At 40.7% G+C, this 139,401-nt stretch overlaps 2 protein-coding genes and 1 pseudogene across 6 annotated transcripts; 2 read left to right on the top strand and 1 right to left on the bottom strand.

Annotated features, from left to right (window-relative positions):
* Positions 1–21,573: 21,573 nt before the first annotated feature.
* LOC127640336 (zinc finger HIT domain-containing protein 1-like) lies at positions 21,574–27,577 on the top strand. The gene is made up of 5 exons (XM_052122831.1): positions 21,574–21,604; positions 21,834–22,004; positions 22,124–22,203; positions 26,506–26,675; positions 26,943–27,577. The coding sequence occupies exons 1-5, from the start codon at positions 21,583–21,585 to the stop codon at positions 26,962–26,964; spliced, it is 465 nt and encodes a 154-aa protein (XP_051978791.1). The 5' UTR covers positions 21,574–21,582; the 3' UTR covers positions 26,965–27,577.
* A 189-nt stretch (positions 27,578–27,766) lies between these two features.
* Positions 27,767–33,300, bottom strand: LOC127641148 (diacylglycerol O-acyltransferase 2-like; annotated as a pseudogene).
* Positions 33,301–80,448: 47,148 nt separating this feature from the next.
* Positions 80,449–138,663, top strand: LOC127635815 (neuronal tyrosine-phosphorylated phosphoinositide-3-kinase adapter 1-like). Of its 5 annotated transcripts, XM_052116060.1 has the most exons (8): positions 80,449–80,875; positions 82,933–82,969; positions 110,279–110,530; positions 123,326–123,723; positions 124,802–126,523; positions 127,112–127,339; positions 129,908–130,011; positions 134,718–138,663. In XM_052116060.1, exons 3-8 carry the CDS (start codon positions 110,340–110,342, stop codon positions 135,084–135,086), a joined length of 3,012 nt encoding a protein of 1,003 aa, XP_051972020.1. In that variant the 5' UTR covers positions 80,449–80,875; positions 82,933–82,969; positions 110,279–110,339; the 3' UTR covers positions 135,087–138,663. The 5 variants fall into 5 exon arrangements, with proteins under 5 accessions (XP_051972020.1, XP_051972012.1, XP_051972029.1 ...); XM_052116052.1 differs by lacking the exon at positions 82,933–82,969; XM_052116069.1 differs by lacking the exons at positions 80,449–80,875; positions 82,933–82,969 and adding an exon at positions 109,137–109,214.
* The last annotated feature ends 738 nt before the right edge of the window (positions 138,664–139,401 follow it).

Genomic DNA, 139,401 nt, shown 5'->3' with positions numbered 1-139,401 from the left:
TCTGGTACTGATTACAAAATTACATGGCTAAAAATCTTAGTAATGCAATCTCTTTAATTACATTTTTAAATGAATCTAATCTGATTGCTTTTAGATTACTTTTGACCTAATTCTTGTTTATTTGATGTCACATGCATTTGAGTAATATGAGTTTGTACCAATTTTTGTAATTTTGTTTGTTAAGGAAATTATATAAAGTATTAAGGAAAACTTACTTAATGGATCAAAATGTGAGAAGAATTAGAGGATCATTAAATTGTGAACAATTTACTGCCTGATTAAAATGTTTTATATAAAAAGAAACTTTAATCTGAATACAAGTATTTATAAATGTAATTTAATATAATTACAAGGACATGATTTTTGTAATCTGATTACGTAATCCAGAATACATGTAACTACCCAGCAAATGCTGCTTTACTATATAGATAGATCTACAAGAAATAAATATGATCTCTCTCTCTCTCTCTCTCTCTCTCTCTCTCTCTCTCTCTCTCTATATATATATATATATATATATATATATATATATATATATATATATATATATATATATGGGACCTTGCATTAACATGGGCTTTCGGTTATAGGATCGCTGTGGGATTGCACTTCACCACATTAAATGAGAGGTGTAAATGCAATCCAGCTAAAGAATATCCAGATACTATCTGGATATGAAGCATACTGTATATTAATGCAAGGTGTAAATGGGGCGTTACAGTATTAGTTATTGTTAACACACTGAGTTATCACTTATATCACATTAAAGGACATGCTCTCACAATTAGTCTTCTTCACACACATCTCAATGAACTTAAAATAAAGTTAAGGAGTTAAGAAGTTACCTGATGTTTGAAATGCTTTGCAATAATGGTGAATGCCTCATTATTGATGTCACAATTCAATAACCCCATGTCTTCATGGAACAGACAGTCCACTGTTAATGTATTTCTCCTGTTTATAACCCTGCTGCTGCCTGGTATGATTTTATTGGAGTCATAGGTGTGATGGAGCACTATGAAAATAGCTGGTTTGGATGCTATTTTAATTAAAGGCAAAATAAAATGATCAGAAATGTGTTATATTGTAATTAATGAAAATCCAACAACTTACAATTCTGTCTGTTACAATTCCAAAGTTACCTGAACAGTTATTAAGTTCATTCAGTGCAGATTGAATGTCAGTTCCTGCCCTTGAGACTATGGGGCAGAAGACCAGAATCACATCACACTGCTCCACTGTCTGCACCTCCTTCAACCCAGGTCTAAGATGAAGGAGATCATTTAAAATCTTCTTGCGTGCATTGCATGAGTTCCCAGTTTCAATTATGAAGTAGTTGTTTCCTTCAAAATGAAGAAGTGAAGAATACTGTGTATTAGTTTCAAATAATAGCATTAAAACAGTATTTTGTTGACTTTTTTGGACTTCTGTAAACAAATTTTGAAACAGAACTTCACTAATTAAATCTAAGATTTACTTGTAATGGATAATTGTTTCCCTAAAATGGTTTCTTTGAAGTCAAAAAATAAAGAAAAAAAAAGAAAAAACTTTAGTTCAACAAATAATTGAATAATCAAAAATCACCTTGAATGATTTCCTTTTCTGAAAGTAATTGTTCTTGGTTCATTTTTCTCTCTTTCCGTTCTTCTTCTTGATCAAACTGTCTTTTTTGCTTCTTATCTTACTGTTGATTAGTCTTGTCCTGAAACAAATTCAATTTCACTCTTTATTATAGCTTGTTGGTTTGATTTTATACTTTTTATAAGGTACCCAATCAATTACAATCAAAAATCTAATTTGGTGTGAAAATACAGTATGTTTGGTATTTGAAACTTACTCAATTCAGTTTAATGGTCATTTGTATGTGTTGTCTTGGTCTTAGATGGATGCAGCATCATTCAAACTCAATCATTTTCAGTTACTGGTCCCATATTAGATATTCACTAAGCACAGTCATCCATGATTCATTTAATCCAGGAAAGTGTCTAGTATCAGGGCAGTTACTTCGGGATAGTAAGCGAGTAGTATTCAGCTGGTCATCTGATTCTAACATGGCAGCCCCCATGAGGGGACCCTCCCATAGGCTATAATAAAATAGCTTTTATAAGGTTACTGAGTTTTCATCTTGTGTAAGTGGTCCTCATTGTATATATTTATATACGGAATGCTGCACCTGATTCCAAAACTACAATTAATTTCTTTAGGAATAAAAGAAAGAAATGCGTGTTGGCTTTTGTAGTTTAAGGAGCTGCTCTTTTATTCCCTCCTCCTCCTCCTGACATTGAAAAAACCTCCTTTATCACTTTCACTTTCACTGTCAAACAAACATTTAAAACACCTTTGCTACACATTTAGAGGTGTCAGATATTTTTTTTTTTTTGTAATAAGAAATAACAGTCAAAGTCGTAAGATATTGTACCAAGTTCATTTTGCCAAAGCTTTTAGCCATAGTTTAAATATTACGTCTGTTGTTAACATGGCATTCAACCATGAAACCTAGCAATGTTTTATCCTATTTTTATGTCAAGACAACATTTGACTCATACCGAGTACAAAAAACTCTCTCTCTCTCACACACACACACACACACACACACACACACACACACACACACACACACACACACACACACACACACACACACACACACACACACACATTAAAGACGAACAGTCACGTTTAGCTCTAGTTTAAGGACTGCATCTTCTACTCACTGTTGGTCGCTGTCTTTCGAGTACAAAAATACTTTCACTTTCAGTCTGTTTAAAGGCATCACGCCGCTTATATAAGATTTTCACGGCGCATTCACTGCTGCACGCACGGTATCGTTTGATGGAATGCAAAAATAATACTTCAACTGTTGCATTATACAAAATATAGATTTCAAGTAAGAATTTCAATAAATCATATAAAACATATTTTCACATCAACATACACGCTTATATAGGAAGTGTGTAAAATTACAGTAACGATTAAGAAAAATGCATGCATCATTTGAAGAGCTGAAAGTCATATATTCTTGTTCCTCAGACAAAGGTAACAAAATTAGCAGGTGTCACCAGCTGTACTGATGACGTTGCATGTTCTGTTTAGAGTAAATTAACTGGTTTGAATCATGTAAAATAAATACAAATAATAATAATAAAACCAAAAACAATTACATGTCTGAATCAACTTGATAATATTATGCTATATCAACAACACTCCTTTTTAAAAATCAATGTCTGGTAGAAGTAGCACCTTAAAGGGATCATTCACCCAAAAATGTAAATTTTCAAAAGCACCATAAAAAGATCATAAATGTAATCTCAGAAAACATACGAGTTTTGTGTAAGGAACAGACCTAGTCTTTATTCACCCCATTCACCGTAGTGGCCAAAAGTCTTAGAGTCTTAAAAAAAAAGTCTGATGCCAAATGTCAATGGCGCTTGTATGTCTTGTGACTGATAGCAACATGACACATTTTTTTATTTATCTTTTTGAATTTAGATAGAAATGACAACCTTCAGAGAGGTGATAAGAAGATTTACAGTGATTAACAACTTTAAACAGGCAAGGTTCCTGAATTAAAGCACAAACGTTATACATTTGTGGGTGCTTGTCCGTTACCTCAAGCACCCCCATCGAACCGGTGTAACAATATATTCAGTTCCTGAGATATTTGGTTCCAGTGGGCGGGGCAAACATGAATATTCATGAATTATCCTGACATGCGTGTTGAAGTGGAGCTGATAATGTTAGCGCGCCGTCATGACTCAATTTCAACGTGTCTAAAGGATCATTTCGAAAAGGTTATTAAACGTTGACAAAGTTAGACTGAACTACAACAGTTTATATTTCTATAACATTTCATAATTTGGCAAAAGTGCTTTTGATTAGTCTGAGCGCTTTGCATACTTGCACGAATGATTACAGCCTCTTTAGGAGAGGGCCGGTTGCACCAGCTATATATAAGTTACAACTTATCCTAGTTGTGGCGTAAATGGGCACTAAGTCACAATTTACGCACTGTTAAAGATTTGAGCGTTGCACCATTAAACTTAGGTATAGGACGTAACGTATAAATTAAATATTTACGTCAGCCAGAAGTATCGGATGAAATAAAAAAGCAGACTCATTTAATAACATCAATGAGCTCATATTTTGGAAAGGAATTTTCCTTTCGACATATGATGATGTTGGAATTTACACTCGTTTACATTTACGGGAGAAAACATTGTTATAATCATCATCATGAAACCGATCTAACGGTGCACTTTCCTGTATACTCCACACAAGTGTCAAGTTTCAACATATACGAAATATATAAAATATTAAAATGAATAAATGTCTATTTTCCAGCCTGTTGTATAAGTTATTCGTTTCAGATACAGCTATTAAATATTATTATTTGCATAGGCTAAATATACCATTAATGATATCTTATTTTATTACGTATTGTATTTTATTGAGGATATAATTTATTACAGCTGACAGTTACGAGAACAAACAAGGTTTGAACATCAACCGTAACAAGATAAAATTGAAGCTGATTGCTTTTTAATACTTCTGTGTCCAAATTTGAAGACCGCTTATTGGATAAGTCAACGTCATATTATGCGACTACGCATCATTTTATGGAGAGTTCCCTTTCGAGAGGTCTCTCCTATTGCATAAGTAGCTTACGCTATGGGAAAACTCAGTTTCTTGAGAAATATTGAAGTCTTTATGTAAAACGCATTGCAGCTGCACAGCAGACAGCAATGAGCGAGGCAGCTCGGTCATTGGCTGTGCTGCGGCAACTTGCTCGAACCAATGACGGGGCGACTTCACGCCCGCGCGCTCAGAGCCTGCCAAGATTGGCGTGGCTAAGGCTATATATTAAGCGACCCGTCATGAGAGTTCTTTAGATTTAATCTCCTTCAGCAAAGACCTTCTCTTCGCTGGATCCTCTGGATTATTGGAGTCTTTTCGCCTGCCGTCGACAAGCCTACAGCAGGACTGCTACGAGGACGCCGGCGCCTTCAGCCGCCTTCAAAGCCTTCTGCTACGCCATCCGGCGCGCACCACCTTATATCCTTTACTAAGCAATAACTTTTCAAGTGTTCACCTCTGCAACGCTTTTTGTCCTTAGTAAAGAGCAAATTCGAAGCGTTGTTTAAAATGCCTTCGACCTGCGCCTCGTGCAGAGGCCCTCTTCCTGACGGGGACCGTCACATTATCTGCGCTCGCTGCCTGGGACCTGACCATGCAGACGCTGCTCTCACTCGAGGCGGATGCCCCGAATGTGAAAAAGCGGCGCTCACGGAGGCTTCACCACCACCCGAGGACTCCCTGCCGCCAGGTTCAATTCACGCAGGCAGACCAGCACCCCTCCGGATCGCTGGGTCTCGTCTCGTTCGGCGCGTCAGGGGACGACGGTGAAAAGGATTACAGCCTTTCCATTGACGCTGCATCCGACGACTGACCGGGCTCGGCCTTCGACCCCGTGCCGTCGACACTAGCGGACACGAGCAGGGGCACCAGCATGGACTCAGAAATCGTCCGCATACTGTCCAAAGCCGTGGAAGACCTCGGGCTCGACTGGTCTTCTCCGGAAGAACCTGCCCGCAGCCGGCTGGACGAGTGGTTCCTGCAAGGGCGCCGGCAGGCCCCTCGACAGAGACCCTCCCCTTTCTTCCCCGAAGTTCACGACGAACTCACAAAGTCGTGGAAAGCCCCGCACTCTGCTCGCCTGAAGCCTTCTTTCTCTTCCTCGCTCTCCTCGGTGGACGGCGCGAGAGAAAGAGGCTACGAGGGAACCCCGCCCCTCGAGGAGGCTATGGCCAACCATCTGTGCCCACCCTCCACCGCTGGATGGAAAGCCAAAGCTTCTTATCCCTCGAAGCCCTGCAGATCTACCTCAGCTCTCGCCAGTCGCGCATATGCCGCCGCCGGCCAAGCTGCGTCAGCGCTTCATTCCCTGGCTGTTCTGCAGGTCTATCAGGCAAAACTTCTCCGCACCATGGACGAGTCTGGACCTGAACCTGAGGCTTTCAAGGACCTGCGCAGCGCCACTGATGTAGCCCTGCGAGCCACAAAGGCCACCGCCCAATCCATCGGCCGGGCCATGGCTAACCTGACTGTCCTTGAGCGCCATCTGTGGCTGACGCTAACAGAAATGAAGGACGCGGATAAGGCGCCATTCCTTGACGCGCCTATCACCCCAAGCGGCCTGTTCGGACCGGCGGTAAAAGAGTTCGCTGAACGCTTCACTGAAGCCCAGAAGAATTCGCAGGCTATGCGTCACTTCCTGCCTAAGCGCTCCAGCTCGTCACAGAGCCGCCAGAGACCGCCTCAGCTGCAGCAGCGAGCCAGGGCGGCGCCTCCCGTCTCCCAGCCCAGACCTGAAACGGACGCTCGACGCCGCTCCCGTTCCGCTAACCGAAAGCAGCCGCCTGAGCGACGGGGACCTCGACCCAAGATCGTGCTGAACACGGAGCCTCGTAAGCCTTCCTAGCCATAGGAAGAAAGAGAGAGAGTGCGTGCGTGCGTGTCTCGCAAAAGCCGGACCACTCTCTCAAAAATGTGTAAAACATTACCCAGTCCCCTTACAAGCGGCTGGAAATGTCTGTACAGCAGTCAGTGGGCCAGTCACAGAACTCACTCACCTGCAATCAAACGCCGTTTTAACGGCAACACACAGAAATCACAAAAAGAGTCATTTTCTGCCTGTGTCACTAAGGGGTCACGTGTCCACACTAAAGTGCGCATTCCCACATATCAATACTGTCCAAACAGTGCCGAATACTTCCCCAGCTCAAGCTGGACGCCCCATAAATGTAGATCGTGTGCCTATTGTCATGTATGCACCACTACACACAAGCACTGATCCCACAGTTATAAACACTTCCCCAGTAAAAGCGGGAAATACTATAAAGGTAACGCGCATACCTGCTGTCATGCATGCACCCCTACACACAAAAACTGTATGCATGCCCAAAACCCCCGCCATGGCCGGAGGCTTTATGAAAATGGCTGCGTACCTACTACGGTATATGCACCCCCACCCATAAGCTGCCCATACAGTTTCAAACAGTTCTCTTGCTCATGCCGCAAGCATCACAGATGCGTGCGCATGAGCAAGAAACTCCCCGCTAAGAACGGGAAGCTTTATGAAAATGGCGCGCGTGCCTATCACAATGTATGCACCCCCACCCGTAAACACTGTCTGTACAGTTTCAAACATTTCTCCAGCTCATGCTGCGAGCATTACGGAGATAGCGTGCATGCCTGTAATCTCACACGCACCCCTGGACTCGGCACTCAACAAAGCTGCTCAGCGCGCTCCCGCGCCTCTGAGAGCTGTAGGCTCAGTGTTAGCACAAGGCAATTCGCCGGCGGGATCCATACGTCACTGCGACACGCCCCCAGCCAGCATTCAGCCCATATCTGTGCGAGCAAAAGCCTGGGAAAAAATCCCCGTCATGCCGAAATGGGTTTTGAACATAATAAAACACGGTTACTCGCTTCAATTCGCTCGCAGACCACCCCGCTTTTCAGCGGTGGTCGAGACGAAAGTGAGGAAAGATGTTTCACATGTTCTACGCACCGAGGTGCTCAAATTGATAGAGAAGAGCGCTATAGAAACTGTTCCTCCCTCTATGAGCTGAGGCTGGTTTTACAGCCGCTACTTTCTCGTCCGGAAAAGGACGGTGGCCTCCGCCCCATCCTAGATCTCAGACATCTGAACAAAGCTTTAATGATTCGCTCGTTCAGAATGTTAACGACCAAACATATCCTCGTGCAAGTTCAGCCCGGGATTGGTTTCTATCAGTGGATTTGAAAGACGCTTACTTTCACATTCCGATAGCACCTCATCACAGGCCATTTCTGAGATTCAGCTTTGAGGGACAGTCATACCAGTACACAGTACTACCATTCGGCCTATCATTGGCCCCCCGTACATTCATGAAATGTATGGACGCAGCACTTTCCCCCCTGAGACAGCGGGGAGTGCGAATACTGAATTACCTCGATGATTGGTTAATCCTAGCACAATCAGAGTGTCAGTTAACGACGCACAGATCTTGGATTATCAGTCATCTGGAATGTCTGGGTCTGAGAATAAATTTTGCAAAGAGCATGCTATCCCCCAGCCAGAATATCTCTTTTCTGGGAATAGTGCTAGACTCAGTGCAGATGACGGCGCGCCTCTCATCAGAGCGCGCTTCGCTATTCGGCGCCTTGCAACATCATTCAGAGCGGCGCGCGCGCCCGTCAAACGATTTCAAAGGATGCTCGGTCTCATGGCCTCGGCATCAGTTGTACTCCAGCTAGGATTGTTGCACATGCGTCCTCTCCAACGCTGGCTCAAGAGCCGTGTCCCCACTCAAGCGTGGCGCTCGGGCCACTTTTTAATCAGAGCGAATCACGGCTGTATAAAAGCCCTGACGCCCTGGAAGGCCGTCGACTGGTATCAAACCGGCGTGAGTCTGGGCGTGAACACACGGAGAAAAATGATCACGACAGGTGCCTCCAAAATAGGATGGGGGGCCCTTTACGAGGGCAGGCCTGTCTCCGGTTTTTGGTCAAACCCGGAAAAGCGCCTACATATAAACTGTCTGGAAATGAAAGCGGTCGCCTTGGCTCTCAGAGCCCTGCTTCCGTACCTGAAAAAAGAACACGTCCTGGTCCGAACGGACAACATGACGGTAGTGTCGTATATAAATCGCCAGGGTGGACTCAGGTCGAGCTCCCTGCACTCTATGGCCAGGGAGCTCATCTTATGGTCACAGCTCAACCTGCGCTCGCTGAGAGCAGCGCATGTGCCAGGCATCCTGAACCAGGGAGCGGACATGCTGTCCAGAGACAAGGTTCTCCCAGGAGAATGGTCTCTCCACCCCCTGACGGTCCAGTGGTTATGGCAAAACTTTGGCGAAGCAGAGGTCAACCTCTTCGCCTCCAGGGAAAATGCGCACTGCCCTCTTTTCTTCTCAAAGAGCACGAACGCGCACGCCCAAGTCTGGCCGAGCCGCCCCTTGTATGCTTTTCCCCCGATCGCGATGCTACCTCAGGTCATCAGTCGGATCAGGGAGGTGAAATGTGCAGTGCTCCTGGTAGCCCCAGAACCAGACGTGTTTTCCAGAATTTATGCAGATGATGCAATCTGCCCCATGGCCGATTCCGTTGAGGCTAGATCTCCTCAGGCAGGCCAACGGGATGATTCTTCATCCCCGCCCCGATCTGTGGGCCCTTCATGCATGGCCCCTCAACGGGTTCCAGACAACCTCCCCAGCGGAGTGTTGAGAACCATCACTGAGGCGCGAGCGCCCTCTACGAGGCGCTTATATGCCCAAAAGTGGAAAGTGTTCAGTGACTGGTGTGATACCAAGAGCTTGAACCCCAAATCGTGCGAGATACCAAGTGTATTCGCCTTTTTGCAAGAGCTGCTGGAGGCGGGCCTCACACCCTCCACGTTCAAAGCCTATGTGGCTGCCATAGCGGCGTCACACAATCCTGATAAAGGACGCTCATTAGGGAAAAACGACCTAATCATTCGTTTCCTAAGAGGCGCTAGGAGGATGAACCATCCTCGCCCCCCCTCGGTACCGATCTGGGACCTGGCCACGGTCCTGGACGCACTCAAGAGTACCCCGTTCGAACCTCTCCAAACCTTAAACAGCTCTCGCTCAAAACTGCGCTCTTGCTGGCACTCGCCTCAGTCAAGAGTGTGGGCGACCTGCACGCGCTGTCATCAAGCGCTGCTTGCCTGGAATTTGGACCTAACGACTGCAGAGTTGTCCTTAGGCCAAAGCATGGGTATATTCCTAAAGTGCTCTCCACACCCTTCAGAGTACAGGTGATATCTCTGGCAGCGCTATCGTCTTCAGCAGACGAAAGCGACGCTAATTTACTCTGCCCGGTCAGGGCGCTCAGAGTATACTTGGAACGTTCTGCCCCGTTCAGACAGACGGAACAATTATTCGTATGCTTTGGCGGCCGCACTAAAGGTCTCGCAGTTTCAAAGCAAAGAATATCGCGCTGGATAGTAGATGCTATAAGCCAAGGGCCTTCAATGCCTTAGTATAAGCCAAGGGCCTTCAATGCCCCTTAGGCGTCAGAGCTCACTCTACGAGGAGCATGGCCTCCTCGTGGGCGTGGTCGAGTGGGATACCCATTGAGGATATTTGTGCGGCGGCAGGCTGGGCCTCGCCTTCGACATTTATCAGGTTTTATAACCTACAGGTCCCCTCATTGCATTCCAACATTCTATCAGCCTGACTGTAGTATGGACTGGAGTACATATATGCTGAGCATTATCTCCTCCCTTATAAGGTCCGTCTCTGACTGACTTAGGGAGTTTTTTATGCATATCAGTAATAGAAAAATCAGTACATAAGATATGTGCTTGTGTTTTTACAATGAGCGCCCCACCATGGGCCACCTTGGGCAAGGGCGCTCTGTATTATCCCATTATATAACTCGCCGTTGGCCGGCTCGTTGAATAATCACTTTGCTTTAAGGCTCAGGCATCTGCCTCTGGCTTTATAGAGTGAAGTCAGCACGCACTGCGTTTTGCATGGTGTTCCCATAGCGTAAGCTACTTACGCAATAGGAGAGACCTCTCGAAAGGGAACGACTCGGTTACTAACGTAACCTCGGTTCCCTGAGAGGAGGGAACGAGTATTGCATAAGCTGCCGTGCTTGTGCTTGGTCAGTCGCTTCAGTCGATTGAACCTAAAGAACTCTCATGACGGGGCGCCTAATATATAGCCTTAGCCACGCCAATCTTGGCAGGCTCTGAGCGCGCGGGCATGAAGCGCGCTCATTGGTCGTGCGTTCAGAGTCGCCCGTCATTGGTTCGAAGCAAGTTGCCGCAGCACAGCCAATGACCGAGCTGCCTCAGCTCATTGCTGTCTGCTGTGCAGCTGCAATGCCTTTACATAAAGACTTCAATATTTCTCGAGAAACAGAGTTTTCCCATAGCGTAAGCTACTTACGCAATACTCGTTCCCTCCTCTCAGGGAACCGAGGTTACGTTAGTAACCGAGTCGTTTACATCCTACTGGTAAGTCTTGCCTTAATTCATTGCTGATAATATTTAAAAAACTTTTCTCTTCTCCTATAAGTATGGGATATTAGGTTATTATATTAAGGACCATTACTCAAAGGATGCTGGTTTCTTTATACATTGTGTTTTTATGTAAATTTCAAATCCATAAATGTAAATTCAGAAATGGCAAACCCAAAATTAAAGTGCTTAAGAAGGAGATCAAAATGTGCATAGATGTAATGTCAAAATCTAAAAATAGCAAAGCAATTAAAAAAACTGCTAAATGTTCTTTATTTTTATATAGAAAGTATTTATTTATTCTTATTCAACAATATATAGGTATGTACCATCAGTTTGTTTTTTCTTTCTTTTACTTTATGATTTCTATTGTATTGTGAAAGCATGTGATATGTTCCTTTCTTTTAATATGGTTATTATTCTTGTACATGCTATTTGTTGATAATAAAGCATAAAAAGTATTGCCTTAAGAACAGGTGGTGCAACCAAATTAAGCACTGACTAATTTACAAATGAACTATTTGTTACTAAGTCCTTAGTGTGACCTTTCCGTCCTTTATGTTGTTTCCTGAGCCACTGCTCCAGCATGTGAAGATGGTAGCCCTACTAAAGATTTCTGGGGTAGGCAAGAAAAGCAGTGTCTCCTCAAAAATCTGGATGAGAAAAATAAACGACCGTACATAAATAACACAAATAAAATATTTTCAAATGTGAGCTCAGACAGTAGCAATCATATTTCTGAAGTCACTGTCATACAGTGACACCCAGTGGATAAAGTTTCAGTGGGAGGCAGACCCTTCTGCTCATTTCAATAACATTGGGCGCCTAATGGCTCCTACACACTACACGACTTTTAAAGACGTCGGATCGTTGTACCGTTCATATTACACAACTGTCTGTCTTGTCATTGAAGTCATAGAGTTTTCAAATTACACAACGAATCGGCGACAGGTGTGAACACATTACAAGACATTTCACTAGTGATGAATCCCAGATGACACTGCCTGGACTCCAAATTACGTTTCACAACTGAGTACATGCGAGAATTGATACAAAACAATTTTTTGTTTAACAATCTATTTTTTTTTTTTTTTTTTTTTTATTGCTTGAACAACAGTTACAAAACTTGAACAAATAAAATTAAATAAATAATAATAATAATAATAATAAAAGGGCCAGGGTCAAGTATACAAAAATATATAAGGTACAAAAAACGGTATAATAAACCAAACAGACGTTAAAAGGCTTTGACAATTCACAAAATCATAAATGTGTTCAATAAATGAATGGTTTTAACAGCTTTTTTGTTTGTACTATCCTTAATAGAAACCATATAATGTTCTAGTTCTTTCAATACCACAGAAAAAAGAGGTTTCTGATTGCTAAATTTACACCGATGAATATGGAACTTAACAAATATAATCACCAAATTAATAATATACGCTTCATTTTCCATACTTTTTTCATATTTGACAAAACCAAATAATACATGTTCATATAACAAAAGGAAGTTGCAATCCAATTTCTCATTAATAAATTTAGAAACTTCCCACCATAACCTCTTTGTATACTGACAATGCCAAAAAATATGAGGTACAGTTTCTGGTTGCAAAAAATAAAATGAACAATTTACATCTATATCTTTGTTAAATTTGGATAGAAAATGTTTAGCGGGGTAAAATTTGTGCAATATCTTAAATGAAATTTCCTTGACCTTATTTGTAATGATATATTTATTTGGAAACAGCCATATCTTACTCCAATTCCTAGTTCCAATAAACCTTGACCAATAGGAAATGGCATGTGGTTTACTAACTAGTTCTTTCTGAAAAAGTGAACGTATAACCTTATTGTTTTTGCTTGTTGAAAAACAAGCTTTACCACAAAACGTATCAGCTAGATGCAGTACAGGCACACTTTTAGAGTATGTAATACCTCTACATAAAGAGACAACACCTGGAGAAATAGCACCAATTACAGAGGCAAATTCTTTAGGTGAAACAGGGAAATTGAAGTATGAAAGGAATTCATCATAAGTCATCAAATACCCTTGACAATTCAACAACTGTCCCGCCAAAAGGATACCCCTGTCAAACCAAGTTTTCAAAAATATGCTCTGTAATAGAACATTCACAGGGTACATGCAATATTTTACAATCTTAACACTATTTTGCATCACAAATTCAGTAATCATTGAGAGCAATAAAGCTAATTGTGTTAGGTTTGTTGTCTGCAACAGAAGGTATTAATATACATAATAACAATATATTTTTAGACAATACTTACATTAAACATTAGCAAAACTGAAAATTGCAATTGAGTGTATGTGCCCCAATAAAACTAAATCACAAAAGACGTATCAATAAGGTGATGTTCACATATACCTTTTGCCTAAAAATTGTTAAATCCATATCATACAGAATATGTAAACATCACAGAACCAGTTACATTCACATTTGCTTTCATATTGTAATTCTGTTTGAATTTCATTCTTTGTTGTAACTAATAACAGGATGTCAGCCTTAGTACTGGATCACTTGAAACAACAACAAAAACAACAACACAGCCTGTAAAGACATCCCTTCTGAGAATCTTCTTCTCTTTGGTTCTGCTCAGCACCTCCTCCATGAGAGATTAAAGGCCTTTCTTCTGCACCCTGATCAGAGCATGCAAGTGAACTTGCATGTTCTTCTGCAAAACAAATGAAAGATATACAATTTTGAAAAAAGTATTTTTATTCCTACACACTACATAATTTTTTTTATAATTATTAATTATGGTTATTACATTGTAAGAGTAAAAATGATGTTGGATATCAATGAATGTAAAGGTTCACTTACTTTTAAAAAATGCATATGAAGTTGGCTTCTAGAAGGGAAGTGAATATGTGAATATACTGTATACATACTACTACACAATATGAATTGTGACAATTTCACAGTAGAGATTAATAGGCCAACCTTTGATTTCAAGTATGTTGCAATGTTATTAATTGCATCTATATTCTTGTGACATTCTAGTAATCCTTTATCCTCATGGAACAGACAGTCCACTGCAAGCGTATCTTCCCTGTTTACAGTTTTGCAGCTGTCTGGCACAATTTTCTCAGGATCAAATGTGTGATGGAGCACCACCAAAATGGTTGGCTTGAGAACTGTAAAAGAGTGACAAAAGTGCAGACTGGATCATAGAAGAAAAATAATGGTAAACAAGACATTGCTTAATCATTAATTCAGCTATTCACAGTAAAGTGACCTTTGGTGTTATTAATTTGTTCCAGAACAGCGTCAATATCAGTTCCAGCACGGGAAACAATGGGGCAGAAAACCAGTATGACACCACATTCCTCAATGGAGGCAGCCTGCTTCAGGCCTTTCTTATGAAGAATTCTATTCAAATTCTCTTCAATGTTATCCATTGTCTCTCCTAAATAACAAAGGATAGGAAACAGTTAAAATGTTTGGAAAACATAGACATAATTAATTGTAATAATAAAAACATTTCAGTTTTTTTTTTTACCTTGCACTTCAAGGCTTCCATAAAATATAAATCTTTGGGGAATACACTTACAGTACATAAACACCAGAGAAGTTCTGTTAGGTTAAATCATGTTTAGCTGACCCCAAATACATAGGTACATGTCCATAATATCTATGCTAACTCAACCATTCTTTATTCATCTCTGAAATAGTCAACATTTCAGTCTTAATTACTTATTTCCTTCCTTAATTGAGACTTAGAATATCAGTTCTGTTGCTGGAGCAATATTCCTGCAGAGTTCAGATCAAACCCTGCTTTACTTTAATTGCAGTAATTGTCATGTGAACACAAAAACCTTGATTATTTGATTCAAGATTGTTTGAGATTTGCAGGGATTATCTGCAGTAGCAGTACTAAGCACCTCTGGTATAGACTTATAGATGGTTTTATCCCCATGCCTTTTCTGCTGTGTTTTTGTAACTTAGTCAATGGAAAGGAGGAGGCGAGAACCGGCTTGACGATATAAATAATATTTTAATATTAAACTTAAACAGAAGACACAAACACACACACACACACATATGACGGACATGTCCGTAAACTATCTCTCTCTCCCGCACAATCCTCCGCAGTCGGCCTTTATCCCTCTCGGAGGCTTGATTAGCCTGATAAGGGACCGGGTGTGTAGAATCACGACCCGACCCTGCCCTGCCAATGTATCTTTGTATTGTATTCTTCAAATGTATTTTTGGGCCTCAAATGTGTATTTACTTTTAAAATGTAACATATTTGGATATAAGTTTAGCATGCATTATCCAAAATATTATCATGGGAAATAAATTAAAATCATTAGAGATTCCAGCCACCCAAGCCATGGTCTCACTACATCAGGAAGGCGGTATCGCAGCATCAAGAACCTGCACCAGCCGACTTCATGACAGCTTCTTCCCCCAAGCAATCAGACTTCTGAACTCTTGATCTCTCACAATCAAAATACTTCAGCACTGCATTTTATTAATCTCACACTGGACTGTCATAATTATATTCTCTCTTAACAGCACACTGGCAACCTACAATCAACCGACAGCCTGAATGTCAATACAGCACAATACAACCTACTGTATATTTTATATATACTCTTTGTATTGTATACTGTACATTGTATATTATTATTTGTATATTGTGTTGTGTGTAATTATGCATATATTAGATATGTAAATTGTGTTACGTAAATCTGATGTTTATTGAAAATGTCTCGTCAATGTCATGACTGTTATGTTGCTCGAAACGGCACCCAAGATTTTCACCCACTGTTGCACTATATAGTTGAGTGGTTTGATTTGAAACCTTTGCAGAATTTGGTTGTACACATTTTTAAAGGGGCCATCTTGCTCCATACTGTAGATTAATCTGAGAGGTAGGCTAATACTTATACGAATAGAGGCCAGTGAATACAGAACATATGCCCTCATTTTTAATTGATGGGATGTCATATTAGCAATACAGTAAATTCAGATTAGCTTTTCTTCAAAATCTATCATCAATAGAAAAAAATACAAATAGCTAAGGATGAGTCAATAGCTTTACATTAGTTTACAGTGTGATGTAGCCTATAACAAATAAATATTATTGAGATAAATAACTGAAATCGAAATAATTTAGCAAAATCTCTTCTTTCTATCATCTATGTAGAAACGCTCCAACGTTGCTTGGTCATTCGTTTGCTCGAAACTCGTTTACGGTACAAATGTCGGACAAATCGTAGAAACTGTTGGTTTCTATCATTATTTCTTGCTAAAATACCACGTTGTGCTCCTTTCTATGTTCTCCGGTAGGATATTATAAAACGTGAAAATGAATAAAATACTTAAAGTTACTACTGTGATGTTACTTAGGCTACTTACCAAGGCTTTGGGTTTTGCAAGTGGTTTGTTCAGGGATAAGGAATCTGTACACTGCAACACTTTCACTTTACATTTAAAGGCTCAAAATACTTTCACTTTCAATATTGCTTTAAAGCTAATTCGTACTCTAAAAATACAGCGAGGACACATACTTTTATCTGTTTCATGACATTTTATACTTGAATAACAAACAGTGTAGGAAGGATAACAGATAAACATGCTATTGACATTTCAGTGTAATCATTGATCTTCATTAACTCTTATGCATGGGCGGTCTGGGAAGAGAAATCGGCCCTGGAAAAGCAGTTCTCCCTATGGCCTGTCTGCCCCTCCTTAAATGCACACTCAAACATAAGCTGTATAGTTATTATACTATAAGTTAATTGTGTGAAATTGTCTACATAATATTGTTTTAGATTCATTCAGATTGGAGATGAATTCTATGTAACACTTTACAATTTGGTTCCATTGGTTAACATTAGTTAATGCATTAGGTAATCTATTACAGATTATATATAAGGAAATAACAAAGGGAAATACAAAGTAAGAAAAACACGTGAGCTACACTCTGCGTGATCCTCTTTTATACCTCTTTTTTTCACTGGCATAGTGCCATGAAGGATTTGATGATAAAACTAGTAAACTACTAAACGTGTTGTCAAATACATCACTGCATGTAGTGTCACATTTAAAGTAAATACAGATGTTTTGAGGTTTACTATAAATAATGAATGAAATAATGTTTTGTACTGTAGGATATGTCAGAACGGCTTGGCTCTACAACCGCGGCCGCTAGAGGCAAATGAAAAACAATCACGTGAGGATTTGCTGTCTCTTAAAGGAATAGTTCACCCAAAATGAAAATTCTCTCATCATTTACTCAGCCTCATGGCATCCCAGATGTGTATGAAATTTTTTCTTCTGCAAAACATAAAGAATATTTTGGCACTGGTCCTCACAATGCTGTGGCCAGAACTCTTAAGATCCAAATATCACATAAAAGCATCAAAAAAGTAACCCATAAACGACTTCAGTGGTAAAGGTTATGTCAGAATTACCATAATTATGAGACTCCGACTTGTAAAAACCTTTCACGTCTTTGTAGAGCTCGTAATTACAAGTTGTAAACTCAGAATTCTATGAAAGTTCTGACTTGACAGTCGTGATGTCATATAAAAAGAACCAATATGACAGCGCCCTTATTCACTACCTTCAACAGTTGAAGGTAGTGAACATATTTCTGTTTAATATGCTATTTTACTATGCCATTGATGCCTGGATAATTTCTTTTTGTTTTTAAACATTTTGCAAAAGCAAATAAAGGTGAATAAATGAAGTGCTAAACTTAAAACATTTCACTGTTATCAACAACAAAGCCTTTTGCCGTTATTAATGTTGTCGTAAAAACAAATAATTTAAGAGGTCTGAAGACGTGAATGGCTCCGAGTAGAACCTCCACATTCCCATCTCGTAAATACAGTAGTTCCGTCATGATGTGAATGCACCTTTAATTAATGTCTTCTGAAGCGATCCAACCGGTTTTGGGTGAGAACAGACCAAAATGTAATTCCTTTTACACTATAAATGTGAAATAATCTACAAATCAAAATATAACTCCTTTTAGACGATTTCAAGCTCGATTACACTTCCAAGTGCTTGACATAATGCACAGAGCTCTAGTGTTGAAGCTTGAAATCTCCATCACCAAGGAGGCTGCTGTCAAGGTTTATAGTGTTAAAGGAATTACATTTTGGTCTGTTCTCACCCAAAACTAATTGTGTCACTTCAGAAGTCATTGATTAAACCACTGGAGTTGTATGGATTACTTTCATGATGCCTTTATGTGATATTTAGAACTTCAGAGTTCTGGCCACCTTTCACTTGCATTGTATGGACCTACAGAGCTGAGGTGTTCTTTTAAAAATCTCTGTTTGAGTTCAGCAGAAGAAAGTCATACACATCTTGGATGGCATGAGGTTGAGTAAATGATGAGAGAAATTTTTGCATCCATATATTCACCCATTTCATCTAATGATAATTCATCCTCAAAACCACTTGTTGTACTAACCAGAACCTTGTGAACACGACTCTAGACAGTCAAGTCATTTTTATTTTTAGGCCTATAGCACTTTTCATAACACACATTGTTTCAAAGCAGCTTTACCATGCTGTTATAGAAAATTATGCTGTGATGTTTATAGTCCTCATTGTGAGGTTTAAATGAATAACACAACTGAAAATCATGCCTTAAAAATTACTGTCTTGAGGCCCCATTGAAATGTCTTGTTTTATGTAAGTAAACTGTGTAGATGTTGGTGGGCAGTGTTTAAAATTAAAACATTGTGTATGAACTGTAAGACAAGCAAATCAAAGCAAAGTAAAGCAAATCAGAACAGGACTTGCTAACTTGAGAAAGTGTTTTCCAGTTTTGTATGCAATATGCATCAGACGACTAATGCTTGGACTGTGGGTTGGGCCAGCCGTCTGAGACTAGCTTGTGAGTTACCTGCCTTTTAGAGTAAGTATATTTTGGTGATCCTCTAACAAACAAATGTTTAACCATTAAATATTTTAATTAAGCAATTATGGTATGTTAATTTGACTAATTTTCAATTTGTAAAAAATCTAGTTTACAGTAATGCCTATACAATGAAAGTCTTTGGGGCGAGGCATTCCAGACAGTCCAAGCTGCTCTTTGTCTGACAATGAAAGTTAATTGAAACTGGGGCTATCAACATCCAAAAAAAAAATATATATATATATATATAAATAAAAAAATAAAAAAGCAACCCAATAGTGGCCTATATGACTCATACACAATATTTCAAGCCTTCTTAATCAAAATTGAAGTAATGTATCAGTTTGCTGGCTGATAAATGTGCCCTCTGCCATACAGAAGCTCCTACAGCTCAAATGCATTGCGCCATGTTTATGCCACTGTCATGCCGTACTTCACGTGCCACAACAACATAAATCTCCTTAGTGGAATATTAGCACTGTTTCATCTCATAAGACCTATTCAAATAGTAGACCACTAACCCATCCACATACTAATAGGCCATAAATGTTTGTCAGCATCAAGTTTCACCTGGCTTCATTTACATTGACTCCAGCCTCTATGTTGCCCTTTTAATGCAGGAGTCCCCCTAATTACAAAAAAGCCAGCATCTGCAAAACTGACCAAACAGCTATTTTGGTTATCTGAAAGATGCAATCATCAATAGACTAAATTAGGTGATTTATATATACACTGGTGGCCAAAAGTTTGGAATAATGTACATATTTCGATCTTATGGAAATAAATTGGTACTTTTATTCACCAAAGTGGCATTCAACTGATCACAATGTATAATCAGGACATTAATAATGTGAAAAATTACTATTACAATTTTAAAATAAATTTCAGAACTTCTTAAACTACTTAAAAGATTTCTCATAAAAAAATCCTCCACGTGCAGCAATGACCGCTTTGCAGATCCTTGGATCCTTAGCTGTCAGTTTGTCCAGATACTCAGGTGACATTTAAACTCCACACTTCCTGTCTTGTCGGGCATTTCTCACGCACCTCACAGTCTTGCTTTTATTTTTTTATATTTATTTTTTTTTTTTTGACAATTTCAAGCATTGTATAGTCTTCATTAACTGAAACCAATGATTGACTGACGAGTTTCTAGAGAAAGCTGTTTTTTTTTTTTGTTGCTATTTTTGACCCAATATTGACGTTAAGACATGCCAGTCTATTGCATACTGTGGTAACTCAAAAGCAAACACAAATACAATGTTAAGCTTCATTTAATGAACCAAATAGCTTTCAACTGTTTGATATAATGGCAAGTGATTTTCAAGTAAAACATTTGCAATTTAACATGATTACCCAAGGATATGGTGTTGGAGTGATGTCTGCTGGAAATGGCACCTGTCTAGATTTGATTAATGGTGATGGTGCTGTTTTTTACATCAGTAATGTCCTGAGTATACTTCGTGATCAGATGAATGCTACTTTGGTGAATTAAAGCACCAATTTCATCCCGAAACAGGAAAAACTGTACTGTACATTATTCCAAACTTTTGGCCGCCAGTGTGTGTGTGTGTGTGTGTGTATATATATATATATATATATATATATATATATATATATATATATATATATATATATACACACACTGTACAAAATTTTTAGGCACTTGGGAAAAAAATGTTGCATAGTGATGATGTCTTAAAATAATGCCATAAATAGTTCTCATTTAACATCATACAAAGTTGAGAAGACATAAAGAAAAGCTAAATCAATATTTTGTGTGGCCATCTTTGACTTCAAAACAGCACCAATTCTCCTAGTTTCACCTGGACATAGTTTTTCTTGGTTGTTGGCAGATAAGATGTTCCAAGCTTCTTGGAGAATTTGCCACAGTTCTTCTATCTATGTCTCAATTGCTTCTGTCTCTTCTTGTAATCCCAGACTGACTCAATATTTAGTGGGGGGCTCTGTGGGGACCATGCCATCTGTTGCAGGGCTCCCTGTTCTTCTATTTCTATTTGAAAAAGACATGATTGGGAGTCTATAGGCTAAGGTATATTTCCTATTGACACTAAAACTGAAAATATAAATAACCATCTTAAGACAAATGTTTTGTTTTGGTTGTGAGATAAACTGCAATGTGCCCATTCCAAGCCGCAAAATCCTCACCTTTTCCAGGAGCCATCATTGCAGTTCAGTGCGTTAGATGGCAGTGATGCGCACAAATTGCGCCCCCAATAAATAATCACAAGAAGAAGAAGAAGACGCGTCTCCGAGCAACTGCAGTAGTTGGTAGTTCCAGTAGAGCCCTTATACCAATGGTACCCTACAAGGTTAGCAAAAGCGGTACACTAGTGCGCAGACAAAAGGCCGTATAATGATTGGATGTCTATGGAGGATATGCTTGGAATTAACTATGTGTGGAGTTTACTACGATAAAATTGCTGTTTTAAAAGTGAAGACGAGGAAAATTTGGCGATAGGTAGGTGTCAGTTTACGGCTATCCCTATTCATTTGTATGGTGTCCCCAAACATTGACTTACTGTTGTAACACGCTAGTTGACCGTTACGCGCTCTCCTATAGTAAAACGTGAAGATTTAAAATAGAATAAAATATCTCTGGTAATTATCTTTTTCAACTTCCGGGTATGGCGGAGAAGAAAATAGTCGGTATGTGTTCTATCCATGTAAACTTATAAATAAATGACGGATAATTTAGCATGAAGCCGAAGACGCAATTCAGAAGAGATATGTTTCAAATGTCGGTTTTTTTTAGCAAATAGTGAACAGTCTGTGCATAACGCAATTAGTCCAGTTCGGACAATATGCATTGTTCACATCAAATTTATAGCATGATTTATTAGTTATAGTTCATAACATGATGATGTATCCTTCTTAGTTCGCTCGCAGGATCCGAACCAGCGGCGCGTGCTGGACAGCGCCACGCGCCAGCGGCGTTTGACCCGCCAGCTCGAGGCGCTAGAGAAAGACAACTTTCAGGACGACCCTCACGCGAGCCTCCCGCAGCTTGTCAAGAGGCTGCCGCAGTTCGACGAGACCAACGAATCCGGTAACGATTCGAGTCGGTGTTCTGCATCAAGCCCCATTCAACTGCTTCGAAATGTGCCCGACTCTGTGATACTGACGGTTGTATTCTCTGTATTGTCCTCTCCTGATGTTTATTTAAAGGCAAGCGGAGGAAGAAGACAAGGGGTGATCATTTTAAACAGAGGTTCCGCAAAAACTTCCAGACTCTTTTAGAGGAGGAGGTAAGGTATTTGCCACTCATATACTGTAGGGATGTGAGCTGGGTACAAAAGATAGTATCCCAAGGCTAAACCTTGTAGGTTGCAGGATTGTCTAGATCAGGGGTGCAAAACAGACGGCCCACAGCCGAAGTAAATTACATTTAATGCAGTTGCAGAATTGCCCAGATGCAGATGCAGTTACTGTTATCACCACTAGAGGTCCTCGCGTCTGTGTTGATTTGATTACCCAAGTAATCCTTGCAGGTTATCTTTGTGCATCGTGTGAAAATGTATTTTTCAAAGAAACGTGTAGATTCTGAATGCCGTGTATTTCAAGATAATTTGAAAACAGAATATTTCTTCAGGGAAATAATAATAATAAAAAAAGAATGTTTAATTTGCTCTCAGCAAGTGGCGGTCCTCAATTAATGTAATAGTCGATGGCACTATGAAACAAACCATGCAAAGAAGTACAGGCAGTATACTGGGCAGGCATGGACAGAAAAGGTAAATTAGCTGGTTGCAGCACTTAAGAAGAAACAGTCTGTTTTTACTCCTAGTCGGGAGATGAACAATGCTGCTGTTACATAATTTCACAAGAAATTGTAGCGAATTCAAAGCCTTTTCCTGAAGGGGTAATTGTTAAAACATGCATGCTCAAAGCAGCTGAACTGGTATGTCCCGACAAGTGGCAGACATTCGCAAATATAAGTTTGTCAAGAAAAAGGGTAGCTGACTGAGTCACAGAATTGGCACACAACTTGGACAGTCAATTAAAAGACCAGGTTAAAATTTTCACATGCTTTTCCATTGCAATCGACGAGAGCACAGATTTCAATAGTGGGGCTCAACTTGCTGTTTTTATAAGGGAAGTAGACGAATGTTTGAAAATCACAGATAAGGAGGGGTTGTTCTCAAATAACAGGAGAAATCGTGTGGAGGTAATGAGTTTTGGGGTATTAATTGTATTATTCACCAGGAAGCATTATGAAGCAATTCACTAAAAATGGATCATGTCATGAGTGTGGTGACAAAAACAGGGAATATTCATGCTAGAGGGCTGAACCACCATCAGTTTGATGCCTTGCTTGATGAACAGGATATTAGCCATGGCCTACCCTACCATACGGATGTGCGATGGTTAAGTCGAGGAGCGGTCCTCAAGCGCTTTTACGAATTGTGAAAGCAAGTTGGATCGTTCATGAAACATAAAGGGAAAGCGCTGAGTGAATTGGATGACCCGGACTGGATTCAGGATCTTGCCTTTATGGTGGACATCACTGACCATTTGAACATTCTTAACACCAAACTGCAAGGTTGAGAAACTTTTAGCAGGGTACTTTGATGACATTTGTGCATTTCAGCGCAAACTTGACATGTGGGAGACGCAGCTTTCAGAGAACAACCCTGCACATTTCTCCTCACTTAAAGACACCAGCAGTGATGGCAACATTGAACGATTTAAGTTAAAAATATCAGACCCAAAGAAATAATTTCAGCAGCGTTTTCAAGAACCGCATCATCTTGAGCCAAAAATCAGACTATTTTCTTCGCCGTTCTCTAATAACACCGCTGATGTTCCAGCCAATCTGCAAATGGAACTGACAGCGACAGCGGTGACACGCGGCGCATGTGGCAGGGCATCCAGGCCATCACCAACTGCAGGACAACATCAGTTGCCTGTGACAAAGATGCCTCCCTTCCAGATGCGCTGAACGACTTCTACGCTCAGTTTGAAGTGCAGAACGACGTGGTGGCGAGGAAGACCACCCCTCCTCCCAACGACCAGGTGCTCTGTCTTACCACGGCAGATGTGAGGAAAACTCTACGTAGAGTCAACCCACGGAAGGCTGCTGGACCAGACAACATTCCTGGCAGAGTGCTCAGAGGATGTGCAGACCAGCTAGCAGATGTTCTTACCGACATCTTCAACATCTCTCTGAGCAGCGCCGTCGTTCCAACGTGCTTCAAGGCCACCACCATCATCCCCATGCCAAAGAAGTCTTCAGTGTCCTGCCTCAACGACTACCGTCCCGTCGAACTTACACCCATCTTCATGAAGTGCTTCGAGAGGCTCGTCATGAGGCACATTAAGACCCAGCTGCCCCCCTCACTAGTTTGCGTATCGTCCAAACCGTTCAACGGACGATGCCATCACTACAACCCTCCATCTGGCCCTCACCCACCTAGACAATAAGGACTCATACGTTCGAATGCTGTTCATAGATTTCAGCTCAGCATTCAACACAATCATTCTCCAGAACCTGATTGAAAAATGAACCTACTGGGCCTGGACACCTCCTTCTGCAACTGGATCCTGGACTTCCTGACTGGGAGACCTCAGTCAGTCCAGATCGGGAACAGCATCTCCACCACCACCACACTGGGCACTGGGGCCCCCCAGGGCTGTGTGCTCAGTCCACTGCTGACTCACGACTGTGCAGCAATGCACAGCTCGAACCACATCATCAAGTTCGCCGATGACACGACCGTGGTGGGTCTCATCAGCAAGAACGACGAGTCCGCATACAGAGAGGCGGTGCAGCGGCTGACGGACTGGTGTAGAGCCAACAACCTGTCCCTGAATGTCGACAAAACAAAAGAGATGGTTGTTGACTTTAGGAGAGCACAAGGTGAACACACTCCGCTGAACATCGACGGCTCCTCTGTGGAGATTGTCAAGAGCACCAAATTCCTTGGTGTTCACCTGGTGGAGAACCTCACCTGGTCCCTCAACAACAGCTCTATCACCAAGAAAGCCCAGCAGTGTCTCTACTTTCTTCGAAGGCTGAGGAAAGCACATCTCCCACCCCCCATCCTCACTACATTCTATAGAGGGACTATTGAGAGCATCCTGAGCAGCTGCATCACTGCCTGGTTTGGGACTTGCACCGTTTCAGACCGCAAAGCCCTGCAGAGGATAGTGAGGACAGCTGAGAAGATCATTGGGGTCTCTCTTCCCTCCATCAAAGACATTTACAAAAAAACACTGTATCCGCAAAGCAACCAGCATTGTGGACGACCCCACACACCCCTCACACAAACTCTTTATCCTCCTGCCGTCTGGCAAGAGGTACCGAAGCATTCGGGCCCTCACGGCCAGACTGTGTAACAGCTTCTTCCCACAAGCCATCAGACTCCTCAATACTCAGAGACTGGTTTGACACACACAAACACACACGTGTCCTGAGTTGCACTTTAATTACTATCTCTTTATAACTGTCTGCTACCTAAATAACTGCTATGTGCATAGAACACTATCTTATAGTGTATGTTTACATTTTTAGAAACTGTCATCTTTTTGCACTACTGTGTGCTGGTCGGCGCTGCACTGTGTCTATTGTCCTGTTCATTGTCAGAAATTTGTTGTACTGTCCCGTACTTTTTGCACATGTTTGCACATGCACTTTATATAGGTATATATAGGTATTTTATATAGGTATTTTATTTCATTGTGTAGTCTCATGTGGTCCTTTGTTGGTCCTTTGTTGTATTTATGTAGCACCATGGTCCTGGAGGAACGTTGTCTCGTTTTGCTGTGTACTGTACTAACTGTATATGGTTGAATCGACAAAAAAAAAAAACACTTGACTTGACTTACAGTGCAATTCTGAGTTGAATTGCACACATTCTATCATTATCTTATTCAACAATATCCCAAACTAACAGCCTTTGCCTCTGTGCTTCTGTGCATGTTTGGAAGTACCTACATATTTGAACAGGTTTTTTTTTGTAATGAACATGCATAAATCCAAACTACGCAGTCGCCTAACACAATCACTTAAAGACATTATGAAAGTGGCGACTGCTCAAAGACTAAAGACAGTTCTAAACAGTAGGGATAAATTCCCCCTGACCTCCCCAGATTTAATGCCTGTTTCTTGAAAAATTCAAGTGTTCATGTTTCTTTTTCTTGTTGATGTTCAGGTATACAAGAATGTCTACAATCAGTTATAATATTGTTTTGTTTATTATTACACCTTTCACAGATGTAGGGTCCAAATCTACTTGGTTACCTTGCATGCTCATTCAGTTACATTTAATTGTCATTTTGCCTTACTGTTTTCCTTGAAATAACCTGACCTATTGGCTCAGTACAAAGAATACGTATTTCAAAGAGGTGCATTTTTAGTTTTTGTTGCTGGAAAGTGAGTAGATGTTATAATGTAACATTTTTAATAAAATGTTGTTTGTGGTTTATTATTTATCAAAACCAGAAACCCTTGCACATGACATCATATCCTGGTCCATTGTGATGTTCCAAATTACTTTGCCTGCCCAAAGCCTAGTGTGACCACTTCTTTGCTCTCTTCTTTCTTTCAGGACTTGAGTGTTAGTGAGGGTCCAAACTATCTGACTGCATGTGCTGAGCCCTCCAAGCTTCCTCAGCGCCATTTCTGTGCAGTGTGCGGCTTTCCTTCAAACTACACATGTGTGTCGTGTGGAGCTCGCTACTGTTGTGTCCGCTGCTTAGTAACACACCATGAGACCAGGTAACACAATCTCTAACACATGCCTTGGGGGAGGGCAGCACACTGAACATGAGACCAAATAGTAGTAATAAACACAAGACAACATAAATAGTAAAAAACAATCTGAGACCACACAAACAAACAGACACCACAAGATGGGGCACACACATCAAGGCAAGGTTAAACACAGATAATACTTACACACCTTGTGGCACAGACACATCATACCATAAACTGAGAAAACTGGTCAAGTTGAAATGTGTGTAAAAATGTCCTTTTTCCTTTTAGGTGTCTGAAGTGGACTGTATGATCTTTTCATCTCTACTAAACTGCTATCAAGAGGAATGTTTGAGTTTTGGGTCATATTTCACTGAGCATCTTACAGTCCCTCTTAAGAGTTAAGTTTTTCTTAAAAGCACCACAGCCATTCACATGCACATTAAATTGCAATAATTAAAAACATCAACTTGACATGTTGGTATAAATTACTAGCAGCCTTAGCCATGGCTAACACCCTGCTTAAAATGACACTCTGTCATCTCTGCACTCCTGTGTACAACAAACAGGCTGCGTTCCAGATCAAATTCCATATAATCTGATAACTGACAGCTAAAGAATTTGACAAAAACACAAGCAGTTGAGTTGAATTTACAGTTGAAGTCAGAAGTTTACATTCATTCTTAGAATAAAGTAGTGATCCAAACTGACCTATGACCAGGATTGTTTTCTATGATTAAATGCAACCTCACGTGGTAAGAAGATGCAACACTTGCATCTTGTTTAAAGAGTCTAAATAAGAGAATAAAATGGCTTATTCATTGACCTTTTTATTTATCATAACTAAAGGAAACTGCAGCATGTACAGTGCTTTTTTTGTATAAAGATTTTTTTTACAGTTATTTAATTTTGTCATGTAAATCTGTACATATTTGTTTATATCTTTTTGTAAAATGTCTGAAAGAAATAAATGCTTAAATGTGATATCCTTTTGTCAATTCTGGCCCATTGTGTATAATTAGAGTTAGCCCACTTTTAAGACATGGCACATAAATGCCACAGAATTATTACTCTTATTTAAAACATTTTTAAAAAAGCCATTATCATCCATGCTTATATTAATATAAATCTGAACTGGAAAGACACTCATTCATCTTCACAATTAGCACTAAAATATCAAGTTTTACAGTATTTCAGAAGGAAGAACTTCAAAACAGGACTCTGATAAAGTTCAGCAAATATTTTTGCTTTCTTCCTGGATGACTTAAGTGTTTTTGTGCTAAAGGGCACAGATGTAGATTCATATAAATAGAGCTTCATTCTGGTTTAGAACCCAAATTAAAATCATAATTTTTTATGCAGTGGCTTTGGCCCATATTGCGCTTTGAACATTACTTGGAGAACCAAAAAAGATAAAAACATTCACACAGAAACATCATAGAAACAAGTATCCTCCCAAATTAACTATCTCAGGCAGAAACCTGAGCATGTGTTTCTGTATCTATAAAGATGTGTGGCCTCAATATTTCTAGATGATGCGTAGCTTGTGTGTGTCAGCCAGTCCGCAGCTGGTCTTGTGAGTGTGGAAAAGTTTAGACAGAGCCTCCATGTACACGTTGTGGTAATAATCCACCTGTTCCTGAGATGGACTGCGAACTACCGGCACAGTAATTGGTTGGCCTGCTGAAAAAGACAAAGGTAAAGTCCATTATCTATGTATGTTTGGCTAAGAGTAAAACTGCAAAGAAAATAAATGAAAACAACAATGTTTTACAATTACACATCCAAAAAACTACCAAAGTTCTAGTTCAATCTGAACAACAGTTTTATTCAACATTTAAGTAGCAGACAGCATAGTAAGGGCCACTTTCAGCAACATCTTTATAACTCGATTCATTATTGATGAAAAAGAAAATTATGTGAGATGCAAGTCTTTCCAACTGACCCACTGTGGTGACAGGACTTCTGTAGGGCAGGAGCAGCCAGCGTCCCCCAGTGAAGAGACATGGAGCAAAACCCATAGCCTGCTTAACAAGTGCATGGAGCCGTCGGCCCACACTGCCCTCAGATAGAACCACCTGCGGGAACAGCTCATTCTCACCAAAACAGTACACAGGTCAGCCCTAAGTAAACAACAAGGGGGGAAATTTAGTCAAGTGACATCCAAAAAGTACAATTTATAATGCAATTAAAAATAATGTATAAAGAAAGTGATAAAGTATAGTCATTTGCTTTGTTTTTGTCAGTGCCTGCTGCTTATAATAAAGATGACATGATACAATAAAGTTGCTATTTCTGAATTGTTTTAAAACTAGGCATTGCATTAAGAGTCAATTCTTAACCATCAGGTTACATCATGCAGCTTTATTTCTTGGATGTTTACTTTCTATTTCTTATATCAAAATTAGTGCCATCCTCTTTTTAGAGCAATGCGTTGATATCTTGACTCTTAAGTACATTTATTAAGTTATTTCAATTGCAAAGTAAGGACTGGGATTATTTAAGCAATGAAATCTAGACCCTAGCCTTTGGCACTTTGGGTTTAAACTACGATTTCAGTCTGATTTCAGTCAATTGATACAATCTTCTTGACTTGATCTTGTTCTCTTTCTCTCACCCATGTTTACATTTACATGTATTCATTTGGCAGATGCTTTTAACCAAAGTGACTTACAAAAGAGGAAAACATAAGCGAATCCTCTTAAGGAGACATTTGTACGAAAAGTGCCATACTACAAAGTTTTACTAGCATCAGAATAGTATACAAAACAGATTTAAATGCAACAAGATGTATTTTTTTTGTGACAGGTTAAGTGCTCTTGTTTAAGGTCCAATAGTACAAAGCCTTTCATCTGTCTCATGACTACGGTGTTTACTCCAGGAGTTGAGGCAAGAGATTACTCTGCCCCACCAATAATAATGACCACAGCATTTCCAACATCAGTACGGCTCAGTGCATAATCTAAACTCTTCTTACTGACAGGCAACAGACCTAAAAATTAGAAGTAGATGGAGAAACACTTTTTTTTTTAAAGGACTTATTTACTTTGTTAAAAATTTTATTCTGAGGTGTATTACATTAAATCATTTTGCACAAGACAAATCAAAACACAAGGTAAAAACAAAAATTCACAAAGAAGTAAAAGGAAGTCTAAACGAATGAGTTAAAAAGACTCAGATCTTATATCACAGGGCAGGCTGTTCCGTAATCATGCTGTCCTTCACTACAAAAGCTCTATCACCTTATGTTTTGCATCTTGATCTTGGAACAGCCAACAGACAAGAAGATCTAAAAGGTCTAACTGTTTCATGAACTCTTAAAAGGTGCTTTATATTAGATGTACAGTGCTGTGGAAATGTATTTGCCCCCATCCTGATTTCTTCTGTTTTTGTGTATATCTCATACTAAATTAAAACAAAGGCAATCTGAGTAAACACAAAATACATTTTTTAAAAGATAATTTTATTTATTAAAGCAAAAAAGTAATCCAATGCTAACTGGGCTTGTGTGAAGAAGTATTTGCCCTTAGTTACTAAATCCCCAAATCTATGGCTCTGCATTCATAATGGGGTTCAGCTGGACTAGACACACCCAGACCTGATTACTACCAGCGCTGTTAAGTCAAATCAACACCTTAATAGAATTGTTTCAGCAACATGAAGTTGGCTAAAATGTCTCACCCATTACACTATGCCTTATGAGGAAAAAGGTAATTGAAAAATATCAGTCTGGGAAGGCTTACAAAGCTATTTCAAAGGCTCTGGGACTCCAAAGAACCACAGTGAGAGCCATTATCTCCAAATGGCGAACACTTTTCACAGTAGTGAACCACTGTGGCCAACCTTCCAAAATTCCTCAAAGCACAGCGACGACTCATCCAGGAAGTCACAAAAAAGCCAAGGATAACATCGAAGGAACTTCAGGCCTCTCTCACATCAATAAAGGTCACTGTTCATTACTCAACTATCAGAAAGACACCGGTCAAAAATGCTATCCATGGAAGCGTGATGAGGCGAAAGCCACTGCTAACCCAGATGAACATTAAGGCTCATCTGAAATTTGCCAAAACACACCCTGATGATCCTCAGATGATCGTTGGGAGAATGTTTTGTGGACTGATGAGTCGAAAGTGGAACTGTTTTGAAGACAGGTCCTTTTACATCTGGTGTAATTCAAACTGAGTATTCCATAAAAAACATCATACCTATGGTCAAGCATGGTAGCAGTAGTGTAATGGTGTCTGCTTAGGGCACCAACTCCCTAGGGGGGCATCATCTTACCCTACGGGGGCACCAGAAACTCCACCAACTGCCCTTACTCACATGTTACATGTTATTCAAGGACACGGTAGCAGTCGTGGAATACAAAATATCCCCCCGTGCCTTGCGACTTCTGCACCACGCCTCACAATCTACCAACCTCATGGGTAATACAAGTGTTGGATGCTTCAACAACAAAAAAAATATTTTGAAAACTATTTTGTGTTTACACAGTTTGCCTTTGTTTTATGTTATATCTCATTTGAAGATCTAAAACAATTTAGTATGAAAAATACACAAAAAGAGAATAAATCAGGATGTAAAACTGGAGTAATATGATTAAAAGGCCTAGATTGTGTCAAAAGTTAGCTGCAGCATTCTGCACTAATTGTAGCCTTGCTAAAGTGCATTGATTTAAAGTATGACAATAATCACGGTGATAACTGATAACTTAACTGATAAAAACAAGACTGAAGTAACTAACTTCCTGACGTGACTTTCAAAATTGTATTTTGTATTCAAATAGATGCTCAAATTTCTTACCACCTTTTTTAAACCATGAACTATTATAACAACCTCTGTTTTATCAGAATTTAACTTGCAGATTTTTTTTCAATCTACTATACAATCTTTAATAACATTTAAATTAGTCAGATCAATGGGATTCAATGACAATTACAACTGTAGGTCATCTGCATAGCAATAAAAATGTATTTTGTATTTTTGAACCATGGAACCAAGTGGTAACATATATACATATATATATATATATATATATATATATATATATATATATATAAAAAACAGGATTGGCCCTAACAACGATCCTTGTGGAACACCATCATTTATTGTTGAAGAGGAGGACATCTCATCTCCAACAGATACTACAAATTTCCTATTTGACCCTCAAGATATTTCCACCTATCTCTTCAATGTATCAATTAAAACTGAATGATCAAATGTATCAAACGCTGCACTTAATTCAAGCAACACTAAAATGGTGCACTCTCCAGCATCCTCTGCCATCAAGAAGTCACTGGTGACCCAAAGAAGGTCAGTTTCTGTACTGTGGTTTCTCTAAATCCTGACTGAAATTTCTCAAAAATCTTGTTATCGCCCACTAGTTGCTTATCTACTGCTTTCTCTTTTTTTTATAAAAAAAATTTCTCCCCAATTTGAAATGCCTAAATCCCAATATGCTCTATCTCCTCATTGTGACGTATTGACTCGCCTCAATCTGGGTGGTGGAGGACAATTCTCAATTACCTCCGCGTCTGAGACATTCAACCTGTGCATCTTATCATGTGGCTTGTTGAGCGCATTACCGCAGACTGATGCATAGCGCATGTGGAGTCTCCGCGGCATCCATGCACAACTTTCCACGTGCCCCACCTAGAGCAAAACACATTACAGCGACCATGAGGAGGTTACCCCACCTATATCCTCCCTAGCAACCGGGCCAATTTGGTTATTTAGGAGACCTGGCTGGATTCACTCAGCACACCCTGGATTCGAGACTCCAGGAGTGGTAGTCAACATCTTTACTTGCTGAGCTACCCAGGCCCCTTTTCTATTATTTTTGAGATGAAAGATGATTTTGAGAAGGATCTAATGAGTGCTTCTTCAAAAGTGGTTAGTCTATCGCAACTCCTCTGGGACACATCCTGACACAAGCTAACTATTTACTACAGACAACAAAGAAGGGCCTAAAGTCCTAGTAACTTCCTTGAAAAATCTTAAAGGAATAACATCTGTATGGCAACTAGATGGTTTCAAATGCTGTACAATTTTATATAGATCCTGCTCTGAAATAGGTGAGAAATAATTCAACAAAATCTCCCTACAAACCAATTTTTCCATATATGTTAACAGAGGAATAATTAATGCATTTATGTTAGAGACCTTATTAACATAAAAAAAATAAACAAATTTCTCTCCAACCCATTCTCTTGTAGATACTGACCTGCACACAGAATATATTCTCTGAAGAGGGGAAGGTGGAAATGTCCGGCCAAGATGGCAAGAGTGGGGCACACTTCAGGAAAGGTTTTGGCAAATCCACTATGGTCTGTACTGAAACATGTGAATGCTCCCACACACATGATACCATGGGGGTGGCAACCCAGAATATAGTTCTTACTGGGACTCAACTCAGCAGTCTTCACCAGCTGAGGGGTAGAGATTTCAAGAGGGAATGAGACAAGCAGGGGTATGAGGCACAGAGGAGTGAGATTAGTGCAAATTTAAACGGTTCTAGAAGAATATGCCTCGAATTATTTATTGGTTACAATAGTTGTGTTGGTTACTTCACAGGGAAGTAGTCTTTAAATTGTCTCCACACTTCCCAGCCTCTCACAAACTTTGTTTGCCTGCCATCTAGTGGACACATAGCCACATTACGATGAATAATAGCTCCAAAGCTAAATCACTTCAGGTGGACTGAATACGTTTTTGCTATTTTTCGATTACTTTTCTTATTCCCTGTGGTCTATCGGCACCTACCTATATTCATGGATGAAGTTTGTTTGAGAACCGTTTCTGCTTAACATTGAAGCTGTTTGTTTAACTTATATTTAGTACCTTTTTGAATGTTTTTCACCATCTCATATTGTACAGATCAATAAGATGGACATTCGATTCAACCCATAACAATTTTTTGATTCTACATGAAGCAACCCACTCCATGTGGAATAAAACAGCTTTTTATAGGCCACTGTTCTGACTGTAGTCTTCATCTCATGCGTGCCTACATCGAAACTCACCTAGTTCACCTAATGATTTTAGTATGCTGCATTTAATCACTTGTATTCTTTGCACAACACAAAGAGTGCATAATATATGTACATACACTTAGGTTGAAGTCATTCAAACAAATTTTTTTAACCACTCAACAGATTTAATATTAGCTAACTATAGTTTTGGCAAGTTGTTTAGGACATCTACTTTATGCATGACATGAGTAATTTGTCCAATAATTTTTTACAGACAGATTGTTTCACTTTTAAATGACTACATCACAATAACAGTGGGTTAGTAGTTTACATACACTAAGCACTAACTGTGCCTTTAATTATGTCAAGCCTTTAGACAATTATGGTTCATCCTTGGGAGCAATTTCCAAATGCCTGAAGAACAAGAACAACAGCAAAGGACCTTGTGAAGATGCTGGAGGAAACGGGTAAACAAGTATCTATATCCACAGTAAAACAAGTCCTATATCGACATAACCTGAAAGGCTGCACAGCAAGGAAGAAGCCACTGCCCCAAAAACCACCATAAAACACCAGACTACAGTTTTCAAGTGCACATGGGGACAAAGATCTTACTTTTTGAGAAATATCATGGCCATAATGACCATTGTTATGTTTGGAGGAAAAAGGGTAAGGCTTGCATGCCGAAGAACACCATCCCAGCAGTGAAGCATGGGGGTGGCAGCATCATGTTGTGGGGGTTCTTTTCTGCAGGAGGGACTGGTGCACTTCACAAAATAGATGGCATCATGAGGAAGGAAATTATATGGATATATTGAAGCAACATCTCAAGACATCAGCAGGAAGTTAAAGCTCGGTCACAAATGGGTCTTCCAAATGGACAATGACCCCAAGCATATCTCCAAAGTTGTGGCAAAATGGCTTAAGGACAATAAAGTCAAGGTATTGGAGTGGCCGTCACAAAGCCCTGACTTCAATCAGATAGAAAATTTGTGGGAAGAACTGAAAAAGCGTGTGCGAGCAAGGAGGCCTTCTGCAGAACGCAAATTAAGATTTCTTTAAAAATATATCTGCTCTATAGGTCATCACAATGCCACTGAATGGGTGTTAATATTTTGAAGTTCCAAAATCCACATAAAGGGAGCATAAAATAATCCAAATGACTCCAGTCCATGTGTTTAGACACGATGTGATAGGTGTGGTAACAGATCAATATTGAAGTAATTTTTTTATCATAAATTCTCCCTGCCCAGATTTGCATGAAGAATGCGTATCACCAAAAACAGGAGAAAGTGAAAGTGAAGTGGAGATTGACTGAGGAGAATTGAGGACTGAGGAGACTTTTTATTGTTAATAAGGACTTGAATATTGAATATCTGTTTCTCACTACACCTATCATCCTGCTTCAGGACACATGGATTTAACCACCATAGTTGCCTGGAGTACTTTTATGTTGCCCTTATGTGGATTTTGGTGCTTCAAAATTCTGGCATCCATTCACTTGCATTGTGAGGAACTACAGATATGAGATGTTATTCTAAAAAACTTTATTTGTGTTCAGCAGATGAAAGAAATTCTCACACATCTTTAGTGGCATGACGGTGAATTTTCATTTTGGGGTTGAACTGTCCCTTTAAAGGTGCACTCAGTAACTTTTCCATTTGTGTCATCTTGGACTTACAGTGACACCTAGTTGCGTGAATGTCACATTCAGAATCATTAGTTTTCAGTTAAAGATGCCATTGTAGAAAATTACTATTCACTGTCAGCCATGATTAATTTAATCCAAGAGTTAAAGTGTCCAAAAGCAGAGTGGTTACTGAGATAAAAGCCCAAAGCATACTTTGGTTTAACGCAAACTCTTAGCATCTGCGTATAGTTGAACGCTCAGACTTTCGAAGTACACTTTATTTGACTGCACGCACATACGCGCTATGACTGCTATGAGATAGTGGACTATTTGACTTCAGGAGTTTAGACACTTAGAGATGTCTTTCTATTCCTTCAGACTTGAGTTATATGAAGTAAGGTATTTCCTGACCTCCACACACACACACATGCTCTTGACATCCTCATCCACTGTTGTAGTTTCCACCTTTATGAGGGTACCCTCTCCATGCACAATAAAAACACTTTTATAAGGTTACTGATATGACCTCATGTGAGTGGTCATGATTTTATACTAATGGAGTGGTGGTGGTGGTATATAGTGGGCTAAAGCACATAACTGTTAATCAGAAGGTCGTTGGTTCGATCCCCACAGCCACCACCATTGTGTCCTTGAGCAAGGCACTTAACTCCAGGTTGCTTCAGGGGGATTGTCCCTGTAATAAGTGCACTGTAAGTCGCTTTGGATAAAAGCGTCTGCCAAATGCATAATACGCTTCCAAAATTTAATGGGGAAATTTTAACTAGTGCACTTTTAAAGATTTAGCTGTAACATTTAATTTTAAGATTGAATGGGATATATGTTAACTACTTAGCCTATTTATCTCTCTGGCATTTGAAATCCACTTGTTTGAGCAAAATATGCCTAAAGCTAAATCAGCCAGTTATTTGCATCAAACGTTTTATTTAACTTGATATACACCCTATATTATCCTGTGTAGTTTAATTTTAATATGGAGAATCTGACCTCCCGAACCCATTTAGGACTAGGACTATATGTTATTCTATCAAATCCACAGTTGCATTTATTTAAATAACCACATAGGCCTTCGTTGTAGCCTACGTGAACTAGCATCACACTTTTCAGCGATTGGTGAAATAATAAGAGCAACAGTGAATCATACACAACATTTACAGTGTTGGTTGCAGACGTAAACTTTTAAGCAGGTTAAGTAAACACTGCATTGTAGAAATGTCCTAATATAATTCTCTCAAAACTCTTTTACAATGCCGTGAGAGCCTACCGTTATCTGTACCCATTAAATACCCAAATTTGACGATCTTTAAGGCAAATTATTCCACGTCCTCACCTTCTCTGACAGAAGACTCGCGGTTCTCATGTTTGCACTTTGATGGTTTAATTGGTCAAACAGATAACGATCTACTTACTGATCGCGTCACTGTAAATGTACGTGTACCGTTTCAGAATTGGTATCTGTTTATCTCAAAGCGCGTATGAATCCGCGCCCTGTCAGCATGAAAGCCATTTAAAGCATCGATTTCCTTATCGTTCGTAAACAATAGAGAAACCCGTTCAAGCCTTTCTTGTCATACCTAGTACGCGAAAACGCCAGAAAAGTTTGCCCTTATGCGGACGCGATATCATTTAAGTGGCGGATTTCTTTTGCCTATTTCTGCTAAACGAGTTGAATGAAGAATACTTCTCGCGAGCGCGTGTGGCAGACACTGTACTCGGATGGAGCGACTGTGTGCGCGCAGCATGTTCAACCGGTCCAACGCAGGTTTTGACAAATGTTGTAGCCTTCGAGTTACCTATGCTAAATACTGCGTGCTGCTTTTGCGAACTGATGCGCCATGGGGTGCACAGAGGAAATTTCAGTACCATGAGAAAGCTCTGGTGTAATCGCTCGTTTTTTAATAGAAACGGTTCCTAGTCCGGTAAAGTTGGAAATATATTCGCAGATTCGAACTTCCAGGATCAATAACTAATTACAGAAACGTTGTTAAAACACAAACGACACCTCTTTCCAACCGTATTAATGTAGCCAGGATGTGGTGGTTCATTCCAAACCTCCTCAGCCGTCTCAGGAAGAAAGAGGCGCTGATGAGCCTTCTTCACAACGGCCTCCGTGTGGACGGACCACGTGAGTTCCTCAGTAATGTGGACACCGAAGAACTTGAAACTGCTGACTCTCTCTACCGGTGCTCCACAGGGGCGAAAATTTCATCAAAATGTTGGGGGGACAATAAACGTAACAATTCTCAAGAGCAATTTTTGAAGGGGACACCAAGGGGTTTTTTCTTGTTGCCCCATTTGTTTTATATTATTTTATTTCTTAAACAATTATTTTAAGAATATATCATTATATTATTTACAATACACATATTTTAATGTGACCCCCCCCCGCGATTTCCGCCTATGGTGCTCCATTAATGGTGATGGGGCTGTGTTCTCCGTCTTTCTTCCTGAAGTCCACTACAAGCTCCTTGGTTTTACTGACATTGAGGGAGAGGTTGTGCTCCTGACAATGCAATTTTGATGCAAATCGATAATGGCTGCACGTCTTTCTTTAGAGGTAACTATTGCTAACAAGAACACAATGACTGGAAGCACTTCTTCCCTCATTTGTAGCAACCAGTTTGCTCTTATAATCCAATAAGAATGATACTCGTTCACACTTTCCCAGGTGCTGCTGATATGATTAGTGAAATGATTTTAGCTGGTCATTTTGTGCCAGGGCCAAAAAACAGTGAAATTTGGGTTCCCTTATCGAGAGGTCTCTCCTATTGCGTAAGTAGCTTACGCTATGGGAAACTCTGTTTCTCGAGAAATATTGAAGTCTTTATGTAAAACGCATTGCAGCTGCACAGCAGACAGTGATGAGCGAAGCAGCTCGGTCATTGGCTGTGCTGCGGCAACTGCTCGAACCAATGACGGGCGATTTAGAACGCGCCACCAATGGGGCGCCCGCTTCAGCGCTCATAGTCTGCTGAAATTAGCATATGAGGGCTATATAATGAGCATCCCGTCATTCCGGTTCTTTAGATTTAATCTCCTTCAGCGAAGACCTTCTCTTCGCTGGATCCTCCGGATTATTGGAGTCTTTCGCCGCCGTTGACACGCATACAGCGGGACTGCTGAGAGGACGCCGGCACCTTCAGCCGCCTTCAAAGTCTTCTGCTACGCCATCCGGCGCGCATCGCATGTCCTTTTTCTTCTGCAAGCGTTCGCCCCCGCGACGCTTTTTAGAATTAAAAGAGTGATTTTCCAAGGCGTTGTTGCAAATTCCTTCAGCCTGCGCCTCGTGCAGAGGCCCTCATCACAACGGAGATCGGTACGTCCTCTGCACTCGCTGCCTGGGTCTGGACCATGCAGAAGCTGCACTCATTCAGGGCGGATGTCCTGAATGCGACTCCTTGGGCCTCGCCGAGCTGCGCGCTCGCTTTGCCGTTTTCACCGCAAGCGAGCCAGCTGCCCCCGTGCTGCCACCTCTGTTCGAGCCGCGCAAGAAAAAGCGCCGCTCACAGAGGCTGCCAGAGCACCCCGACTTCGGTGATGTCACGCCGGCTCAGTCCCCGCGTGCATCGCCGCTACTAGATGTCTCCCCGCAGCCGGTCCATTTCACGAGGCGGGCCTGCACCCTCCAACGGCGGTGGGTCTCGTCTCGTTCGGGCGATCGGGGACGACGATCGAAAGGATGACAGCCTCTCTCTTGACGCTGCATCTGACGACTGGCCGGGCTCGTTCGACCCAGCGCCATCGACAACAGCGGACACGAGCGCGGGCACCGGTATGGACTCGGAGATCGTCCGTATCCTGTCCAAGGCCGTGGAAGACCTCAGGCTCGACTGGTCTTCTCCGGAAGAACCCACCCGCAGCCGGCTGGACGAGTGGTTCCTGCAGGGCGCCGGCAGGCCCCGACAGAGACCCTCTCCTTTCTACCCTGAGGTGCACGACGAGCTCACAAAGTCGTGGAAAGCCCCGCGACTCGGCTCGCCTAAAGCCTTCTTTCTCTTCCTCGCTCTCCTCAGTGGACGGCGCGAGAGAAAGAGGCTACGAGGCAACTCCGCCCCTAGAGGAGACTGTGGCCAACCATCTATGCCCACCCTCACCGCTGGATGGAAGACCAGAGCTTCTCACCCATCGAAGCCGTGCAGAACCACATCAGCTCTCACCGGTCGCGCATACGCCGCTGCCGGTCAAGCTGCGTCAGCGCTGCATTCGATGGCGGTTCTACAAGTGTTTCAAGCCAAACTTCTCCGTTCTATGGACGAGTCTGGACCTGAACCTGATGCTTTTAAGGACCTGCGCACCGCTACGGACGTAGCTTTGCGAGCCACAAAGGCCACCGCCCAATCCATTGGCCGGGCCATGGCTAACTTGGTCGTCCTTGAGTGCCAGCTGTGGCTAACGCTAACGGAGATGAAGGACGCGGATAAAGCACCCTTCCTTGACGCGCCTGTCACTCCGAGCGGCCTGTTCGGATCTACGGTGAGAGATTTCACGGAGCGCTTCACTGCGGCACGAAAAGATTCGCAAGCTATGCATCACTTCCTGCCTAAGCGCTCCAGCTCATCTCAAAAACCGCCCCAGCAGCAGCAGCGAGCCAGGGCAGAGCCACCCGTCTCCCAGCCTAAGAGCAGACCGGAGAAGGACGCTCGACGCCGCTCGCATTCCGCTGGCCGAAGAAAGCCGCAGGAGCAACGAGGCCCTCGACCCAGAATCACCCTGAATTCGGAGCCTCGTAAGTCTTCCTAGCAGCAGGAAGGAAAAGAGGAAGTACGTGTCTCGCAGATGCCAGACTGCTTCCTCTCAAACATTCAAAACATTACCCAGTCCCCTTACAGGCGGCTGGAAATGTCTATACAGCAGTCAATGGGCCAGTCATAAAACTCGCTCACCTGCAATCAAACGCCGTTTTTACGGCGACACACAGAAATCACCAAAAGAGGCATTTTCTGCCTGTGTCACTAGGGGTTCACATGTCCACACTAAAGTGCGCATTCCCACATATCAATACTGTCCAAACAGTGCCAAACACCTCCCCAGCTCAGGCTGGATGTCCCAAACATGTAGATCGTGTGCCTATTGTCATGTATGCACCGCTACACACAAGCACTGTTCCCACAGTTATAAACACTTCCCCAGTAAAAACGGGAAGTGCTATAAGTGTAGCGCTTGTGCCTGCTGCATTGCACGCACCCCTACACACAGCTACTCACACAGTTTCAAACAGCTATGCCGCAAACATCACAGATGTAATGTGCGAGCTAAGAAACTCCCCGCTAAATGCGGAAAGCTTTATGAACGTGGCGCGCGTGCCCATAATGATGAATGCACCCCCACTTCAAAACACTATTTCGGAAATAGCGCATGTGCCTGTACTCTCACACGCACCTCTGCACTCGGCATTCAATACAGCTGCTCAGCGCGCACCTGCGCCTCTGAGAGCTGTAGATTCTGTGTTAGCACAAAGCGATTTGCCGGCGGGGCCCATACGTCACTACGACACACCCCCAGCCGGCATTCAGCCCATATCTGTGTGAGCAGAAGCCTGGGAAAAAATCCCTGACATGCCGAAATGGGTTTTGAACATAATAAAACACGGATACTCACTTCAATTCGCTCGCAGACCACCCCGCTTTTCAGCGGTGGTCGAGACGAAAGTGAGGAAAGATGTGTCACATGTTCTACGCACCGAGGTGCTCAAACTGATAGAGAAGGGCTTATAGAAACTGTTCCTCCCTCTTTGAGCGAGGCGGGTTTCTACAGCCGCTATTTTCTCGTCCCGAAACGGACGGTGGCCTTCGCCCCATCCTGGATCTCAGACATCTGAACAAAGCGTCAATGATTCGCTCGTTCAGAATGTTAACAACCAAACATATCCTCGCGCAAGTTCGCCTCGGGATTGGTTTCTATCAGTGGATCTGAAAGATGCTTACTTTCACATCCCGATAGCGCCTCATCACAGGCCTTTTCTGAGATTCGCTCGAGGGACAGTCATACCAGTACACAGTACTACCATTCGGCCTATCATTGGCCCCCGTACATTCACGTAAATGTATGGACGCAGCACTTTCCCCTGAGACAGCGGGAGTGCGGATACTGAATTACCTCGACGATTGGCTAATCATAGCACAATCAGAGGTTCAGTTAATGACACACAGATCTTGGACTATCAGCCATTTACAATGCCTGGGTCTGAGAATAAATTTTGCAAAGAGCGTGCTATCCCCCAGCCAGAATATTTCTTTTCTGGGAATAGTGCTAGACTCAGTGCAGATGACAGCGCCTCTCATCAGAGCGCGCACTCTCTATTCGACGCCTTGCAACATCGTTCAAAACGGGCGCGACGCCCCCGTCAAACGATTTCAAAGAATGCTCGGCCTCATGGCCTCGGCATCAGCTGTACTCCAGCTAGGATTGTTGCACATGCGTCCTCTCCAGCGCTGGCTCAAGAGCCGCGTCCCCACTCACGCGTGGCGCTCAGGCCACTTTTTGATCAGAGCGAATCACGGCTGTATAAAAGCCCTGTCGCCCTGGAAAGCCATAAAATGGTATCAAACCAGCGTGAGTCTGGGCGTGAATACGCGGAGAAAAATGATCACGACAGATGCCTCCAAAATAGGATGGGGGGCCCTTTACGAGGGCAGGCCTGTTTCTGGTTTTTGGTCAAACCCAGAAAAGCGCCTACATATAAACTGTCTGGAAATGAAAGCGGTCGCCTTGGCTCTCAGAGCCCTGCTTCCGTACCTGCAAAACGAACACGTCATGGTCCGAACGGACAACATGACGGTAGTTTCGTATATAAATCGCCAAGGTGGACTCAGGTCGAGCTCCCTGCACTCTATGGCCAGGGAGCTCATCCTATGGTCACAACACCACCTGCGCTCGCTAAGAGCAGCGCACGTGCCAGGCGTCCTGAACCAAGGAGCGGACATGCTATCCAGAGACAAAGTTCTCCCAGGAGAATGGTCTCTCCACCCTCGGACGGTTCAGTGGTTATGGCGAACCTTTGGCGAGGCAGAGGTCGACCTCTTCGCCTCCAAGGAAAACGCCAGCACTGCCCTCTCTTCTTCTCAAAAGCACGGACGCTGCCGCCCAAATCTGGCCGAGCTGCCCCTTGTATGCTTTTCCCCCGATCACGATGCTGCCTCAGGTCATCAGTCGGATCAGGGAGGTGAAATGTGCAGTGCTCCTGGTAGCCCCACTCTGGAAAAACCAGACGTGGTTTCCAGAGCTGGTACAGATGATGCAATCTGCCCCATGGCCGATTCCGCTGAGGCAAGACCTCCTCGGACAGGCCAGCGGGATGATTCTTCATCCCCGCCCGATCTGTGGGCCCTCCATGCATGGCCCCTCAACGGGTTCCCGAGAACCTCCCCAGTGGAGTTCTGAAAACCATTGCTGAGGCACGAGCCCCCTCTACGAGGCGCTTGTATGCCCAAAAGTGGAAAGTGTTCAGTGACTGGTGTGATACCAAGAGCTTGAACCCCAAAACGTGCAAGATACCGAGTGTACTTGCCTTTTGCAGGAGCTGCTGGAGGCGGGCCGCACACCCTCCACGCTCAAAGTCTATGTGGCTGCCATAGCAGCGTCACACAATCCTGATAAAGGACATTCATTGGGAAAGAACGATCTGATTGTTCGCTTCCTAAGAGGCACTAGGAGGATGAACCCTCCTCGCCCACCTTCGGTGCCGATCTGGGACCTGGCCACGGTCCTGGACGCACTCAAAGGTGCCCCGTTCGAACCTCTCCGAGCCGTGCACCTCAAGCAGCTCTCGCTCAAAACCACGCTCTTGCTGGCACTCGCTTCAGTTAAAAGAGTAGGCTGACCTGCAGCGCTGTCATCAAGCGCTGCTTGCCTGGAATTTGGACCTAACGACTGCAGAGTTGTCCTTAGGCCAAAGCACGGGTACATTCCTAAGGTGCTCTCTACACCCTTCAGAGCACAGGTGATATCTCTGGCAGCGCTATCGTCTTCAGCAGACGAGGACGACGCAAACCTACTCTGCCCGGTCAGGGCGCTCAGAGTATATTTGGAACGTTCTGCCCTGTTCAGACAAACGGAACAATTATTCGTGTGCTTTGGCGCCGAACTAAGGGTCTCGCTGTCTCAAAGCAACGAATATCGCGCTGGATAGTGGATACTATAGCGCTAGCTTATGAGGCCAAGGGCCTTCAATGCCCCTTAGGCGTCAGAGCTCACTCTACGAGGAGCATGGCCTCCTCGTGGGCATGGTCGAGAGGGATACCCATTCAAGATATTTGTGCGGCGGCAGGCTGGGCCTCGCCTTCGACATTTATCAGGTTTTATAACCTACAGGTCCCCTCACTACATTCCAACATTCTATCAGTCTGACTGTGGAATGAACTGGAGTATGTACATGCTGGGCATTATCTCCTCCCTTATAAGGTCCGTCTCTGACCGGCTTAGAGGGTTTATTATGCGTACCAGTACATAAAAACTCAGTACATAAGATATGTGTTTGTGTTTGTACAAGGAGCACCCCACCTTGTAGGTAAGGGCGCCCTGTCATACCCCACTAAATAGCTCGCCTCTGGCCTGCTCGTGGAACATCACTTTGCTTTCAGGCTCAGGCACCCGCCTCTGGCTTTATACAGCGAAGTCAGCACGCACGGCGTTTTACATGGGGTTCCAATAGCGTAAGCTACTTACACAATAGGAGAGACCTCTCGATAAGGGAACGACTCGGTTACTAACGTAACCTCGGTTCCCTGAGAGAGGGAACGACTATTGCGTAAGCTGCCGTGCCTGTGCTTGGTCAGTCGCTTCAGTCGATTGAACCTAAAGAACCGGAATGACGGGATGCTCATTATATAGCCCTCATATGCTAATTTCAGCAGGCTATGAGCGCTGAAGCGGGCGCGCCCCATTGGTGGCGCGTTCTAAATCGCCCGTCATTGGTTCGAGCAGTTGCCGCAGCACAGCCAATGACCGAGCTGCTTCGCTCATCACTGTCTGCTGTGCAGCTGCAATGCGTTTTACATAAAGACTTCAATATTTCTCGAGAAACGGAGTTTTCCCATAGCGTAAGCTACTTACGCAATAGTCGTTCCCTCTCTCAGGGAACCGAGGTTACGTTAGTAACCGAGTCATTTTTATGATAGTTAATTTTTTTTGGCTCTGCACAATAATCTAGAAACAATGTGAATCAACACCACAACAACTGAAGCAAAAAAACTTTGCGAAACACAAAATTTATGTCACTGCCAATACTTTTGGCCACGGCTGTACACTGGCGGCCAAAGTTTGGAATAATGTACAGATTTCGCTCTTATGGAAAGATATTGGTACTTTTATTCACCAAAGTGGCATTCAACTGATCACAATGTATAATCAGGACATTGCTAATGCGAAAAATTACTATTACAATTTGAAATAATTTTTCAGAACTTCTTAAACTTCAAAGAGTTCTCATAAAAAAAATCCTCCACATGCATCAATGACAGCTTTGCAGATCATTGGCATTCTAGATATCCAGATACTCAGGTGACATTTCCCCCCACGCTTCCTGTACTTGCCATAGATGTGGATGTCTTGTCGGGCACTCCTCGCACACCTCACAGTCTTGCTGATCCCACAAAAGCTCAAAGGGGTTAAGATGCATAAAACTCTTTTCTAATTATCTAATTAAACTTTTATTTATTTTGCTTCAAAAGTGGCTTTTTCTTTGTAATTCTGCCCATAAGGCCTGCATCCCTGAGTCATCACTTTACTTTTGTACATGAAACTGGTGGTGAGCTGGTAGAATTCAATGAAGCTGTCAGCTGAGGACATCTATTCCTCAAACTAGAGACTCTGATGTAATTATCCTCTTGTTTAGTTGTACATCTGGCCTTCCACATCTCTTTCTGTACTTGTTAGATCCAGTTGTCCTTTGTCTTTGAAGACTGTAGTGTACACCTTTGTATGAAATCTTCAGTTTTCTGGCAGTTTCAAGCATCGTATAGCCTTTATCCCTCAAAACAATGATTGACTGACGAGTTTCTAGAGAAACCTGTTTCTTTTAGTGTCATTTTTGACCTAATAATATTTACATTAAGACATGCCAGTCTATCGCATACTGTGGCAACAAACAAAGACAATGTTAAGCTTCATTTAATGAACCAAATATATTTCAGCAGTGATAAATGGCAAGTGATTTTCTAGTATAAAATTAACAATTTAGCATAATTACTTTAGGATAAGGTGTTGGAGTGATGGCTGCTGGAAATGGGGCCTGTCTTTGATCAAAAATGACTTTTTTCATATAATGATGCTGTTTTTTACATCAGTAATGTCCTGACTATATCAGTTGAATGCCACTTTTGATACCAATTTCCGTCTGAAACAGCTAAATCTGTCCATTATTCCAAACTGTTGGCTGCCAGTGTAAATATTTGTGTGTTTGTGTGTGAGAGAGAGTGTGAGTGAGTGTGTTCTTGTATTCACGACATTGTGAGGACCAGCGTGAGTTTTTAACCAACAGAGTGAGGACATTTTTGGAAAGTGAGGACATTTTGGCCGGTCCTCACTTTGTCCCCTGTTAAATCACCTCCATATGCCCTCTACTGCCCTCTAGAAGCTTTTTACATAAAGTCCTCAGTTTGGGCCAATGTTGAGAATTTCACTCAGAGTTTCACACACTTTTGCACTCTTGCTCCACCTATGGCCAAAATCGGTACACTTTTGCACTCCTACTACACCTATGGCCAAAATCGGTACTGCGCCCAAGTGATCTCCAGTCTTTTGGATTTATATCCCCAACCTTGTGGTATTTTTAAGTATTAATTAATTTTAAATGATTTTTGAGAACCTAACAGATTTCTGAATTCAATATATTTTCTGAAATGTAAACATGAAGTAATTACAACCTTTGAAAGAAAGCAAGGTCATATATGCAAAAATGTCAAATGTTATTATGCACGATGACTCTACCTGTTGCATGCCGAGGCTAATAATGTAAAGTAAATATAACCTGGAATGGTGAGATCATGCATTTCACATGGTATGGTAAAGTGGCACAAATGCATGGTCATAGCTAGGTTATACTAAGTATAAATCATAGTACTGTTGCCAGATGCCATTTTAAACATAAATCTGTATGTATTACATATAATATTTTATACTTTTTATACATTTCACTTGCCTTCCATGGTTATATAAAAGCCTTGCAGTGTTGCTGGTTACTTTAAAGTTAAAAATATTATGATTCAAATATGAATTTCCAAGTGGTAAGCTAAGTGAGATATTTCATGTACATATGTTTACAGCGTTTATTTAAACAGAGTTAGCTTCACAGTTTAAAAGCACAAACAGCCATTGCTATTGAGTATTTTTTTTCTTCTGAAGACCAAAAGTGGACAGTCATGAGTAAAAATGCATTGTAACCCCTGACTCACGTTAAGTAGGTACAGATAATTCAAAAATATAGACCAGTTGCTAGGTTGGATAGGACTACAATAGGAACTCTATGTGACAGAGAAGGTGCTTATTTGACAGGCAGAGGTTCATTTAAATAAGACTCCACAAGCGTTGGTAATTGACGGACTGAGATTTTAATGCAGTTAAATGGAATTTGCAAAAACTATGATAATTAATGGCACAGGATAAATTGTAAGTAAGTAGTAAAGAAGTATCTATTAAAGCAAACTCCAAAGAGTTTCTTTATCTAAAAATTGCTATGACCCATATGACAAAGCTAGGCTGGTCATATTTTAAAATGAGCTGTTTTTTCTACATCGGTGTTAGGCTACTGCTTGTGGCTCAAACGGACCACAACAAAGAGGGGGAGACCACACCAGCATAAAATTTAGATTACTTTTATTGCTTACAAAACTTAGATAATTAAATATGTACAAAATATAGGTTAGCTGAATGGGTCACCGCGCAGCAGGCACTGGTGTACCTGGAAGAGGGGAGAGAGGCAGATAGTTTGTGGCACAGCCTTTTGATGGCGGTGTGGTAGCATGCAGCGAAACTCTGGATGCGAAACGGTGCTATTTTTGTGTAAAAAGCCCAACTTACACGGCACATGGACATCGGAGCAGCCGGTGTTCGTGTATACCATCGCCAAACACTCTGAAGTTATAAGCCTCGTGCAAAAATCAAGCTGCATGATGAACTAGGAGACGCTTCGCACACTCGGCTTGCTATGGAGACCAGACCTCCGCCTGATGCTGGTGGCCGTGGAAGGAGAGGACGCCGTAAACAATGTGAAAGAAAACGGAAGCGTGGCAAGATGACGGGGATCCATGCTAAGCTAAAAACAAACCCTAGCTGGCCACTCTCCCATCTATCCTGCTCTCAAATGTTTGCTCCCTGGACAATAAACTGGACTATATCCGACTTCAGCAGGCTATGCAGGGTGAGTTTAGAGACTGCTGCGTCTTTGTTTTCACGGAGACGTGGCTCAGCGACAGAGTTCCGGACGCCACCATTCAGCTAGACGAGCTCGCCTCGTTTCGTGCCGACAGAAATACAGCTCTCTGCGGTAAGACTCGCGGCGGTGGCTTGTGTGTTTACATCAACACTGAATGGTGCAAGAACTCTGTACTAGTCTCTAGTTACTGTTCATCGCTGTTGGAGCTTGTGACTGTTAGATGCAGACCTTTTATTTACCACGGGAATTCATCACTGTTTGCATAACCGAGTTTACATTCCCCAGCGCTAACGCTAACAGCGAACAGCGAGGAACAAACTGTCCTGGGCCATCAGAGAGGCTAAGCGTGCACACGCCCAGAGTATCCACAGCCACTTTCAAGACAGTGGTGGCACGTGGCACTTGTGGCAGGGCATCCAGGCCATCACCAACTACAGGACAACATCCGTTACCTGTGACAAAGATGCCTCCCTTCCAGATGCTCTGAACGACTTCTACGCTCAGTTTGAAGCACAGAACGACGCGGTGGCGAGGAAGACCACCCCTCCTCCCAACGACCAGGTGCTCTGTCTCAGCATGGGTGATGTGAGGAAATCTCTATGCAGAGTCAACCCACGGAAGGCCGCTGGACTCAGAAGATGTGCAGACCAGCTGGCAGATGTTCTTACTTACATCTTCAACATCTCTCTGAGCAGATCCGTCGTTCCAACGTGGTTCAAGGCTACCACCATCGTCCCCGTGCCAAAGAAGTCTTCAGTGTCCTGCCTCAATGACTACCGTCCCGTCGCACTCACACCCATCATCATGAAGTGCTTCAAGAGGCTCGTCATGAGGCACATTAAGACCCAGCTGTCCCCCTCACTAGACCCACTGCAGTTTGCGTATTGTCCAAACCGCTCAACGGACGACGCCATCACCACCACCCTCCATCTGGCCCTCACCCACCTAGATACAATAAGGACTCATACGTACGAATGCTGTTCATAGACTTCAGTTCAGCGTTCAACACAATCATTCCCCAGCACCTGATTGGAAAGCTGGACCTGTTGGGCCTGGACACCTCCCTCTGCAACTGGATCCTGGACTTCCTGACTGGGAGACCTCAGTCAGTTCGGATCGGGAACAGCATCTCCACCACCACCACACTGAGCACTGGTCAGTAGTGCAAAAATATTACAGTTACTAAAAACGCAAATGTAAACATAACATACTATGAGATAGTGTTCTATGCACATAGCAGTTACTGAGGTAGCAGACAGTTAAAAAGTGACAGTTAATAAAGTGTAACTCAGGACACGTGTGTATGTGTGTCATACCAGTCTCTGAGTATTGAGGAGTCTGATGGCTTGGGGGAAGAAGCTGCTACACAGTCTGGTTGTGAAGGACCAAAGACCGAGTCAGCAGAGTGAACAGCAGCACAGTCGTGAGTCAGCAGAGTGAACAGCAGCACAGTCGTAAGTCAGCAGGGTGAACAGCAGCACAGTCATGAGTCAGCAGGGTGAACAGCAGCACAGTCGTGAGTCAGCAGGGTGAACAGCAGCACAGTCGTGAGTCAGCAGGGTGAACAGCAGCACAGTCGTGAGTCAGCAGAGTGAACAGCAGTACAGTCGTGAGTCAGCAGAGTGAACAGCAGCACAGTCATGAGTCAGCAGGAGGAACGTTGTCTCATTTCGCTGTGTAGTATACTAACTGTATATGATTGAAACGACAATAAAAACACTTGACTTGACGACCAAGGGAACGTTATAATCAGTAATAAAAAGAAGAAGCTTAAATCTATGATTGACAGGCTCCGGAGCACAGGAGGATTTCCGACTTTTTGCCCTTTTAAGGAACAGGCTTCATAGGAGGAGACAGAGCAGTCATGTTAACTTCACAGGCTACACAGGATCATTACTTTGAATGGGGCTGAATGGGACCCGCTGATCTCTATGAATTAGATCTGTGTTCTGAGCCATGACTGTTGGAGCAGTGGGGAAACAGACAAACCAGGCCAGTGGGACCTATGTGCCCTGTGACACCACCAGGACAAAATGCACGAACCAAAATGAGGGGAGAGCTTGCGACAATTGTCCTGAAAAACACCGCACAGCTCTCATAGAGTGGTGTAGCCAGAAATTAAACTAATGAATATATAGTAATATTACTAACAAAATACAGGTGAAACTCGAAAAATTAGAATATCGTGCAAAAGTTCATTAATTTCAGTAATTCAACTTAAAAGATGAAACTAATATATTATAGACTCATTACAAGCAAAGTAAGATATTTCAAGCCTTTATTTGATATAATTTTTATGATTATGGCTTACAGCTTATGAAAACCCCAAATTCAGAATCTCAGAAAATTAGAATTTTACATGAAATCAATAAAAAAAAGGATTTTAAATACAGAAATATCGGCCCTCAGAAAAGTATAATCATTCATATGTACTCAGTACTTGGTTTGGGCCCCTTTTGCATTAATTACTGCCTCAATGCGGCGTGGCATGGATGCTATCAGCCTGTGGCACTGCTGAGGTGTTATGGAAGACCAAGATGCTTCAGTAGCGGCCTTCAGCTCTTCTGCATTGTTTGGTCTCATGTCTCTCATCTTTCTCTTGGCAATGCCCCATAGATTCTCTATGGGGTTCAGGTCAGGCGAGTTTGCTGGCCAATCAAGCACAGTAATACCATGGTCACTGAACCAGGTTTTGGTACTTTTGGCAGTGTGGGCAGGTGCCAAGTCCTGCTGGAAAATGAAGTCAGCATCTCCATAAAGCTTGTCTGCTGAAGGAAGCATGAAGTGCTCTAAAATGTCCCAGTAGACGGCTGCGTTGACTCTGGACTTAATAAAGCACAGTGGACCAACACCAGCCGATGACATGGCTCCCCAAACCAACACAGACTGTGGAAACTTCACACTGGACTTCAAGCATCTTGGATTGTGTGCCTCTCCATTCTTCCTGCAGATTCTGTGACCTTGGTTTCCAAGTGGATTTTGGACCACTGAGCAACAGACCAGTTCTTTTTTTCTTTAGCCCAGGTAAGACGCTTCTGACGTTGTTTGAAGCCCATGTCCATGTGGATGGTGGTGGTGTGTGGTCTAAGCACCTGACTGGCAATCTGGTAATCAGAAGGACATGGGTTCTAGCCGCACAGCCACCACCATTGTGTCCTTGAGCAAGACACTTAACTCCAGGGGGATTGTCCCTGTAATAAGTGACTGTAAGTCACTTTGGATAAAAGCATCTGCCAAATGCATAAATGTAAATGTAAATGTCCAGGACCTGTCTGTGTGTGGTGGCTCTTGATGCAGTAACTCCAGCCTCAGTCCACTCCTTGTGAAACTCCCCCACACATTTGAATGGTCTTTTCCTGACAATCCTCTCCAGGCTACGGTCATCCCTGCTGCTTGTGCACCTTTTTCTTCCACACTTTTCCCTTCCACTTAACTTTCTATTAATGTGCTTTGATACAGCACTTTGAGAACATCCAACTTCTTTTGCAATTACCTTTTGAGGCTTTCCCTCCTTGTGGAGGGTGTCAATGATGGTTTTCTGCACAACTGTCAGGTCAGCAGTCTTCCCCATGATTGTGAATTCAACTGAACCAGACTGAGAGACCATTTAAAGGCTCAGGAACCCTTTGCAGGTGTTTTGGATTAATTAGCTGATTAGAGTGTGACACTTTGAGCTACAATACTGAACCTTTTCACAATATTCTAATTTTCTGAGATTCTGAATTTGGGGTTTTCATACGCTGTAAGCCATAATCATAAAAATTATATCAAAAAAGGCTTGAAATATCTTACTTTGCTTGTAATGAGTCTATATAATATATTAGTTTCACCTTTTAAGGTGAATTACTGAAATAAATGAACTTTTGCACGATATTCTAATTTTTCGAGTTTCATCTGTATATATATTGTAATAAAACTAATATAACAGTCAGAGGGACTGACAATGCATCTGAAAAGGCAGAAAACTGATGCTACTGATAAAAATGATGTGAAATATGTGCCAACTGAACATCAACCTTAATTATGTAAACCACAGGTACTCTAAATCACAGGAGATTCCAGTTGTTTGGATGTTCTTTAGAGGTAGCTGATGCCCTCGCCTTATTTGGGTCCACATCTCACCTCATGGCAAACTAAGGAAACTCCATTCAAACAATCCCAAATTCTCTGTTTGTGATCACTTTTCATTTGTACAGATATCAAGCCATAGCAAAAATGGCGAAAAAAGAAACTTTGTAAGAAGCTCCCCAGAGCTTTTCTTCCAATTCACACTGGGTGTGATTTGCAATTGCAGGATTATCTTCCGTCTTTCCCAATACAATTTTAAACTATGGATGGACTGACATCTTGCCACTCCAGACTTTTAAGTGGGAAGTGCGAAGTGTGGAGAAACACTCATGGCCAATGGTGGTGTATGAACAAGAGCTTATTTCCTCCAACCAGACTCTGCAGTCGGGACGGGGCGAGGGAGAGGGGTTGTGGAGGAGTGGGGGTGAACATGTGCGTTTGTTTTGTTTGCATTTACAATCAAGCGAGTGACGATCTGCGGCACAGCGGATCTGTAGCTCTTTCTCTCTCGAGACATGAACATTGTTTAGCTCACGATGGGGTTAATAAAGTTTTGAGTTTGACCTGTGAGAGCCTATAATGGTAGAACACAAGGCAGCATGATGTAAACGATGAAATTAATGTCAGCGGTGTTCCCATCAGAGCAGCCATATCCTCTTGCGACACCCTCACTGAGGGTTTTGATGAGAAAATTTTTGACATGGCCACAGAGTGTTTCTCCTCCTATCTCAATCATCCCTAAAACTGGGGACATCCCAGGCAAATGCAACACATCACAGAAACACGCGTGCAAAACCCTATTGCTCAAAATTGCAAATAGAAAGTTTCAAAAGATAAAAGTTATTTTGAATTTCCTACCTTTTATACTTTTTGAATTACAGATATGAATATCAATATAAACAAAACCATTTCATGTGAATTTTTATTTTGTGAATTTAACTGAAAAACATTTGTTTAAAAAACAATAATTGACTGAATAGTTCAAATCAAATCAAATTTGGGAGCTGAAGCGCTCCAGGAGGTAGGAAAGTTTCAACTCTGGCAGTGGGGGAGGGGCGGCTGAGGCCTGTGTGGGGGATGGGCAGATCTCGAACTTCAATATCAGCTTTTTCATACCAAACTAGGGGACAGACATAAAATATCAATAATGTATAAGAAATATTTAATAAATATGATTTGAACAAGCATGTTTCACAGTAACAGTAGTAACAGTTGTATTAATAGTAGTAGTGGTATCAAATCAAAAAGTTTTTTTTTTAATCTGAATTGTTTAAGTGTTTGTTGACCTCTGTGAAACTCTGATGTTGTTTTAGGTTAAATAAAAAAAAAACAGGACCATGAACGGGTTATACTTCGATATTTACTTTTACGGGTTATACTTCGATGACACTTGTACTTTGAATATGCTTAGGATATGATTGAATATGATTTAGGTGTAGTCAACACAAATTCATCTCCAGTACTAGCAGCTGTATGTTTATACTCTGAACATAGTGTGATATTACAGAAACTCTGAGCTGCCAGTTTGAGGTTTGAGTCACACTGGCATTTGATGATGATGCTGCTGAGAGAATGTAAACTGTGGAGTTACAAGGCCTGTCTGGGGGATGGGCAGCTTCTCACACTTTCTTTAATATCAGTTCTTCTGATCAGATTAGGGGACATAAAATATCAACAGTACATAATCAATATTTCTATCTATCTCTCTCTCTCTCTCTCTCTCTCTCTCTTTATATATATAAATAAATACATCAGAAAGTTAAATGTGGAATGCTGATGCTATATTAGGTGAAAAGACATGCAGTTTTAGTTTGAACTTTCAGAGCCAGAGCTGCTCCTGTGCTCTCCCCCTCCACTGATGGCTTGTTAAACAATTATCCAATCAGAGGCCAGAAGCCACGTGAAGCGTTTTTCTACCTCCAGATGTCTGCCTGGACAAACTCTGGAGTGGAGGGGGAGGGGCGGCTGAGGCCTGTGTGGGGGATGGGCAGATTCTCAAACTTTCTTTAATATCAGTTTGTATGACCAGATTAGGGGACAGACATAAAATATCAATAATACATAATCAATATTTCATAAATATGATCTGAAAAAAGCACGTTTAAGGAATTATATTTTTTATTTAATTCAAGTAAATTTTCTGGTTCATCTTATATATATATATATATATATATATATATATATATATATATATATATATATATATATATATATATATCAGAAAGTGAAATATGTAATTTTGATGCTGTATCAGGAGAAATGTAAAAAGACTATGAGCTGCTCATTTTCGCGCGCTCATAGCTTATTAACCAATTAGAGTTCAGACACCTGCACGCGCCATTCTGACCCTCAGACTGCGACATCCAACACAACAGAATACATCTGAAAGAAGACTTGCAACTTTAAGGAATCACCGCCGAAAGTGTGAATAGAAATTTGAAAATGCTAGGGTAAGTATTTTTTTTTCTTCTTTGCGTATACTATGATTTAAATGTTGCTTTGCGTATAATATGATTTAAAGGTTGCTTTGTACAGTTTAATGAAACCGTGACTGGGCCCTGTTTAGCACTGGTTTAGTCCACGTTTAGTCCTAGTTTAGACCTAGTTTAGTCTATGTTTACACCTGGTTTTGTACTGGTTTAGTCCAGTTTTACACCTGGTTTAGTCTTCTTTTAGATAGACCTCCGTGAACTTGGCCCCTCATCATGCTCAAATTCATATACAAATATGTCAATCGCCTGATCTACATCTGTGCTGTTTTGTGATGTAAATATTTTCATAAATTTGTGCTGGTTCGGCTTTTAAACTATTATAAACTGAAGAGCCTGGATGCGTCCACGTTTTTCCTCCTGAGGCGCGCGCTCGTGTCTGTGGCGCACGGCAACACACACTGCATGCAAACAAATCGGCAAAATCTCAAACAAGAAAACCGCACAAACGACATATTTTTGACATAATACTTTTTTTTAATTTAATGTAAATTTTCGTGTAAAGGGGTCCAGCTTAACTCAGTTGTGGTACAGAGACATGCGCGCTACCGATCGGGAAACAGAGGCGCCATCTAAGCGCGTGCATGTTTAATTAGGGTGTCCCCAGAGAACTGTATTTCAGTCATTTCGCGGCTTTTTCTTGAAAAAATGACACGTTTCTCTTTATGTATATCTGAGCTGTAGTTATACTAATCTGCAGCAGTCATAGAGGTTGGGAGGGCACACGGATTCACGGTTAGGACCAAGGTTCGGGTCCGGACAGGTTGGCGCGTGGTATCCGGACCGAGGTCTGCCATAGTGACTTCTGGCTGTATGTATTTTGATATTTAGGAGCCAAAACATATATGTAGAGAAAACTATTTTAAAAAGATTCAATCAATTGCATTATTTTCAAAACACCATATAACTGTGAATTAACCTGTATGTTCCGGAACTTTGATTGACACAAATATAAAATAATTATATTATATAATTACACTACAGGCCAAAATTTGAACACAATACTATTTGTAATGTTTTTGAAAGAAGTTTCTTCTGCTCATCAAGCCTGCATTTATTTGATCAAAAATACAGAAAAATAAAATTACACATTTAAAATTATTGTTTTTTAATTTATTATACTTTAATACTGTACATATAATAATTTATCCTGAAGATTCAGCTTTGTGTGTGTGTGTGTGTATATATATATATATATATATATATATATATATATATATATATATATATATATATATATATATATACACATATATATATATGTTTTTAAGTTGGACCTAGGTGTAATTTCATTAATTTAATGTAACCCCTGCTCTAATGTATCTGTGTCTAATTGATCATTTTCCATTTTTTTCCACCCTGCTGTGAAGGCAAAAAAAGACCACAGCAAAGAGAGTTGTGGTGATGAACCTGGGAGCCCCCCATCAACACCATCACCATCCAGAGAAGAGGAGTTGCTCACAGAGGAGCTTCTGTCTTCCAGTGGGTCTAATGCAGATCCACTGGATGAGGACTACAAACCATCTCCATCACCATCAACCAGTGAAGATGAGTTGCTTGCACTAGAGTCTCAGTCATCCTGCCACAATACTCCAGAGAAGCACCACAGTCATGCATCATTCAGTGAAACTGACACCAGAGAAGCTGAGAATCAGAAGGCCAGAGGTAAAGCAGTTCAAAAATGTACAAATTCAAAAGGAAAAGGGAAGTTTAAAGATGGCAAAAAGATTACTGTAAAAAGAAGCATAAAAAAGGATGGTGCCAGAGTCTGGGACAAAGTCCATTACTGTGTATTCTGTGAAAAGGCTCAATTGAAGATAGCTAGACATCTAGAAAGAAAACATAGTACGGAACGGGATGTCACCTATGCTTTTAGTTTTCCAGTTTGCTCAAAACAAAGGAAGATTCTGATAGAAGGCCTTCGTAATAAGGGTGACTGGCAACACAATCACAAGGTCTTTGAGGAAGGAAATGGTGAGATTGTAGTATGGAAACGGCCCTCTGTGAAGGCAGACGTAGAGAGCTACCTTCCATGTCAACACTGTTATGCAGTGTTCAAGAGGACTGAACTCTGGAGACATGAGAAGTCATGTAGAGAACGGAAAGAGGAAAGACAGAAAGGCAAGAGAGTACAAAAATCTTCCTCACATCTACTTCCACTCAAATCAGGCCAAGGAGTACAAAAGATCATCCACTCTATGCTACAAGATCATGTAACCTCTCACATCAGAAGTGATGAGATGATTTGTTTGTACGGAGATGCATTATTTGCAAAAAGGGCCGTGAAGAATCTCAGCACAGATACATTGCACAAAAGCTGAGAGAACTAGGACGGTTTATGTTGGCTGCCAAGGAGATTGATAAACGAGCCAAAACTCTTAAAGACATTTGTGATCCAGCAATTTTAAACTGGCAATTGAAGCAGCCAGACAACTGTCAAACTATGATGTAAAAAAGAACGCATATGGAAAGCCATCTACAGCTGTTAAAATTGGGTTTTCACTCAAAGGGGCAACTGAAGCCTGGATCGGTCACTGCTTGATGGACTGTGATGTCAAAACTGAGAATAAGGCAAAAAAGTTCAAGGAGTTGCTAGAGAACTCATGGTCCATTCATGTGTCGACTAATGCTCATAGCTCATTGGAGCAACGGCGGTGGGGCAAAGAAGACGCTGTACCTCTGACAGAGGATGTTATCACTCTCCAGAACTACCTGAGGAAAGTTGAGGATGAGGCAAAGGCAGAGTTAACAGAGGGCGTGAGTACCACAGCATACAGGAAGTTAAGTGAGAGCCTTCTTGCACAAATAATTGTGTTCAATAAGAAGCGTGAAGGAGAAGCATCACGTTTAACCCTTGAGACATATCTAAAAGCAGACACTGGTCCTGTTAATAAGGACATTTATGAAACTATCGCCTGTGGAAAAACAAATGAGCCACAGACTGACACGTTTGGTGACGCGTGGAAAGAGAGGCAGAAAGGTGCCCATCCTTCTTCTTGAGCGCACAAAAGCTTCGCTTGACTTCCTGATTAAAAAACGGAGGGAAGTTGGCATACTTGCAGAGAACCCCTATCTGTTCGCCAGGCTTAACACAACAACCAATCTCCGCGGGTGTGACCGTCTCAGAAGATATGCAGAAGAGAGCAAGGCCAAAAACCCTGAACTGCTGAGATCAACAAAGTTAAGGAAACACGTTGCTACCTTATGTCAGCTTCTCGACCTCATCAATAAGGAACTTGAGCAAGTTGCTCGTTTTATGGGACACGATATCCGAGTCCACTGTGAGTTTTATCGACAGACAGATAAAACATTCCAATTGGCCAAGATTGGCAAACTTCTGTTTGCGATGGAGCATGGAGCTGAGTCACTGAAAGGGAAGAGTCTGCAAACACTGGACTCCGTTCTCAGTGGTAATTAAGTGATTATTATACAATTTTAAAGTTCTCCCTTTTCCAATTACACTGTCTTCTATTGGTCTTTCTTTCTGTCTGTCTTCTCTCCTTCTGACTTTCGGTCTACTGTGTGAGCATCTTTATTTATCTGCATGTTTTTGACTTTCTTTTAATATCACTGTAAAAGTTGAGCAATTTCCTACTGTGAATATTTTCATAGGCAAAAGACACGCAGACACCCCAACTAAAGATCTGAAAGGTGTCAAAAAGAGAAGGAGGTCAGATGCAGGAATTCAACAGGAAGATTGTGAAGGTATGTTCTAAAAATCACACGAGTAGTCATATTAGGAACGCTATGCTCTTGTACTTACAGTTTTCTTTTCAATCACTAACAAGAGCTTACCCATACTTCAGATTCTCTTTCAGAGACTCTTAACAGACTCACACCTACAAAACACATTTGGCCAAATGGATCATTTTCTTCTCAAAAACACATTTAGTTAAATGCCACCATGCGATTCTTACACCCCTACCTCGCCCTTGCACCTTTCACTGCAACTGCACCTCTCAATGCACCTCTCACTGCAACTTCATCTCACACTGCATCTCTCACTGCACCTGCATCTCTCACTGCACCTCTCACTGCAACTGCACCTCTCACTGCAACTGCATCTCTCACTGCACCTCTCACTGCATCTGCACCTCTCACTGCATCTGCACCTCTCACTGCATCTCTCACTGCAACTGCACCTCTCACTGCAACTGCACCTCTCACTGCAACTGCTTCTCTCACTGCATCTCTCACTGCAACTGCATCTCTCACTGCAACTGCATCTCTCACTGCAACTGCATCTCTCACTGCACCTGCATCTCTCACTGCAACTGCATCTCTCAATGCAACTGCATCTCTCACTGCATCTCTCACTGCAACTGCATCTCTCACTGCAACTGCATCTCTCACTGCATCTCTCACTGCAACTGCATCTCTCACTGCACCTGCACCTCTCACTGCATCTCTCACTGCAACTGCATCTCTCACTGCACCTGCACCTCACACTGCATCTCTCACTGCACCTGCACCTCACACTAGAGATGCGCGGATGGGCAATTATTTCATCCGCAACCGCATCACAAAACGCATCATCCATCCACCATCCATCCGCACCAACGTTTTTGACCAATTTTCAAAACCGAACCCGCCCGCCATCCGCTGATTGTGCAAGGCGCTGCTGATGACAGCCGCGGTTCAACCGCCCGCCACCCGCCCAAATTTAATTTATTTTTTTAAAATTTGTCACGTCATCCGCCCAATCCGCGGTTTATCCGCGGAGTCCGCGGCTGAAACCGCTAACCGCGCATCTCTACCTCACACTGCATCTCTCACTGCAACTGCACCTCTCACTGCATCTCTCACTGCACTTCTCACTTTAACTCACACTGCACCTTTAAAGCTCTAATGTCACTGTTTGTAATATGTAAGTGTCAACATTTTGGTTGAGTTTACCGTTTTCATGCACAGATGGACAGGAGCCACACTCAACTTCAGGAAGCTCATCTGCTGATAAAACAAAGTCTGCAACATCTAGGCTGGATGATGATGGTGATGAAGATAGTGGTGACTCTGATCATGGTAAGCACAAGTTTACATCTCATTTTGTGACCTTTCAGTGCTTTTTTTTTATTATTAAGTTGACTTGTGAGAGCCAACTTACTGATTATACTTAAACTTAATGTTGTTTTTCATTTTCTGACTCTATCTCCTCCTAGAGCTTTAATTCTACAAACTCCAAACTCGGGTCAGACCTTCAGACTGTTCTGACTTAGTGTGTTATCTCTTTTCAAACTGATTTGACTTAGATGTTTCTTAAATTAATATTAAAAATCATAAAATCCCATTGACTTTCATTGCAACAGTTCAAATTGAGCCAAGAGTAGGGTGGCCCAGTATTGCACAACAAATAAACTCAAATTTAAACTCCCTGAAGCCCTAGACTCAAATAAACTACCATTCGATATGTACTAATCAACATATCTGTCTGTCTATCATCTATCTGTCTGTCTATGTTTCTATCTATCTATCTATCTGTCTATCTATCTATCTATCTATCTATCTATCTATCTATCTATCTATCTATCTGTGTATCTGTCTGTCTATCTGTGTGTCTGTCTGTCTGTCTGTCTATCTGTGTGTCTATCTGTCTATCTATATGTGTTTCTGTCTGTCTATCTGTGTATCTCTATCTATCTGTCTATCTATATGCGTATCTGTCTGTGTATCTCTTATCTATCTGTCTGTCTATATGTGTATCTGTCTATCTGTCTATCTATATGCGTATCTGTCTGTATCTCTATCTATATGCGTATCTGTGTATCTATCTGTCTATCTATATGTGTATCTGTCTGTGTATCTCTATCTATCTGTCTATCTATATGTGTATCTGTCTGTGTATCTCTATCTGTCTATCTATAAATTCAAATTCAAATTGCTTTATTGGCATGACTGTACATATTACAATATTGCCAAAGCTTGGAACACATAGAATAATTATTAAGACATCAAAATAATAAAGTATATAACTTAAATTTAAATGTACAAATTAAATTCATTGTACAACTTAACAGTGTAACAGATTACAATATCTGTGAACATTCGATACCACAGTGTTTTAACACATTTATATATACGTATATACACACACACATATACATTACTGAGGGTCACTGTGGTGGACAGTAGGGAAACACACTGAGGTCAGACACACACACACACATACATATCTCTATCTATCTGTCTATCTATATGTGTATCTGTCTGTCTATCTGTCTATCTATCTGTGTATCTCTATCTATGTGTTTCTGTCTGTCTATCTGTGTATCTCTATCTATCTGTCTATCCATATGTGTATCTGTCTATCTATCTGTGTATCTATCTGTCTATCTATATGCGTATCTGTCTGTCTATCTGTGTATCTATCTATCTGTCTATCTATCTGTCTATCTGTCTGTATCTGTCTTGTCTATCTATCTGTCTATCTATATGTGTATCTGTGTATCTCTATCTATCTGTCTATCTATATGTGTATCTCCATCTATGTCTATCTATATGCGTATCTGTCTGTCTATCTATATGTGTATCTGTCTGTGTATCTCTGTCTATCTGTCTATCTATATGTGTTTCTGTCTGTCTATCTGTGTATATCTATCTATCTGTCTATCTGTGTATCTGTCTGTGTATCTCTATCTATCTGTCTATCTATATGTGTATCTGTCTGTGTATCTCTCTGTCTATCTATATGTGTATCTGTCTGTGTATCTCTATCTATCTGTCTATCTATATGTGTATCTGTCTGTGTATCTCTATCTATCTGTCTATCTATATGTGTATCTCCATCTATGTCTGTCTATATGCGTATCTGTCTGTCTATCTATATGTGTATCTGTCTGTGTATCTCTGTCTGTCTGTCTGTCTATCTATATGTGTTTCTGTCTGTCTATATGTGTATCTTGTCTGTCTATCTGTGTATCTCTGTCTATCTATATGTGTTTCTGTCTGTCTATCTGTGTATCTCTATCTATCTGTCTATATGTGTTTCTGTCTGTCTATCTATCTGTCTATCTATATGTGTATCTGTCTGTGTATCTCTATCTTTGTTTCTAGAGCACACTATAAACAAAGATGGAGTCAAATATGGCCCTCACAAACCTTAAATGTGGTTCAGGATTCTGTTGGCACAAAAAAATGTAAAATAGTTTTTCTTGGAATGACTGTCTGAAACTATCAGGCTACACCTGTATGCACAATTCAGGAGTTGGTTTATTTATTACATGTATAATTACAAGTATAAAGAGTGAATGTCACTGCACAACAGGGTACTCTTTGACTTCACTGCTGTAACTCAGCCTGGGCTTCAGTGTCAGCTGATCTTTACTAATGCTTTAACGAGCTTTGCTTTCTGTACAATAATAGACTAGTTTTAGTTTATTGTCCCAAATGCTGTGTAATAGCCCCATATAATTTAGTTGGTAGAAAATTGTTCTAAGATCTAGTTAGACTGAGTTTAGGGTGTGAAGGCTAAAGCAGAGCTGAGGGCAGGGGCTCATGTTCTTACCCGGATGGTGCACAGATCACACAGGACTTCAATAGCACTGAACGAATGATCTAGCGAGGTTAACCAAACCTAATTGTATCCCATACATCCGTCAGACAATTTTTTTTTTCATCTAGGAATTTTTTGGTGGACACCCAGAGTTTTTGACAGAGGATTTTAGCAAACACTTGGGCCAAATATCATGCTTGTTTCTCAAACTGATGTATTTTTCTACTTATCTATTGCACTAAGAGGGAAAAGCTGTGCTAAATCTGCCCACACCGCGCCCATGGAGCTGCAGCCTCTCTGCCCGTAGGTACCAGGGAGGAGACAGCCATGTCAACACTCACTGCAAGCAGAATAAAATCATTGAAATGCAGAAAATTTACAGCTAATGGGAAATAGTCAATATCCTGCATGTAGAATTGTCAAAACAATGTAAAGTTTAAAAATGAATACATGCCAAAACAAAGTTTGTTACACACATAAAAAACCTGTCCTGGCTCATTATGCTCTTGCTTGTGCCTTGTTGTTAAATTGCATCTACATTATCACTGTTTTAACAGTGGGTGTGTTAAGAAGTTAAAGAAATTTGCAGATAAACAAAAACGTCAAGACAATAATGACTCTTGAGTTCATGCAATAAAGAGAAGGACTAAATGCAGAGTGTTATGTGTTTTCATTACACTCTCTCAGATGGAGAGGACACAATGACTTCTGGCACCAGATCCCCTAAGAAGAGCCGTAAGAAGACTGCAGTTAGAAGACAATGCAGTGATGCTGGTAAGATGTATTCCATGTATTTCTGTTAAATATGTTCACAGGAAACGTATAATGTAAGTGGGACTTGCCGGCACGGTGGGTGAGTGGTTAGGGCTCTAGCCTCACAGCTAGAAGGTCCAGGGTTTGATTCCCGGAAAGTGCAGGCCTTTCTGTTTGCAGCTATTCACGCTTCAACTGTAGCATCTAAACATGAATGTTAACAGTGATAGTGGGTTATTTGCAGAGAGGTCAGTCACTGGTCAAACACACTCGACAGCTCTCGCCTCTGGATCAAGAAGAGCAAAAATGTATCCCAGACCTGTGTCTTATACATAATGTAAAATGTGACGAAATAGGTATTTTTGTCATCACAGCCGTCCTTCGGAGTCAAAATGTGACAAAGGTTTTACAAACTACTACTTTTATGGGTCAAAAAATTAAATAATTATCAGGTTCAGGACCTTCAAGCAGAAAAGGACTTTGTGATAAAGTAAACAATGTTTGAATTGACATTCTCTTAATGGACAATGGCTGGGCGTCCTTCTTTTGTGACCTCATGTGCTGTGTAATTCCTATGTTTTTGTGAATGTGCTTTGTCTTAACCTGATTGTAATTTTGCATATCTTCTTTTGTAAGGCGCATTAAGTTGCCTTGTGTATGAAATGTGCGATATCAATAAACATGACTTGCCTTGCCTTCTAGTATTATTTAATCAAGGCAGGGTTCAGAAGGTTATAGAACTTCAATAAAGTCTCAATTTATTATCAACTCGGCTTCTAATAAACATCTTTTGGTTTTTGTTTCATAGATGCTCCAGAAAGGAAAGTCAGGAATCAAGGTAAGAGACCCTGGAATGACCAGGAGAGGACGGCAGTCAAGCGACACCTTGCCAAGTTAATCGCACTTAAAATGGTTCCAGGAAACAGGACTGCCTGATGTGTATTGCCAAAGAGTCTCCAGTCCTAAGAGCACGGACGTGGAAAGATGTGAAGTATTTTGTGTACAATGAAATAATTAAAGTTAAAAGAAAGCTTGCATTATGAACTGACAACAGAGGGAGGAAACTAAGATGAGGGAGTAAGCGGCTGATTATTCCGTGTTTGAAAGGGTGAACTATTGTTTGTTAATTTATTGAAGTTCTCAATAAGTGCAATATTTTAATCACTGCACAAATGTTGCAAGTGTATTTGTTTTTTTTTGTGTGTGTCAAGACTACGTACTGAATAAACCAGCATTTATTATTATTGTTCATGTCTGCGATGTTTGTTTAATACCGTGGAACATGAATAATTTTCTGAAAAAAAAAAAAAAAACTTCTAAATGTAACACTTATTATAAAAGTTGTGCTTAACCACAAAAGTTCTTAATCAAATTTTTCATATTACAACCAATATCAATTTTCCTTGACTGGCAACATAACAGTTTAGACTATTGCTTTATGCTTAACGGAGGCAAAAAGTCACAGAATTGAATAATAATAGGCTTAATTCCATAATGTCTTAAAATCAATAAACCTGGAAATAAAACTAACACTTCTCCCTGATGAAATAACAATTTGCACTTTTCAATAATGTTTTCAATTAAAAAACCACTGCCCTGTTAATGGTGACAAACTCATTGTGCATTTGTCATTACAGATTTACAGTTTTAAATATTCCGTAATGGAAACCGCATCTTAGTTTACCTATTAATCATGTGCCCGCGGGTCGGTCCTCACTCAGATGGTGAAAAACTTTTATGTAAATCTTGATGTTTTCTGTAATCCAAAGGAGTGTATTGGGTAAGGGCACCATCTAGTGTCCAGAAATAGTTTTTGTGTGTTTCTATGTTAAGCAGAACTGGTGGTCCTCACTTGGTTGGCAAACTCACTCGGTTCTCACTTTGTAGCAATTACAAGAATGCATGTGTGTAGTGTGTGTGAGTGTAATCATATTATGCATTATATATATATATATATATATATATATATATATATATATATATATATATATATATATATATATATATATATATATATATATATACAGGCATATATACCTGTGCATATATACATACAGTAAATAATGCATAATATGATGCAGATATACTACTCCTTTGAATCTGGTTGACATATGCAGCCTCTGCATGATGATAATGGTGATACACTTATCATAAGTGGAGGTGAGACAAATCTGGTAAAATACTTATTAGTAACTAATATTTAAAATTTTATTTGAACAGGGTATGTTTACAGTTGTAGTATGGCTTATTAGCTTGTGTCTGTCCTATTGTTTTGTCTATCTTATCATCTGCTTTTGCACAGATATTCACATTCACAGCAGGCATCACTAGTTATTGACTAATGTATTACCCATATCCTACTTTTTCATGCTATGCGCTTGCATCTGGACATGCGATTTCACAACATCTGCTCAGTCAGTGAACCTCAGGGCCTCACCAGGTCAGCGCTAGTTGAACTTCTATACAGGTTTGAGCTCAGTCATACAATTGTAAAAAATAATAATGTATTTTTTTTAATGGAGCACACTTAAAGGGGTCATGATATGTCCCTTTTATTATTATTTTAACATGTTCCTTGAGGGTCACATTATGATATTAGTAAGATGTTGTACAAAAGAACAGTCAAACCTTTATAAAACATGATAATTTTCCACCCTCATTTTGACCCTCTGTCAGAAACACTCCTCTCCTTTAAGATTTGACAGTCTCTCTGCTCTTTACTGACCTGGGTTGTGTTTCCCAAATGCATCGTAAGCTTAAGTTGATCGTAGAGAAAAGTCTGCACCAATGGTTTCTACAATCTACTTAGGCTTACAACACTTTTGGGAAACGCAGCCCTGCTCTCTCCTTGCCATCTCACTGTTCACCGATACTTCGCATGCTACATAAGTGATAAAGTAAAGTATTCGCTGATGTGGAGGCAGTCAGATGAAAATGTTTACCACAGTGTGATATCACAATGTGGAGGAAGTAGAAAACAACAGCTTGGTTTTAAGAAATGTTCTTTTTGCATTGATGAGGAAGTTTTGATTTCTGAAACTTACAGGATGATTTAATATTACAACGACCTCTTATATTTCAAAAGATAGAAAAAAATATATACCTAATGTTGGGACCCCTATAAAATTAAGGGGCCTCTTCTATAATAATAATAAAACTACTCCAATTCAATGTGTGATGACACAATGATTCTCCACCATCCTAAAGTGTGAGTACTTCAGAGTTATTTTTATATTTTATTATCCATGTCTTCATGCCTCACATGTCAAATTTTTTGTTCACTGCTTGTCTCTTGCTAATGTCACATCATTCTCTCACTTCAGGCATGGATGGCACATGCAAGAGAGGTGCATCTATTAATAAAGTGAAAGGAAGTGCTGGGGAAGGAGAATGCGAAATAGAGGGAAGAGGAGGTTTATTATGGGAGAAGGGATGTCACATGCACAGATTTAGAGGGAAATGGGACTGTCACACATAATGAGTTCTACCTGCTGTCTGTGAGTGTGATTAGTGATGTGGACCAAAAGCTGTCATTCTGTGAAGGATTTCTGCAACTTACCTGTTCAGGTGAATTAAGTGATTGGCATGACTGACAGTAGGTAGTATCTTGTAGAAAACCTAAAGAATCCCTTAATGCAACATAACCCATAGATCACACAAAAATTCTCTCATCATTTACTCACCCTCATGCCATCCCAGATGTATGATTTTATTTCTTTTGCTGAACACAAATTACATTTTTCAAATTTTGAAGCTACAAAAAGCACATAAAGGCATCATAAAACTCTACTCCAATGGTTAAATCTATATCTTAATTGAATATCTGTTTCTCACACACACACACACACACACATCCGCCTTATTTTTCAGTGTGACCAAGGTGCTGCCATTATCCTCCTTGAATGTGGACCTCTTCCGCATCCTCCAGCTATTTAAGTATTTAAGTACTACATTATGTTGCTTTTTATTGCAGGCTGGCAATATATGTCATCGTATTATTATCATGAATCTTTATTTTCATAAACACATTGTTTTGTAGCGTAAATAGTTAGACTGTTTATCACATGCTGTTGCACAGGCAGAATGAATGAGAGTTCAGGTGCTGATCGCCTTTTGAAATTAATAAAGGCAACATCGTAGGTTTTGGAGATAAATATGTGTGGAGGTTAACATGGAGGCATGTAAACTGCAATGTTACCGAGAGTGTGACATTGCAGTTTACATGCCTCCATGTTAACCTCCACACATATTTATCTTCAAAACCTACGATGTTGCCTTTATTAATTTCAAAAGGCGATCAGCACCTGAACTCAGCACCTGTAAATGACAAACCAATGATGTACAGCAGAATAATATCCTAATGTTGGATACTTATCTAAAGTATGTCATCATTTACATATTATTCTGCTGTACATCTTGGGGTTGTGTGATAGTTTATAAGCCCATATCACAAAATCCTGGTCTTATCATTCTAGTTATTTACATTGTGGTCAATTTCAGCTAAACTTTGTCACACTTGCCGGAAATGCAGCTGCTTGCTTCCGCGTTGCAAAATAAGGTGGATATCGCATTAAAGGACATGGATTTAACCACTGGAGTTGTATGGATTACTTGTATACTGCTTTAATGCATTTTTGGAGATTAAAAATTTTGGCACCCAATCACTTACATTGTGAGGACCAGCAAAACAGATATTCTTCCAAAAAATCATTGTCTGTTTTTAACAGAAGAAAAAAAAAAAATGAAACTCTTAAAATTGGGTTGAATCAACTTTGTTTTGTTATCTATACTTTGACTCAAGTTATATTGATTTAAAAGTATATACAGTGCATCCAGAAAGTATTCACAGCTCTTCACTTTTTCCACATTTTGTTATGTTACAGCCTTATTCCAAAATGGATTAAATGTATTATTTTCCACAATTCTATAAACAATACCCCATAATGACAACGTGAAAGAAGTTTGTTTGAAATCTTTGCAAATGTATTAAAAATAAAAAAAATATATAAAAAAATCACATGTTCATAAGTATTCACAACCTTTGCTCAATACTTTGCTGAAGCACCTTTAGCACCAATTACAGCCTCAATTCTTTTTGTGTATGAAGCTACAAGCTTGGCACACCTATTTTTGGGCAATTTCTCCCAATCTTCTTTGCAGGACCTCTCAAAGCTCCATCAGGTTGGATGGGGAGTGTCAGTGCACAGTCATTTTCAGATCTCTCCAGAGGTGTTCAATTGGGTTAAAGTCTGGGCTCTGGCTGGGCCACTCAAGGACATTCACAGAGTTGTCCCGTATTCCCTCTGTTATCTTGGCTGTGTGCTTAGGGTCGTTGTCCTGTTGGAAGATGAACCTCCGCCCCAGTCTGAGGTCAAGAGCACTCTGGAGCAGGTTTTCATCAAGGATGTCTCTGTACATTTCTGCATTAATCTTTCCCTCGATCCTGACTAGTCTCCCAGTTCCTGCCGCTGAAAAACATCCCCACAGCATGATGCTGCCACCACCATCCCTCACTGTAGTGATGGTATTGGCCAGGTGATGAGCGGTGCCTGGTTTCCTCCAGACATGACGCTTGCCTTTCAGGCCAAAGAGATCAATCTTTGTTTCATCAGACCAGAGAATTTTGTTTCTCATGTTCTGGAAAAACTCCAGGTGGGCTGTCATGTGCCTTTTACTGAGGAGTGGCTTCCGTGTGGCCACTCTACCATACAGGCCTGATTGGTGGAGTGCTGCAGAGATGGTTGTTCTTCTGGAAGTTTCTCCTCTCTCCACAGAGAAATGCTGGAGCTCTGTCAGAGTGACCATCGGGTTCTTTGTCACCTCCCTGATTGAGGCACTTGCTCAGTTTGGAGTCCTGGTGGTTCCAAACTTCTTTCATTTATGGATGATGGAGGCTGTGCTCATTAAGACCTTGAATGCTGCAGAATTTCTTCTGTACCCTTCCTCAGCCACGATACAATCCTGTCTCGGAGGTCTACAGACAATTCCCTGTACTTCATGGCTTGGTTTGTGCTCTGACATGCACTGGTAACTGTGGAACCTTATATAGACAGGTGTGTGCCTTTCCAAATCATGTCCAATCAACTGAATTTACCACAGGTGGACTCCAATCAAGTTGTAGAAACATCTCAAGGATGATCAGTGGAAACAGGATGCACCTGAGATAAATTTTGAGTGTCATGGCAAAGGCTGTGTATACTTACAGTATGTACATGTGATTTTTTAAATGTTTTATAAATTTGCAAAGATTTCAAACAAACATCTTTCACATTGACATTATGGGGTATTGTGTTTGTAGAATTTTGAGGAAAATAATGAATTTAATCCATTTTGGAATAAGGCTGTAACATAACAAAATGTGGAAAAAGTGAAGCGCTGTGAATACTTTCCGGAGGCACTGTGTATATGTGTGTGTGTATATATATATATATATATAACTCTAGAATTGACTTGCTTTGTTCAAATAATAAAATATAATTAAATATGCTTTTTTTATACTCTTGAACTTTACCTGCTTTAAGTAAAGTACACAGTACATTTATAGTCTTTTAAGGCATTAGCAAATTGCTGAGTTAATTCAATATATTAACTACGAAGGGATGCACAGAGACCTCAACACTTGACACACACACCTTAGTAATGGTGGCAATCAACAAACATCATTAAGTAAAACAATGAGCTCTGAACATCATCAGACAACTATTAACTGTCAGTGATGACAAAAACAACATCAGCACAGATAAAGTGTGCAAACAATAAGCTTGGAACACTAACCCCATTCATACCACAATAAATGCTGGGAACTGGCAAATCAGCAACATTGTTCAAAATGAAATAGTTTGTTTAGACAAATTTGTTTAGTTATTTGGGACAATATTTAGGGTTGTATTGTTTGCCTAACCTGTGTTTATATTCAAGTTATTTTATTTGTCAGTATTAGAGATTTTGCAATTTAAATTATGCAGAGATGAATTGATTCAACAAATGTTTTTCAGTTGATTTGGCAAAAACACTTTATTTAAACTTGAGATTGGACTAAAACAAGCTCAGATCAATTGATTGAACTGAAAAAGTTATAGCATAATTTTGAAAGAAGACCGTGTGTAATTTGATTTTATCGAATAAATTTGCTGTTAATTTTAAATATTTGAAAATATTTTGTGTGAATTCACCTTTAAAAATTCATTTTTTATTATTCAAGTGGTGGATTTCGGGTCTCAATATTCAGGTTGTTGAATACAGGTTGAAAAACTCATGTGGCAAAATTCGAGAATGACGTCCGGGTATGCAAGGAAGAGCAAATGAGCGTCGATGTAATCCATCTCTCTCTTGAAGAATCGCAAAGCAATGGAAAACAAATCAAAAGTAATTTTAAATGAGTTAATGAATATATACAGTGTATTATACATATAGCAGTAAATATATGTTGCCTAACTTTTTAATAATGTGCAAAACGTCTGTTCTTTGATCCTTGTCAATTCACATTAAACGAATCGGCTGAAAAAGCAATTAAAATGATTCACGTGCACATGTCCAGATAACACAATCCCCAGTTGATCCATAACACCGGCCAATGTCAGTGGTACATCACTGTAAACATCTCTCATTCAGAAGTTTCAAATGTTTTTGTGTTGTTTTGTGGTCTGATTAATTACAAAACGTCTGTGATGATCACGTCTGTATGAATGTAAGAGCTGCGTTTAACTCATGAAGAACACATGAAAGCGAATGCAACCGAGGCAGTGTTTATGACTAATGTTTACATTGTAGTCTGGCGGTGTGAATAAAGTATGTGCTTCATAATCTTATGTGTTGTTTATTGACCAAATTTTGTATATACTCAAAAAAATATACTGTAAATTGCCATTGCTAATTGCTTATTTACATTAACAACAAGAGGTAGGAATATACTCAATTCATATTACCTTGGATATAGGCTAATGATTAAACACACTCTGTTGATCTCTGAAGGCAGAGAGAATAATACTAACTAATAATAGTAATACTTCTCAACTAAAAAAATTTTTTCAGACTTGTAGTTAAAAATAAGTAGTTTGATTATTCGTTTCCACTGGTAAATGTCCTTTGCCCATATCATTATGAAATTAGTTTCTTGATTAAACTTGCTGTTAGGTGAAGGATCCAGTTTACTGATTAAGTTGATCTTTTCTTTAAAACACATTAATGGAACATAATAAGTATCCCTAAAGTATACCTTTTTGCTTTTTCACAATGTTGTTGTCACAGTTGCTTAAAATGTCTTTTTGAGCTGTTTCCAAGAGAGAGATGGATTACATCCATGGTCGTTTGCTCTTCCTTTGCATTCCCGGATGTCACCCTCCAATTTTGCCACCTGAATTTCTCAACCTGTATTCAACAACCTGAATATTGAGACCTGAATTTACAACCTGAAATCCACCTCTTATAGAATAATACAAACTTGAATTTAACAACCTGAATTCTTTTTAGGTGAATTCACACAGAATATTTTCAAATATTTAAAATTAACAGCAACATTTTAAATAACATCAAATTACACTCGGCCTTCTTTCAAGATCATGAATTCTGAGGCTTTTTTAAATTCAAGTTCTGTTGTTATATAAATGATGCCATAAAAATTCCAGTAGAATGAGAAACATCATTAAAACCATCCACCTAACTGAAAACACTTACGTAGTGAGGCAATATGTTTATTGTACTTCATTTTTTGGATTAAAACCAGCCTTGGCCCGTGCACAGTCAGGTTACACAGTTTCTTTTCAAAACTTGATCTAACACGAATGCTCAAGCAGCCTAATTTACACTTAAAAAACTCCTGATGTTGCTATAACCAGGGTTGGGATTTGAAATGTATTCCACTACAGATTACAGAACACGTGCTGTATAATGTAATTTGTAACATATTCCATTAGATTACTCAAGGTCAGTAATGTATTCTAAATACTTTGGATTACTTCTTCAGCACTGGTAGATTTTTTTACTTGTTTTGACTATAAAAACTCTGCCAGAACAGTAAGACAAGATTATACACATGTTAAAAATAAATTCTCTGAAAAACATAAATATCTTATGCAGTGTTGTTTCTAAAACAAGATTAATTTAATTGATCTTGTTTTAAGGATTTTTTTTTATATATTTTACAGGAAAACAATACAAAAATTATTATCAAGAATATGATTTTTGGCCTAATATCAAATGTCTTACTAGAAAAAATAGAAATTATGATCCAACGTGAGTTTTCTTGATAAAAAATATGATTGTGTCTGGTAACATGTGCATGTAAAATGGCTGGAAATAAGATTTTAGATTAGTGTAAAGCTGTTTACACAATTTACACAAGGTTTATTTATATTTCTTCTGCTCCAAACTTACTCCAAACTTCTCTGTCTGCTCGTATGGATGTAACATCATAAGAAATTGTTTCACCGCTGTATCATTTATATATTTATATGTTTTCCATCTGAAAGGACTAAATATTAAATGAAACAAATGACAATACAATGTAAAGTAATCTCTTCAGTAATCTAAATACTTTTGAATGTAACTGTATTCTAAATACCAATTATTTAAATAGTAACTGTAGTGGAATACAGTTACTTATATTTTGTATATTAAATACGTTATCCCATTTCATGTATTTCGTTTCTCTCCAACCCTGTCTATAATAATGCAAAAATCACGCGGTCATGCCGAAAATGTTGTGTTTTTAAATCCATAAGGATCTCTTTCTCAATGGCAATACCAGAAGTGATGACAGTCGACTTGTCAGACAGTTTGATCTTTCACTTTCTCTTGAATTACGTACGTCACTTAAAGCGTGATTGTGTCACTCAAGGCCAGCTAAAAGGCCTTGACTGGGACATATCCTAAAGACCACACCTACCAAGAACAAATAAATCAATCTGATTGGCTGATGAATCTGACAGTCTGACTTTAGTTATTAATTTGCACTGTTGAGGGATTCTGTGAAAATTCTGAAGGCCTGACGGGGTGGAGCTCAGACTCACAGCTGCTTCGGATTCGGGCATGCAATTTTTGAAACAGTTGTTACACTTTGTTTGTAAGCATCAAGGAATAAATTCTGATTGGATATATTTTTTATTTTTTGCTATTAATTTGTAGATTAATTAGGAGTGGAAAGCAATTAAAAATACATAGACAAAAGGTCAATGAGAATGAAAGGATGAAAAAATTTGTATTTATTAAACATGTTCCCTATCGAGAGGTCTCTCCTATTGCGTAAGTAGCTTACGCTATGGGAAAACTCCGTTTCTCGAGAAATATTGAAGTCTTTATGTAAAACGCATTGCAGCTGCACAGCAGACAGCGATGAGTGAGGCAGCTCGGTCATTGGCTGTGCCGCGGCAACTGCTCGAACCAATGACGGGGCGACTCTGAACGCTGACCAATGGCGCTACCAGCTCAGCAGCCAGAGCCTGCCGAAATAAGCATAGGCAGGCTATATAATGGGCACCCCGTCATGCGAGTTCCTTTAGATTTAATCTCCTTCAGCGAAGACCTTCTCTTCGCTGGATCCTCTGGATTGTTAGAGTCTTTCGCCGCCGTTGACAAGCTTACAGCGGGACTGCTAAGTGGACGCCGGCGACTTCAACCGCCTTCTGCTACGCCATCCGGCGCGCATCGCATATCCTTTACTGCAAGCGCTCGCCCCCGTGACGCTTTTAAAAGTAAAAGAGTAATTTTCCAAGGCGTTGTTTCAAATGCCTTCAGCCTGCGCCTCGTGCAGAGGCCCTTTTCATGACGGAGATCGGCACATCATCTGCACTCGCTGCCTGGGTCTGGACCACTCAGAAGCTGCACTCATTCAGGGCGGATGCCCCGAATGCGACTCCTTGGGCCTCGCCGGAGCTGCGCTCGCTTTGCCGTTTTCACCGCAAATGAGCCGGCTTCCACCGTGCTGCCACCTCCGTTCGAGCCGCGCAAGAAAAGCGCCGCTCACAGAGGCTGCCAGAGCATGCCGACTTCGGTGACGCCACGCCGGCTCAGTCCCGCGTGCATCACCGCTACCAGAAATGTCCCGCCGCCAGTCCATTTCACGAGAACGGACCTGCACCCCTCCAACAAAGTGGTGGGTCTCGTCTCGCTCGGCACATCAGGGGACGACGATGGAAAGGATGACAGCCTCTCTCTTGACGCTGCATCCGACGACTGGCCGGGCTCGTTCGACCCCGCGCCATCGACATCAGCGACACGAGCGCGGCACCAGCATGGACTCGGAAATCGTCAGTATCCTGTCAAAAGCCTTGGAAGACCTCGGGCTCGACTGGTCTTCCCCGGAAGAACCCGCCCGCAGCCGGCTGGACGAGTGGTTCCTGCAGGGGCGCCGGCAGGCCCCCCGACAGAGACCCTCTACTTTCTTCCCTGAGGTCCACGACGAGCTCACAAAGTCATGGAAAGCCCCGCACTCTGCTCGCCTAAAGCCTTCTTTTTCTTCCTCGCTCTCCTCGGTGGACGGCACCAGAGAAAGAGGCTACGAGGAAACTCCGCCCCTCGAGGAGAGCGTGGCCAACCATCTATGCCCACCCTCCACCGCTGGATGGAAGGCCAGAGCTTCTCACCCCTCGAAGCCCTGCAGAACCACCTCAGCTCTCGCCGGTCACGCATACGCCGCCGCCGCCGGCCAAGCTGCGTCAGTGCTGCATTCGATGGCGGTCCTACAAGTTTTTCAGGCCAAACTCCTCCGCACCATGGACGAGTCTGGACCTGAACCCGAGGCTTTCAAGGACCTGCGCAGCGCTACGGACGTAGCCCTGGGAGCCACAAAGGCCACCGCCAAATCCATCGGCCGGGCCATGGCTAATTTGACCGTCCTTGAGCGCCATCTGTGGCTAACGCTAACGGAGATGAAGGACGCGGATAAGGCACCATTTCTTGACGCGCCTGTCACCCAAGCCGCCTGTTCGACCGGGCGGTGAGAGAATTCACTGAGCGCTTCACTGAGGCTCGGAAGGATTCGCAAGCTATGCATCACTTCCTGCCCAAGCGCTCCAGCTCGCCTCAGAAACCGCCCCAGCAGCAGCAGCGAGCCAGGGCAGAGCCGCCCGCCTCCCAGCCGAAGAGCAGACCTGAAAAGGATGCTCGACGCCGCTCGCGTTCCGCTGGCCGAAGAAAGCCGCACGAGCAACGAGGTCCTCGGCCCAGAATCACTCTGAACACGGAGCCTCGTAAGTCTTCCTAGCAACAGGAAGAAAAACAGAGAGTACGTGTCTCACAAAAGCCGGACCGCTCTCTCTCAAACATCTAAAACATTACCCAGTCCCCTTACAGGCAGCTGGAAATGTCTACACAGCAGTCAATGGGCCAGTCATAAAACTCGCTCACCTGCAATCAAACGCCGTTTTTACGGCGACACACAGAAATCACGAAAAGAGTCATTTTCTGCCTGTGTCACTAAGGGTTCACATGTCCACACTAAAGTGTGCATTCCCACATATCAATACTGTCCAAACAGTGCCAAATACCTCCCCAGTTCAGGCTGGATGTCCCAAAAATGTAGATCGTGTGCCTATTGTCATGTATGCACCACTACACACAAGCACTGTTCCCACAGTTATAAACACTTCCCCAGTAAAAACGGAAATACTATAAGTGTAGCGGCGTGCCTGCTGTACTGCACGCACCCCTACACACAGCTACCCATACAGTTTCAAACAGCTCTCTATTTCATGCCGCAAGCATCACAGATGCAATGCGCGAAAGCAAAGAAACTCCCCGCTAAATGCGGAAAGCTTTATGAATGTGGCGCGCGTGCCTATTATGATGTATGCACCCCCACCCCAAAACACTGTTCATACAGTTTCAAGCATCTCTCCGACTCATGCTGTCAGCATCTCGGAGATAGCGCACGTGCCTGCACTCTCACACGCACCCCTGCACTCGGCACTCAATACGGCTGCTCAGCGCGCACCTGCGCCTCTGAGAGCCGTAGACTCTGTGTTAGCACAAAGCGATTTGCCGGTGGGGCCCATACGTCACTGCGACACGCCCCAGCCAGCATTCAGCCCATATCTGTGCGAGTAGAAGCCTGGGAAAAATCCCCGACATGCCGAAATGGGTTTTGAACATAATAAAACACGGATACTCACTTCAGTTCGCCAGAGACCACCCCGCTTTTCAGCGGTGGTCGAGACTAAAGTGAGAAAAGATGTGTCACATGTTCTACGCACCGAGGTGCTCAAACTGATAGAGAAGGGCTTATAGAAACTGTTCCTCCTCTTTGAGCGAGGCAGGTTTTTACAGCCGCTATTTTCTCGTCCCGAAAAGGACGGTGGCCTTCGCCCCATCCTGGATCTCAGACATCTGAACAAAGCTTTAATGATTCGCTCGCTCAGAATGTTAACAACCAAACATATCCTCGCGCAAGTTCGCCTCGGGCATTGGTTTCTATCAGTGGATTTGAAAGACGCTTACTTTCACATTCGATAGCGCCTCATCACAGGCCCTTTCTGAGATTCGCTTGAGGGACAGTCATACCAGTACACAGTACTACCATTCGCCTATCATTGGCCCCCGCACATTCACGTAAATGTATGGACGCTGCACTTTCCCCTGAGACAGCGGGAGTGCGAATACTGAATTACCTCGACGATTGGCTAATCATAGCACAATCAGAGGACCAGTTAATGACGCACAGATCTTGGATTATCAGCCATCTAGAATGCCTGGGTCTGAGAATCAATTTTGCAAAGAGCGTGCTATCCCCCAGCCAGAATATCTCTTTTCTGGGAATAGTGCTAGACTCAGTGCAGATGACAGCGCCTCTCATCAGAGCTGCGCTCTCTATTCGACGCTTTGCAACATCGTTCAGAACGGGCACGCACGCTCGTCAAACGATTTCAAAGAATGCTCGGTCTCATGGCCTCGGCATCAGCTGTACTCCAGCTAGGATTGTTGCACATGCGCCCTCTCCAGCCTGGCTCAAGAGCCGTGTCCCCACTCACGCGTGGCGCTCGGGCCACTTTTTGATCAGAGCTAATCACGGCTGTATAAAAGCCCTGACGCCCTGGAAAGCCATCAACTGGTATCAAACCGGCGTGAGTCTGGGCGTGAGTACGCGGAGAAAAATGATCATGACAGATGCCTCCAAAATAGGATGGGGGCCCTTTACGAGGGCAGGCCTGTCTCCGGTTTTGGTCAAACCCGGAAAAGCCTACACATAAACTGTCTGGAATGAAAGCGGTCGCCTTGGCTCTCAGAGCCCTGCTTCCGTATCTAAAACTGAACACGCCCTGGTCCGAACGGACAACATGACGGTAGTTTCAGTATATAAATCGCCAAGGTGGATCTCAGGTCGAGCTCCCTGCACTCTATGGCCAGGGAGCTCATCCTATGGTCACAACACCACCTGCGCCGCTAAGGGCAGCGCACGTGCCAGGTGTCCTGAACCAAGGAGCGGACATGCTATCCAGAGACAAGGTTCTCCCAGGAGAATGGTCTCTCCACCCTCTGACGGTTCAGTGGTTATGGCAAACCTTTGGCGAGGCAGAGGTCGACCTCTTCGCCTCCAAGGAAAACGCCAGACTGCCCTCTCTTCTTCTCAAAAGCACGGACGTGCTCGCCCAAGTTTGGCCGAGCCGCCCCTTGTATGCTTTTCCCCCGATCGCGATGCTACCTCAGGTCATCAGTCGGATCAGGGAGGTAAAATGTGCAGTGCTCCTGGTAGCCCCACTCTGGAAAAACCAGACGTGGTTTCCAGAACTGATACAGATGATGCAATCTGCCCCATGGCCGATTCCGCTGAGGCAAGACCTCCTCGGACAGGCCAGCGGGATGATTCTTCATCCTGCCCTGATCTGTGGGCCCTCCATGCATGGCCCCTCAATGGGTTTCCGAGAACCTCCCCAGTGGAGTTTTGAGAACCATTACTGAGGCGCGAGCGCCCTCTACGAGGCGCTTGTATGCCCGAAAGTGGAAAGTGTTCAGTGACTGGTGTGATACCAAGAGTTTGAACCCCAAAACGTGCGAGATACCAAGTGTACTCACCTTTTTGCAGGAGCTGCTGGAGGCGGGCCGCACACCCTCCACGCCAAAGTCTATGTGGTTGCCATAGCGGTGTCACACAATCCTGATAAAGGACATTCATTAGGGAAAACGATCTGATCGTTCGCTTCCTAAGAGGCTTAGGAGGATGAACCCTCCTCGCCCACCTTCGGTGCCGATCTGGGACCTGGCCACGGTCCTGGACGCACTCAAGGGTGCCCCGCTCGAACCTCTCCGAACCTTGCACCTTAAGCAGCTCTCGCTCAAAACCGCGCTTGCTGGCGCCACTTCAGTTAAAAGAGTGGGCTGACCTGCACGCGCTGTCATCAAGCTGCTTGCCTGGAATTTGGACCTAACGACTGCAGAGTTGTCCTTAGGCCAAAGCACGGGTATATTCCTAAAGTGCTCTCTACACCCTTCAGAGCACAGGTGATATCTCTGGCAGCTTATCGTCCCCAGCAGATCTAAGGCGACGCAAATTTACTCTGCCCGGTCAGGGCGCCAGAGTATATTTGGAACGTTCTGCCCTGTTCAGACAGACGGAACAATTATTCGTATGCTTTGGCGGCCGAACTAAGGGTCTCGCTGTCTCAAAGCAAAGAATATCACGCTGGATAGTGGATGCTATAGCGCTGGCTTAGGAAGCCAAGGGCCTTCAATGCCCCTTAGGCATCAGAGCTCACTCTACGAGGAGCATGGCCTCCTCGTGGGCGTGGTCGAGTGGGATACCCATTGAAGATATTTGCAGCGGCGGCAGGCTGGGCCTCGCTTCGACATTTATCAGGTTTTATAACCTACAGGTCCCCTCATTGCATTCCAACATTCTATCAGCCTGACTATAGAATGGAATAGAGTGTGTGTATGCTGGGCATCACCTCCTCCCTTATAAGGTCCGTCTCTGACCGACTTAGAGGATTTATTATGCGTACCAGTACATAAAAAGCTCAGTACATAAGATGTGTGCTTGTGTTTGTACAAAGAGCCCGCCTTGGGCAAGGACGCTCTGTAATATCCCAGTATATAGCTCGCCGTTGGCCGGCTCGGGGAATAATCACTTTGCTTTAAAGCTCAGGCACCTGCCTCTGGTTTTATAGAGCGAAGTCAGCACGCACGGCGTTTTACATGGTGTTCCCGTAGCGTAAGCTACTTACGCAATAGGAGAGACCTCTCGATAGGGAACGACTCGGTTACTAGCGTAACCTCGGTTCCCTGAGAGGAGGGAACGAGTATTGCGTAAGCTGCCGTGCTTGTGCTTGTGCTTGGTCAGTTCGCTTCAGTCGATTGAACCTAAAGGAACTCGCATGACGGGGTGCCCATTATATAGCCTGCCTATGCTAATTTCGGCAGGCTCTGAGCGCGCGAACGCGAGGCACACGCCCATTGGTCGCGCGTTCAGAGTCGCCCTGTCATTGGTTCAAGCAGTTGCCGCGGCACAGCCAATGACCGAGCTGCCTCGCTCATCGCTGTCTGCTGTGCAGCTGCAATGCGTTTTACATAAAGACTTCAATATTTCTCGAGAAATGGAGTTTTCCCATAGCGTAAGCTACTTACGCAATACTCGTTCCCTCCTCTCAGGGAACCGAGGTTACGCTAGTAACCGAGTCGTTATGCCAGCAGAGAAGGCTTTGCTGGCCCTGAAAAATCACCACAAACAATGACGGGGATTACAGTGTTGGGTGGCATGAGGGTGAGTAAATGATGAGAGAATTTTCATTTTTTGGGTGAATTATTCCTTCCTTGAAATACTGTAAAAAATGTCATTTTTTAACAGTAAAATACTGTAAAAATGCTACAGAAATAAAATGTAAATTGATTAACAAATATTAACTGTAAAATATACAGTCAAATATTTTTATATATTTTAAAAGACAATACAGTTTTTTTTACAATAAAATGATGAAATAATGTAATTATTTAAATGTAAAAAGTACGATTTTCCTGTATAATTAATGGTAAAAAGAACAAGAGAGTACATGTACTTTTTTACAGTAAATTATTGTTAAAATTACAGTAAAAAAAAAAACTGTAACCGGGCATTCCCAAAATTCCCTGCATGACCCATTACATTTCATTATATTTTATGGGAATAGTTTCATCATATTTTTAATATCAGTTATGTACACTGGGGTGTTCTGTGTTATGTTTGATGTAATTTAGTTAATATTTACTGCATTATTTAAATCTCATATGTGTTACCATGATGGTGTTTAGTGTTTGTGTGTCTCTAAATGTTTATTGGTCATTGTTTCTGGATGAGCCAATGTTGATGAACTTCATGTCGTCATGTGCCCTTCTGTAGTTACTACGGTGATTAACAAAATACCTTATGAAGTTAACAACAGATTTTTACAGTTTCAGAAGGCTGATGATTTTGTTTTTTACAGTGCCAGCGTGTAAATTACAACCATTTTAAACTGTAAAATGTACAGGTAAGTTTTGTAAAGTGGTTTACATTTTAACTGTATTTTTGTCATAATTATTCTGGCAACCACAGCTGTCAGATTTTTTTTTGTAAAAACAACAGGATTTTTATTTACAGTGTATGGGTAAACCTGAAGTGCAGACGATATGTGAGTTGGGGGAAAGAAAGACAGTTTTGATGAAAATAATGTGATATGATATATTCAGCAATGCCTCGGATATTGGTGGTGGAGTATTAGGGATGTTTGGCTTGATTGCCTCGCGCTGACAGACAGACTGCTTACGTCTACACACACAGAGACAAAATTGTAAATACGTGCGTCGAATCAGCTGTCAGTAAGGTGGACGCAAGGGCAGGCATAAAATGTAAACGTAACAGCAACAACAGTCGGTAGAATTTATATTTAGTATGGCGCGTGCAAAAAATGCCTCCATTTAGCCTACAAAAACAGCAGCATGATACAACGTCTTTTTAGGAGCGAGGCGCGCATCTTGTGACCGACGAGCTCTAAAACAAGAATTGTGATATTAATAGTAATTTCAGCGCTAACTGAGCGAAAGTGCGCCGCCACCGCCGACATATCTGTTTGTCTGTGGGTTGTGCATTCATTGCCGTGGAATAATCTCGCGGTTAGTGTGCAGGCACTAAGATCGTTCCACAATATCTGCATTTGTGAATGGTTCTATGGGCCTGCTTTGAACGGATGTTTTTCCCCTCTTTTCTATCGTCGCAGTGAACTGCACCATGGATAGCGAAGCGCTTTCGTGTGCTCCTCGCTGAGAGTGAATGGGGATGAGGATGTTGTTTACAAAAAGCAGCCAGCCGTCAGACCACTGACGCTCGCTCTCCCGAGATATAATTTTGCATCTAATCTTTTATGACACGTTTGGAAATTACTGTCACCTCCGTCTTTACTCTATGAAGAGAGCAATGTCATCGTCAGCAGACCGGCGTGGATTTGTTGTTGTCTGATTTTACTACTTGTCCTCTGCCATTCGACTTCACACCGTTTATGTAAGTCAATCTATTTTGCACCATATCATCATTAGTTCTGTGCACACAGAAAGCTTGATAAAACGGATATCTTTAAATCATACAAACTATGAAGTAATTCGACCTCAATTGGTATTGACTTGTTTGTGAAAATATCATAACAAACATCTGGGAAGGGATATACAATATCCCACAGCGGAATTGGCCAAGAACCTATAGGCTACCTCCTTTTATATTACCCTTTGTATGTCAATATATACATTTTCACGGACAAAATATGTTGTATTTCTTTGACTAATTATAACCCTGGAAACTGTTGAATTGTTAAACCAGGGGTGCTTCATTCTTACGGCGACGTCTTGTAATTTTCCACACACACAAAAATAAGAAGTGTCGGCTGATTTGTGCGTAATACGCCGTCGATGTTTCCTCCGCACAAACCGGCCGAGTCTTTTGGAGATGATGGAGAACAGTCAGTGTTGCTACGAACCTTTTTCGGCGTCATGTTGTTAAAAAGAACTTGCGCTTGTGGGAATGTGATCATTTGAGCGGAGATAAGTGACGCGTCTTGAGGAGCGTCTTCATGGATGGTGCAGGGTGTGAGAGTTTTAAGAGTTAGCCTAGTTACATTGCTGCGCGGGTGACATCAAAGATGACATGCAGTTTATTATTAAGATGAGGAGAGTGAAGATATAGAGTTATTTTTCTTTTGGGCCTATTTTTAATTAGTCAGTCATTTGCTTGCTCATTATTTGTGCAAAGGGTAACCGGCTTAGCGCACCGGTTGGAATGGTGAAGACCTTTGGTAAGTCTACCGAAATATTCGACTCACGTAATGTCTGCGTGAACCGCGCGCGAATGTGGCATCAGAATGCCAATGGCACGTGCGACAAGCTACAACCGCAGCCAATTTATTACAGTCGTGGTGTGATAGTAAGGCGTGGGAGGCGTGGCCGCGTGCGTGCGTGCGTGTGTGTGCGTGTGTGTGTGCGTGTGTGTGTGTATGTCTGTGGCGGGATTTGTACGACTGGTGAACCGAGGCACCTTGCGATCGCTCCTGTGTATGGCTGATAATGATGAATTGCACTCAGTTAAATTGACCAACAAATACATTACTCACAGATTAAAAGCAAGGGGTTGGCGCGGGGAAAGCCAGTAGGCAATGAGTTGTAGACTGTAATACACTGCAGACACGAAGAGACCGGCGGCCCCACCTTAATGTCTGGGGGCTCTGAATGTGTGGAAACGTTGAAACAGGGCTTTTAGCAAAAGTGTCAAACAACACGTATTTGCTGTTTTTTTGTGTTCAGTTAGACAGGATGTACCAATTAATGGGGCAAGTGGGAGCTTTATTGTTTAGCTAAACAACATGCAGTGAAAATATGCTGTATCTGTATTTAAAACAACATTTGAGAATCAATTTAACTGTCAATCAGTCCTCCAGTTAATCCTTCAAATAGTGGTTAAAGGAATAATTCACCCCAAAATCAAAACTCCCGTATTATGTACATGCCCTCATGCCATCCCAGATGTGTATTGCTTTCTGTCTTCTGCAAAACACAAATGAAGATTTTAGAAGAATATCTCAGCTCTGCTGGTCCATACAAACAAGTGAATGGTGACTAGAAATTTGAATCTCCGAAAAGCACATAAAGGCAGCATAAAAGTAATCCATAAGACTTCAGAGGTTTAAGCAATGTCTTCTGAAGCAACTCCTTTTTCTATGTACATCTTTCCATTGCGGGCTTTAGGTACGATTGTGATTTTAAGCTTGATTAGACTTTGTAGCTATTGAGCACTAGAGGGCGCTAGGAAGTGAAAGCTTGAAATCACGATCACCAAGGAGATCGCTGATGTCAAGATTTATAGTGCAAATGGAATTATATTTTGTTCTGTTCTCACACAAAACCAATTGGATCCCTACAGAAGACATGGATTAAACCATTGGAGTAGTATGGATTACCTTTATGCCTTTTAGTGCTTTTTGGAGCTTTAACATTTTTGTCACCATTCACTTGCATTGTGTAGACCGACAGTGCTGAGATATTATTATAAAAATCTTTTTTTTTGTTCTGCAGAATAAAGAAAGTCACTCTCATCATAGATGGCATGAGGGTGAGTAAATTATTAAAATTTTGGGTGAACTATTGATATAATATAAATAGTTCAGTGATAGGATTTCCCTTTTGGGAGTGGAATTAAAGGGATAGTTCACACAAAAATCACTTACCCTTATGTTGTTTCAAACTTGCTTTCTTTAGTGGAACACAAAATATTTTAAGCAGAATTTTAGCCTCAGTCACCATTCACTTTCATTGCATAACTGAGGCAAACATTATGTCTAACATCTCCTTTTGCATTCCATGTTAGTCATACGAGTTTGGAACGACATGAGGGTGAGTAAATGATGACAGAATAAAACATTTTGGGTGGACTATCCCTTTAAAATTATATGTGTTAGGTATGTTCTCACAGAGTTAATCTGTGTGTGGAGGGTTTGTTAGTTGAGTATTTGTGGGCATGTAAATACACGCAACACGATCAGAGTGACTTCTAGTGGCTGGATAGAGAATACCTACTGTTCTTCTATCTCCAACTCTCACCAACTCAATGTCTGGTTTATTCACAGCAGCCATTAATTTGTCTTTGATATTTGATAAAGCAGCACATGACGACAGCATGTGGGATGGAGTGAGATGGAGAAAGAGAGAAAAAGGGTGATTAAGAATGAGGGAAAGGTAAGTACTTGAGTGATGGATTCTAAAATAATGATCAGATAGATTTAAAGACTGTGTAATTGGGAAGACAGAAATTCATATGACCTTAAGAAATGTAAGGCTTTATCAGGAAAGAATTGAGGAGAAGTGTGTTGGACAAGGTGAGACTGGGTGTTTGTGGTTGTGAGAGAGAGAGATAAAGAGGGATCTGATTAGACTTTGACAGATGCTCCCTTGTAGGCTGAAGCATATTTTTCAGGTTCGGCTTTAGTCCTGTCTGTCTGACTGGATGATCCAGGCTCAGGATTTACGCTGTAGATTTCCTGAAAGGAACATATGTAATTTTTATGGCATGTTTGCATTTGAGCACCAATATGATGTCTGGTTTAGATTTATATCAAAGGCGATTAAGGAAGGATTAAGAAGTAGAAATGAATCTTCTGTGGCGTGAGACCAAATTATTAATAAAAGAATTTGGGTTAGGGGTGTATTGGAATGAAAACTTAAAGGATTAGTTCACCCTAAAATAAAAATTCTCTAATTATTCACTTATCCTGATTCTATCCCTGTTGTGTATGACTCTCTTCAGCAGAACACAAATTAAGATTTTTAGAAAAATGAAGCTCTGTATGTCCTTATAATACAAGTAAATGGGTTCCATCAGGCTGCTGGCTATTTGACGATAATTCGATAATTAAAAAGTTTTTAAACTTTAAATCGTTGCTTCCGCCCAGCGCTGTAATGCTGTTTGAAATTAACTAACTCTTGCTTGAAGTTCGTTCCTCTGATATACAAAGCACGTGCTTCCGACTTCTCGCGTGAACGCGTCATAGCCCTTACGTCACTGATTCATCGACTGCTGGAAGGAAACTATTTTTTTAAGTTGATGACATTTTTATTATCAATTTGTTTCTTACACCAACCTTTCGGTTTGCTTCAGAAGACATTAATTGATCGACTGGAGTCATGTGGATTACTTTTATGCTGCCTAAATATGCCTTTTGGGTAGCCCGCAGCCTGATGGCACCCATTTACTTATATTTTAAAGACCTACAAATCCTAATTTGAGTTCTGCTAAAGAAAGAGAGTAATGCACAACTGGGATGGCATCACTGCCCTACAAAGGCTAAGTGCAGTAACTACAAATTTGGTCAAAAATGAGTTAAGACTTCTAATGGGCTTTATGACATGTGTTCTGTCTTGTGAAAAAATATCTGGGTTAAATTATGTCCCGTTTCAGGATAAATGCATTACCACTAATCTACCCATAACGTGTTTGACTGGCTGGTATAAAACTTTAAAGGCCGTTTTCTCTGTTTCTTTGTTTGCGTAGTTACTGCACATAGCCTTTGTAGGGCAGATCAGGGTAAGTGAATAATATTCCTTTAAGGCACTGATAATGTATGCCCAGTAGAGTCCCAATACATCTCCTTCATAGTAGTGTTCTGTTAGTGTAGTGCTTCAGCTTACTAAAGTAAAGCATAACTTAGTTATGTAGCATAACACTTTAATGTAATGCTGTCAGGCAGAGTTGTTGTTCAGCAGAGCAATTTTGAAGATTGTTTCAGAGAGCAATATACAATATGTGTATTTTGTACTTGCACACACATCATCCAACTATATTATGTGGTAACCACTTTCAAGTGTTTCACATCTCACTGAAAGTCACCACGAGTGAAAGAATAGAGCACTGGAACTGGTGAGTACAGAACAGGTCTTCCTCAGGACCATGGGAGGAATATATATATATATATATATATATATATATATATATATATATATATATATATATATATATAAGCACAGAAGAGAAGGAAGATGTTTGGTAAGAGGCCAACATCATTGGGGACCCTGACAAGCAACATCAATGTTTCAGAGAAAGATTCAATAGAGAATAGCTTGTATACAGACTGGAGGAACAAGAGTGAGGACATAAAATTTTCATATTTTTCGTTAGATTTACAGAGCTGGTTTCTACTGAAGGAATTTAAAAGCAATACACGGATGACCATATTAGTTTTGTTCTGAGTCAGTATTGGCAGCTGCTCCGTAAAAAGATCTTTCCGGCTGTCTTCTATTTGGTTGCTCAGTATGTCTTATATGTTTTGTGTAAACACTTTCAGGTCACGTCCCATTATTGAGGATGGATGCAAGGAATTGAGTTCAGGAATAGCCCAGTCTATGTTTGCATTAGTTAGTTCTGCATTAAATGTTTGGGGGATTTGCTTTCCTGGAGGTGCATCATGTGACTTGATCTGGCATCTGTCAGACACAGGCACTGGGCTGCTGTGCAATGGGGGAGTGCTTTGCAACTGGGGCAATGGATGTTATCATATAGTTTCCTTTATTAATGGTAATACCTTTTTCTTGTGTGTTTATGTGTTTTAGTATGTCAAGCTGTTCCTTGGTTGCATGGCTGTTAATGCATAATAATTAGTGTATGTGTAGAAAGGGTAAAGGGATTACCTTTACTCCTTTAGGACTGAAATATATTTTTTGCTTCTGTCACCACAGCACCCACTCCCTTATCCTTAACCCACCTTTATGCAATGCAGACACACACACACAGACAAGCAGTTCTTTGTTCACTGTATTGGCTTAGTTTGAAATACATAAAAGTCAGCACTTGAAACAGATGTGTGAGAAAATATGCACACAAACTCTTACAGTACATTATATACAGAGCAATACTCAAAACAATGTCTTCCCTTGGGATGAGCATGTGAAGGGGTACATTACTCCACCGTCTGCCCGGTGGCTTAGCATGTGTGAGTGTGTGTATCACTGTGTGCATGTCTGTGAGTGTGTGTATCACTGTGTGCATGTTGTGTATTTGTACATGCATGCAGTGGGTTTGCACAACACACACATGTACCATAATTTTGATGCTCTGACCTGCTCCTATCCAAAATTCAGAGATTGATTTGTGAAATCCAAATCATTCAAATATTGTGCCTTGTGGGGAAAATAAAACATTAATGAATGCATCCTGGTCATCAATTAATGCGTCCTGGTCACGTCACTATACCTTAATTGTGAAAATGATTTTTTACGTGCCTCACTGGCACCAGTTTTCTGGTGAAATGAACACTAGAGTGCTACGACAACAATTACTTTTTTCTTTCACACAAATCACAAGTAAAACGGCAGATTATCAGTTCAGTGCTTTTCACCCTGTTCCTCACACAATGCTGTCTTATGATATCAAAAGACTTTTGCTATAGCGTATCAATTAAACAGCGATACATTTCAATGCTTGCATTCCATAACCAACTTGGTAGCTCAACTGATAGAGCGTTGCACACTTGTGATGTAAAGGGCCGGGGTGTAATTCCTGGATAGCCAATCGACATGTTAGTTGAAAGTGTCATAGAAGCTTTGCAACATGACTTGGTTGCCTCAGAAATAGCGTTTTACATAAAAAATTTGCTTATATGACACTATCGCTTTGGTTTTCTGTCTAAGGTTGGGAGGTCAGTTTTGGTTGATTTAAATCTCAATAGAGCATTAACCTTGACAATCATATCTGTTTTAGAGAATATACTGTATATATATATATATACATATGTATAATATAATTTTGCAAAAATGTTGCCACAGTCACGTAATTGTCATAAGATCAGAGTATATTAGTATGTATGTTTCAAGAAGTCTTTCATTTTTGGTGTAGTGCTCACACACTCAAGCACACACAAACATAATATATTGTCAACTTTATTGACCAATACAGATAACTAGTGGGTTGCCGATGATCAATATAATGAAGTTATATTGTATATACTGTACGTGATATAGGCTAATAGTATTTAATTATAATTATTGAAATGGACACACATGCACTGAATTTTCACATAACATTTACTTTAAATTCACAAAAAATATTTTTAAACAAATTGTGCATTATGCATTAAAAATTCTGTTGTAGATTTTGTAACTGACACATGGAGTAACTTAAGAGCCGTTCACACTGAATGTGTCATTGTGTCTGTCTGTGCTCTTTTTCCATAATTTTCCTATGTAAATAAGCATTAGATGGACGTTTTTGATTGTGCTATGCCAGCTGTTTTATTAGCGTCTTTCATCGTAGCAGCTCCACGTTTTTTAGATGCCACTGTAAAATGTATGTCAACTTTCAATAGCGTGTCTTGAGACACATGTTTTCTGTTATTTGCATTGCTTCTAGCTTTTTTTATCATAAGTACGCATTCAGTCTGAATGGCCCCTAACACTTCTGTTAGTCGTCCAAGTACTGTAGACACATTGATCGGCCAATACAGATAATCTCAAAGTGGCCAAACATTTGCTTCATCATTAGTTATAGTGTGAAAGTGTGTTGCCTTTCATTGCATTTTGGATTTTTACTCTGGCAGGATGTTTCGATGTGTGTATGAGCATGTATGCTGCATGTGTTTGCATATGTGTCGGCATGCGTATGTGTGTAGTGTGTCACCTTGATTACTGCAGAATCCAATGAACATCATGGAGCCAATGGCAAACTAGGAGAAGAAGAGTGTGGAAGGACAGAAGAGAGAAGGAGGGGGAGAGGAGGTCAGTGAGTGCTTCTGTGAATAAAGTGAGAGCGAGGGAAAATTGGATGCGGAGAAAAAGTGAAAAAGAGGGTAAAATAGCAGTGGAAAGGAGGACTGATATAGAGTCACGGAAAGGAAATATGTTTTGTCAGATAGTAGAATAAGGCAAACACTGGCTAAAACACACTCGGACACACATGATAAGATGAGTGGCGTGTCTGATGAAGGGGCTGCTCTTCCACTGCTCCTCACTAATTGGCATTCTGCTACAGAGCTCAGTGTGTGTTTGCGTGTGCTTGATTGTGTGTAAGGGGGTTTTCCAGATGGTGCAAACACACACAGCTTCCCTCTCACTGGAATATTACTTCACTGGACAGCCAGACTGACAGCCTGCAGATTGTGTGCAATGGGGTTTTCAGTTGCCAGAGATGCAGAGTATTAGTGTGAGAGATAACACTCTCTGCCTCAACTTTGAGCGGGAACCAACTGAGGAGAGGCGCAGTGAGCTGAACGAAGCCAAACAGTTTATTTTCAGAACCTATGATACCATCAAAGGGGAAGAACTGATGGAAAGAGTGCGGAGGGTGCAGGCGGCGCATGGGGAACAGCAGTATGGGGAAGCATGGAGGGTCATCAATGAAATGACAGGGCGGAAGAGGACCAAGGAGGGACAGGTGAAGGGACACAGCCCGGAAGAGAGGGTGGCGACCTGGTCAAGCCACTTCAAAAGGCTGCTGGGAGAAACAGCAGATGCAGCTGAGGAAGAGGAAATACCATCAGACCTCCCAAACCTGAACGTCAATGATGGTCCCTTCACACTCGGTGAGCTCGTCAGGGCAAAAGCCACAGTAAGAGTGGGAAAAAGCGCTGGTCCGGATGGCATACCCCCAGAGGTGCTGAAGAACTGTGATCTTGATGACATCATTCTAGAGTTCTGCAACCTTGCTCTGCTTCACAATCGGCAGCCTGATATGTGGTCTCTATCAAACATCGTGCCATTGCCCAAATCGGGAGACCTCTCGAAGCCGGACAATACCGAGGTATCAGCCTGACCTGTATCACTGTGAAAATCTACAACCGCATGATTCTAAACAGGGTCCGGCAAGCAATCGACCCTCACCTGAGAGTAAATCAGAATGGCTTTCGAGTAGGGCGAACTGCTACAACCCAGATCTTGGCACTCAGGAGATTGATAGAGGAGGTGAGGAAGGACAACCTGACTGCAGTCTTATGTTTCATAGACTTCAAAAAGGCATTTGACTCATTTCATCGAGGCATGATGGAGAAGATCCTGAAGGCATATAGAATTCCTCCGAACCTACTCCGGGCAATAGAGTCCATGTACTCAGGAACAAGGGCCAGGGTGGTGAATCCAGATGGTAACAGCGAGGAGTTTGACATCCTGGCTGGAGTTATGCAAGGGGATACATTAGCCCCCTTCCTCTTTATCATAGTCCTTGATTATGCGCTCAAGAAGGCAATCAGTGGGCGAGAGCAGGAACTTGGCTTTACGCTGACACCAAGGAAGTCAAGTCGGCACCCGGCAGTAGTCTTGACAAACATTGATTATGCGGATGACATTAGTTTGCTTTCCAATAACATGGAACAAGCTCAGGAACTACTACGCAGGGTGGAGCTAGAGTGCACTAAGGTAGGCCTTAGGGTAAATGCAAAGAAAACAGAGGTCATGACCTACAACGTACCACCGGAACATCAACCTCTCATAACAGTAGGAGGCACTGTGCTGAAAGAAGTTGAGGACTTTAAGTACCTGGGTGCATGGGCCAACTCAACTGAGCAAGACCTAAAAGTGAGGAAGGCACTTGCATGGAGGGCCCTGAACGGCATGAACAGTGTATGGAACTCCAACCTCTCCCGCCAAATCAAACTCAGCTTCTTCTACGCGACGGTAGAGTCTGTTCTCCTCTATGGCAGTGAATGCTGGACCCTGAATCCAACCCTAGAGAAGTCCCTGGACGGGTGCTACACCAGGATGCTGCGTGCAGTGTTTAATATCAGTAAGAGTGTGCATGTAACCAACAAAATCCTGTATGAGGGAGCATCAAGAGTGAGCAATAAGATTGCTGTGAGGAGAATGAGACTTGCAGGACATTGCCGAAGGCATCGCGAGCTGCCAGCCAGCAAGCTGGTGCTATGGGAACCAACACATGGCCATCGGTCAAGAGGACGTCCCACGCTAACATACGTGGACATACTCAAGAGGGATACAGGTGCCCAGAGCACCAACGAACTGGCCGGATGCATGGAGAATCGGGATGCCTGGAGGCAACGATGGAAGGCTCGTCTGAGGACGACTTAGAGAGATAGCAAATCTTGACAGAGTGATAAAGGGAATGCAGGTTTATTTTTAGTTCAGACTTTATTAAATATTAATTTATTTAATTTATTGTTAAATGTGTGGTAAAAGAAGAGCAATAATGTTTATTTGTCTGTGTCTGTGTTTCTGTTTCACCTAAATTGTGAGGATCTGCCAACTGTCCTAATTCAAACAGCTTACTGTTTAATTAAAATCTAAAAATGCCAAAAGATTTCTGTTAGGTTTAGGGGTAGGGTTAGCATATAGAAAATATTTTTGGCTCAATATTAAAACAATAGAAGTCAATAGAAAGTCCATAATGTGTCTCTAGTCTTGTTAAACATAATACAATAATTGATCATTTTTACATAAAATTTTTTTACACCTTTTCTTTGTGTATATTTTGTATTTTTGCATATATATAAAACGTTAAGCTCTTGTTAAATATCATTTGTCAGTGTATAGTACAGGATCTACCTGTTAACTAATTAAGTTTTTTTTATTACTGTTAAATTATGAAGATTTATTTACAGTAGTCCACACAAGCATAAAGCCTGAAATCACCTTCACTTTCCATACAGAGCTATGATATTTTCGGTCCCCAAACCCTACCCCTATAAGGAAGTCATATATCCTGTATAAATCATATATACTATTCAGTGTGGGCAACACACACACACACACACACACACGTTAGTCTACCAATCATTATGAGGACTTTCCATAGACATAATTATTTTTATACTGTACAAACTATATATTCTATCCCCTAAACCTAACACAACCCCTAAACCTACCCCTCACAGAAAACATTATGCATTTTTACATTTTCAATAAAACATTGTTTAACATGTTCTTTAAGCTATTTAAATTATGGGGACACTAGAAATCTCCTCATAAACCACTGTAAAGGGATAAATGGAAAGGAGGAGGCAAGAACCGGTTAGGTTCAGGGGTTAGGGTTTGGAAAAGGAAAATATCATTAGCCTGCTATGAAATGTCCTTATATAGTGAAACAAACGTGTGTCCCCACAAGGATAGTAAAACCTGAGATCACCTACCTTGTGAGGCCCAGCCAGTAGTCCCCATGAGGGAAATGGCTTATTAAACATACTAAATTATGTTTTTATGAAAATTTACAAATGCAAAAAGGTTTCTGTGAAGGTTAGGTTTAGGGGTAGGGTTAGGGAATTTAAATGATCTTTAGATCTGTATAAAATGCATGGAAGTCTATGGAGAGTCCCACAATGATATAAAAATATGTTTGTGTGTGTGTGTGTGTGTGTGTGTCTGTTTCTGTGTGTGTGTCTGTGTCTGTGTGTGTGTGTGTGTGTGTAACTAAAAACATGTATAGTTTGAATGTGTATGGGGAAAACATGCAAAAACTGTGATTTTGGGTGATGTAAGGTGTTGCATTAATACACAGACTGAAGAATACAGGAAACATCCCATAATACCTCACATAAACAGGCACTGAATATGCAAATGTTGCTGCATGAAGAGAGAGAAGGAAAAATGAAATGAGATAGGGGAAAGAGAAAGGAAGGGCATATAGTATTTCTATTAGCATATAGTGTTAGCATTAAACAGTACGAAAGGACCTGATCAAAGCAGGTCAGTGTGCCACCTTTAGCACTATGCTCATAGAGCACTCACACGCACAAAAGGCCACAACACAGAGCCAATAACCTGCAATAATACATTTTGATTTTGGAGTCTGGGAACTTCCACATTTTCATGGGTAAATCGTTTAAATTTGTGGGAAATTATACACTCTGACCTTTAAACCTTTCCTAACAAAGAAACAGAAGGTTGTAGCAGCATTTATTATAAAGGAATAGTCATCATTTACTCACACTCATGTTACTCCAAACCATATGACGTTCTTTCTTAAATTGAACAAAAAGGTTCAGCAGTATGTCCAAGCTGCTATTTTCCATACAACAAAATGGATGGGGATCCACCAACATGATTACGTGGAAAGTCGGAATGTTGCTACCGAATGTTCTGGTTGCCTGACTTAGACCTTGTTCTGCCGAGTTACTGACAAGCACCATCTCTCATCAGATATTTTTGCATCAATTAAAATTTGTTTACCATTTTCTGAAGCACTACTGGAAGTGGTCGTGACAGCAGCCTCAGAGATACAGGTTCTGTTTCCATAAAAACCAGGAAGTACGTTCACATAATCAATGGAAATCATAATTAGGAGGTAGCATTTTCAACTGAAGATTACATTTTAATGGTTCGGTTTAGGAATGGGTTTGGGTTAGGTTGTGTATGGTTAATAAAATATGCATATAAAATAGAAAAAGTGGCCGCACTATGCATATATTGTTTATTTTGCACATAAACAATATATGCATAGTGCGGCCACTTTTTCTATTTTATATGTTATCTTTTAGGCCAACACTCTTAAAATTCATTATATACAGGAGTGAAGCCTGCTCTCATCCTTACTTAATAAAATATGCATTCCATCATTTACAACAAAAAAAAACTCACTTTATAGCTTGCTTTTGGTGCCACTCTGTGGACATTTCATCTAGAAACTGGAGCTCACGTGTGTCCATATTACACTTCCCAATTCAGCCACTGGGGGCAGTGGTTTAGTCAGTGAGCGTGTTTACATGCACGTTCCTACACGATTATGCTTAATAAGCCGACAACACATGTGGTCATGTAAACACAATAAACAGTGTTCCTTTATCATTTAAGGTAATAAATGCTGTAAGAATAAACAGATCGACATGGGTAGATTTAGCCCATTATGGCAGTTGGGCATAGCATGTAAACACCTTAACTGGCATTATTATGGCTTATCCAGTGTGCACACATGTTGTGCACATGTCTTTTTCCAGTTTTACGTCGAAAGCAGAGAATAACACAATGATTTCAAATGCCTTATAAACACGGATGTCATGCTTTGTCGGGTTTTTTAAATAAGCTGATTTTTGGGAGTAATCAGCGTATTGGTGTGTATGTAAACATGCAAATTTTCATTCAAATTAGAATGATTGTAGTTGAAAAAGTGTCAACCTACTGTCACCAAATTCACAGTGAGATGACACTGTTGAGCTCCAAAAGGATGAAAATCTATATTCTCAATATATACTATATTCCAAGTCTTCTGAAGCCATACCAAAGCCAGACCAAAAGTCAATATTCACTGAAATTCAATTAGGGGACGGCACTATATTTCCCTCTCTCATAATAACTTAATCCGCTACATTTTGTTTTAAATTAAGCCATCACACACACACACACACACACACACACATTAATATCATTCTAAGTTGTAGTCTAAGACTGTAGTCTGTATTTTGTTTTCCCACACGTTGCTGTTTTTAGCACTGTGTGTCTACATTGTAGAAGTTGAGTAAAGAGTCCCATAGCACACACACACATCATTCTTGATGTGACGTTTACACAACATTATTGTACATATTTGCTAACATATGCATACTGATGCTTCATTGTGTATGTAATAATAACTGATTTCCCTATGGGTGGCATTCCTAGCATGTCTCTTGTGTATATGCTTTTCCTTCTTCCTGCTTTTGACTGTAGTACATGTGACAGTTTTGTCTGGTTGGGTTGGTGAGTATGTTTTTAAAGCACAGTCAAAGGCTTAATAGAATTAGTGACTCTGCTAAAGTAAAATACATAGACAATTTGCACCAACACATATACTGGAATCCTACTGTGTGAGCATTGAGCTAGAAGCAAAGAGAGATGTGGAAGGCAGTAGACACTGTTGCTAGGAGACCGCACACAGTGACTGGTGTGAGAGGCACCGTAAAACATCCCTCCCCCATTCCTACAACACAATTCCTATTCTCTCCGTTTCTGTTTTTTTCATGTCCATTCCTGTGTTCAGTGTCACCATATTCCTCTCCATTAATCTTTCTGCAGTTGTCCCCCAGTCTGTCTGGTCTCATCTATTTATCTGCTCATTTCTCTCTTCCTTACTAAGCACCTCCTGCCTAACTCTTTAACCTTCCCCAACCTCTTAAAGTCTGTCTTCCCCTTCCTTCTTCTTTTTGTTTGTACACATCTCTGTCTGCTCTCTCTCTCAGTCTCTCTCCATGTCTTTCTCCCTCTTTCATTAACATTGTTGTTTAGAATGAAAGTGCTCAGAGCTTCTGAAGTGACAGGAGAGCATTCGCCAAAGCGACAGCTGGCCTGTCACCATGACAACAGCCAGGTGCAATATAAAAGAAAAGGACAATAAGTGATTAGCGAGTTATGGGACTTCACGCACATAAATCGTCTTCACACGCATATAGCTTATAAGAAAAACCGCAAATTCTGAAAAAACTAAACGTAAACAAATGTGCAAACAAAGAACAAATATGCATTGTTAAAGGGATAGTTTACCCCCAAAATTTTATTCTGTCATCATTTACTCACCCTCATGTTGTTCCAAACCCAGATGACCTTTTCTCTGTGCAGCACAAAACGAAATGTTAGGGAGTGGCTTCCTTGGTCACAATTCACTTTCATAATTTATTCCATGAAATGAAAGTCAGTGGTGTGTGAGGCTGTCATTTTATCAATCATCACGTTTTGTGTGCCATGGAAGAAATAAATTCATATGAGGGTGAGTAAATAACAAAATTTCCCATTTTGGCATGAAATATTAAGTATGTTTTAATTTGTGGCCTTGTTTGTCTGTGTGTCTATGTGCTTTTTTTTTATGTCTTTAGTCTCTGTGTGTGTGTGTGTGTGTGCTTATTTATGCAGAGGATGCATTGGTCTGTATGTGTATAATGTGTGCACATTGGGGTCCCATCTGCTCCTGAGCTTTAATGATCTGTATGAACTGACCTTGTGACCCACACATCAACAAAAACAAGTGTGTATATTCCTTAACTGGACATAGCCGCTATGTAAAAAGCCTGAAGGAATGTTATGTTAAACTATGTGTGGGACAGCATTTATATACAGTACATAAATAAGGCTTATGTGAGTGTATGTGTGAGGCCATGTTATTATCTCTAAATACAGTTGTATTCAGGCCTATCACCAAAGCAGTAATGATATCAAATAAAAAAAATGTCATCAAATGATTTACATGATGCGCTGATTAAGCAAATTAATCACAAATAATCGCAGATCAATTATTGCTGAGAAAAGTCCACAAATGAAGATAATTCAAAGACATTATTGTGGCAGACAACTAAAGCACTGGATATACATGACAAAATGTGTCTTTTAAAGTCAATATATTTGTTTTTATGTTCATATAATCGAATATAAGTGTATCACTGGCTTATTAATCATATTTACAGTCCCCAGCAATGCATTTTGCAACAAGTTTGTCAATCTTAACCGCCTGAGACCCAAGCGCGATTTCCATTTCCCTTTTTGATTTGTAACTGGTAGCCCCTTATAAACATTAAAAACAAAAATTAATAGCAAATAGTTTTCCTAAAAACTAAACAATTCATGTCCTCATATGGGGTGACATTTTGTGAAATTTAAAATAATACCAAGCCATAGAAAGTTACAGTCAAACAAACAAGTGAGTGGTGAAGCATTTTACCAATCAGAAAGTAGCATAATTAATTTTGATTCAAAGTAATGGCCAGAATTGTCCAAACACTGCCGACCACGTTAAAAATTTAATTTAGAATCATAAATTCTGAATCTATGTACTGATTACCTTTGTCTTATGTCTGCCAACCATGTTGAGTGGTGTAAACATCATCTGCAGCCTGAAACTGAACCTTTGACCGGAAGTTTGTTGTATGCACTTGGCTGCATAGGAAAGATATAGGATGCTCTCTTGCTCCCTATTTAGTGAATGATTTAATCTCCAGTGTGCTGTCTGTCTGCACCAGTCTCAGAACAGTTTGAAATGCACCTTATTTTCATCCTGACTGTGTATACAGCCTCTTGACAGCAACATTTTTCTGATTTTGGATGCATTCATTGATTCTCAGTGTGAAAATGCACAGTGAAAATAGGATTTCAAAAGGGAAAATAGTCGTATAGTTAATGTTTGCAGTCATTGGGTTTAACAGCGTGCAGTTTTGTGATAAAAAAATAACATTTTCAAAATGGCATATTGGATGAAACAAGAGACTCTAGTAGTCTTGTAACTAAAGGTTTCAATGGAAAAACCTAATGAGGTTTCTTACCATATGTAGTTTCGTTAGCATTTCAACCAAAGACAAACTCGGCTGTGATCAGCGCATTTTGTTTTGTCACATGACACATGTGCGTCAAAAGTTTAACTCTTTATTGACAGCCCAGAGTGTCCTGAACTGAGATCAGTCAAGCGTATAGCAAAAACAAAACATAATGTACGTGCATGAGGACGCGGGGTCGCAAGAGCTTAAACGTTTTTTTTGCATTCCGTCTGCTTTGTTTTTAAGTTGTTGGTGTATGTACAAAGTTAAACGTAGTTCAACTTTTTAACTATATTTGGGAGTAGCATACAGCCCCCTAAAGTGGCAGATACTCTGGGAGTGGTGATTCATGTTTTTGGAAAAGGTAATGAAGCATCAGTGTATTACTCCTTGTTAATTCAGAATCTGGGAAATTGAGCTTTATCTTCTATCAAGAGATTATGGGGGAAAGATTTAAACTTAGTATTGGAGGAGGGAGTGTGGGCTAGGATTCAAAAAAACATCAAGTCTGTATCAAGAGATGCAGGGGTGCGCCTTATGCCATTCAAGATTTTACATCAGTTCTATTGCACCCCCTCTAGATTGTATAAGCTTGGTCTTAAAGACACACCCACCTGCTGGCAATGCCAATCAGAGGATTGAGACGTAACCCATGTCTTTTGGGGGGGTGTTAAGATCCAGGAGTTTTGGTTGAAGGTTCAGAGACTTGTATGTGTGATGTATTGGGCTCTCGGCTTTCATTTTGCCCCAGACTCTGTATTTTGGGCGATGGGGTGGTCATTGACATTGAAGACATCATAAATTGACATAAAGACTTGGGTCCTAACTAGCGTCACGATCGTCAGACATACCCTCATTTCAGGAGTGGTGCTCGGAGATGGGGAGGGTGGTGGCCTTTGAAGAAGGGTCTTTTAGAAGACTAGGAAAATGTAATTTGTTTATGGAGAAATGGGGCGGATATCTGACGTTGCTGGATGTGTAATTATCATTTGTTTTTTTTTTATTAAATCTTTTTATTTTTGTGTGTGTCTAATCATTTGTATATACTCATATGTGACCACAGGGATGTTTGTTGGGGGTGGTTGTGGGGTTTAAATGTTGATTCTATATATATATATATATATATATATATGTTTTGTAGGTATCAATAAAAAATGTTAATTACAAAAGTAGTTAAACTTTTTTTATAAAGCATCTCAAGACCCCAGCATTCTGTTCCATTCCATCTTGCTGTTTTAGAACACTGGAACACAACCAATACAAACAGCTTCTTACTCATTTTGTGCTTCCTACTCTCTGTATGTGTGGTTTGGCAGGTCAGGGGTCATGATCAAATGCTTTATAAATCCGTATATCCACCCTCTGTGTTGTTCAAAGCTGTATGTGCTGTATTTCTGCTGAAGTAGCCAACATCTTTGTATAGATTACCATGGGAACGGTTTGGCTTTGTTACTTTTTGCACTGTTGTGTTTGAAATTGTATCTGTGTGATGCTATGTTTGGAATTAGTCTTTGTGCTCAGTAGTTTTTTTTAGGCTCTTTTTTATGTATAGTATCAGATTCTATGTTGTTGAAAGTTGATATTGATCTCTGATTAGTGTGGCATCAGTCTGTTTTGGGTATAATGTTTGAGGCTTAAAACAAAGGTTTCAGAGAAGCATGTTCATGTAATCCCCCACACAAAACACTAAGCATACAATTCTTGTAATTCTCTTAATATCTCTCCTTCCCTGCAAATCTTGCCTGTATAAACATAGTTATAGCCTAGAGGGGATCTTGCATTGATTCCCGTTTTCAAGTATCTCTCTTACAGACAGCAAAACAAACCTGTCTACCCCAATCCACAGCTCTCATGTGTGTTTCATGGCCCTGTCCCAAATGGCACCCTAAGCCTTGCCGTCCTCTTATTAGTCATGACTTTGGTGATGAAAGCGAGTGCAGACAGAATTATGACCATACATCCTCTTTTCACGGATGTTTCCTCTTTTTATCTAACCTTAAAAAGTGACCAGACTTGGATTTCTAGATTCCCTAAATGTCCGCAATTTTGCTGTTTTCAAATTGAACTGCTCAACAAAAAGCGTAATTAAATCTAGCACATCATATACGTAAATACTCTCTCTCTCGTTCTACACACACACACACACACACACACACACACACACACACACACACACACACACACACACACACATACAGAGCACGTGCAGGGAGTGCTAGAGCCCAGTAACTTTACCATTTTTAAATGTGTGTGATTGTGTACTTATCTGTTCAGGGATTGCCGTCGAAACCAAATGTTCACACGTGGCCTTTAGTGAAAGGAATTTACATTAAGTAAACACAGACCGTTCACTCGTTTTTGACTGTTAGTGATATTTCAGTGCTTAGTAATGTGAATAAGCTGCAGTTTTACAAATTAAATATTTAAAAAGCTATTACATTGATAGATAGATAGGGTTAAGGACTTTAACTCTTGTATATATATATATATATATATTATATTTTTTTAATGATTTCAAGCAACACACTGACATTAGAGAATTTAATCAAGAAACTTTGAAAAAGAAAGTGCACATAACAACAAAAAACCCCCATCATTTTAAATATTTAGAGAACAAATAAACAAGATTTAGACACCTGGATAGTTGCAGGAACACCCGTCTCACATACTGCCATAGATCGCAAAAATTATTATAAAATACACACAGCCACACTTCTTCAGGTATATATTGTATACTGCCAGTGGACAGAACATATTTAAATAAATATAATGCATCTTACAATTATATAAGCTACAGCTATGTGGAGGAACATTCTCCCTCATGTCTTAATCCTCTTTGAAACAACAATAACAAAGGTTTAGTGTTAGGTTAGGTACTTTTATAAATGTAAAACTTTTAATCCGCATTTGACCACCTCATCCGCCATGATTTCTCCTCCAGCATGAAACTTCAGTCTGCTGTGATTGGTCAAGAAGATCAGCCACAGGGACTGTTGGGTAGTAGTCCACTGTGGAGCTTGCACTGATGCTGGCTCAGACGAAGGGCACATTGAGGGTGCGGGGGGGGGGGGGGGGGTGGTGCTTGTGATCATCCCTCCTGAGCACTAAAATGTCAAATGGGACACCCTACCTACCCTAAAGATGGACTTTGCGGGAATGTGCAAATGAAGGCCACAAGAACACAAGGAAGCACATTGCATAAGCTGCGTGGGTGACTTGGGTTCAGTTCACGCATTGAAACCCAGAAGTAATCATGTTTGCATAATTATTGACGACCACAATTCCGAGGTTTTATTTTTCCCTCCAACATTACTTTTTATTCCACTGATGGTTAGATTTAGGATTGGTGTTTGGGTTGGGGAGTAGAGTTTATAATATATGCATTCCTCCTCATTGCATTATGGCCTGTACAGCTAAAAATAACTCTCTCCACAACTCACTTTTGGTGCCCCTCCATGGACAATACACCTGGGAAATAGAGCTTAAGTGCCCACGTGCCCAACAACACTAACTGCTTTGGCCACTGGGGGCAGTGTTTCGCATTTTGGAAAGTGCAGAGCAATTTTAGCTAACCAAAAGTCAAACTATTATTTCTGATTTCACTGAGATCAATCTGGTTCATACATAGGTCAACGAAAAAAGCTTGTTTGTTCCCTGTTCTTTTGAGTTATGTGTGAAAAGCAGGTTACTTACAGTGAAGCACACAAATCATGTTAAAAACAAGTGTCAGGTCTCAAACGCCAGACCAATGGAAAATGCAGTCATGTAATAATGTTGCTAACAAAATAATACACAGTCCATATGTATTATATGTAGAGTCCCTAAATACATGTTAGTGATTACATGTATTTTGGTAGGATGAAGGTATTTGAAGTGCAAGTGTGTATGATCATAGTAAAAAAATGAGAGGATGTGTGTCTTGGGGATTTGTTTGAGTAATTTTGTTGACTTAGCTGTTCTGACCATTTTTGTGACTGAATTCTACTAATTCTCTATCATTCAATTTCAAGTAGAAGAACTATTTATACAGGTGAAACTCGAAAAATTAGAATATCGTGCAAAAGATCATTAATTTCAGTAATTCAACTTAAAAGGTGAAACTAATATATTATATAGACTCATTACAAGCAAAGTAAGATATTTCAAGCCTTTATTTGATATAATTTTGATGATTATGGCTTACAGCTTATGAAAACCCCAAATTCAGAATCTCAGAAAATTAGAATATTGTGAAAAGGTTCAGTATTGTAGGCTCAAAGTGTCACACTCTAATCAGCTAAACACCTGCAAAGAGTTCCTGAGCCTTTAAATGGTCTCTCAGTCTGGTTTAGTTGAATTCACAATCATGGGGAAGACTGCTGACCTGACAGTTGTGCAGAAAACCATCATTGACACCCTCCACAAGGAGGGAAAGCCTCAAAAGGTAATTGCAAAAGAAGTTGGATGTTCTCAAAGTGCTGTATCAAAGCACATTAATAGAAAGTTAAGTGGAAGGGAAAAGTGTGGAAGAAAAAGGTGCACAAGCAGCAGGGATGACCGTAGCCTGGAGAGGATTGTCAGGAAAAGGCCATTCAAATGTGTGGGGGAGCTTCACAAGGAGTGGACTGAGGCTGGAGTTCTGCATCAAGAGCCACCACACACAGACGGGTCCTGGACATGGGCTTCAAATGTCAAACGTCTTACCTGGGCTAAAGAAAAGAAGAACTGGTCTGTTGCTCAGTGGTCCAAAGTCCTCTTTTCTGATGAGAGCAAATTTTGCATCTCATTTGGAAACCAAGGTCCCAGAGTCTGGAGGAAGAATGGAGAGGCACACAATCCAAGATGCTTGAAGTCCAGTGTGAAGTTTCCACAGTCTGTGTTGGTTTGGGGAGCCATGTCATCGGCTGGTGTTGGTCCACTGTGCTTTATTAAGTCCAGAGTCAACGCAGCCGTCTACCGGGACATTTTAGAGCACTTCATGCTTCCTTCAGCAGACAAGCTTTATGGAGATGCTGACTTCATTTTCCAGCAGGACTTGGCACCTGCCCACACTGCCAAAAGTACCAAAACCTGGTTCAATGACCATGGTATTACTGTGCTTGATTGGCCAGCAAACTCGCCTGACCTGAACCCCATAGAGAATCTATGGGGCATTGCCAAGAGAAAGATGAGAGACATGAGACCAAACAATGCAGAAGAGCTGAAGGCCGCTATTGAAGAATCTTGGTCTTCCATAACACCTCAGCAGTGCCACAGGCTGATAGCATCCATGCCACGCCGCATTGAGGCAGTAATTAATGCAAAAGGGGCCCAAACCAAGTACTGAGTACATATGCATGATTATACTTTTCAGAGGGCCGACATTTCTGTATTTAAAATCCTTTTTTTATTGATTTCATGTAATATTCTAATTTTCTGAGATTCTGAATTTGGGGTTTTCATAAGCTGTAAGCCATAATCATCAAAATTATATCAAATAAAGGCTTGAAATATCTTACTTTGCTTGTAATGAGTCTATATAATATATTAGTTTCACCTTTTAAGTTGAATTACTGAAATTAATGAACTTTTGCACGATATTCTAATTTTTCGAGTTTCACCTGTAAATGTATACACAAATCAGTCTAATTATTTAAAGAAAAAAAATAGATGCAGGTAAAAGAATGGAAATTTCTGCTTCCAGAAGTAAAAATTCAATTTCTTATCAATTTTAAAGGCAGGCCTACCATGCGTCCGGAGGTTGTTCATCTATGGTATATACTTCTGTTTAAACCATCAGTCCGCATTATTTTAAATTAATAGTATAAAAGTCATGTTTAATAGTGGAATTCCTGGTAAACAACTACATTACCCATGGTCCAGCAGTGAAAGCATTACAAATCAGAGAACCATGGCCAAGGAAACCTGCCCAGTCAGCCCAGAATCGCCCGTTTGCTCCCAAGACGCACTGGGAATGATGCAAACAAGTCGGTCTCCCTTCACCCTCAAACTAATTATTTATTTTAGACTGTACTTTGGGATATTTTGAAATAAACAAACTATATTTGTTCAGTACTTATAATCAACAACCTAAAATCAATAGTTTGATATATTTCCATCATTTCAAATACGATTACATCATTTGCAATAGTTCATGGATTTGTAGTTCAAGCCCTAGTGAAAGACGGTAGGTACACAGTGTTGTACCATTGTCTTTCGTTAGATTTTCAAATACTTTTTTGCTTCAAAACAAAGTTTGTAATGTTGTGATTCTTCTCAGAGCTGGTTGATTTGATTCATGGCTTAGAACACTTTTATGAAGAATGTTATGAATGGGAAATATACTTCCGGAAACCTGGTGGCTGAAAAAGTGGGTGGGCACTGTTACACTTTATAAACACTTTCCATAAATAGAAACCAACTAAACGTCTTTAAAATCCACTCAAAACTGATTAAACATCTCCCCTCCCTGTTTTTTATCCATGTGGGTGCAACCATTTTCCCAAACCAAAATAATAAATACATTGCAGGAGAACATTATCATCAATAATTTAATACTCATATTTCTTTTAAAAACCACAAACAACACTTGTTCCATCCATACCTGGTATTTCCCCTCTAAGTTAAAGCTACAAACCCAATATATACTGTAAGAATTTTTGGGATCTTTTAAGCATTCCAGCAAAATGTCCTGTAGCTCATCTGGTATAGCATGGCTCTAGTAACCCAAGAGCATGGGTTAGACTCCCAGGGAACACACACTGATAAAATATATTCACTGAATACTCTGTAAGTCACTTTGGATAAAAGCATCTGCCAAATACATTAATGTAAATGCCTGCCTGTACATACTGTACCAGTCCTGTCTGTACATGTTGTTATGAGTGTGTTTAATCATTTTAGCAGCTGGAACAGTTCTTAATCTCTAGGCCCTCATTGTGGCATGATTTTAAACTAAGTTTAAGGTTACATGCATCATTTAAGTGGAACATAGGAAATCTGGAAGGAAACTGAGCTGATTCTAGAGTAATTCTAGAGGTCTCCAGGGGAGATATAGCAGACACTGGTACTGCGAGTTAGGTCTTGACTTGGGGGAAGAGGAGTTCGGTCTTGTCAGAATTGACAGAATTCTATAGTTTAAAGGAGTATCTAAATTTTTCAGTTTCTTTCTTTAGAACCTTATAAAAAAAATGGGTTGCGTGTGGTGGTGATTCTAAATGAGAATGACCCCAAAGTTGTTCTTAGAATCTTTTATTTTTAAATTTCTAAGGGTGGGCAATATACCGGTAGATATGATAAACTGGTAGAAATTTGGCAACCAGTATACATTTTGGATTATCGTTTGTACCGCTGTTACGCAAAACTGCCACAACGTGGCAAGAAATATGCACCTCATTCTATTCACGTCACAGGTACGTGGTACACATTCTGTCGGAGAAATGGAGGAGGAAGGCAGAGTGGATTTATGTGAGACTGAGAGAATTGAAGAAACAGGGTTTTTTAAGTACTGACAAATTCAATGACATCAATCTCGCCTTCTGAATATGCTTCTCATCAGACACGAGCAGCTGTGCTAGCATGAAATTGCACGCGAGTCCAGCAGGTTTCCAGATTCCGTCCGTTAATTCTTCATTGAGATTGCCTGCAATGACAACAAGCTCAGTCCGATGACGCTGTGACACACCACCCCAGACCATGACGGACCCTCCTCCTCCAAATCGATCCCGCTCCAGAGTGCAGGCTTCAGTGTAACACTCATTCCTTTGATGATATACGCAAGTCTGACCATCACCCCTGGTGAGACAAAACTGTGACTCATCTGTGAAGAGCATTTTTTGCTAGTCCTGTCTGGTCCAGCGAAGGTGGGTTTGTGCCCATAGGCGAAGTTGTTGCCAGTGATGTCTGTTAAGGAACAGGCCCACATCCCCTCAGTCCAGCCTCTCTCAGCCTATTGCAGAGAGTTTCAGCACAGATGGAGGGATTGTGCATTCCTGATGTAACTCAGGCAGTTGTTGTTGCCATCCCTTACCTGTCCTGCAGGTGTGATATTCTGTGCAGGTGTTGTTACACGTGGTCTGCCACTGTGAGGATGATCAGCTGTCCTTCCTGTCTCCCTGTCATGCTGTCTTAGGTGTCTCACAGAATGGACATTGCAATTTATTGCCCTTGCCACATCTGCAGTTCTCATGCCTCCATGCAGCATGACTAAGTCACGGTCACGCAGATGAGCAGGGACCCTGGGCATCTTTCTTTTGTTGTTTTTCTGAGTCAGTAGAAAGGTCTCTCTAGTGTCCTAAGTTTTTATAACTGTGACCTTAATTGCCTACCGCTTGTTAGTTTTTAGTGTCTTAATGACCGTTCCACAGGCGCATGTTCATTAATTGTTTATGGTTCATTGAACAACCATAAACACTTTACAATAAAGATCTGTAAAGTTTTTTGGATTTGCACAAAATTATTTTTAAAATACAGTGTCCTGAAAAAGGGACGTTTCTTTTTTTTTGCTGAGTTTATATCGTTATTGTGATATAAAAATATCACTGAAAAAATGTTTGTCTTGTTTTCCAGTAAAATTATCTAAATATTCTTAAAACGGTATTTATTTACTTGACAACCAAACTTCCTAAAAATGTTAATTCTTCTTTTGAGAAATATTGAATGGAATCTAGTAAGATAAATGTTTAAAACAAGAAAAAACTGTTTGCCAATGGGGTAAGAAAAATAATCTAAATTCAAAGGCAAAAGTAAAGTTTTATTACCCCATTGGCATGTATTTTTTCTTGTTTAAGTCTAAAGTATTTTGTAGATTTATCTTAAACAAGACATAATATCTGTAGCCATTTTGCTTGACAAGTAAATAAATCATGTTTTAAGAATGTTTAGATAATTTTACAGGAAAACAAGACAAAATACTTGTCTTGAAAATCATTTCTTGCAATGAGAGATATCGTGATATAAGATTTTGGTCATATCGCTCACATTCATCTTTTATTTTTGTTTTTCTGTAATTGTCATATACGGATATATTTTATATGTATTTTTGCATTATTCTGTTGATACAGAGAGTTTAAAAGGGCAATGAACTGGTCAAAGGGCAGCAGGACAGCTTTGAGAATACAGCAGAGAGGGCATCAAGTGTTGTTTATAGGATGGTGTTCAGGGTGAATGTGGACATGTCAGAGAAAGTCAATGAAAGTGATAGAGGGGAGTGCTGAGGAGAAGAAGGCCTAGAGGTTCTTTCAGAACATAGGTGTAATGGGTGGGAAGAAATTGAGACATGTAAGTAAAAGTACTATCATTTAAAGATCAATGAAGGAAATGCAATCTCCTGGGAAGACTGAGAAGAGTGTGCAGTACATCCAGAGATGTGCCATGATGGCCAGGGCAGATAGCAACAAGATAATGTGTAATGGGATGGGTGATAGTCAAGATTATGAGATTCAAGGGACCAGATGGGGAGTAAGATATTGACCTTTCAAGAGGGTGTGATAAGCAGACTACTAATGATTGGGAGTCTAGACTATGTAGAAATGTTTAGAGAAGGACAAACGAGTTTAAATGGGTTTCAGTGGTGGTGGCCTGAAGTCAAATTACTGCAAGTTGGGTATACAACAGCAGGAAACAAGCGCATATATTCTCTTGCCTGCTGCTAATAGTGATGGGATTTTCATTTCATTATATGACTCGGAATAACAAGTAGTCTCAGAGAGTGATTAGTTAATTTTGTCTTGGCCTGCATGCAAAATCTGTGCTCATGTTTCATTCATTTGATGCGGGACAGCCGCATAGTCTCTGTACAGGAAACAGAAATGCTTATTTCACCTCACGAGTTGGTCTTTGGTTATGAGTCTTTCGTTCAATTTTCAGGTGACAGCCACATAGGATCTGTACAGGAAACAGAACGGATCAGTTCACGCCATGAGTCAGTCTGAGTCTTTCGTTCATTTTTACATGACAGCTTCATAGATTCTGTATTTGAAACAGAAAATTAGTTAATACTCCCAGCCTTCCTTAAATACAAGTAGTTATTTTGATTGTATTTTTGCCTTTACCGTTTCACAAAGCATTTCTGGTCTTAAATTTGAGATTTATTACTTGAAATGTATAACTGCGAATGTTTCTGTCATGATGGTTCTTTTCCATAACAATTAATCTGGGAATAAAGTTTTGTTTGAAGCTTTAAACTTTGTGAATTATGGGAAAAATAATATTTATAAAGCAAGATGCCTTAAATTCAACCCCAGTCCCAAACTTTAGAACTTGTATATTTTCTTTATAAAATATCATAGACTTTAAAAGCTAGTAGAAAACCCCATATTATTGACTTGACTACTGAATTGTTTTTGATTAAATGTTCCCTCATGATTTAGCCTCTTGAATTATGAATGTTCTTATTGTGAACTATATACCTAAATCAAGTATGCCTTAAAGAAATTCCCCTTGAATTTTCTGATCATCCAAGAACATTTTACTTCAATTTTACTAAAATATTTTGTAAACACTTCCATTTACATTATGCATTTGGCAGATGCTTTTATCTAAAGTGCACTTATTACAGGGACAATCCCCCCAGAGCAACCTGGATTTAAGTGCCTTGCTCAAGGACACAATGGTGGTGGCTGTGGGGATCACATCACTTCCTGCATTAAATACATGAAAATAGCCCATCATGACAATTCATATGATTTTAAAATGTATTTTATTGTCACACTACATGTATTCATCATGATGCAAACAACTGCAGCACAATTAACTGTAAGCTTTTAAGAGAAAATTAACATAGTTTGTGTTTTATGCGGAGCCTAGTAGTGGTCATGTGACAAATTAACGAAAAACTTGAATACCAAGACGGGACTCGGGAGTGAACAAATCAGTTCTGTTTCCTGTAGAGCCTATGTGGCTGTCACGTGACTAATAAACTAAATGACTTGAATAAATATACGTTCATTTTGCTGAACAAGATTCAAAGATCCAAGTCAATAAATTGATCCGATCTTCCCATCACTAGTTGCTAATGGAAAAAACAAATGAACAACCATTCAGTTGAAGCGCCAACAATCCAAATCCAGTTAAAATCATTCTGTTTGGAATGTAGTCACAAAAGTTCAACAAGTGTTTACTGAACCGTATCTTTCTTCCTGGACAAGAATATTGAACATGTTTGCAGCTTCTTTGTAGCCAAGACTTTGAGGTATGTGGCTATGCAGAAACCGATTTTAAAAAATAAGCCTACAAATATTCACTGGAGTGAAAAGTGCAGCAACTAGTCTCAGTCTCCCCAATAGACCATTGACCACCAGTGTTACTTCCATTGATTTCCAGGCCTGGAAAGGTAAAAAAAATAACTGTGAATTCTAGTTAATTTTAGCTTTAAAGTATGTCAGTATATAAATGAAATAAAGTCTCTATAAAATGCTTTTAATGATCACAAACAACTGGAAATGTCATGACATTGAAATTCATTGGTTAAAAGTTGTGGGAACTGAATATGAATACGTTTCTCCAAAGCTTTCATTTTGAGCTCCATCCATTCATGTGTTGAGCACAGCACCAGTCTCTGTTTTGGTACAGTGTAAATGTCATTGTTGGGTCATTGATCAGTTTCTGTTTTCTTTGCCAAGTATTAGCATCTGTGTTTGGTGTGGTATCTTTATCTTTGTTGATATCTTATTTTTCTCTGTGTTTAAAGTCTCAAAATGCAAGTAAATATAAGCTGCATATCTCTATAACACTCTTTATTGCTACATATTTTTCTTCAGCTCCTCTCTGCTGTTAGCTCTGACCCAATTTATTATGAAGTTTAACGTTCAGGCATGGGTTAAATAAGGTATTATATAAATTCATAAATGTTTTATTCAAAGCTCTTTTAAAAGGAAAAATACTGGAAATGAAAACTTTATTTGCAATCAAAACTAGACTATATCTGTTTGTGTGCATAATTTGTGTGTTTGCATGTGTGTTTGGTCATGTGAGTGAGTTTATGAGCATGTTAGCAATGCATGACCGCATAAGTGGGTGCCTGGATGTGCATGAATCATTGTGTGGTGTATATGTGTATATAATAAATGTATTTGTTGACAATAGGACAATAAAACAGCCTGAAATTTACAACATGAGGCATTCACATTTCTATATTTCCCTGCTCCATAGCAATACTGCTGATGCGCTCTGCACACATACACATATCTGCACATTCAGCAACATACTCATCTAGCAACATAAACCCACTCACCTTCTTCTCGTCATTGCTCTCTATCTCTCTCTTATCCCCTATCTCTCTTTCTCTCTATCCCTCTCTCTCTCTGCTGGGAAAAACACTGGAAAAGCACAGCAGTTGACAGCTGTATCCTTTTTAGCCAATCAGAGCTCTTTCTCTTTCTGCTCAAACTCGAAGCACTCTGTAGGATATCTGCCCAACAACAAGCAGCACCAATGCTCTCCTTCTCTCTCTTTTTCTCTTGCTTTCACACTCCTGCCAGAAAGCCTGTGTGTTCTACATGTGACAAGCTGCATTACAGACTGCAGATATTTACACAGGTACAGTCAGGGCAGCCTTGGGGCCTGCAGCCAACTGAGCCTCACATGCTTTCTCAGATCTTCCTTCCACAGAAAGAAAACGTAATGGTACATGGACTTTACAGGCTGCTGTGATGAAGATGAAGGTGTAGCACTGATGGGGATGCAGGAACATTGCATACGAAGGTTTACATTTTTAGTTGAAGTTGTAATGTATCATTTCTGCTCCACCAAACAAAATTGCAAGAATTAATATTGTTTCCAAACAGCTTTCCAGTATAGTTCCTCCACCTTCTGTTGATTGAACAAACAGATTGTCATGCCCCAAACTCATGTCACTGGTTTAGTCAATGCTATGTGTCAGAGGTCGGGATGCTCAAACACACAAAGCAGTATTTTTCATAGCGCCACATAGACTCTGTATTTGCGGTTTTCGAGAAAATCAACCTACAAATGACCTACTTATAGTTGTCTATTCACAAGGGCCACAAGCTGAAGTTTTTCCTCTTGTACATATGTGATACATTTAAAAATATTACAAAAATTAGCTGTTTTCATATTATATAACATACATTCTCCCAAATACTAATGTAATTTAAATATATTTGCATGTATGTTCAAATATATGAACTATAATTTTATATATGTTCATATATGGCCAAATATCTGATATCAGTGATATCATGTCTCCAATGTACAGTATGTCATGTACACTACATGATAAAGTGTTGACAAGTACACCATTCGAATGCTCATAGTACAATAATGTACATTTAATTGCATTTTTCAGCATGAACACTCACATTTCTAGTTCTGTTATGTTTTAATACCTGCACATTTCATGCTGCAGCAGAGAGTTTATGATTGGTCTTTGGGTTTCACTGGCTGCTGTAATGTGCCTTTATCTCAACAGCCATATCTAAATTAAAGCTACTTCTCATTGTGTGAACTAACGGATTATGGGAAACCTCATCAGAAAGTTCAAGAGACTGCTTTATAAACCAAATAAAAAACCACTGGAGCATAGAACTAAATGGAGCTTCTGAGGACATTTGTAATGAAAGCATGTGCTTGTAATCCACTAATCACGATAATAAGGGTACATCAACTGCTATTTACCTTTCAGACAGTTCTTCTGGCATCCCTCCTCCAGCCCGATCCCGGTTGGGATTTTAGGTTATCAGAAATATTGGAATTAATGTGCATCATATTGGATATCTAATAATTAACTGTATTTCTCTCTTTTTCAGGTAACTGGGACGAGGAAAACTTTAAAATCCCTCCCCCTGATCCTAACTGGTCGTCTATACCATGAGCTCTGGCTCCGCCCAGGATGTGGCGGTGGAGAATTTCCTGCGTGACATAGAGAGGCGGGGCCAGTGGCTGCACTGTGCTGTTATTGGCTGTGAAGAGGAAGAGGAGTATCCCCGTTGTGACATGAACCTCCTGTACCGCAAAAGTCGAGTGGACTGGAGACACAGAGATCAGGAGAGTAAGAAAAGGTAAGAGGGAAAGATGAAATGAGCTGATCAATAAACATTGATTTTTAGAGGAGGTCTATAGAGGTGCTAATTAATAAAGGAAGGAGTGATAAAGAAAGAAAGAAAGAAAGAAAGCACAGTAAGGAGATCGTAAGATTGAAGGGGTTATAGATTTGGTTTGCAAAGCTCATATGAATGGTAAAAGAAAGAAGGGTTGGAGAGAAAAAAATAGTAAAATACTCACTTAACTCCTTCCCCACCAGCGTTTTTAAAAAAAAGTTGCCAGCCACCGCCAGGGTTTTGGAAGATTTTCACTAAACTTTAATGGCCCGCAGAATATTTTCTTCCATGAATATATGAAGATGCTATATATATCAAAATAAAGATCTGGGCCTCTGCTTTTAGGCAAAAAAAAACGATTTTATTTTATCTTCATTTGTTCTTTTTTTATTGCGACTTGAACAGAGGTAGGTTTTGTCAAAAAACAACATTTCAGACAAAAAGCTGAGAAAAAGGCATGTTTATGTCTGATATTTTGAGCTTCTCATACTCCACTTCTTCATGTTTGAGACGATCGCAGTCTGTTTCTTTGATCAAAGAGTTGCGTACTCTTTCAAAACATGCGCAGTGGTCTTCCTTACCGTATAACACCTAAAACATGGAAACCCGGAAAATTCCGTGTTTGGCGGGGAAGCGTTTTTTCATAAAACACGGAAAATTCCGTGTTTGGCGGGGAAAGAGTTAATAGAGAAGGTAAGAAAAAGGTCAGATAGGAGGAGGGGAAGAAGGAAGACAATAGAATAAAAAAAATAGAGAAAGAGAGTGAGATGGAGGAATAATCCCAGATTAAATTAAGAACAGTCATAACTAAACTGAAATGAACACTTTAGTCTTTCATATTTTATGCTAAGCATCCAAATCTTCCTTCCAACTCGATAGTGGATAGTGCAGGATTTTAGCCTAAAGTATTCAGGGACAGTCTGCATCTCTGGTGTCCCAGTAGATCAGCAGACCCTGGCATGAAAGCAGTCAAAAAACTGGAGGTTTTTAAAACAAACTTTTTGTTTGCAACTAAAATACTTTTCAGTTCCATATTACAGCTCATGTATTTATATAGGTGTTTTCTTATGTAAAATTGAATTCTATCAATAAAACACTTAATGTTCCATTCATTAATATTCAATTGGTCTGCTGAATTTTACTGCCATTATTAACTACACACATAAAAACATGTCTTCCTTTTTGGTCTATGTGTAACATGGCAAAAGTGTCTTGTTTTCTGTCCTCCATACACATCTATTCTTCTTTTTATCCACCTCTAATTATTTTCTTCTGTTATAAACACTCTGTACATCCTTGACACTTCTATTGCTTTTATGTCCATCTCTTTTGCACTCACACTACATGATCCTTATGTAATTACCTTACTAATACATGTCCATGTATTACCTTAAAGGAATGTTCCAGGTTCAAAACCATTTAACCCTCTGGGGTCTGAGGGTGTTTTGGGCCCTGGAGAATTTTTGACATGCCTTGACATTTGTGCTTTTTTCAGTTCCTTAAAAACATATTAATGGCTAAAGTCTGATAGCACTGTATTCAGCACAAATTGGGCAACAATAATATGTGAGCAACATGTGTGTACATGTTTGTATGTTTGAGAAAATAATGTTTATGCATGGTTTTTGAATAAACAAAAATTTTAAGTAATTGAAATAAGCCCATATAACAGGCCATTGTCCACACGTTTTTTGAGAACTGGGTCTTGCAGCCCAGAGTTTTTGCTACAAAATTATGTGAAAAACATCCTGATCACTCAATGTAATATAACAATATAGTAATTTTACTTTTGAAAGAAACTTTTAGTGTTAGAAAGGTCATATGCGAGGAGGCATGAACTATCATGAATATGGATTGTGATTAACACCTGAAGAGACAAAAGACACCTCCAATGAATGTGAGGAGACTTAATGATCCAAATCAAGTTTTATGTTAAAAGAAGTAATCTGACTATATATTTTCTTAACATAACAACTTTACTTAACTTAAGACCTACACTACCGTTAAAAGAAGTCTGTTCTGCTCACCAAGACTGCATTTATTTGATCCAAAATACAGTAAAAACAGTGATATTGTGAACACTTTTTACAATTTAAAATAACAGTTTTCTATTTGAATATATTGTAAAAAGCAATTTGTGATCAAAGCTGAATTTTCAGCATCATTACTGCAGTCTTCAATGTCACATGATCCTTCAGAAATCATTATAATATTGAGATTTTCTAATATGGGCATATTTAAAGTGCATTTTAATCATTTAACCTGAACACATATTTGCAAGCACAAGCTTTGTTGATAATAATGAGGCAGCATAAACACTAGTTAAAATCTAATCTAAACATTCATATTATTTTTAGATCATATTACATATCATATTTATATCATACAGCATACAAATTAAACACATGCTTTAGCTGAAACAGCATTTAAAATGTAACTAAAACTTGCCTATTAGGACATATTTCAAATTTCACTACTCTGAATCCTGGCTGGCAAGTCTGGAAACATTTCCACTAGTAAAATATGTACATGTTTATATAAAATAGCATGTCAACTAATGTAAGTAAAACTAAATGACTTACTCATCCAAAATTGTTTACTCGGCTGGATCAAGTCCCTCTTCAAAATGCAAACGTTCATCGGAGTCCCGCTCTTCTTCTGAGGAAAATGTTAACTCTTCGTCACTATCCAGGAGCTTCCTCACCTGTGTATTGTGCCATCTTCCAAACGCACCGAAAAGTGAATTAACTTGTTGCTTTTTAAGACACAGTCGGGGGCGTTTACCGTTTGCATTGATCACCTCAACACTTTACCATATGAATAGCGCCCTCTGCCCGTGGTTGTGATCACATTAGGGATAATTAGCTGCCCCAAAATGATGGAGTATTTTATGTTGTTTCCGCTGTAATGACAAACAAAAATCCAGCAGGACGCGTCGGCGCATCTGTTGACCCCAGAGGGTTTAGCAGAACCTTTTCTTTAACAAAAGGAATGCGGACTGGGCTCTCTAGAATCTGGGTTTGATCTTGTTAGGATCCATATGAATACTCTCAGACGAAATGATGAATCCCAGAAACGGAACCGACTGCATGTGAAAAACGCACTGCGCAGGTCCAACTTTGTAAAAATAGTCACCCCCTGAGAGTTCGAAAGCTGAGGACATCAACGGCAAGGGATAGCGATTCTTTACCATGATTTAATTCAGCCCACGGTAATCAGGATCTGAGCAAACCATCCTTCTTCTCCATAATGAAGAACCCTGCACCCTTCGGAGAAGTGGAATTACGGATGAGTCCGGCTGCCAGAGACTCGTTGATATACCTTTCATGGCCTCCCTCTAAGGAACCGAGAGTGAATACAGCCGGCCTGTGGCAGAGAAGTGCCTGGTAGAAAATCGTTCATGCAGTCGTACGGGCAATGAGGAGGCAGGGAACCGGTGCGGGACCAACTAAACACCGCCTCCAGGTCATGATAGGCAACTGGCACCCCAGATAGATCGCGAGCTGTGCATTTTAATGGCCAGGACGTGGAAATGTGGCCGGGACATCCACAGTAAAGACACAAGCACTGGGTGAGGTGACACTGCTTCTTCTCAAGAGGTAGATGGGTCCATACGACTGCATGGGCTCAACGTCTGATGAAGACTCCAGCAACCCGTCAGCTGACGGAGATGGGGAAGGACATGTCAACTCACCTGGCTGGACAGTGCCCCTCTGGTGGCATCGGAGATGGAGCCTTTTATCAACTTGTGTGGCCAAATCCAAAAGGTAGTCAAAACGTGGGGGAAGTTCCATGGTGTAAATTTCATCCAGGTTACTATCCGCAAGCCCATGCAGGAACTGGTCCCACTGAGTCTGGTCTTTCCAGCCTCGAGAGTGTGGAACTCAATGGCAAAGTCAACGATAGACCGATCACCCTGAGTTTAACTGCAGAGGGCTCTCGCAGCATCTCTTCCCTGCGTGGAATGGTCGGATAACTTGCGGAATTCATCAGAGAAGGCTTGGAACGACACGCATCAAGGATGGCGGTTATCCCACATGGTGGTACCCCACTCACAAGCCTTCCCTGTCAGAAGCCCAATGATGCAGGCAATCTTGGCAGTATCTGATGGGAAGGGGGAAGGTTGCAAAGAGAAAAACATGGTACATTATGACAAAAATTACATACACAAGCCATCCTCACCTAGGCTGGAGGGTTCAACCTATGCTCAGTCTGTCAAGGCATAGGGGGTACCGCCAATGAATAAGTGGGAGGCTCAGTGTGCAGACCGGCATCTGAAGGGAAATGAAGCTGCTGCAGAACTGTCGTCAATTCTGTCATGATAAATTCCAGGACTTGGTTGGTGGAGGCGATCTGCTCTTGTTGGTGTCCCGGCAATGTGCCCTGTTGTGCGAGGGCAGTACAGAAGTTGGCTTCCTCTGCTGGGTCCATTTGTGGCTAGATCGTAATGTCACAGTGGCACAAGGAAGGACCCAAGATGCAGAGGATCAGTTAATACAGTTTATTGACTGTGATGAGGAGGAGGGTGTGGCTGGGCCATGATGGAGCACAACCGGTGCTGAATCAGCTGATCGGCGGGAGAGTAATAAGGTGCAGCCGGAGATGCCCGTTTGGGAGAGAGAGAGATGCACAAGGCCGTGCTGCATGTTTGTTTATGTTGGTTTTAAATTTACCATTAAACTTTGTTTACTGTTCAGCTGGATCCCACCTCCTCCTTGCCCGTCCTTTACCTGTTACAGTGGTGCCAAAACCCAGGAGTCGCAGAGTCCTGACCTATGCCATCTGTCAGGAGAGCAGCTGCGACCATCTGCCTGGGGACAGGGTTCGCTGCCGGCCGCCGAGAGCCAGAGTAATCGCAGCCATCTGCCGAGAGGGGGTGAAGCAGTTCCGTTCGCCAGGGGCCAGAGGATTAGCTGCCATCCACTGGGGGAGGAGCGAGGTGGCGTCCGCCAGAGGCCAGAGGAGCGGTTGAGGACTGGCAACAGCATGTCCGGGAGCCGTCAAACAAGTGCTTCTCTCTTTCTTCCCTCTCTCTCTCCGTCTCCACTCGCCCTTTCCCTCTCCCTCTCCCCATATTTTCCCTCGTCTCTCCCCCCAGGTTCACAGTAGGTGGGGTGGACCACCGGCTGACAGAATGGCCGGAAGGGCAGAGTATTCCCCCAGAGATGGGGGAGGGGAGTTAGTCAGAATGGTGGTGCCAGAGCCTGAATCAGGCGGGGTTGGAGTGTGACGAGGAGGATGGCATGGCCAGGCCGTGATGGGGCATGGCTGGCGCTGAATCAGCTGATCAGCGGGAGAGCGAGATAAGGGGCAGCCGGAGCCGCTGGTTTGGAGGAGAGAGATGCACATGGCCACGCTGCACGTTTGTTTATGTTGGTTTTAATTTACCATTAAACTTTGTTTACTGTTCTGCTGGTTCCCACCTCCTCCTTGTCCATTCTTTATGTGTTACATTGACAAACAGAGAGGCAGTTCAAATAACTGAAGAATATAAGTCCAAAAGGCTGCAGTGAGGGTGGTGGATTAGGAGGCGGCTGAAGAGTGATCAGTACAAGGAAGGAATTCGATGGATCACCCCTGGCAGCGGGAACAGGCGAGTGGAGAGACTGGAGGTGGCACGGGCAATAGAGAAGTCCAATACAGGAAACTGTCAACTGACTAGAGCCAGACAAACACTGAGAGACAAAACACATCACAGATGGACCGAGGCTGGAGAGTAAGGTAAGTAGCACTCAACACAAACTACAATCTACCAAAGAATGAGACAAACTCAGAGGTATAATAGGTAGAGGGAAATAGAGCACAGCTGCCATTAATAAACAAACGAGCAGCGTGATCAGCATTGCCATAGCAACTCTAATCACAAATAAGAAGTGGCAGCTGGGGAACACGAGGGAGAAGAAAAACAAACACACAGAACAAACATGATGAACCAGCCGGTACTGTGACAATGTGAACATGATTTTAGTTTGATAATAGTTTTGAATACGTGCGTATTTTAATGTTTATTGACTGGCTCCATTCACTTGGATTGTGTGTTCTTGTAATTGCAATCTTTGTTTCTTTTTTTTTAAATTAACAAGGAACGATTCAAAATATTTTTTGTGGTAACCAACATTATGTCACAAATGTTATCGATTGATCTTAACTTGTGTTGAACCTGGAACATCCCCGTATGTTCCGTTTACATCTTAAATTTGTATCTTTGTTCAGTGCATTTCACTACTGTTATTCCTCTGAGCTTGGCAGGTTTGGATTACAACTTTTACTTTCCCCTCTCTCTCTCTACATCTCTGTGTTTCTGGATGATGAGGAGAATGCATTTAGATTATTTTCTGTAACACCTGTGCAAATGGACATCAAAGTGCTTTTCATGCGTACTGTGTTCTACATTCATGACACACGCAGAACCCCAACACATCCTGACCTCAAAAACATGCTTGCTTTTAGCTGCCTTCACATAAATTGCTCTCAAATTAACACATATAGTGTACATATAGATGTAATGTCACATCACACATGTACACTCATGTGGTCTTTGATGTGTGCTTTATTCATGCTCATTGTATTCCTGCAGTTATCTCAACTCCCTCCACTCTTTACAAACGTAAAGAGATACACAAGAGGTCACCTACGCATGCTCTTTCTCTGTCTGGAGGATCCATCCACTTCCTCTCTCATCCTCCCACTCCTTTATTCAATCCCTCCATCCTCCTCCTCTCTGTTGCTGAATGCAGATGATTCTCATTCAGTGATCCATCTATCCTTGTACGCCTTTCCCCCTTTCTTTACACATCCCTCTCAGACTTTATATTTGTGTAGAACAAATAAATGAATCAATCAAGTTAGGAACTGATACAGTATTTCTGACTGGATGGGCCACATTCAAAGCACACCAAACATTCATATAAATGCACCACTGTGACTGCACATTTCATATTAATGCGCCTAGTGGCTACATTGCTTAGCAACTGCAAACTTCTTTTAAAATACTAGTAAATTTATACCGTTTATACAACTATATTATTTACTATATTTTAATATATTACTGTATTACTATAAATTATATTACTAATAATAAATGTAAGTGTTAATTAAATTATTTAACCTGGTTTTTATTAAAGGTAATAAAATTGATCTTAAAAATAATGACATTTCAGTTAACACTCATGTTGTTCAAAACATTTGTAACTTTTTTATGTGGAAAACAAAAGGAATCATTTTAATTAATAGGTCTATCTTTTTAATACAATGGCAGTGGATATTACCTCACTTATTAGCTTAAAAAAAGAAAAGTATCATAAAAGTAGTTAATGTAGCTTGTGCCTCATATTCTAAGGCATACCAAAAGAAAGAACCTGACATTTCAGTGATTTTCAGTAAAATTTTTGACGTCCTTGAGCTTTATGAGAGAAACTCGTTCACAGTGGCATTCACGAGAGAACGTGAGTTGATTTTGCGTTAAATATAGTAAGTTCTCTTGTGAATGTTTGAGACACTGTGAATGTAAATATTTATTGAACATTGGTGTATATGTATATCACATTGCTGTTGCTGCCATTTTTTAAATGTCAAATTAAGTTCAGTTAGGAAGCTCTGCATGGCGCAGGCTGATAGGATCAGTTCCTGACACACCTCTACGTAAACCAGTCAGGCCATTACACCGTTCTGTGAAAACATATAAAACTGGTTCTCACCACAATAGCTCTGACTCAAGTCCAGCAGCACAGGCTTTGCAAAGCATTTACCCTCCTCCTCCCCAGCTTCACGTGTCTAGATCTGCTTTACATAAGGGTAGTTCAGTGATTTTGTTCAGCAGCAGCAGCAGCATGTCTCTCTTGTCTCAGTTGCAGCACATTTCCAACAGCAGCAGCATATTGACTCATTTCAAGCAGTAGCATCAGCAGCAGCCGTATAGGTAAAGCAGATCTAGTCCAGATTTAATTTAGACCAAACCTACTCCAATGTCATTTACATTAATACAATATTTTATAAACTACTCTGAATGTTGTCCTAACTGAAAAGCAGTAATCTACTTTGCCTGTGGGCCCTATTTTAAGAGCGTTAAGTGAACTAAGTTTGGACTTTGCGCCAAGATTAGATATAAACGTCTTAGCGAAATAACCTAATTTTCAGGGAAATAGCAAATTGTGCTTTGCATCACTTCATTAACATATAATACACACACAGTTTGCGTGTATACACCCACAGAGAGCACAAACTCTCCCACCCATGCCCTCTTGCACTTCACATTGGCATGAAAATTGCACTTAGAATTAGTATTCTTACAAAAATTGTACTTAGAATTAGCATTCCTACAAAAATTGTACTTAGAATTAGCACTCTCACAAAAATTGCACTTAGAATTTGTGCTAGGCCAGTGCTGTGCCTTGTGCAGTCATGAAAATAGAGCCCTATGTGTTACGTGGATATTTAACAACACTTATGAGGTGTTCTTTGTCAGAAATTGAAGCAAAGTGTCTTAGAACACCCCTTAACTATTGTAAAATTACTGTAATGCATGGTCTCTCGTGATTGCTTTATTAAACAGACTCAGAGAAAGTCATATTAGTGCCACATGTTGTGCGGCCTTAAGCAAATCGGCATAAATATTCCTCCCCCTGCTTATCAGAGCAGACATGAACATCCTGCTGAATGTTTTACTATGCAGATGAAACCATGTGTCCTTCATGGATGTAATAATGGGATTATTAAAAGGGATAGTTCCACCAAAAATGAAAAAATATGTCATTATTTGTTTCAGCGGAATGTTGTTCCAAACCTGTATGATTTTCTCTCTTTCATGGAACATAAACATAAAAAGAGATATTAAACTTAATATCCAAACTGTTCTTTTCCATACAATGAAAGTATTTTATTGTATGGAAAGAGCAGCGTGTACATTCTATTTTACATCTCCTTTTTTTCTTTTTCTTTTTATTCTTAATAAGATGAGAAAGTTTGGAACGACTTAAGAGTGAGTAAATGAAAACAGAACTTATAAACCCAAACTTTTCTCTCCAATTTCTGACCAGCAGGATGGATGTACTGTTAAGTCTCCATGGCAAGCTCATATGCTATGTATCCTTTGCATTATATCCTGGTGCTATTTTTTAGTGTGTGTTAGCATGTGTCATACTCTACTAGCTCAGCATCTTCTCTGCCCTCTGCCTGACAACACACACACACGAACACTTAAACACTTAAACACACACACACACACACACACACACACACACACACACACACACACACACACACACACACACACACACACACAGCAGAACAGTATATTGATAAGTTGCTTCCATCTGGGCATTTTGCATGCCAAACTTCATAAGGGTCAGAGGGAGAAAGAGAGGGGTTATACGGTTGTCTCTAGACAATGTTTACACATCTTATAATTTGACAGGACATTTATGAAATTTTAATATGACAGTTATGGCCGTAGGAAAGAAAAATCACAAAGTAGATCTTTTTAAAATTTCTATTGTTTCTCCTAGACAGCAGTGAGATTAAATGGAGAGCAAATATAATCTTTTGCTTAAGTTTCCTGCTTCTCAGATACTGAGAATCATCTCTAGCGTTTATCATTAAATACTTCCAAGACCTATTTATCAAATCTCTGCTATCTACATTATTTATATGGCTCTATAATCCAACTTTACGTTAACAGTTTGCTCTGCAAAAAAAAAAAAATATTTTTTTTTTTGCCTTGTTTTCCTATACAAATATCTAAACATCCTTAAAATAAGAAATATTTAGGCAAAATGGTAAGATATTAAGACTTGTTTTCAGAGTGTATATCTTGGAGTAAGCTTATACATGCTTGAAACAAGAAAAAAATGTTTGCTAATGGGTTAAGAAAAATAATCTTAATTCAAGATTGATTAATTTCTTTCTTACTCCACTGGCAAAACGTTTTTTGTTGCATTAATAAAGTCTTAATGCCTTAAGCAGTTTTGCTTCTCAAGTTAATCTATTTTTAAACACGTTTAGATATGTTTACTGGAAATGAAGTCAATAATACTTGTCTTGAAAATACATTTTTGCAGGGTCTCATTTGTGTTTTTTATTTTAAATATTTTAAGAGAAACATCTGAGCAAGGTTCTTGTGATCATGGAAACTGAATATATTAGGGAATTAAAAATCTTTGATTTCTAGACCTGGCAAAGTCGTAGATAATAAAATCTGAAAAATCATGGAAAGGTCAGGGAAATTTCTGTAATGAATTTAAAATGTTATATTTATGCGTTTTTCTTAAATATTTCACCAACTAAGCTTTACTCTTTGTGATACTTTGATTATGAATAGTAAAATTTGGCCTCGTCCATTCATCCATTGAGCTACTGTACATTATTTTATTTGTTATATTTTATTAGAGACATTTGCAATGTATAGGCCTACTAAGTATTTAAATCTATTACTTAAAAGTATGTAAACATTCAAATCTGTTAATTGGAAATGGAATGGAACGTAACATGGAAATATACCACATTAACCTCAGTAATTGTACTACAAATGACTGGACAGGTCATGGAAAATTAAAGTTGTGGAAATTAATTTGTCAAATGGAATGGGAACTCTGTCTGAGACAAAGTGGATACTTCACTAAAACATACCTGAGAGCTACTTAAAAGCCTGTTGAGCTATATATAAAGAGCAATATCTGACCAACATCATTTTTCTCTGAGTGATTCTGTTAAATAGAAATAAATTCATCTAATTCACCCTTATTATATCCCAGAAAACTGCATCAGTAAATTTCTTCCGTTAGTGTGTGAGTTTCCACTGATGGTAACCCACACTTTTCCACCCAAAATATGCTGTCTTGCCACACCAGCCTCTGTGTGTGTGTGTGTGTGTGTGTGTGTGTGTGTGTGTGTGTGTGTGTGTGTGTGTGCGTGCGTGCGTGCGTATGCCTGTGTGAACGACCCGGCCCTTCCTCTCGTCATTGTTGCCACGCCTCTTTGGGCCGTCCTTCAGACATGCTCACAGTGGGAGTGGGCTGTAGAGAGGAGAGGTTTCGACTTAATGAGCCTCGTTTGAGCAGCAGATGATGAGGCACACCTGATGTCAGTGGAGCCTCCTCACTGCTGCCATTAAAATGCTGAGCATGTCTCTCTTCTGGAAACAGGCTTCTATCTCCTTGTGTGCACACACTGGCATCCTTGCAGTTGCAGGAGCAGAGCGGGTAGGGTAGCGGCTGAAATTGATGCACTGCCAGACCCGCTCCCCATACCAATAGCGTGAGTTAGAGAATTTGCCGGGGTTGACAGCATGCGTTGCAGCCTACAGGCATGGATGCATACCCCTCACACACCACAGCCTCAGGGAAGACAGGCTGCCAGAGAAGCCACGTCCCCTCGTGTCACTGAAAGAAGGGGAACGTGTGTGGCCATCAGATCTTGCCTTCATCCTGGACCATCCTATGGGCACTACCAATGCCATTCACAATGAGGGCACCAGATCCCCATTTATTTTGGACACTTGGAAAAATTTTTCCCTTTTTTTGCACATTTTTGTGTTTATTATTAATTATAATAAATGCCCCTCTGAGGCCTGACACCACACCAACTGTGCCTGTCTCTTGCTCACCCCACCACTGTGTGTGTGTGTGTATACATGTGTGTGTGTGTGTGTGAATGCGTGTGCATATGCCAGTGTGTGTTCTCAGTTGTGTGTTTAGAGAAAAAAAATCAGCAAACAGTAAACAAATGACAGGCTAGTTGCCATGGAAACAGAGGGAGTGCATGGTTGCAGATGCAGGAGAATGAGAAAAGATGCAGAGATAGAAGGCCTGTGGAAAAAGTCTTTATTTGTTTATTTGGGAAAGAGAAATGAAGAGAGTGAAAGTTCAGCTTATTAAACAGTTTGGGAATATGTGATGACTGAGGGAGATTAGATGAAATATTAAAGGGTTAGTTCACCTAGTAATGAAAATGATGTCACTGTTTACTCATATTCATGTTGTTCCAAACACATTCAGACTGACTTTCTGCCATGAAACACAAAAAGAGATGTTAGGCATAATATTAGCATTTGTCATAAAAAATATTAATAATAAAAACAATATAAGATGCCCTTAAATTAAGTGAGGTAAACATAGTGTCTAAAATGTATGTCATAGGTGTTTGGAACAACATGAGGGTGAGTAAACAATGACCAAATTTGTCTATTTAGGTGAACTATCCCTTTCAGGATGTGGGAATGATATGAAACATGGGAGAGTTGAAAATTGAGAATTTCAGAAAGAAAAAATGAAAAGAATAAGAAAGTGGGACTGAGGAGAAGAGAAGAGAAGGATGGGAGGGTGATTGAGGAGGAGGCTGTTGGGTTTCTCGCTGGCTGGCATGAACCACTTACTCTCTCATCATTCATCCTGACCGTGTGTGTGTTTTGTGTATGTAGGCATTGGTCTGTGTAACTGTGGTAGTGTGTGGTGGTTGGGGGTATGTTTTAACTCAGAAAATGAGCAGAGGAGAGTTTAAAAAGGTGGCTGTAGAGACAAATATGAAATTGTCTGTGAGCTATTATTAGACCCTTTTAGTAGGAACTCAGAAAATGTGGAGAGAGAGATTCAGAGAGAGAGAAAAGAATATAAGGTGGGAGGCCTACAGCACAATGAGAAACAAAGGTATTATTCTAATCTCATAAAGCTCTCCACAGAGAAATAATTCCCTTTTCCCTCAATTTCTGATTCCATCTCTCATCCCCAGACCTCATTCTCTTGTCCTCTCTCTGTATTCCCTTAGCTCCAGTTATAAAGATGCCTCCTCTGCGACTGTTGGGAAGGTTCGTGATCTGGCGTCATTTCGCCGTCATTTCCGAATGGGATTTATGACGATGCCGGCATCTCAGGACTTGTCGCCCCACTCTTGTGCGGCCGCCATGGCCCCACGCTCCCAGTCCTGCCACGCTGTGGGCACCGGTGAGGGAGAGGAACTTGAAAATGGTTATTATCCAAACTCAGACTCTCAAAACCAATCAAATACATCCCGCTGCCCCCCAGCCAAGCCTAAACGCCACCCCAATACTCGTCTCAGCTCCACACCTCAGCTGGAGCATCCTGCCCGTGGGGTCCATGCACCACCGGACACTCCGCCACCTCCACCTCCTAATCACCTACCCAAACACCCAGAGAAGCGCAATGGTAAGTGAGGGTGACTCTGAGGCATATAGAGTTCCAGTTTCATTATCAAAATCAATTGTACGTTCATGTTAAAAGTTGTATTCATGACTTAAAGGTATAGTTTTGTCATTATTTACTTACTTTCTTTGATGGAACACAAAAATACATTTACTCAAGTCACCATTCACTTTCAATATATAGAAAAAAATATGCATTGAAAGTGAATAGTGACTGAGGCTGTCATTCTGCCTGTCATCTATTTTTGTGTTCCGCATAAAGGCTAATTCATATTTACTGGGAGAACAGGTTTCTTTTAGCTTTTGTTCTGATATGGTGTTCGGTTGGTTACATTTTCCATGATACATGAAATTACATGAAATTCATTACCAGGAAAACTTGGTTTGTCAAAGAGCATTGATGATTGGTGGTTTGGACATGACATTTTTTATTTATTTTCCACAACAAACTAAATTTAAATTGAAACAGCATATAGTATATGGAGGCTTTTTTGCCTGGGGTACTTTAGTTTGTTCAGGAGAAAAAAATTGCCTTTTCCATTGTTTAAATTAGGGTGAAGAAAGACAATCATTTGGGTTTGGAAGAAAATGAGGGTTAGTACATGATGGCAGGATTTCCCCTTAAGAAATGACAGAAATAACAATCTGACTGGTTATGTAAGTGCACAGATGAGTGAAACTGGATATTCAATGAGAAAAAAAAGTGGGGCTGTACATTTATCCATTTGGAATTAATCGGATCTTGAAAAGTGGGTGTTACATACCAGAATAGAGCCAAATTGTTAGAGGGGAGGAGTTAAAAAGTAAGAGTGCTTGGTCATGCCAGCCGAAAAAGAAAGATGTTTCAAAGGTACAAAGACAAACACTTTCTTTATTTAGAGTAACGTGCACCCATGATTTATGCACAATATGAACAGGAATGTGCATTAAGAAAGTAAATACGGTTTTGTTTGACTTGAAAACTTGAAAAATCAAAAATAAATGATGTGAATCAGAATGCTGTACACACATGATGTATTTATTTGACCTTTTTTAAAAAAATGTGTTTTCTTCTGCTTTTCTTTGATTGTCCACTTGAATAGCAATGAAGAAGTCAGATTCAGGTGAAATGTCAGGACGGAAAGTTCCTCCATTGAAACCAAAACGGAGTCCAAGCACACAGCTCTCCTTTGACCCCCCGCCTACTCGAGTCCCACCCCCAACCACACCTCTCAACTTCCAGAGCTCTGAACCCTCTCCACGTGGTGAGGGGGGAGACGATGAACCAGTTTACATTGAGATGGTGGGCCAGGTGTTCACCCGAGAGACTCACTGTGCTCCCACTCCTCTCCCCCTCACACCCTCTGCCACCACGCCTGACTCTGACTCAGACCAAGGAGAGGCCATCTATGAAGAGATGAAGTATCCACTACCAGACGAAGCAGCTCGAGATGCCCACCGCCGCTTGCCACTTAAACAAGAACGTATTAAGTCCTCTAAATCTTACCACTCCTCTATCATTTCATCCGCCTCCTCTTCCACCTCCTCCTCTCTCCCGCGCCCCTCATCCTCTACTCCGGCCTGCTCCTCCTCCAAGCCTAAAGTGACCGTCTCCACCTCTCATTCCTCTCCTCTTCCATCATCCTGTTCTTCTGCATCCTCCACTCCCATACCTCAACCCCTCTCCTCGTCACCTCACCCTCCCCGTGCCCCCACACCCTTCCTGTTGCCAGGAGCGAAGCCTGAACATGAGTCCAGCTCTAGTAAGATTCCAGCACCCTTTCCTAACTTGCTTCAGCACAAGCCCCCTCTTCTGGCATTTCCTCAGCCAGCTGCTGCCTCCAGTGGAGTGGGGGTTCAGCACAAGTCCAGCTCGGCCAAGATCAGCGTGCAATCAGCCTCCAGCCTGCCAATGTCAACCAGCACCTCCTCTGGCACTAGCTCCACTAGTACTTCCAAAGAGTCCTCTGGAATCGAGAAGGAGAAGGAGAGGAGGGAAGGACAGCTGGGACCGGCACCGGGACTCAGAGCTCGGAGTCATTCCACTCCTCTTCCTCCATCGTCGAAATCCTCCTCTCCATATTCCCACCACCATCATCATCATCACTCACACCACCGGCCTTCCCACTATCATCATTATCGCAAGCCTGATAAAGAGGCCTCTTCTACGGGCAAAGGGTCAGGGCAAGCTCAGTCCTCCACCCAGACACAGTCTAAGGAGGGCAAGTCAGTCAGCTTCCTGCTCAAGTCCGAGAAACCTGAGCGAGACAGGGAGAGGGAAAGAGACAGAGAGCGGGACAGAGAGAGGGATCGTGATCGAGAGAGAGACCTGAGCACGCCATTGTCCAACTACTCAGACACCCCATCCTCAAACACATATACACACACTTCTCAAACCGGTACTAGCACCACGCCGACCTCGAGTCTACCACAATCATCAACAGCAGCCACAGCACCTTCCTCCTCCTCTTCTTCTTCCACTCAACGTCCCCCGTCTCGTTCTCATATGCACCGTTCACACACACCCCACTTGTCTCATGGCCTTCCTGCTTACAAACCTCCCTCCACCGACAGTCCCCTGCTCTGGACTTACCCTTCTGTCGGTTTCCGCCACCCACCTGCCTATGACAGCTTGCGTGGGGGCTCGCAGTTGCCATCCTTGTACACAGACCCAACAAAAACTGGATCTGCAACCCTGGCTTTGCAGGCCAAGACCGGGTTCATTCCATGGGAGAGTGCAGCTGGATTGGGGCTCACCGATGAACAGGCTTACTGGCCCATGCACAGAAAATTATCATTCAGTCATGGGAGCCGAGACACAGAGAGTGAGTGATGGGGGAGATAGTGTGAAATTAGAATGAATGATGATGGGGAGAAAGATTTCGTAGAGGGGGTTATTGGTATGAAAGATGGTAACTTTAACACAATACATGTTTGGAAAGATTCTCTATAGCTTTGTGTTTAGTAAAATTATTAGCAAATTATATACAGTGGCACAAAATTGTAACTGGACACTTTTAAAGACTTTTTAAAATCTTCATGATATTGTATTAGATACAAAATATCAAATCAAGTTGCATCAGCAAATAAATGATGCTAGACCTGAAAACTCTCAGAACTAACTTCACATTTAACCACTAAAAATTACTTTGACACCAGCTTTTAAATAACTAAAATGGCTTTGACTCCACTGGTTTAGTTCATCACATTAACTGCAGTATCTACAAGTTCCACTACATTTGAAAACCAGAAAGTGTCCAATTACATTTTTTTATTATTTATCATTTTAACACATTTCTTCTTTATTTTAAAAAGTGTTTATATGCAGTTTCATTAAAATACAGTATTTGAATACAAATTAGAATACATTTTGTTTTATTGAATGTGTTTGTGTATTCACTAATGCTGTGTAGAGGAAGATGGGAGTGTGTGGAACGGCAGTTCAGAAGCTCCTATAAGGAGAGAAAGGGATGACATAGGAGCAGCCATGCGGGGTGGAGGACACTCCGGGATCCCTGTGCGGGCAACAGGGAGACACAGTGAAAGTTTGGCAGGGGCAGACGGACCCCCAGGGCTGAGAGGACTGATACGAGCAGGACTGCCCTTACCCTGCCAAACCTTCCCAGCATGCCGCAACGGAGGTGAGATCCAATGGAAATGACACAAGGGCAAGTCTTTATATTGGTAGTTAAAACACTGGATCAAGATCAAGGTTGTTAAGGTCAAAGATACAGTACATTTGTATATTTGTAGACTTGCTGCTGTGATCATGTTTGCAGTGATTTGTTTGAAAAGCAACACATTTTATAAAAGAAAAATCCTGTAGGCTCAAAGTCCGGCCCATGAACCATATTGGCCCCCCATTGGCCTGTCCACCAAAATTAGAATTATATAATGCATGTAGACATTGTCATTGATTATGATGGGAGTGTTCTAGTTTTGCTGCATTGCTCACTTGCAGAGAAGTAAAACTTATATTCAATATTTTACATCTTAACTTACATTGAATTACATATATTAGAACTTAATTCACATGTGCTTGGTTGATTAATCCATTTAAATCACAAAAGCTTTTGCGATGTGTTTTTTTATAATTGTGTATATACATATATATATATATATATATATATATATATATATATATATATATATATATATAATCTATAGAAGATATGGAAAATGGACAGATGAATTTGCCTTCATTTTAACATTCCATTGATATACAAAGCCACTGAATCAATTACTATGAGAGAGCACCACCCATAACTTTACATTCAATGTAAATTTGTGTTCATGAGTATGAGGTATAAGATATATTTGAATCTAAAATAAACATTATTTATAAGTAAAATAAAAAAAAGTATTGTTACCCATGAACAGGTCATTTTAATATTTGGTCCCTGCTCACCAAGCATTTCCTAAATGTGGACCCCAAGCTAAGTAATTTGACTAAGGAATTCTGGTCTACAGTGCCATTGAAAACAGCAAGTAATATTGAAAAACACACTCTGAGCTTACTGGAAAAAACCATGAAGGAAAAGTCAGATTTACCCAGACATTTACTGTTTTATCCACAGTATTGTAGTTTGCTGGCTAGCTAGTGTCCTGTCTGTCACAGCCATGGATCTCATGAATCTCTGAATATTAAACAATTAATAATTGTACGCCCAATGTTAGCTGGGATAGGCTCCAGCCCCCCGCGACCCTGTACACAGGATAAGCGGTTGACGATGGATGGATGGATGGATAATAATTGTACAGCATGAGAAATTCAGGGGTGAATTCTCTAAATAGTTGCACCATTTTTGTGCACAATATTTCAGCATCCAGCCTGTGTCAAAGTCCAACTTAACCAGACTGATTCATGTTCCTGAATCCTACATGGCAGTGATGGAGCAATGCTTTAAAAGTCGCATTAAAGTATGTCAGAACATGGTAGTCTGCTGCATTCTCTGCAACCTAGCACTTACAACTGGCCTGCAGATTGTGTAATTGCCCCATGCAAATTGTGATCAGCAAATGTTTTGGGCATGTTTTGTAGATTTACCTGATTTGCATAATTAATTTAGTGAATCAGATGTGACAATGCACAGACAATGCACCAAAATTACAAGCGCTATCAGCAAGCACAATTCATTCTCAGTGAATTCCTCTCAGTGAGTTCTTCTGATTGCTGCCATGTCGAGTTTAAACATGTTCATTTTGTTTTCTGGCCAGCAAGATGGCAAAAGCAATTGGTTAATTCTAGGTTATGTCTATGTTTATCGTCTATACTCTAGATACATTTATAACTGGTAACTTTAGATGTGACATGTAATTTACACCAAACTTTAGACAAGAGGTCGGCAAACTATGGCATGCGTGCCAGCATTGGCACATGGAGTGGTATTCACTGGCAACAGTTTACCTAATGTTTTCATTATCTGAATGGGAGGCTACTCAAAAAGTTAAAATGTGGCGAGACTGCAGTATACCCAACAGACTTGTGCAGTGCGTGCAAGCCATTCACACATCCCGAGCCGGCAGCGCGTCACTTTCAGTGAATCGCGTGAGTAAATGCGCCTGCTTCGTTTCGGTCAGGCAGTGCGGGTGACAGCCTACATTCCGTGTTTCATTTGTTTCTTTTTGCTCTCAGAACAACACGTGATGTAATAAGGAAAACACCACTATTAATCCTTGAGATTTCCAGCATACAGGTACACCCTCCTTAAACCATGGTTACATTCAAAATTACATTAAACAATTAAAAGAAAACAAACCCACATCATGGGGTTAAAAAATCTGAGTCTATTCAAAATATACATTAAACCTGGAAACAAAGTTTTAGGATTTTGCAGGTGCAATTCACCGAAAAGGGTTAAATAGTTGATCGGCTGTAATGTGTGAATCTTGCGCGTGCGGTGCAAGTCTCGTCACACTTTAATAGTGTTTAGTCTCCCATTCATCTGATGAAAACATGCTGCATGATCATGAGGAAGGATTACATCAAGATGTAGATTGGAATGCAGGCACACAGCCAATGACCAGGAAAATAAAAAATGGCACTCCATGTCAAAAAGGTTGCGGCCCCCTGCTTTAGATTTACCATGAGACATAGACTTGTGTTAACTTGAGTTATGACTTGTGATTTGATTTTTAAAAAAAAAGAGTTTTCTTGAGACTTGAACTTGCAAACAATAACCTTGCTCTGTGTCTGTAACCTTTCATAGAGATGGGTCGACTTGGCAGGTCGTCCTCCACATCAGGAGTGAGGCAAGTCGGGGGTGACGTTCAAAGGCAGAGCAGTCTGCCAGCCAGAGAGGCACTCAACCAGGTAACACATGCCAACACTGCTTAAACTGTCACTATTTCAGCATAAACGTGCACTCAGGGAGTTTTTACACATGTGCTGTTATTCATATCCTCAGCTCTCTTTAAAAACACATACCCAGGTAATACACACATTATTAAGTAGTCCTATAGCTGGTTTAAACACAGTAACTGTCTGAACAACAGCACTATTAAAACCATTAACCCTAGGCACATGTAATATAAAAGATTTTGGTGTGCTGTTTGCTGGAAGGGCCTCATCCTGTTGTTGTAAAAAACAGAAAAAGGTGCTCATTGGTTAGATTTTGTTTTAGTCATTCATTGAATGTGCCAAAATGTAGTCTAGTGCACTTCTTCTGGTCTAAAACTTAAAGACCCTTTATATCAATTTGTCTAGTAAAGCATTGGCATCTAAAAACTAGTATTCCCATAGTAATTCCCATAGTGTGCAGTGTTTTGAACCTTTCCAGTGGAAGTAAAGGCAATTTACTTTTAAACCATAAAAATTGCCTTGAACTGTCATTTTCCTACAGTATATGTATTGACATTAAAGGAAAATAAACATTCTGTATTCAATTACTAACCCTCATGTCATACCAAGAATAATTTAGACCCTTTCTATTTAAAAAATAAAAAAGGGAAAAATCGTGGTTGCAGTAAGGCACTTACAATAAATAGAAATGAATGGGACCTGTCCATAAACATCAAAATACACACAGTTTCAAAAGTATAGCCACAAGACATAAACATTATGCGTGTTAACATGTTTTAAGTATGATAAAATCAAGGGTTTACCATCGTTCCAGCGTAATGTCGTCATGAAAACAAGTTATAATATTTTATACTTTACACAGATATGATTAATAAGTGATTTTTATCACACTACAATTATGTTAAAACATTTAATGTTTAAATCTTGTGGCAACACATTTGAAACTTTTGTGTATTTTATTTTTTGGATTATTTTCCATTGTAAGTACCTTTTGTAAATCACACTTTTCTTCAATATTATTTTTGTGGAAATCCACACTGTACCATTCCTTTAACCCTTTAAACGTATGTGAATTCAAATTAATGTTCCCCATTGTTGCTAATAATACTGTGGATGCTGTTGCAATGACCTTTAAATGACCTCATCCACCAACCTGACACACCGAGAAAACCCCTGTCAGGAGAATATTTGCATTTTGTGCCTTCAGAAAATACTTTGAAATGGTGCAGCCTGTTCAGCCTCACTCTATGTAGACACTGCAGTAATTAATTAAATTTAGTCCAACTGGTTAACATGCATAAGTGTAATTGACACCGGGCTTGACAGATACGGCAGGTGATCTGTTACTAATTTCTTTCGGTTTGTGCCCCTGTAGCTACTCTTCCAGACAGTCATTAGGTAAATCTCTGAGCCCATTGAGTCACCATCATCCCCACCCAAACATGTCTGTAGCACTGCACTCCACTGCAGGGTCAATGAGTGCAGAGAGAAAGGGGCATGAATACAAAGAGAGAGAGACAGGGAGGGAAGCACTGAAATGCAGCAGAGGAAAGACAGAAGGAGAGTGAGAGGAAGAAAAATGCTAAACAGAAATGAAATAAGGGTGACAGAGACACAGAAAGAGAGCACAGATGCAGTAGACAGGTGGAGAAAACAGGTGCAGCTGTAAGAAAGTGTTTTTGATTTTCTGTGTTTTGTCACTCTGTGGCAGGCAGACAGACAGACAGTCTGTGCGAATGATCAAACTCAAAGCTAGTGTCGATGCTGGTGTCTCTCGGCGTCAGTCTGTGACAGGCTTTGATTCTGGTATCAGAGTGTCTCAGTCAGCGGTTCAGTTGGAGAGCCATTTTGGGAATTTTGTATGTCGAATGTGTGTGGAGCGCCAGGGAGGATCCAGATTGTCGAACACGTGGAGTGGCCTAATGTTGCGCATGGATATTGCAGTTCCTGTAGCTTTAGTGGTGTGTGGGTTGTTTTAAATACATACAAGTAGATATTGTTTCACATTTTTAAAGCAATAGCTCACCCAATAATTTACATTTTGAAATCATTTACTCACCCTCATGTGATTCCAAACCCATATGGCTTTCTTTCCTCTGCAGAGCACTAAAGGAGAAGTTTTAAAGACTGTTTTCCATCCACTTTTGCGTCTCCATTCAGTGAAATTGCAGGAAAAGTCTTCAGAATTTCTCCTTTTGTGTTCCAAATGACATATGGGTGAGTAAATATTGATAGAAATTTTATTTTTGGGTGAACCATCAATTTAAATGGTGTGTGGGTTGTGTTATATGCACCAAGAGTGACTGCGTGAAACTTGCAGCACATGCAAGAAAGGATCTTTTATTTTCAATTTGCAATAATGTATGTTAAACACTGTGCAAAAGCCTCCCTTCTTTTCACCTGGTATACTGCTGTTTCTTGGCAAAAGTTCACATGCTGACGCGGTCATTGTGCATGTGTAGCACAGAGTTTCACTCGTGTGAGCCGATTTGACCTTCCCTCTCAGTGCAGGGGGAAGGGATGGATGATGGGATTTGGCGCTATGCCGCTATCTGGTGGCGTTCTTTGATATAGAAAAGACACCTATCCAGGGTTCAATATTAACACTCATTAAACAGCAATTGCGAGTACAGATTGGCTTTTATATGGTGAGCATATAAAACTACTTACCTGTCAGTTGTTTGGTAACTTTTGTTAGGAACTGCAACCTGACATTAAATGGAATTGTAAGAACAAAAGTCTTCATGTTTTTGTGGCAGGTGCAGATTCACCAAAAGACAGAGACTAGCGTGTCTCATAAATGAAACTGCGAGTGACTCCATCAGTACATTTACATGTGCAGTTATAATCAAGCTATGACAGGGTTTTGTGTAGCTGAGCTATAGTCTTCATCTGTCTGTCCAGAAATATACAGATCAGCCACAACATTAAAACCACCTGCCTAATAATGTGTAGGTCCCCCTCGTACCGCCAAAACATGCCAGACGGACTGGTTTGAGTATTTCTGTAACTGCTGATCTCTTGAAATTTTCACACACAACAGTCTCTAGAATTTGCTCAGAAAAACAAATTTACTTTGCCAAAAACAAAAAACATCCACTGAGCGGCATTTCTGTGGACATATATGCCTTGTTGATGTGAGAGTACAACAGAAAATAGCCAGACTGGTTCAAACTGACAAAGTCTACTGTAAATCAGATAACCACTCTGTACAATTGTGGTGAGAAGAAAAGCATCTCAGAATGGTATTCAGAGATGCGGGTTGGCGCTGTTTTGGCGGCACGAGGGGGACCTGCACAATATTAAGCAGGTGGTTTTAATGTTGTGGCTGATCGGTGTAAATTACACAACACAAAATTGAATATTTAAAAGGAAGGATGTCTACTAATTAAATGTTAAATGCACATTGTTCATCACCTCTGTCTTTCGGCGAGGCCAGTTGGGATCCAATTACTGTATATATTCTGGATGAAGCCGAGCTACAATCACATTAACTATGTTAGTCCGGCTTCATGAAAATCTGACTATTTCAGTCAGACTAAAGCGGTTACACTACATTCTAAAAAACTGATTGAAATCAAACTTTGAATGTGCATGTAAACGCACTGAATGACCTGTGCTCTATGTCACTAATATTCAAGAACAGAAAAGCTAAATAATCCCATTGTAATCCCAAACCAATATATATTTTTAAAATTTTCAATTTTACATCCAGTAAAAATATTTACGGCTAGAAAATATTCTCAATTCAACTGCCACTGGACCTGCACCCATCCCTCACATGAGAAATACCCATCACAGCATAAATACAGCTTTAAACAGACTGTGGTACTCCCTTGCTTTCAACACGCAGCAAATGTTCAGAGATGCTTAATCACTGTCTTTTCATACTCTGTCTCTGTTCTATAACCTAGTGAACTCCCTTGCTTCTTAGTCAGCATCCTAAAAACCTCATAAGTGACAGATTTAGAATGCACAAAACAGGCAGCAACTTCAATGAACCACAGCCTTCACATGGGAAACTTAACACTTGATTCCAATAGAGTTTGGTGTAAAATAGTCAATTTATATGGATAGATGTCAGTGTTGAATGAAATTTAAATATATTCATCATAATAATTTCTCACGCTTCTGGCCATCATCTTGATGGTTTCTTTTTTACTCATTGCAATGCCTTCTTCGCGAGGGGTGCATGCAAAGCTGTCTTATTGGCCATCAGAATGAAACTTGCATTAAAAAGCTAGAGGCATCATAACAAATGGAACAGAATGCAGTTGTCTCGAGATGCATTTTTAAAAGTTGAATTTCTTTTAAATTGACAAAGCACCTTGGAAATGTGGCGCTTATGTGTGAGAATCTGAAAAAATAGAGAGATGCAGCATAATGTCCAAAGATGTCCATCTAGTGCATGTTTACGTAGAAAAATAATTAAAGAAAAAACAGATGGATGCAAAAACATGTTCTTTGTGAACATCCCCTTAGAATTAGACTTAAAGAAGATATCTCAGGAGGCAGCATTATTATGCTGCCAACGTTTTGGAACAGCCTTTGTGTCTGGAGCATGCCAATGATGCCTTAAAATGCTGCATTAGGAGGCAGCTCACTAGGTTTGGGAATAGAGTGTATTACACATTTGCTGTGTTGATTTACGAAAATTCCTTAAACCGTTTTCTCACACTTTCACTTCTAACTCTCCCTCTCTGTATCTCTTACTATAGTTCCATGCGCTCTCCCAGGTTCAGTCTCAGGCTCCCTGCAGTCCGTCAATGACCCGGCAGCAGTACCAGCACCAGCAGCAAGTTCAGCTCCAGTTCCAGCAGCTGGCTCAGCTCGCCGCACAGGCCCAGGCTCCCATCAACGCAGGCTCATCCTCCCCAGCCCAACGTGATGGAAAGCTCCTGGAGGTGATTGAGAGAAAGCGCTGCCTGTGTAAGGAGATTAAGGCACATCGCAGGCCGGATAAGAGCTTATGTAAGCAGGACAGCATGCCTATTTTACCCAGCTGGAGGAGAACACCAGAGCCAAGAAAGACTGGAACACCACCCTGCCAGAGGCCACAGGCTGTGGTGTGGGACACGGCCATCTGACCAAGAGGGAAGAGAGACGATGTAGGAGGTGGGGAGAAAGAAAGACATGCAAATGACTGAGAGAGATACAGTGAATGAAAAGATACAATGAAATGAGAGAAGTGGCCTTTGAATGAAGAGATTATAAAACAACTAGAATAATGGCAGGGAAGATAAAGCGAGAGAGAGGGAAAAGAATGTGTAGTGCTGAAAGAATAGCATGATTTAGATTCAATCTCTCTGTAGAGTTTGGAGAGAAATCATTCAGAGTGTTTATGTGCCATATAGCTGCAGCAGCCTAAACACACATACAGTATACACTCACACTCAAAAAACACTCACTGGAGATCCACTTCAGATTTAACTCGCTCTGACCTGCTGCGAATATAACCTGTGCTGCTGAGTTTACAACCTTTTCGAACACTGGAAACCTTTGGGACACCATGAACATGAACGAGGGGGAGATATACGTTCTTTTCTTTTAAGGAATAAAGAAATTATAAAAACGTAAAGAAGTGTAAAAACCCAAGAGACGCTACAAGATCATAGTGTGTGTTTCTTCCTATCATAAACTGTCTGTAATTTTGGGCTAGTCTGTTTTTACTGACCAGACTTACTCAATTATGCTGCTGTTTCTGGGTACCCACTAGACTAATGTTTTTTACATTCCAGAAGAGAGAGAGAGAGTGAGTGCGCGCGCGCGCGCGTGTGTGTGTGTGTGTGCGCGTGCATGCGTGCGTGTGTGGTGAACTTTATAGATGTGCATTAGAGGTGTGTGATGTTGGATGCGGAAAAGAAATGCTTTAGCGGGTGCAAAATGGCAATCTTACAAGAAAAAAAGTCAATAAAACACAAAACTTTTCTGATATATGTATATCATAAAAAGTCATAAACTCTTGCTTACATGCTTATACACACATTCAGATACAGTAATGGAGGATGAAGGGTGATATGGTGCTGTTGTAGTTTGTAGAAGAGTGATCATTTGATCAATTTTTCTAATTACTGCCTATTAATTGAGTGCCAATTTGCTGAGTGTGGTGGCACATGAGTCTGCATATCTGGGTGATTGAAGAAGCTGAAGTTCTGACTTTTGTAGCAATATTTGTTAAAGCAGATAGTCTAACACCCTCAAGATAACAATGGAGAAAAAACAATAACCAGTTACATCTAGGACAGAGCTTCATCGTATTATTTCACAAGGACACAAAATCAGTCTTAACGATAACTTGATGAAAACAGTGAAAATAGCAACCATTAAGTTTAAAGGAAGAGAGTCATTAAAGGAATGACTAGCGTGATTGTTTTTTTTTTGGGGATAATTTACTCACCCTCATGTTTTTCCAAACAAGTGTGACTATTTTTCTTATGTGGAACACAAAAAGAGATGTTTTAAATAATACCTTAGTGCATCTTTTCAATACAATGGCAGTTGATAAATACTCACTTTAAAGCTTAAAAAGACCCCAAAATGATCATAAAAGTAGTCCATGCGACTCATGCTTCATGCAGTATTCAATGTCTTCTGAAGACATATTCTTTCACAGTGGCACACATGTAATTTAGTAACTGTAATCGAATTAAATAATTTAAAATGCAATGTGTTGCACTACTTTGACTAAGAAGTACAAATGTACTTTGTAATCTAACCCAACACTGCACATAGCACTCATGAACGTGTAATGACGTCAAGATTTTCACTAAAAAACTTACTTGCATTTAAAAATAAATCTGACCACAACTAATCATATGACCTTAGAAGACTTGGATTATAATGCAGGAGATGCGTGGACTACTTTCATTATATTTTTTTTATCCTTTCTAGGTGAGGAACACTGCCATTGTATTGAAAAGACGGACCTTGATATTCATAAAAACATTTCCACATAAGAAAGTCAAATGGGTTAGGAATGATATGAGGGTGAGTAAATTATGACAGAATTTAGATTTTCAGGTGAACAATTACTTAAACAAAAAAAAAAAAACAGGTAAAAATGTAAAGACCAATATACTGGCTGCTTTAACACAAAGTGTCATTGCACCACTGTTCAGCTAAAAACATTCGTACTACCACAATTTTGTATCTGTTAACATTCAATCCGTATCAGAATGATCATACCCTGACCCATCTCCATGAGCTAATGTCCAACTTTCAGTCTCAGTCCGTTTGACAGCATAGCCTAATGTGTCAATCAAACGGGGTTGCCATGGGGTCAGGCTTGAGAATGGGAAGGGTATCCATGACAGTAAGATCACATATATGTAAGGTCTTTGTCAGTCACGTCCTACTACAATCAGGGTGAGCTGTCTAGAAACCCCCCCATTTCTTAGAATGAAAAAACAATTTTTAAGAGCAAACTTCACCTCACACAGTCCAACACTCACACACACATGCATCTACACAACATACTGGAACTTTCCACACAAAAGAATGCAAACCACACAACAAGCTCTCAAGATTAAAACAAGAAAAAAAATAAAAATACACAAGTGTTAAAATCTGTAAAATAAACATGTACAACTATAATGATTATGTAGCAATTATTTCCACTTTCATACTTGTAATCAATAAATATATTGTAGCATATAATGTATAAAAATACAAGGTGTGCGTTTTATAAAGAAATTTAGTAGTTTTATCTGTGGCTACCTGTCTACACTGTAATGAATGGACCGCTGAAAGGCGAGCCCTCTCTACTAAATTCACAGTCTCAGACACATACACCAACATTTTGTTTCCGGCTAGTGTCATGCAAGTCCCTTTAAGCAACTTAAGTCTGATTGCATTCATACCCTCACAAACATACTCCCCTGTTTCTGTACAGGTCCACACAGCTCGTTGGAATATCACTTGGATATTTTTGAAACTGCTTCTGCTGCTATATTGAATTACTACTGTTGCTTACATATCCCTCACTGTTGTTATTTAATTTATTTAGTTCATTCTTTTTTAGTACTATTTTGTTTTTCTTGTTATCATGTGGGATGGAGTTTTGGGAAGTGGATCCTTCTGTAACCATTGGTAATTGAATGTTTCTCAGTTGTTGTAGTGGTTGTATTTTAAAGTTGTTGTTATTTTTAGAGTAGTTAGCAGCACCAACCTGCACAGTTCTCACCCTGGCAACACTACTAAAATATATTGAAGGCAATGTAGCTAGGGTTTGACTTGTTGTCACCTCGACACCAGGGTTTTCATTGCAACACTGCACCACCCAGGTGGCCATTTTAAATACAGTCTTTATCAAACAGTACGGAGGACCACAGAAGAGGAGGGCCGGTGCAATGGATGCTGAGAGTCCTTGAAGGATTCCCTTAAACATTCAGTAAGGTTGGACTGCATCCCAGTCTATTTCAATTGTGCCCAGTTTGTACTTCAGATATACTAAATAATCATCTAGTGGCAATTTATTAAGATGAAAAGGGTAACTTAAGTATTATTGGGTAAACTAGTTTACAGAACCTGTCGGCTTTGCGTGTCTACATAAAAGGTGGCCATATTATGAGTGCCATAATATATTGGTATGGTAAGATACGGTGTAACTTGGAAATCACTGTAGTGCTATATTTGCTTTGATATCGTCATTAAATAAATTTTATATGATGAACAGAACATTGTGTTTGTAAGTTAGTGTTTGTGACGTGGGGGGTGTTAAATAGATTGTGTTGCAATTCAAACGTATTCTTATCTTACAGATCACAAAATAAACAGTATATGATTAGATGTAATTAGCCAATGGGATGCCATCACAGTTTCATACAGTGCTGTTTTTTTATTTATTATTATTCATGAATTCACTTTCTCTCCATCTTGACCTTCTGGTCCTGCTGTTTCAACATCTAATTACACAGTGGGGAATTCTTGGAGAGTAATATTAGAACAGAGGCTGTGTAAAGTTTTTCTGACTATCATGTGGAGCATAGGGGGTGCACTGTGAACACTCAATTCGTGTGTCTAAATTATTGGTGTGAATGATACTAGAATTAGCTTGTGTCTGCATTAATGTGTCTCCATTAACACTAAAATAGAATAGAATAGTATTGATGGTATTTATAACTTGTTTATGTCAGCATCATGAATGCAACAAAGGGTGCTGTATTAACACAGAAATGGGATGATGACTGATTTGTTGTTTACTGATGTCCAATCTGTCTTCCGTCTAGAATCACTTTCCAGATGATAATTTAATATTTTGATACGGGATATGTTCCAAATAATGCCAGTGGAATGATTTTATATATATATATATATATATATATATATATATATATATATATATATATATATATATACATATATATACACACTGATCAGCCACAACATTAAAACCACCTGCTT

This window comes from Xyrauchen texanus, chromosome 4 (assembly GCF_025860055.1).
Source record: "Xyrauchen texanus isolate HMW12.3.18 chromosome 4, RBS_HiC_50CHRs, whole genome shotgun sequence".
Lineage (NCBI taxonomy): Eukaryota > Metazoa > Chordata > Actinopteri > Cypriniformes > Catostomidae > Xyrauchen > Xyrauchen texanus.
The sequence above is the reverse complement of the archived record's forward strand: the minus strand, read 5'-3'. Positions and strand labels throughout refer to the sequence as shown.

Excerpts from the sequence above, each read along its gene's own strand:
- LOC127640336 (XM_052122831.1), top strand. The coding sequence starts at position 21,583 with ATGGCGGAGAAGAAAATAGTCG. Across the intron at positions 22,005-22,123 it reads CGACGAGACCAACGAATCCG|GCAAGCGGAGGAAGAAGACA; the intron begins GTAACGATTCGA and ends GTTTATTTAAAG. Across the intron at positions 26,676-26,942 it reads GTAACACACCATGAGACCAG|GTGTCTGAAGTGGACTGTAT; the intron begins GTAACACAATCT and ends TTTTCCTTTTAG.
- LOC127635815 (XM_052116052.1), top strand. The coding sequence starts at position 110,340 with ATGAGCTCTGGCTCCGCCCAGGATGTGGCGGTGGAGAATTTCCTGCGT. Across the intron at positions 110,531-123,325 it reads GATCAGGAGAGTAAGAAAAG|CTCCAGTTATAAAGATGCCT; the intron begins GTAAGAGGGAAA and ends GTATTCCCTTAG. Across the intron at positions 126,524-127,111 it reads TGGGAGCCGAGACACAGAGA|AGGAAGATGGGAGTGTGTGG; the intron begins GTGAGTGATGGG and ends AATGCTGTGTAG.